The sequence below is a fragment of the Lipophrys pholis genome, assembly GCF_963383615.2.
Source record: "Lipophrys pholis genome assembly, chromosome: 5".
Lineage (NCBI taxonomy): Eukaryota > Metazoa > Chordata > Actinopteri > Blenniiformes > Blenniidae > Lipophrys > Lipophrys pholis.
In genome coordinates, this window is record NC_137628.1 from 25041324 (window position 1) to 25163219 (window position 121896).

General features: G+C 40.3%; 4 protein-coding genes across 7 annotated transcripts; 3 read left to right on the plus strand and 1 right to left on the minus strand.

The window, feature by feature from the left end:
* The first annotated feature begins 37610 nt into the window (after window positions 1-37610).
* ednraa (endothelin receptor type Aa) lies at window positions 37611-47860 on the plus strand. Of its 2 annotated transcripts, XM_080463323.1 has the most exons (8): window positions 37611-37945; window positions 38889-39429; window positions 40777-40904; window positions 42863-43061; window positions 44303-44455; window positions 44585-44718; window positions 44930-45038; window positions 45454-47860. In XM_080463323.1, exons 2-8 carry the CDS (start codon window positions 38947-38949, stop codon window positions 45589-45591), a joined length of 1344 nt encoding a protein of 447 aa, XP_080319449.1. In that variant the 5' UTR covers window positions 37611-37945; window positions 38889-38946; the 3' UTR covers window positions 45592-47860. The 2 variants fall into 2 exon arrangements, with proteins under 2 accessions (XP_080319449.1, XP_080319450.1); XM_080463324.1 differs by lacking the exon at window positions 37611-37945 and having other exon boundaries at window positions 38324-39429.
* Window positions 47861-54113: 6253 nt separating this feature from the next.
* tmem184c (transmembrane protein 184C) lies at window positions 54114-60701 on the plus strand. Of its 2 annotated transcripts, XM_080463951.1 has the most exons (10): window positions 54114-54704; window positions 56369-56499; window positions 56585-56621; window positions 56782-56987; window positions 57771-57845; window positions 57949-58042; window positions 58163-58275; window positions 58369-58468; window positions 58588-58759; window positions 58857-60701. In XM_080463951.1, exons 1-10 carry the CDS (start codon window positions 54588-54590, stop codon window positions 59165-59167), a joined length of 1356 nt encoding a protein of 451 aa, XP_080320077.1. In that variant the 5' UTR covers window positions 54114-54587; the 3' UTR covers window positions 59168-60701. The 2 variants fall into 2 exon arrangements, with proteins under 2 accessions (XP_080320077.1, XP_080320076.1); XM_080463950.1 differs by having other exon boundaries at window positions 54131-54704; window positions 57949-58275.
* prmt9 (protein arginine methyltransferase 9) lies at window positions 60571-72336 on the minus strand. The gene is made up of 13 exons (XM_080463949.1): window positions 71834-72336; window positions 71042-71241; window positions 70786-70934; window positions 70430-70666; window positions 70128-70295; window positions 69917-70019; window positions 69357-69466; window positions 69018-69210; window positions 67889-68072; window positions 65126-65810; window positions 64878-65031; window positions 62190-62312; window positions 60571-61338 (listed from the first exon to the last, which is right to left on the minus strand). Exons 2-13 carry the CDS (start codon window positions 71237-71239, stop codon window positions 61099-61101), a joined length of 2544 nt encoding a protein of 847 aa, XP_080320075.1. The 5' UTR covers window positions 71240-71241; window positions 71834-72336; the 3' UTR covers window positions 60571-61098.
* Window positions 72337-74406: 2070 nt separating this feature from the next.
* arhgap10 (Rho GTPase activating protein 10) lies at window positions 74407-121682 on the plus strand. Of its 2 annotated transcripts, XM_080463347.1 has the most exons (23): window positions 74407-75026; window positions 85805-85900; window positions 86144-86205; window positions 87893-87964; window positions 88176-88277; window positions 89938-90048; window positions 90809-90913; window positions 91320-91449; window positions 92006-92112; window positions 92232-92326; window positions 93033-93114; window positions 93266-93308; window positions 93401-93469; window positions 93940-94014; window positions 97925-98009; window positions 100129-100187; window positions 101435-101540; window positions 103319-103478; window positions 105857-105998; window positions 109804-109969; window positions 116917-117012; window positions 118936-119027; window positions 120684-121682. In XM_080463347.1, the coding sequence occupies exons 1-23, from the start codon at window positions 74873-74875 to the stop codon at window positions 120770-120772; spliced, it is 2298 nt and encodes a 765-aa protein (XP_080319473.1). In that variant the 5' UTR covers window positions 74407-74872; the 3' UTR covers window positions 120773-121682. The 2 variants fall into 2 exon arrangements, with proteins under 2 accessions (XP_080319473.1, XP_080319474.1); XM_080463348.1 differs by lacking the exon at window positions 118936-119027.
* Window positions 121683-121896: the final 214 nt, after the last annotated feature.

Below are 121896 nucleotides of genomic sequence, written 5' to 3' on the forward strand. Positions count from 1 at the left end.
CCCCAGTTTTTAAAGTTACATTTTTCATTTTCTTCTTTTTTTTTCATATTTGCAGTTGTAATAGCAGCAATAATCCAAATAGAAGAAAACAGACTTTGGCAATTCCATCTGACCTCGATTGCTCAGGAGACAATCTCTAATCAATATTGCTGCTCTTGGTGCCTTTAGACCAGCCTCAAGGGCCAAACAGCTATTATGATTAGCATCCATAAGAGCACAGCAGCACAATGAGAGAGGACTCTGCAGCAGTGGGCACTTTTCACGCTGCGATGTCAGGAAGCTTTTTATTCACATTTAATACTGCACAAAGGCTTATAAAGCAATATTTACCTTCAAAAAACACTTTGTGTAGTTACAACCTGGGTAGAGCACCAATACGATAAAAATTGAAACGTAAAATAGAATAAAAATAAAATAACAGAGGATGCGATGTTTTGTTTTTCTTGCCCATTTACCCAGTGACTTCAGTATAGTAAGGGACAAACAAAGATAGGCAGAGGTTAACCAATCCCAAAAAAATCCCCCCAAAAATCTGTCCACTAACCAAAAACATGCTTTTTCTGTTAACCTTCAACTAACCCATAGTTAGTTATTAGTTGTTAGTTATTCATGTTACCTGGTGTCATGTCATCCCAAGTCCCCAATAAATTCAACTTGGGTAAAGTGGTTTGGAAGATTGATGGTTTATATTCTTGAGTCATAAAATTACTTTAACAACTTGTTTTCTATGTGACCTCGGGCTCTATAGGTCACTCCTTTTCTACCCAGCTATGTTACTGGCAATTAACCAATTAACCAATTAGCCAAATAACCTATTTGGTAGTTGAGTACTTCACCAGCTGTTGATTTTAACATCTAACACTCCCAGCTTGAGCTGATCTTCATTTTGTGAAATGGGTGCGGATTAGCCCCAATTGACAAATATGTTTAATGTATAGATTAAATGATTTGCACATCATTACATCGTCTTTTAACAATGGCAATTTCGAAATGATGCTTCTTTGTTTTGTTTTGTTATCCGGGTAGGATGGCCTTGTGGGAGCATTCATCAATGTAACGTGGTTCATCAATACACAGCTCAGTTAGGCTACTGATATTTCAAAGCCATGATAGAGGTCATAGATTTTAACCAGCACAAACATCAGTCAGATAGAGGATCAATGAACCAGGCAGACACCACTAACATATTCAACTCAACAGCCCCTCTGCCCCGGGACTCTCTCTGCTAGTATGAGAAAGAGGTGAGGTCAGAGGGTTAAAAAGAAGTTACCTTTTGCTCATTTACTCAGCAGTATGTCTGAATTTCTCACCCATTTACACTTCAATGTAAAGTCTAATCTGATTTAATGTGATGGGAAGGTCTTACGTTTCCTCATGTAGTTGACAACCATTTATGATGTCACAAATGATGCTATGCTGGTGGTCTTTGGCTGTGTCTGACCAGACCTCAGGGTGTCAATGACAAATTCTGAATCAAATGAAAATTAGTGTACATGATGCATTCAGGCTACCCATCAAACCTCTGAGCTAGAAGTTTAAAGAAGAATACTGAGCTTTTTATTACTTATGTATGGAATTTGAAATACGACAAGCTCAGAGAAAAAATGCAACAAATTGTTTTCTAGTAGAGATACTTCTATGGAGAAAAGCTGAATTCAATATATGGCCCTGCCCTCATAGTAATCCTGTTTTTTTTCTGTGGCCACTTGGGAAAATGAATGCCCACCTCTGATTTCGACACATAAGTCTACATTTTGGGTCTCTTTCAACAGCTATCATAGTCATTCAATATGCAACTTATTGTTTACAAGGAACTAGAGAGGGAACATTTAAGAGGTACTGAATACTCCTAGGATGTGTGCAAGAATCCCTGATGTAAATCTTTGTAGACATAGCATTATATTCTTGATTTACAATTAGGTTAACTGTCACTCTTTGAAAACTAATAAACTGAAATATATGTGAGATATATCTAGGGCGGTGTCGCAATTCAAAGGTTGCATCTTTCAAAAGTTGCATTTGAAGTTTCAGGGCAACCACCCTGTTCCACCACTCCACCGAATACTACCTATAAACATGTCCTCCATTACTAAGGCCACAAAGGATCCAACAGGTGTATCCTCTTCTCTATCTGACTGTTATGAACGACACGCATGAAAAAAACGTGATCAACAGGAGAGTAAAACCTTTGTAAATGTTATAATTGGCTTAAAACTGAAATTAAAAACAAAGCCAAATGTGAAAAGAATAGCTTCTGAATGTGTAATTTCCTGATTTTGTGTACTCATATACAACTGTTATACTTAAAACACCTAAAAGACAATAATAGCATAGAACATGTAAAAGCACTCTTGTTAAAATAAATAAAAAGTTGTTGTTTTTATGTTAACAATTGTGTGTTGCTTCAATATAACTTTAGAAATAACGTTGGTTCAGGTGTCCGTGCTTGTGGCCAAAACACACATTTTGCACACAACTGTCTTTTTACCCCTATGCGCGTCCCACAATTTTTAAAATGAAAAATTTCAATTCAAACAAGGCGCACTAATCTGTTTCATGCATGTCATCTGTTTGTCTGCTACTGTTCCTATCTGCTTTCAGGCAGTTTGTTGACGGATGCATCTTGTGTATTGGCGAGGTAGCATGCATTGGCAAACTGTCACTTTATCAAAGCAAACAAACCGCGACTGTTGGTTGTAACCGGGGAAAAAAAACAAAAAGAAAAACCAGCCTGCTACGCTGCTAACTCCCAACACTTTCTCGAGCCCTCACTGTCTCACTCCACTCACCTCTGACCAACTCCAGCAACCTCAAACACAACCCCTCCAGGTCTGCCCTCAAGCCCATCCACCAAATCAACATCTTTACCAACAGAGACAACGTAAAAAATATTCAACGTTTCATTGAGAAATATTCTACCATTGCTCCAGTGTGACCACAATGGCAAGGAACTTATGAAAAAGGTTACGTATCAGAGTGTGAGGCCCCGTTTACATGATGATGTTTCAAGTGAAAATGCATCTTTTCGCATTTTCGTTTCACCAAAGTTCACGTTTACACGGTTTGAAAATGATGTCGTTTTCATGTTGGGCCACCAGTAGGTGCTGTTGTTTGTTTTTGTAATAAAAACCACACACTCATGCATGCAGGTAACAATATGATTTAAACATGAACACCAACATCCGTATAGATAGACAACTAAGTTGGATTGCTATTCCGGGTGACTCTCGTTTCTAAAACTACCAAGTCGCAGGACAATATGTTAAGCCACTCCGGAGCCTGCCATTGTCGTTAATGTCCATCTACTCACGCATTTGCGAACAAACTACTTACTACAGCTGTGGTGTGTATGCGCAGTAGCAGTGTTTCAGAAAAGTAGCATTTTCCACAATTTTCACGGCGACAGAGTTGTAGCACTTTTGAAAAGTTCCACCTTGTGAGCCATTTTCAAAAAGTTGCCTTTTCAGTTGCTCGAACCACTACAGTTGTGTAAACGGACACACAGAGGGCAACGAAAGGTTTCCATTTTCACGTGAAAGAGTTGCGAAGGGGGCCTAAAAGTAAAGCAAGAATATTTGCTTGGGTTTTTGTAACTACATTTTTGCTGCAAGTAATTAATAGAAATGTAGTTTTACTCATTTTAATTCTTCATTGATTTAATTTTTGGAATTTTCCTTTTAAATTACATAACTGATCAAAAATATAAAAGTACTCAGAACAACTACTTGGTTACAGTCATGCTTTTTTAAACAAAAAACAAATTACAAACCGCACTATGTGTATTACTAACTAAATAAGCAGCTAAGTGAATGTCTGCCTCCAGATTTGTTTTTAAATCTATACTGTATTATGGGACTGATGCAGCAGTTGTTGGACAAGTAGTGACCTCCAAACTGAGGCCAGAAATGCCTGGTAGCCTGTTGTTAAATCGTCAGCTTTATCCTTCAGAGTGCAAATTCTATAAAGACCAATAAGGCCATGTTGTTCGGAAGACGCACCCCCAGAACTTGGAGGCAGCTTAGGTAAACAGAGGAGCACACGTCTTACTTTTACAAAATAACAAACACACAATTAACAGTAACTAACAGTAGATCACCATTTGCTTGACACGACTCGACGCGGCTTTCGAGCTCTTCATCATTACATCTTTTCGGGACAAGAAAAACTGAGCAAATATTTTACAGAAAATGAAGTTTGTCATCTGCAGCGTATGTGAGAAGTGATTTCAGCATTGAAATACTGCCCTTAACAAACCTGGACAGTGTGTTTGAGTTTTACCAAGTATGGACAGCTCCATCAATATTTAGCTTCTCCACCAGCTCACCTCTTCTGCAGATAAAAGCAAGTGGAGGCCAGAGTACAAGGAGACGCCACCTCTCCCAGTGATGCTAATTATCCCTGTTTGCTATCTGGGTAGCTCGCAGGCATTCTGATTGGATTTACTTGACAAAATAAATAAATGATCATCATAAAAGCGTAATGCCAACTCTCTGACCTTTCCACACACTCAGGCCATGTTAGCAAAGGTATGGTGGAGCAAACACCGTTAGAATCTTTTGTTCTTGTGTTAAGACACTTTCTCACTTTTAAACCAGCCGTGATACCTGCCTGGGTAAAGCGTGTGTGGGTTCCTCACTGATTGTTTGCCTGTTGCTTCTAGTTACCATTCCTGTCTTTGAATACAGGGGCATGATGTGGTCAGGAAACTGCTGTATGGACGGTACGCTGTATACACCTGAGCAGTACCTGGTTGTGTGCTCCTGAGTGTTTACCACTGTGGGGTAGGGAAGGATTCCAATTTAATTGGCTGCATTTAAACCGCCAATATTTTTTCTGTTGCCTTAGGGCAGCAGAGGCCAGCTGTAAACAATGACACCGTTATGCTCGTGCGTCAAAAAGTTTGACAAACAGTTGCCCATTGATGCAGGCTGCAAAAACACAATTTGGAAAAGAATGTGTGTACACATGATCAAATAAAGTTTAATATTTACACTTATATCCCAGTTGGGCTGCATCAAGCTGATGATAGGAAAGTTTGAGGCAACGGGGTTGGGACAATGTGAGATTTGTATTTGCCAGTTTTAGTCAATCAAGGATGCCATATGTGTAGAGGGACTATGTCAGGATGAGGGAGGACACTAGGGAAAACCCTTGTACAAACAGGGAGAACATGCAAACTCTCCACACGGACAGGATTCCAAGCTCAAATCAGAGCTTCCTGGACGTGAGGCAACAGTGCTAACTACTGTAACACCAGGCGGCCCTTGTTTTTCAATAAACGGTCAACTGTCTTACCTACAATATCCAGGTTAAATAAATGTGCCAATCATTACTTAGTTTTTATTTTCACATCGTTGTGATCTTTTTGGAACTGCAATACATTTTTTGTTTTTTGTTTTACATTTGCAGCATGAACGGTCAAGCTCTGTCACACATGTAACTATTGAAGTGTTATGCTGACTTAGTGGGAACTTCAATACAAACACATCAAAAAAACATTTGATTACAAATCACATGAAAATACACCATGAAAACTGTTACTTTTTTAAAACTGGCATTTTTACTCCTGGTGTCATCTACCTCATTCACATGGATCTATTTGTTAAAAGTACTTTAAAATAGCAGAAAGGTTTCAATATCTGTAGCATAATGTTTTACATGTCGCCTCTTTTAATTAGAAATGTCATTCATGACAATTTCGATGTTTAGTTCAAGTGCCCAAGAAGGTCATGGCAGACAATAAGAGGATATACATTTCTATTGATGGCCATCTTAAAATCTTTACAACCCTGCAAGGCAGCTTTTATGCTTGGCTGGCGGTGGTAAAATAAAACAAAACATGACTTTCTATAGGAAGTAAAATGGGAAAATGAGACTGAGCAAATCGAATAGGAATATAATTGAAAAGTCCTTTGTTAGGTATTTCCTGCACACATAACAAATAAAATAAAAGGTTTCAGGTATTTTCTTGCATAAGTTAAAAAGTTTATATTTTCCAGGTGATGAATCTGAAACACATGGGAGAAATTAGCCTTTTCATTGAAGTATGTTCTATACACCTGGATATGCTAAAGCAAATTCAGTATTGCAGCAGATCTGTGTGGAGCTTTACAGAGACAAGCTGAGATCACAGAGGTTTTAAACTTGGTGGTTCACTTCCAAAACCTAAAACAAGACGACAAAAAAATTACAACTCACAAGTCTTGTCAGGTCATCATGGGAAGCTGGAGGGGATTGATGGCAGTGTTGGATGGCAGCAGGTATTACGGTTCTTGGTCTTTCTGTCCTCGGAAAACAAAAATAGTCTTAATTCAATCAGGCTTTGCAGTGACATCTACATCTAATGCGACTTTATGCATTACATAGTAGTTATTTACTTTTGTGAACTCCTTCAGAGCCAGTAGACAAATGGGGGCTGACATGTACTTATATCATATACTGTACACCAATTAGCCATGACATCATGACCTCCTGCCTGATATCAGCGGGTCCCACTTGTGCTGCCCATAAACAACAAACCATGTGTTCTGATCTCTTTCTATCAAAACCAGCATTTACTTTTAATCTGCAAGTAGCTCTTCTGTTGGCTTCAACCACACATGCCAGCCTTCATTCCATTAATGAGTCATTAAACCGTTTTTCTTTTCTTGGACCACTTATAAATATTGACCCCTATATGTTTGGGAGCGCCTCACAAGGCGCTCACAAGATGCTCTGATCCAGTTGTTCAACAATCACAATTTGTCAGATTTTCTCGAATCTTTTTGATTATAATTACTTCGAAAACATCAACTTTGAGGAAGAATATTCACTCACTGCCCTTTAGATCTACAGCACAGCTGCTTCAAATGTAGTTAATGACACCAATAACAGCTAACTCTGGATCACCAGCACAACAGTAGTAACTTGTGTCACACATGCAAAATTCGAGGGACCAAAACTACACTAATATATAATAAATATAGTAACAGAAGAGAGCAAGAACAGTTGCTTTGTGTTTTCGTGGTTTAACAATTCGGGCTGGCAGGGACACAAGTGGATAAATCACTTTTTCTCTTAGTAACCAGAAAAATAGCATTAGTGCTTCTGAGTAATTCCAATATCTTCTTTTAGTAATGTCCTCTTACATGACAGCTCTGGCACATTTTTAGAGACAAAATCATGTATCATGGAGATCACGGCTCACGAGTGAGTTTGTAGAAGTTATCAACAGCCTTGTTCTTACGTTGTTGTGATGAGAATAGAAACGGAGGGGGGGGGGGGGGGGGGGTGTAAAACCCATTTAAAATACAAAAAAAAAAAAAAAACGATAAAGATATTTGAAACTGTACAGATACTGTCCATACCTCTTCAGGTGTCGTGTCCATGTAAACGACATTGTCTGTCACGTGTTAGTACAAGTGTTCGGCTTGTAGCCCCGCCCACATAAACCACATGGCCTTCATCCTCATTTACTATTGAAATAAGTTTTTAAAAATGAAAGCACAGTTAAATCCCGCTCTTCAACTTTTTTTTTTTAGGAGGCGGGGTGGGGGAATGGAGGGGGAGGGGGGGGGGGGGGGTTGCTCACCGGTTTACGTACAAAACAAATATTTGTTTCCTGGGAAATTAACTCCGAAACTATTAACAAAAAAAGGGGGCAGTATGTGATTAGAATAACATACAGCAGGTCTGGGCAGTCAGGGACTAATTATTTATCACAAACTAAATTTAATAATAATAAAAAAATAACCATTCTGTATTAATGATACCAATATAAAAGTGCATTAAAACAGTTTATTAAAAAAAAACAAAGGTTTGCACACACAACAGCCTCCACCATTGGCAATACCTTCCTCTTTTTTTCCAAGTTGGAATAATGTTTTAATTTACACTCACTTCATTAATGCCTCATACGAGGGTAACTTAAGTTAAAACATTTAGCAGAACTGGTTACTGTTGTCATGGCTGTATTTAAAACTTGTTAGTGTGGCTCTAACATCGATGAACATGTTTAAATTACAACAAAAGTTTTAGGTACAACTGCAGTTCCATACTTTTGCTGATACTTGGATTAAACATTCTGTGGTTGCAGTGAAATGATATTAGTGTTTTGAAATCAAATGAAGACACCGTCTGCCCACATAACATGCTATTCGAAGGGACTTGCCAACCAGCTCAGCACTTTGACAGAGACAGGTGAAGCCTGCCTCTGTAGCGGTTACTGTGCCGTTTGCCTGGGCCACAGGACTGCCCCGAGAAGCGAGCCATCACACCGCTCCGCTGTCTGTCACTCTCTTTCTCCCCGACTCAGAGGCTCACTTTATTGTCTCTGTCAGTTGTGAGCCGGTGGTTTGCCTCCACTCACTGTCACCCCTCTGTCAGGCCCTGACCGATAAAGCTAGCACCAGCGCCAATCTCCCTTCTTCTGCTCCGTTGGCTGTTCCTGGACTCCATTCCACCACTAATTAGCTCTTCAGAGATTTCTCTTTGTGGAGGCAGGGGGGTTGAGGGTGGTGGGGCGTTGGATGCTTGACGGGTGGGGTGGGGTAAGCTGCTGAACGATGTGCAGGGGAGTGATGAGTCCTATTGGATAGCCTGGCTCCAATGACAGAGTACCGATTCTTAGATCAGATAGATAGATAGATAGATAGATAGATAGATAGATAGATAGATAGATAGATAGATAGATAGATAGATAGATAGATAGATAGATAGATAGATAGATAGATAGATAGATAGATAGATAGATAGATAGATAGATAGATAGATAGATAGATAGATGTCTAAGGTTTTGTCAAATGGGAGTCAGTGTGTAGAGGCGTCTCACTAATGTCCTGCCTCTGCTGGGCCAACATGACCACTACAGGTCTTCAGGTGATTAACATGTTGGCAGGGGTCTCTACATGAAAAGACCCTTGTTTCTTTGTCTTCTGGTGTGTAAATATTGTGCTAGCGGAATATGAAAGTAGTGCAACTATAAGGTACAAAAACATAGGGAAAAAAGATCAAGAGTGGGTCTCACATCAAGGAGGACCCTGAGGATGTCTTTGTTGTCAACTTCAGAAGGGGGAAGAGAGGAGCAGAGGAGGAAACTGGCAGAAGGGGGAAAGATGCCAGAGAGAGCTCAAAGGATTCGGTCTGGGCAAGGTGATCGGTATTCCTCGGCAGTCTGCCTTCTGGCTCAGATCAGTGGGAGTAAGCTGGCAGCCAAGCCAGAGGGCATAACAGCACAAACACACCTTCAGCACTAGCCTGCTAGAGGCTCGGCTTCACAATCTAGGGGGGCGGGAGTTGGAGAGAGAGAGAGACAGGGAGAAGAGCGGGAGGAAGTAAATACACTGTAATTATCTTCAAATCATCAACTGCTGACATCCATTGTAAATATGTGCTTGTTTCTGGCTGTGTGTGTGTGTGTGTGTGTGTGTGTGTGTGTGTGTGTGTGTGTGTGTGTGTGTGTGTGTGTGTGTGTGTGTGTGTGTGTGTGTGTGTGTGTGTGTGTGTGTGTGTGTGTGTGTGTGTGTGTGTGTGTGTGTGTGTGTGTGTGTGTGTGTGTGTGTGTGTGTGTGTGTGTGTGTGTGTGTGTCTGTCTGTCTGTGTGCAGATAATCTGGTAAAAGCCACAATGCATCACCTACAGTTGTGTTAGGACAGCAGTATATGAGATGATTTTCAGCTGTGGGTTACATGTGGTGAAGATACTGAGGTCACCAGTCAGGCAGACTCATCCTCGGGCCAGCAATGTCGTATCTGCTCACATCATCACCTCACTCTTGGAAGAAAGCCAACATTCCTCGACGTGCAATGAGCGGAGAGACTCTACCCCTCTTCAAGGACTTCCTACCACCATGCTGGGACACAAGCCTGACACGCTCCTTGCGTAAGACACCTACATGGCCCTAGCTGATGTTCTGCTACAGCTCTGACTAAAGGTCTAAACAGGTACCTGATGGGTGGGCAGAACTGTGCAGGTCACACCAATGAAGAGCTCACGCACACACAAAATGTTGTGACAGGTACCAGATGTCCTGGCAAGGGCCAGCTGTCTCCATGGGCAACCCCTTTCACAAACACACACACACATACACACACACACACACACACACACACACACACACACACACACACACACACACACACACACACACACACACACACACACACACACACACACAGGTTCACACCCGCACATGTACACACAAATGCTCTCACTGATGCATGCACTCATGGCGTTTGGCAATGATGTGCATTCTATAGTATGTGTCCAAGCTCACTTGCGGTCTGACACGGTCAGTGGATTGTCCAGTCTCCTATCACACATATCAAAGTCATGCCCTGCTTTATACACATTAACATACTCATCATCAGAAAACAGATAAACTTTGTTCGTCAGATTATTGCAATCTGATAATAAAGAATATGATCAATCAATCAACATTTATTTATACAGCCCTTCAGAACACTCAAGGTGACCAAGGTGCTTCACCGTAAAAACAGAGAGTAAAAATCAGAAAGAAAATAATTAAAAGAGAACAAGAGTAAAAACATAAACTATATCAACAAGAGTAAAATCAAATCAAATAGAATCAAAATAAAATAAAATAAAATAAGATAAAATGTCATCCTATAACTGTGTTTCAAAAGCCAGTCTGAATAAATAGGTTTTAAGCCTGGATTTGAAGAGGCCAACGTCACATAAGGTATGTATTCCAGGGGGCGGTTTATCCCAGAGTGCGGGCAGCAACTGAGAAAGTCCGATCTCCCCGGTGTTTATACCTGGCTGCAGGGACTTCCAATAGCAGCTGATTGAGGACCTTAACACCCTTTCAGTGCGTCAGACAGTCAAAAGTTCTGCTATATAAGGAGGGGCAAGGCTGTTGAGTGCTTTAAAAACAAAGGGTAAAATCTTAAAATCAATCCTAAAAGAAACCGGGAGCCGGTGGAAGGAGAAGAGGACTGGAGTGATGTCCTGACGTCTGGATGTGTCTGTTAAAAAACGGGCTGCAGCATTTTGCACCAATTGAAGGCGACTGGGGCAGAATGGGAGAGACCGACATAAAGTGCATCATTACAATAGTCAATTCGAGAGCTGATAAAAGCATAAATTGTCCTTTGAAGGTCAGTGCGATTTAGAAAAGGCTTTACTTTGGTTAAAATGTGGAGTTGGTAAAAAACTTGCTCTGACCACGCTGTCAATCTGATCGGCGAATTTAAAACTATCTAAAATCAAAGCAGTCAATTTACTCGACAACAGAGTATCCTTTGAGCAAATTAGATGTATAACAATCACTTTCACAAACCACTGAGTTGATTTTTATGTTTTTTCTCACATCTATCGCAACTTTATGTCACATCTTCATTCATCTTTTACCCCATCCCCACCACGTTATCCAATTCAGAGTCACTGGTTGCTGAAGTCAATCCCAGCTGAATACTGGCAAAGGCAGGTACACCAGTCTACCATGGGACAAACACAGAGAGACGTTAACACACTCTCACATTTACATCAAATTCATGGTCTTGGACTGGAAAGGACAAACGGAGTACGTTGAGAAAAGCCATGCTTGCACAGGTAGAAGAGGTAAACTCCACCCACAACCTTCTCACCATGAAAATGAGTAACCACAATACCACTGTGTGACCTTTACTTCACAATTTGTAGTAATAATACAGCCCCAGCTGAAAATCACAGCAGTGCATGAAAAAGACCATCAGTGTTTTGACTTCTTGACACATGCAGTTCACATAATTTGATTATTATCATTACAATATTGCAAATTTTATTTTCAACTTTTATACCCAATTTGCATATTGAATATACTCTCCAGATTGGCAGGTTTTGACTGTATTTAGCCTTTTGCCTTCAGTCTGCAGTCTTTGTCCCAATGACAGAGTGATTATCTTGCACGTACCAAAAGTTGTCTGAACGACCACAGGTGCTTAGCTCACTGAATCAACTCTGTATCGTGGGTGTGACTCATATCAGCCGTGTGAAGTTCAGGGGAAAAAACCTACAATTGGAAAACAGCCTTTTTAAGAAACAGTGTGAAAATTCAGATTAATTTTGCCTTGATATCCGAGTTCAGTGAGTTGAGTGATTGACTTTTCACACATACTACAGTATGTCCATGTTAAATAAGCACTTTACTTTTGACAGTTTCCAGAGTTGCTGGCTTTGCATCGGTTCTGTAGTTGAACTCTTTTAGCTGTTGAACACTCTGCCTAGTCCATGTGTACAGGATGTATTCTGTGTGAGAATACAAAAAGTTTTATGTAAAAGTATAGACTAAATATATTCAATGAGACATTAACTTTATAATATGGATTTTGAAGCTTTTTTTTTTTCAAACTTTCTCTAAATCTCCTCTTTTATTATTTATTCTAAATATAATTACATACTCATGAAGGAAGACCTTGAGTTTCTGTTCGCACCAATCCGTGGAGAAACTAATTTAAGAGCTATGAATACATTTTTGATGTGCTAAATCCAATACAGCCTTAATGATGAATAATCTTCATTATTATTCTATAGCGCTAATAATGTAGTGTTGTAGCCGATCAATATGATGCCATCTTGAACCTTCAGTAATGTCCATGGAGACTCTCCGGAAGAGCACTCATCAAGGCTGCACTGAAGTGAAAACTAAAGTATCATCGGATGCTGTCTCAAGTCAAATTGCCATTCTGCATGTGCTCTTCAACCTCATGAGATCCTGACCAATATCTCATATGGAAAGCAGAAAAAGCAGTGCAGTTATAAGGTTTTTAAACTGCATCTCAATGTGTTTTTTGTTTTTTTTTCCCCTGCACAAAACAACCCCTATATATCCTGCTGCACAAGGTCAACATATTCACATGGCCAGAGACTGAATTAAATAAATAACTGCAAGAAACAATTAGCAATGCATCAATAGTCAGATCAATAGCGATGTTGGTAATTATCACTTTTGGGATAGGGGAGATGGTCTTTCCTTATTGATGCTCTCTAATTCACGGGTATAACCTCAGGGCTTGCAGAATAAATCAAAACACATCAAGGTAAACCGCATTCCCAATTCCTTTATGACAGATGTGAATAAATATTGCCCTGTAACTTAAAATATTAAAATCTGAACTTAGCTTGCATGAGCACGGTCTTATGGCCATCATGAAATGGTTTATATTTTGACACCAGGTTGATGAGGACTTTTCAGAGAGCTCAGATTTACACTCATTAACAGTGTGGAAAATAGATTAAATTTAACTAATTTAATTGATCATTTGAGAATTTAGCCAAAGACAATGCCTTGTTTGGACTTTGTTTTTATTAATCAGATTGTAACGTTCTAAAAATAATGCTCAAAATTAAATTGTGATGTTTCTGTTGTATCATCTAACTAACCCTAATGTCAGGATTTTATGGGAACCCAAATGTTAAAAACTCATAATGAGAGATTGTTGTTTATTTTCTCAGGGGTTGATGTTGGCGGTTTGGACTGGGCAGTGTGTGTGCAGCTCGCACTGAGAGTATAGTTATCAGGTGAAGCTTCTGACAAGCAGGAGAGCTCCGGAGAAGGGAAGACCACGTCAAAAGTTAGGTTCAAAACTAAAGAATATATACATTTATTAAAAAACCTTATTTACTCCTTAAAGCAACTATACAACATGAAGTGAAGAGCTGAGGATGTTATACTACAGGGTTGATGATGGATGACACAAAATCCAACCTCAGCGCCAAGAGCCTGGAAGTGGAGGTGATAGCTGCTTCCATAATGGAGTGATGGACAACGAAGATGACCAAAAAAAAAAAAAAGTGAAATAAGAAAATCTAGTGGTACGGTTCACCCACTCACTCTGACACCCAGAAGACAAGCTGGCTACGGGTATCAGGACACAGTAGAGGATCCTAAACCTCTGTGGGCCATGGTTTCAGACCTTAAAGCAGGGGAATTGCTTATGCATAAATTGTGGTCTAGTATGAGATGTATCTTTGTACATATGTAAGATGTTACCTCGTGATAGAAATGAACCAGTTGAACAAAAGCTTCCATGTTGGGAAGCAACATCTATCACTTTCAGAGGGATAGGAAGCATTTCCCCCACTAAAAATAAATAAGACAAAAGCAAAGTTTACCCCATTCTAGAGAATCTTGTTCTAAATGGTTTCTTACAGAATCACTGATTTTATTGAATTGCAGCTCAGCTCATGAGCTTTTTCTGCAGAGACTAAGACATATGATAGAAACTTATGCTTGATAGTCCTGAAAACTGCAGCATATTGATAGTTCTGATCTTTTGCTGAGTGTATATATAATTATTCTTATTTTTTAATGGCCAACACTGTGATTAGTTGTGAAACTGTCTTATGCAAGCTTCAGATCCTTGGACCACATCACACAGTAGAGAAGATCAAAACTGCGTCCAGGATTAAATGAAAAAAAAATCTGAAAATTTGAGCTTTTGCTCCACGATATGACGTTGTGAAAAAAAACATTCTCCTCCATTGTTCAAGACTTACATGTCTCTTCAGTTCTGTGAGGTCCAGGTCAGTCCTGTGGTACCTGATGATGAGAAAGTAAGTTGAGCGAAGCATGCACCCATTGATTTTTAGCTAATAATGAGTTGATCATAGATTCTTGTATTGGCACAAAAGTTAAATATGAAGAAGTGGCCCTCCATCTCTCTGCTGGCTTATTTCACATACACTTCTTTACCTGCATGGTACCTGGTGGACTGTTTCCCAATGCAGAGAAACACTGATTCATCCTGTAGAATCTCTGGTGAAAGCACTGCCTCTAAGCATTAGCCACATGATGAGACCAGATATTTAAAAGGGAAGATGTTTTTTGACTGTTCAGCAAAAAACAGTGAAGAGGAAAAGGCCTGCACCGGCCCATTGAGCTCCCTGAACAAGTAAGCTCTTGGGATCAGGGGAAATTGGGCTGATTGTTCTTTCTTCTCGAGGTGCCCAAACCATCTCAACCTGCTGGTTGACATGGGTCTCTAGGGTTGTGAAGGTCTGCAGATTGTCAGTTATCTTATTAATGGTCTTTAATGGTGGCCTTTGACAACTAATCAGACAACCAAAGGGCCTAATGGACAAGAGTCACCAGCTGTTGAGTACAAAAGGGATTGTTATGTAAAATGAAAAAGAGCCTTGTTGGAATGTTGCAATTTCAATCCCCCATCTGTCCACATGTCAATGTGTCCTTGAGCAAAACACTGAACCCCAGACTGCTCAAAATGGATGGACTGAGCGTCTTGCATGGCAGCCGCCTCCATCAGTGTACGAGTTTGTGCTTGAATGGTTGAATGTGAACAATATCATAAAGCACTTTGGCGGCTGTTAATCAGTGCAAAAGTGTCGTATAAGTGAACTCTATTTACCAAAATGACGAATGGCGATGAGGAACAGGCAGGTAAGGGCAAATGGAACAGAGTTGGAATTGGAGGTGATGCTGAGAGCAGGATTTGAGAGAGAAAGCTGAAAGCCGAAGTGTGTACAGAAGTAAGGTTGTGATCATAGCAGGCGGGACAATGAGACAAGCATATGCAAAGCTCTTTGGACACAGGGAGGGAAAAGGTTAGATCGAAAGAGCAAAATAATGCAAGGTTTAAAGGCACTCGACATACAATTCTATGATAGGAAATTGGTCACACTGGCTGCAGTAAAAATCTCATGGAGATTGGATGAGTTTGGCAGATCTTGATTGTTTTTTTTTATCACTTTTGCCTTTTGACAAGCTGATGTTATATATATATATATATGTGTGTGTGTGTGTGTGTGTGTGTGTGTGTGTGTGTGTGTGTGTGTGTGTGTGTGTGTGTGTGTGTGTGTGTGTGTGTGTGTGTGTGTGTGTGTGTGTGTGTGTGTGTGTGTGTGTGTGTGTGTGTGTGTGTGTGTGTGTGTGTGTGTGTGTGTGTGTGTAAAAAAGTTGTGAAAGGTTTTGCATTTGTAAACCCTCTCAGCTCACCATAAGAATATGCTCAGCTCGATGCTTTTACCCAGGTCGTTCAGTTTTCTCCAAAGTCATATTTATTAGGCGAAATATCCTCTTTAAATTTCCCATAAGTGTGAATTAGTTTGCGAGTGGTGTTTTGACGCTCTAGGTATTCCCTGAACTGGTGACCATTTTTGCTTGTGACCCTAGGACATATCGGTAAAGAAGACGTATGGATGCATAGCACAGCATAGGTCTGCTCAATGAATATGTGTCACTAATTTGTTTGACTAATGCATCTGAAATTACCGGAAAATGTCTTTTTCATTTGGTGATTAAGTAATAAAAAAAACCCTATCAAACTCCAGCACATGATGGCATCTATCACTCATTGTTACTGAGCTCACTAAAAAATCAAAAAGGCTCTAAAGAGCAAAATCAGTCAGCCTTCCATCAAAATGAGATGCTTTGTCACCATGTCACTTTTCCCTATTCCCTTTCCCCCCCCAGTTATCCTGTGCCTGTGTGGTATGTGGGACACTGACGTAAATCCCTGCCCATCAGTTTTCCCTGAGCCCAGCTACCATTTATTTTTTGGTTAAAGTACAGACTTTCAGTTTTGTCCCAGCTTACCTCGGAACTCTCCCAAGAACGAAGCTCTCCGCAGACACACTGGAGAACAATGTGAGCCTGTGCACCATCTGAGCCTGGCCCCTTCAGGCCTCTTCTGTATCAATAATTCAGACGTGACCACACTGATTGGAAGAGACAACTGATGTTTAGAAGGAGTAAACCCAAAAGAGTGCTCCATCTCCTCACGAGTTAAATCTCCTCTGTGTTTGCCAGTGAATCAGATGTACAACTGTTGGAATGATTGTTTCGCTTCGTGCCGGAGCCTCGCTGCCACGGACCTACTGTTGTGTGCCTGGATGTAGACACACACACACACACACACACACACACACACACACACACACACACACACACACACACACACACACACACACACACACACACACACACACACACACACACACACACACACACACACACACACACACACACACACACACACACACACACACACACACACACACACACACACACACACAGTCAGTCAGTCACCCAGGTGAAGAGAAGGCACACAAAACTCCAAGCTCTGTTGATGGGTCCATTGATTTTTGAAGGCCTCACTCCTTCTTCCCCTTTTCTTTGATTATTAATTCACAGAAGCAAAAGAGAACTGCCCGGTGCTTTTAAATCTTAACTGCTCACTGAAGCGCCGTCTTTGGGAAAGATGGACCCTACGGTGGGTATACAGTACATGTGAGCTTAATATGGGCGTTCAAAAAGAAAGAGGTCATTCCATTTATCCATTTTTATATTATTGTCCCAGGTAGCAGGGAAAGGTTCAGACAGTACTTTACTTCTGTGTATAAAAATTGTTCAATACTGGTATATTTTATACATATAAAAGCATTAAAGGAAATCAAGGTTAGAGGTTAGTGGATGAATTCTTTCTAAATTCCCCCCTCTGTGGGATATATTGGCCGTACAAAAATATATAAAATACTTGTTCAACAGTTTGAAAATTCCCAATTACCCAAGTCCAGTATGATGATGAAATCAAAGTGTAAGTGCTGGGCGCTGGGTTCTGGCCAAAGGGGTAAGAAGTGCTGGGTGTTGGGAAATAGCTAAGCTGACCAGATAAGCTCTGAGGATTTAAGATATTCTCTGGCTGAAGGGCTTTTTGTAGGAAATATGATTTTAGGTCCAGAAAAGGCAATACAATGCCATATATTAGGCTATTTATCAGGGCATTGGATCTACTTATGATTCGTAAAAACGTACAATTTTCCTGCTGGTGACTGATAATATTGTAAAATGTGATAATCGTTTGACCAGTTTGTCATTTCCTCAATTATTCACTAGAGGGAGCAAATACAAAGCTATTCAAAGCTCTTTGGTCTTCTCATGCTCAGTAGAGATGACAGTAGGTTGAAAGTTATCCAGATTTATTCACCATCACTCTGTTCTGCAAAAAAATAAAAAAAAATAAATAAATAAATGTACTGTTTACATAAATTAAACTATATACTGTAGAAAGACATGCATAACAAAACCTTTCATTTTGGATGAAGAACATTCATTAATAACAAGTTTGTTTTTGTGTTTTTTGTTTTCCTCCGAAGCACGTCAGTGGCTCTCAAAGCTGTTTTCATACAGGGTGTGCAGTTTACTACAGCATGCCGGGTTTCTTTTTACGACGAGTTGGCTTATCTGTGTTTGTTTGCTCGATGTTGTGATGCTGCTGATTAGTGGAGACGGATTAATGAATCATAAAAAGACACGTTAGAAGTATCTTCTCTGAGGGACACAAGCGCTCATCTGTGGAGAAACCCGTAATGCATTTTTCACTTTTTGCTGCATAATTAGATGTATCGATGAATATTAACAATTAAGTCCTTCAAATGTCTTATTTCATGTGATGCCAGATAAAGACTTGCTCTTAGTGAATTAATTCCTGATATGCTCCTTGCTGAAACATCTAAGATTCACCCAGAAGGCCTCGCTCTGCTTGCTCCATGTCAGTTGCTCTGGGCTCCCTATTCACCCCCTCTCCCCTCCCCACACTCGCAACCCTCAACTAGCACCCACCCTACTACTCTTCCTTTTTTCCCTTTTCCCCCTCCATGATTTTTTTTTTTCTTCTTTTTGCTTGTTTGATATATTTCTTTTCCACCCCACCACCATATTCAAAGACTTATACAATATACATGTTCCATCTGGTCAAACTTGGTGAACTTAAATATACCTGTCAAGTGCAACTTTAAAGTTTCCCTCGCAACCTCTACTGGGTCTCGCCCAATCCACCAAGGCTTTAATTAAAAAGCAGCCCCAGTTCCAGGATGTGCTTCTAAATGAGGGAGTTTGCGCTGGCAGACGAGGAGCTGGGGTCTTGCAGTGGGACCCGGCTTGTGGCTTTCATCACTTCCACTCCACAGCTCTGAAGTTCCGGAGAGGCATCTGTCTGACTTGAATTGGAAAGATGGAGAGATGCACAGTGAGAGAAATTTAGAGAGAAGAAATTGAAGGAGCGAGGCGAGGGAGGAGGAGGAGGAGGAGGGGGTGGGGTGGGGGGGGGGGGGGGGGGGGGGGGTTGCTGTGGCCCATGTGGGCACAGATTCCCTGCTTTTGTTCTGACTGTGAAGATGGAAAGCGGAATGTTATAGGTAGAATTTTTCTCAGCATTAATGCAGGAGTTTTGCACTCAAAATGGAGAGAGTGCTTGTTAGTATGAAGTTAAACTTGGCAGAATGTTGTTTTATTTTTCATAAAGAGCCGGACTATTTCCCTCCCTCTCATTCAAGCTTAAATGTCAGTGATGTTTACTACTTGATTAAGTGAAATAAACACTTTTTGTTTGTTAAAAATCAAATGAGTGAAACCATTCAGAAATAAGCGTATGCTTTATATTAACAGCCTTTAAACTGTATTGATGAATAATTTGTTTATTTCTGCAAAAGATAAAACCTCTGCAGAAGAAAACTACCTTGAGGTCATTCAAATACACACTGGAATTGTAAATATTGGAAGTGTTTGTACTTTCTAAACAAAAGATTGTTTAAATATGCAACAGATCAAATGCTCTGTCCTCATCAATGTCTTTTCTGCTCAGTTTAAATCCTGTAATGATTTTTAATCACGCAAAAAACAAGCAACTCTGACATCTAGTGGACCTTTCCTTATAACACAGCAATATATGTATAAAAAAAATGACTATCCTTTCATTCATCTGCTATTCCGCTTAATCCAATTTAGGATCACAGGGGGCTCGGTTAGGCTGACTGAGGGTGAAGGTGGGCTACACAGGCAGAGGGTGAAGCACTTTTGATCCATTTGAAATGGAACAACTTCAAAACAAAAAACTTTCATTAAAAATACACACACACAAAATTTATAGTACTGATTCCTAACTCAAACTTCCATTTAAATGATGTGAAAATGCTGATGAAAGTCAAGCTTACAAATATTTTTACTTTGCAACAAGGCTGAAAAATGAATATCAGCATACATATTAGATGTAACCTGGACTTACACGTCTGATAGTTGGACACACGGTTTCCTATCTGGGACTTTTCTGAACAGACTGTGCATGTTGTTCCTTTCCCGTATGTACATATCTTTTAGTTTCAGTTTTCTCCTAAAATCCACAAAACGTCAGTTTGAGGTCAATTGATGAAGTTAAAACATAAAAGTGAGTCTGGGTGGAAAAGTCTCAATGTTGAAGAATGTGTAATGGTCTGCCTTTGTTTCAAGTTTGTTTTCCTGTGGTTTAGATGTTTATACATAGTTGTGATATAAAACCGCTGACAACCTTGTGATTTTGCCACTTCGATTATTCATTTATATTTTTACAGAAGACATTTATTCTATATTTCTAAAGGGCTCTGAGCATCATTCGGGCCTTGATGATTCCAGGCAGTCGGCCAAAGCTCACTGAACCCTACGAGAGGTTAGAAATTTCTCACGCACGTCTCTCACTGGCCTCCAAGCATGCCTTTTGCTTCGAGTCTGTTCCTCGACAATTTATGACTAATAACAGCACAACACCAGCGCTTTTCCCAATGCTTACTGTATATCTGTGGCTCAGCTGCCAGTAGTTCAAGGAACTAGAGAACAGTGACTGTTAGTCAGGGAGGATTACCCCAAGTAAAGTTACACAATTACCCCAAACAACTACAATGAACATGACGATGGACATGTTTCTAAATATACCTCCTTTCTGTAACACACACAGGGCTGGTAGAGCCGTCTGGCCTGTATTGTCATGTGTCTGTTTCCCCCAAAGTGTCATTACATGTCAGCTGTTCATCAGTGTGTAGTGCAACAGAGAAAAGGTCGAAATATTAGATACCGTACAGGAGACAATGTCAGCTGTGGCTAATGTCCCCACACTTTCCATGAGCCAATTTCCCCAAATTATTCATAATTAATTATCAATAAATCATCAGTTTAACCACATTTGAACCAGGTATCAATTGATATCGTTCTAATTTCCTGTATTATGAAGTTTATTTCGAGGTTAAACCATTCATTAAACTGTAAAATACATTCAAGTCAATAAAAAATAAAAGACATATAATGGCGCTTTTCATTAAATTAGCTGTCATAATTGTCATGCTTCTTAGGTACTGAGGTAGAGCTCAGTCAGAATTTGGAAGAATAGAATAGAATAGAATAGAATAGAATAGAAAAGTTTCAGAAACAACATGACAATGTTTAGCAACTCTACAATACAGCAAATAAACTGAAATTTATTATATTATATTTATTTATTATTAACTGAAATAAAAACAACTTCAAAAAATAAGAATGAGTAACCTTTACATGTGTGCAGAAAAATCTAAGGGGGCTGACTACTTTTATATAATCAGCACTGAGGCCATTTCTTTCTCGCATGTCTCCTCAAATCTAGATAGTATACGTAACCACAAGTCATTGTTGCCTTTCTCCAGGTTTAGGAAGGATACAAACACACATGGTGTCCAGTTACACTGCGATATGCACTTTGATTTGACCCTGCCTATTCCCATGTCTCAGAGGAGGCTCATTGGCAAGAGAAAATCTGTTTCAGATGGCGGCCACGCTCTACTCTGCTCTACATTTTCTGCCTTTTCCGCTCAACCTTCCTTCGGCTTGACTGATGCGACATCTTCTTCCCAGACAGAAGGAAACCAGATTTATGAACTCACTCATGTGATTAATTAGCTTTTTCAAAAGAAAGCAAATCAACAAGTCAAAAATAAGTCCGACTCCAAACATGTGCAGCAAATACAAAGACAGCATCTGTAAACAGTAAAATAAAGTCACTGCAATAAAATAAAACAGACAGGGTCGAAGCAGAAAATCCCCCCACAAAGCGTTCTTGTGATATCTGCAGTGTTCATCTTTTAGGGAAAACGGAGTTCTCTTTAAAAAGCCTAATGTTGTGCATGTGGATTTTCTTGCATTAGCTCAGACAAGGCAGTGTTTAGCTTTCTTTTCCCATTTGATCTTTTATCTTTAATCCCTTTATTCTTCGTCCAAAACTTAAGTCTTTACCAAATGAGTGCTACCATATGGAATCTCTGACGACTAATAGAGCCATTTCATGTTTGTGATTACAGACGCAATTAGATGGGCATTAGGACACGAAAGTCTGAGTTTTGCACGATTTTGGACCACATCAGCTGGAAAATCTATGTGAAGGGTTTTTTAAATTTTTTATTTTAAATCCATACCACATATTAATAATAAATCCGTGAGGAAAATGCTGAAACTTCTGGATGAATTTGTTAGCTGACATTTCATGGACAAAGTGATGGTTTATCAGTGCCTGCACCCTTCAGCCAGTGTCAGTCATGCTGCAGCAGTCTGTTTTCATTTTTATAAGCTCTGGGGCTTGCCGTATATATAATAAATCATAACAGTCACTAGAACCTCTCTGTTTCTCGTCTGACTGGTCAGGATACACATTCTTTCGGCAAAGTCTGTGGTTCCAACTTTGTTTGCTTTCAAGACCAAGTTTTGTTGTGTTGGCTTCCCTCCTGACACTATGTTTCTTTTTCTTTTTTTTTACTTTTTTACTTTTTGTATCCCCCTTTTCCTTCTTTGCAGCTTTAATATTTATTGTACTGAGCAGGGATTTTATTTATGTATTTACTTATTTTTAAATAAAAGAGATTATCTAAACCAAAGTGTTGTTTGGGGACGACTTGGAGGGCACAAGTGTTCTCGACTTTAAAATTCACAATAAATAGTTGATGGCTTCATTAGTATTGTGGCTAAAACTGTAAAATATTACTTTTTATAGGTGTTTATAACTGATAATTATTAAACTCCCACAAATGACCCTGCAAATATATAAGAAGAAACACCAGTAAAGTGAATCCGAATGTGTCGTTTATTGATGATTATTACTGTAATTTGACGGTTTTTGCATGACTTGATTGTGCTTAAGTTAAAATTTCAGTAAATGTGCAAATCATTCACACCCAGAGGTGGAGCGATCTGGAGAAATCTGTAAACAAATGCACAGACTATTATACTGTTTAAATTATACTAAATGTAAGTATTTTTGTTAAAAGATTTTCAATGAAATTAAAAAAGTATTAGACAAAAATGAATTTAAGTAGGATAATAGTTACTTTTATGTTGATGCATTTTGCATATATCAAGTATGAATCGTCAAAGCGCATTCCTGAGACAAACAGCACATTATTGCACTGTAACGTAAACAAATCTAGATATGAAGCAGATAATTACGCTGCTGAAAGAATTAACTTATAAATGCAAATACACAGTTTTCAATATTAATTGAAATTTCAGGTGTACTCAGTTGTGATATTTAATTTTATAAGTAGTGAAGTACATTACACAGTGGTACTTCAGTACGAGTAAATGTACAAAAAAACTTAATGACTCTAATTTATTACTTCCAGCTCTCCCCAACATCATACGGTGAAATGATTCAGCGAGAGACTTTAGCTCTTGTATTTTATGTCATTAATATGAAACATGAACACTTTCTTCAGTGATGCAGCTATTTACCTCACTCTGTCATTGTGAGATATCTTCACAATTTCTTTGTCTACACTGGAGACCATAAAGCGGTGAAACACGGGGAGCACAGGACTCATAAAAATAAAGACTATTTAATCAGATTTAATCAGCTCTGATTTCATCTCTGAGTCCCCTGTCGCATAATAGTGTGTGTCACACACACACACACACACACACACACACACACACACACACACACACACACACACACACACACACACACACACACACACACACACACACACACACACACGCTCAGATTTACTACTACTACTACTACTACTACTTCTACAATTTTTTTCTTCTACATTCACTTGCAGATTCAAAAGTCCTCCTGCTGCCGTCACTCACTTATTTAAATGGAATTAGAAGACACATGAAAGACATAAATAGCATGTGCTTCAAACAGTCCCCGATGCCATGGTGTGGACTGACAGTTAAGCCAAGTAAGGGAAGCAAGGCATGGCTATACATACATATACACACACACACATACACACAATGTTTTCCCAGTGTAATTAAATCACCCCGTGCTCGGCCCATGGGATCTCCCTCGAGGATTTAGAGGCCCACACTGACAGTCCCCGCAGGTCACAGGGGTGGCTGTTTTCCTTGGCCATGTTTCATGAGACTGCATGAGTTCTCTCTGGGAATTGGGTCCTTTGGAGAAAAAAGGAATAAAAAAGAAAACCTCAACACAGTGGAGATCTGGACTATAGGCATCAGAACAAATGTTGAGCACAAACTCATCTCAGTCATTGCACCCTAACACCACGAGCAACATGGACCTTTGATTGAAGAGGCTCCCAGTGGGTGGCCTCGCATTCACAATATGCTCCAGGTCATGTCAGGTCTTCTCATGTTTGTTCTGTTTATGTTTTATTAAAAAACTCATGACCACAGCATTCAGGACACAGTGAGTTTCAAATAGAGGTTTTTTTTGTTTTGTTTTTCCCTTGGATGCAGGGAGTGGATTATAAGTGAAAAACAAATACAGAAAAACACCAGAAAACAACCAGATGAATCCAGACATTTTTGTGTTTGGCTGTCATTTAACAGTGAGGCTTTACTGCTGTTTTTGCTCATACATCACCATACCTGCAATTCACCGTTAAGCGATTTGTTGCAGAGCTGCAGAGCCGCAGTCTTCAGATTGAAACTGTGAATTTCTTCGAAAATGTATTATTTCTGGTGCCACAAAGACAAATTTGTTCTACTTTCCATAAGAGTGAAGTATCAAATTATTTCACTGATAAACTGTCAAAAGGAATGAATAGGACACACAGTCAATACATGGATCAGGCCAAATGAGAACATGCATACACACTCATTGAAGGACCACAGCCTAAATAATAAACTTAATTGATGGTTCAAATTAATCCTGAACATATGATTCAACAATTAATTAGTTGACTATCTGCCATTTGAATGCAGGTCAGACATGAGATCAACTGCATTCAGAATAAGATTTTTACTGATAAGCTTCTATTGGATCTTGAATTGACCCATAAAGACTTCTAGAAAAGGAAAATTGTGGGCCAGCTGTGACTCAGTTAGTAGAGCAATTTATCTCCCAGTACCAAGTTTGGCTGTTTACTTTATTAGAGAAAGCACCTTTATGCCAATTAATTTCAATTCACATTTTAATTAATTTTGATTTGGTTCTTGGGTTGCAAAGTTGCATAGTGGTTAGCACACTTCATGTCCAGGCTTTGTGGCATTTTTTGAGCAAAGTTTGAATGTTCTCTCCGTGTATATGTGGTTTTCAGCTCGCACAGTCACAAAAAAATGCCCATACTTTAATTGCCCATAGGTGTGACTGAATGTGTGTGTGGTTGCTGCCTGCCTTGACGTGTTTGCCCTCTGAAGGACTGGTAATCTGCCTAGGGTGTATCTTACTTTCACCCATAAGCAACTGGGATTGCTTCAGTTGGATAAAAACAGTATAGAAAACGAATGCATTTACATCTCCGATAAAAATCAATCAGATGGTCAGAAAGATTTGGTATATTGATTTGGAAAGAAGAAGACAGATACGTTATTATAACATACAGGGTGAAACCATACCATGTCATTGGGCGCCTACGTGCTCTTTGATATGCACTTCATTATACGCTCATTATTAAACTCTAACAATCACCACTTTTTTCACCAATCACCAAGTTTTGATTCTAAATGTTCTCTGATAGGGTTGCTGCTCTAAGTTGTGAAAATACACAATGTGAGCTGAGGCTCTATTATTTCTAACATTAAGTTCTAACGCTGCCTGTGAGAAAGGATCTAAAAGAGACATGAGGAACAGTGAACCTCCTGCTGATATGCAGTTTCAAGTCCATCCTCAGGTTAGACGTATTGATGACTATAACCCGTTTGAGCTGAGATCCAGCAGGCCGGGGTCATTAGCCCGACCGCTGTGGCTACGACACCAGATGGAGGTGAAGGTATGGCTGTAGGCAGTGCTGTGATCCAAGGCTTCTAAACATGTAATTCATTCTCCTGTGAGGGTCCCTAACCACAGGAAGCCTCTCATGCAGCTCGACTGATCTCTGCCTTATGGCCTTGGTGCACCTTAGCATGTTTCACCCAGTTTCACCGATAAATAAGTAAACATGTGACATGTTCTGTACAGCAACAAAGGTGTGGTAAAATGACTTCCAAGGTATTGATCCATGCCTGGCTGCTTGTTGTTTATGATGTCTGTGTTGTGTCTGTGACTGGAGTCTGTGTATAGATTTTTTTTTTTGATGCTGTTAGTTGAACAAGAATACATATAATCAAATTGTCTTCAGCTGGACTGTGTAACATGAGAGATTTATGAGGTTAAGAGTATTTTTTAGATGTAAGATCTTGATCCTACAGAGCTATAAACAAGACTTACATCGGAACTCTAACCCTAAATGCTCTCTGATAATTAACTTGTCACAGGATTATTGCAATGTGATGCTTGACCACACCACACAAATGCAGAAAGAAAAACAAACTATGTGTTTGTGAATAGGGATAATTAAACCTGTGTGCTTGACAATACAACATTATTAGTTAAGAAAGTGTAACTCTCTGCTGTGATATACATTACTTTGAACTCCTGGTATTGCAGTTATTAGCTGTTTAACGATTCCAGGCCAATCATTTCTGTGTTAAGAATTTCAATAATGAATTTTTAAAAATAGAACACTTGGCCCGGTGTGTGTGTGTGTGTGTGTGTGTGTGTGTGTGTGTGTGTGTGTGTGTGTGTGTGTGTGTGTGTGTGTGTGTGTATAAAATCCATATTATTTATGGATTGTGCATATTCACAGGGAGAACATACAAACTTCCCACAGGAAAGCCTCCAAGCCTTGAGACATTCTGTAGTAAAGCAAGTGTACTAACCACCCCACCACCATTCGTTGTTGATAAGTGTAATAAAATGTGATCAATCATTCATAACTGCTTAATTCCGTTTTAAATATAATGTAAAATTTCACAATGTGTGCATTTGACTGTAAATAAATGTTGTTTTTTTCCAATATGCTATATTATGTGCAGCAATTTCATCAAAATCAAATAATTTTATTTCAGTATTTCTGACTTAAAAAGTAACATTGATGTTTTGTCGGTAAAGGTAAATCAAGTTTTTGTCTGCAGAGCACACAGCTACAGTATATTATATACACACAGTAACTTAACTTGTACTGGGTGGACTAATGAAATGGCCTGTTTCACTCCAGGCTTGTCTTGGCTCAGCCTTGTTTGAAATCTAAGCTATTATCTGACATTTTTGATAGTCTTCAACATTTTAGATAATCACAGCAGACGTGTCCTGCAGGAACATTCAGTGTAAACAAGTTCAGGAAATGGTGATGACGACGATGATGATGTACACTGGTGTTTTTCGGGAAGCCTGGTTTTTGGCACTCAGCTGCTCTGACAAAGTTTACAACCTTTGCAAATCATTTGAGCAACGACGCGCAGGCAGTGTGACTACTTAATCCCTGCGTCGATCTTCAAAGGTTGATATTAAGGAGTTTCTCATTGCTTGTTTAATCATATCCAATGTTGTCCTCTGACAGCATAGTTCTCAATGAGATCAACAAAATTTCTCTAAATTCTCTCAGAAGATTAAACAATAAACTTGATTGTATTCTTGTAACTATAATCCAGTCAGGTTTCTCTCAACATCTGGGTTCTAATATTTCTTGGAAACATGCCTTTGTGTCTGCTTCTTTTTTTTTTATAATCATATTTCATCTCAAACTGGTGTTTATTATCACACATAAGAAGATTATCTGTTTGCACTTGTCCGTCAGACTCTCAACCCACTGACCTCCACTCATCTCTCAGGAAAACCCATCCAGCCAAAAGAACGCAGCATTGTCAAAGCACGGAGCCTGCAGTTAATAACCCGGAACACCAAACATGCAGTAGGTTGCTTGGTGGCCCTGCCCAGGCATGTCGGGCAGTGCCCACTTCCCCAGCTTTGATCACCGGGCACAGGAAACAGCCGCAGAGCGTATGAGCACGACTCTTTATTTACTAAAACTAATTGTACGACTGATAAGGAAATAAGGAGAGGAAGCAACTCTTAGAAAACTCTGCTAACGCAGCATGGAAAGACGCATGCATACATAATGCAATATACATTACGGCTGATGAGAGGCTGCAGTCGCAAATCAGTCGATGAGTATCTACTTTCAAGGGGGATAAGTTCCCATTATACTTCAAATGACTCGTCTCGTTAGTAGTTGCTTGATTATTATTGTGGTTGCTGTCTCTCTTATTGTTTCTGCTGCTGGTACCAGAAATTGGCTCAGGATTTGTAAAGTCAACAGCTGTTCTTTCAGCTATGATGGTCTAATGCAGGGGTCTGAAATGTTGTTGGCACTCTCCACCAAATGAAATCTATCCACGCCCACAAAATGTGAACACAGTTTATCAAGTTGTACTGGATATATAGTCGTGCAAAAACAGAATCTTGGGCTCCATTTACTAACTTTTAAAACTATTATTAAAAAATACAGGCTTTACCTGGTTAGCTGCTTTACCATTTTCATTGGTTTAAACTTTTCTTGCCATTTTTACTAGATTCAGTTTTTTCAGACATTTGAGCTGTTTTACCGTGTTTTCTTTCCACTTTAAGCAATTTAAGTTATTTTACTATTATTCATAAGGCCTCATGCAAGAACATCAAATATCTTTACGATGTGACATTATATTTCTGTTTGTAAACATTTTTACTCTATATTCCATTCACTTTATATAATTTTCTTTATAATTGTTTGTATTTTCTATAATTCTTTATTTTCATTATTTTACACATCATTTGGCTCATTTTATCCAACTTCTTGGGGCTGCACTGGTCTCCACATTAAGTTGTATTGCAATGAATATTTGTATATATGTATGCATGTTCAGAAATCATGTACTGTTATGTTGAGATGTACAAATAAATGCAAAAGATTTTTTTTTTTTTAATGCTTCTGTTGATCTCTTATACCACACCTTGAGTTCAGTTTTATTGTCAGGAAGCTGCTATAAAAAAAAAAAAGAAAGAAAAAACTGCAAATATTCACTTAATACTCACTTAATTTTTTTCTGTGACAAGCCAACAGTGGAGAAGTCTTGTATAGTAACTGGTTAAAGCAACATTGTCCTCACAGCCACTTACGGTGCATCTTTAAGCTCTCGCAAGTCAGGAGAACATAATTTTCAGTGTTGTGTGTCATTCTGAAAACAAGCTTCCTGGTATTAATTGTCTACACAGGTGGGCCTCTTAAGTATCTGTGGGCCCTCAGGCTTGAATAAGGGCTCCATTATAAGAGTCAAAGGTCAGTTTAGTGCTCGGGGCTAATTGATTTGAGTGGTGCTTAGATATGCATATCCCATGAATCACAGCAATCAGAGCTAATCACCGTGATTATCCATATCTTTTAACGTGTGAGGCTATTATTCTACAGCAATATAGATTTTGTGTTAACTGTTTTCCGCCTCATACTTACTGTGAAGTATTAAGAGGATTTCTTTCCTACACGACAATTTGTATGAATGAGAGGTTAAAGCGACACTTCGGCCCCTAACAGTGACTCACTATGTTCTTCACACACAAACCACAAACACACATTCAAGGCACATCAAGTGTGATATGTCAGCCTCTCTTCAGAGACATAATCACTGCCAGATGGTGCCGGCCGTCTTCCCCCTAACCTTTGACACCCCCGCTCTCCATCTCTCACTTACGCACACCGGAGAGAACGACAAGATTCGGGGAGTTGAAACTCAGAAGGAGGTCGTACACTGTGTAGCGCCAGATGAGACCAGGAAATCCCTGTGGTCTGTTAATCAACATGAATGATAAACAGAATATAACCACAAAATGTAATGCACTGATATGAGAGGGCTTTAAGAGATCACTACTGTGTGCAGCACTGCAGCTGTTTGGCTGGATGATGATGGGAGACATTTAGAAAGTCTCTCTGTTGAAATGGTACACTGAGTGCACTCTTGTTTATCATTTAATTGATGTATTTCTGCACTGATTCACATCGAGATCGGTGTTTTCTATATTGCTCTTTTAAGCTCATGAATTGGGGAGAAAAAGATTTTAATTGACTGCACTTTACTTCTTTTTTCTGTATTTGGTCCTTTTCAATCAAAAAAATACAATCAGATCAACATTAAAGAAAAGACTGGCATCATAGCAAATGTTAGTGAAAGAGACTGAAATGGTTTTCAGTTGCTGTTTAATAAACATAATTGCCTATTAATTATTTCGAATCAGTTTTTTATTTATCAAAGAAGACAGCCATGTACACATATCAATGCATGTATTATAAAATGAGTTCTGTGTGTGAGAAAATAAATCACCTCTCTAGTTCAGTCTTCTTTGTCTTACAGAAAGGAATAGCTTTTGTCTGACTACTTCACAGGCGACAGCTGACCACAGGCTTGTGCGTGTTTGCACGTATGGAAATAGATTTGAGTAATTGCAATTAAATCATCATGGCACTGAAATAGAGCCCTAATAACCCCGGTGGGACTACAGTGGCTCTGTCCCCGGCTCGCGTTCCATTGTTGCTTTCATATGATGGGTCACAACTCACAGCAGCTTTGTAGACCACAGCAAAGTTTGTTCTCTCCCTAAATATCCACCTGAGACTGGAACCAATCACCATCTGATATTAGAAGACAATCCCCCCCATTCTTTTCTTGCTTGATGTGTGTAATGAAGAGCGACCAACTACTACAATGACGCCAAAAATGTGTTTTCTCTGTGAATGTTCAAAAAGGCTGAAACCGAAAGTCATTTTTTTCATCGAGAGCCTGGTCTCAATCTTTACTGGTACGCTGTGCAAATAAATTCAATCCAGTGCAACAGTTTACCAGTGGAGTGTGCAAGGGTTAGGCCGGGTTAGGATAACCCGCTATACCTGACAAGAGCTAAACGTTTTCCAAATAAAAGCAAAGGGCTGTATCCAAATATGCTCTGGTTCTTAAAAAGTGTTTCTGTTTTTCCTAACGTGTGCAAATTTCAACTATGGCCTCGATAACAAACAAGTTTTCAACATTGTGAACAACATTGCATGACTGCATGTAATTTAAAATGTAGACAATAAAGAAGTGTGTCATAAACACAGCAATATTGTCTGAATGAGGCTTATTTACCCACATTTTGCATAATTTATATATATATATATATAAATTATATATATTATATATATTGGCCCTACTGACTAGTTCAATGATACAATATACTCTGTTACAAATAACAGTCACAAAGGAAAAACCCAGGAAAATTGTATTGTTTATTTGTCGTTTTGTTCTTGTTTTTGTTTGTTTATATATGTACATGTATTTTTTGTTGTGAAAAACCTGCCATAAAAATAAAGTTTAAAAAAAGTCAAAGTTTCCAACAGATCACAAATCTCAGCTTTAACTCGCAATTCTCATTTCATTATCTTATCTCAATGTTAAGTGTAAAAAAAACATCTTCTCCCGTAGTTCCTTGAGGCAAACTAATAGAGAGACACAAATGGGCCCGGTGCCCTACATCAAAGTAGAAAACAACACTGCAAGCAATCGAGGGAAATGAGTGGAGAGATTAAGTGTTCTGGAGGGAGGGAGGGAGGGAGGAGGGCAGCTGGATGAGATGGAAAGTTGAGCTCAGCCTGGGAGCAAAGCGTACGTTATACCTGTATGTAAACTCGGAACAGTGTTTAAAAAAGAAGTACACACTTATTTTCTACCATATTCGTTTCGGAATGTGACGCTGAAATGTTATTTGTTGTCATAGTCGCTGTCAGGTAACTGACCTGCAGTAACATCTGGAAGTTCAACAAGGAAACTCCCATCAGCCTTTGCTGACTGAGATTCGTCAGTTGCGTCCACTTGGTCTCCACAGCTGTGTTTACAAGTAGCGGGCCGTGTTCAAATTGTCCGCAGATGGTTTTTTGGGGGGTTTTTTTTCGCTTTTTTTTTTTTTTTCACAGGTTCTTGTGCTGTATTTTGGTGAGTCTTATATCATAACATCGCTGCGACAACTCCACACTTTAGAAAATGCACACATTGACACAATAATGTCACACGGTTGAGTTCTATGCTTCAAATTCCCGTGCGATGGTCCGATCAACGTCGAGTTATAATTATGCACCAGACATTTTCAGCATGCACTCATGAGCTTCCTGATAGGGAAAAGCAAAGTGCGATGGGCTGAAGCTCTTGGGTTTATCAGTGCATTTAGGGTCTGTTCGACAAGAGCCAGAGATTGCGAGCAGGAATGTGTCTCAGCTGTGAATGCCTCGTCAAAGACTCCACTATCAGCAACCCCGCAGTCTGAGAGCTCTGGGTTATAGCCTGCGGACACTGTAAGCACTGGGTCTGCATGCTGCAGAGGTAGTTTTAGAAAATCAAGAGCAACTGAGGGTCAACTTTCTGTCATGTTAGCTCTTAAGCTGTTCTCTGAAGCATCCGAGAGTTAGGGGAGGTCAGGTTGTTTGGGAGTGTGTCTGTGTTTGTGTGGTGGTTGAACTGATGGCTGATATCAGTACTCAACAGTGATTTATGTTGCCTCCCTCCAGTCTCCCTCCGTTTTCTGCACATTTATCAAACGACAAGACGGGCCCCCACTATTAACAATACCAGCTGAAATATTTGAACCCCCTAATGCTTATACCGCTTGTGGTACGCTAACATAAACACTAAATGTCACACTCATCCTTCAGCAAGTGGCATTTGTTGCTCCGTCGCACAAGTTTTGCCACCCTTAACTAAACTTTGCGTCACCGCTTCTGTTTTAGGCCCAAAATCCTCCAGACAGCTGAAATTGAAAAGCCTTAAGGATTTCCTTCATGCGTCTGTGATCAAACTGTTTTAATTTCATTTTAATTTAGTGAAGTTTGCTCATTTATAAATTATTGCTACCATGACAAAGTTATTTTATAAGCTGGAGTCACACGTCTCTCTGAAACAAGATTGACTAAAGGAATGCAACTTTTTGGAGATATGTGCCGGTACGATACGGTAGCATCTTGTAATCCTGGACTTTTTTATTTGATTTTTTTTAAAAACAAACAAAAAAAATAGTTTTGCATTCCTTCAAAATAGGATGCAGCATTTTCAAATGTGTAAAAGTGTATTGTAAAATTAAACAAAAGATGTGATGTATTTTTCTTATTCATCTGCTGCTCCAAAAAGTCTGATTCTGATTTTGTTGTTTTAAGGCAAGGACAATAAAGTTTTCTGATATTTAAATAAAATGTATGTGATCAAAAATTTTTGTATTTGAATATAAAATGTCCCATCAATTTTGTTAATATGATAAATATACCATATGAATTTATTTTCATCGGCGCATGAGTTCATTAATATGAACTTTGTTTAGGTTAAATTTGAAGAATGGGAATAATAAAAACATAATGTAATTTACTTTTACTGCTTTTAACCTTGTTTGAAACAAGATTGTTTTTTTAAGCAACACAACTAAGTTTCTATATTGTTTATTCAACCATTGATTTACCAACCGACTCACTCGTCCATCAATTTAGCAAACTTTTCTTGTCACTTCTTATATCTCGCCTACAAGGTCACCTCACCAGACCACTGTAGGGAATGTTCAACACAGTGACCACGCTTCCTCAGTTTGCACAGGTTTACCGCTTCCCAGCCAGGCGTTCTGATGCCAGTAACGCTGAGTCATCCACTGAAAGTGTTTGAGTTTGAGAGTCGTAGGGGCCGCCTGGTTAGGATTCATTTCAGAGACATAAACCAGCACTGCGCAGGCAAAACAAAGTGATGCTCCGGTACGGAGCGAGTCAAGCTCAATTTGTGTGCTAAATGCTTTTCAGTTGGCATGACATATCACTTCCAATTTGCACAATGCCCAAAGTCTATGCAGTCCCTTAAAATCAGTTTTTTTCACTTTGTCTTTTCAAGCTCTGAATGTAACTCTTGTACAGTAGTGATATATTTCTGCTGCCATTGTCCCAGTAGATCATGTTGTCTGTAGTTTTGATTTGGCCCATATTTAAAGCTGTACGCTCGTCCTGAGGCAACCTGGGCAGTTTGCGGAGTTACGGGTCTTTTCTTATGGACCCTCGTGAGACAAAATCAACAGGGACTTTTATATCGCCATGCGATTTGGGTGGTTGAATGCTCCAACAACTTCAAACCAGCTCTTTCTGCAAACTCTGCATGTTCGGCGGTACAAAATCCCCCAAAACAAAACCAAAAAAACCCACCTCACTTGCATTTACTTTCACACTGCCGGAGCGAAAAAAAAAGTTTCAAGAACTTCACAACAGGCAAATCTACAAGAGCACAGATTTTTTTTTCTCTACATGCTTTTTTTTTCAGGAGTTGTAATCGCTGCTTTAGACAAAAACTCCCTCCTTCTAATTAAGCCAGTCTGTTAATATTATATTGATTAATGTCAGATGAAGTCAGGTGCTGGCACTGATCAGACCTCCATATTATTCCTCTGCCAAGATTCACTGATGCTTTTTCTTTTCTCTCAATGCAGGAACTTTTTGTTTGTCTGAACCATATGTCCCAAATTAGTAAAGCCAGGCAGTATACTGAGCCCTCTTCACTCTGTCACCGCTTGTCACAGAAGGATTGGCCTCAAACTTATTCTCTCCCTCCCTCTCTGTCTCTTCCTCTCTCTCTCTCTCTCTCTCTCTCTCTCTCTCTCTCTCTCTCTCCCTCCATCTCTCTCTCTCTCTCTCTCTCTCTCTCTCTCTCTCTCTCCCTCCATCTCTCTCTCTCTCTCTCTCTCTCTCTCTGTTCTCTCTGTTTTCACGAGAGTGTCCCAGTTAAGAAATTGCTTACATCCCACTCAGTCTGGGGCTGGATTGAAATTTCCCATAGGGTATGTACCAATATGCAGAGAGCACTTCGACAGATGCCATCAGAGAACAAGCATATGAATTACCAGGCAGCCTGCCATCTTTGAGTTCAGACAGAATGGCATTAATACATGATTATGATCCAAACAACAACACAACAACAACATGAAAGCCAAAGCAACTGGGAGCAGGTAAAGGTTTCATCATTTATATATTAATGGATTGACTAACAAAGATTCTACAACACCCCCCCCCCCCCCCCCACCCCCTTCAAAAGTTAAAATGTCATGGAAGCTGCCAACAATCAAGTGACTTTGAGAGAGAGAGAGAGAGAGAGAGAGAGAGAGAGAGAGAGAGAGAGAGAAAAAACTAGGGGTAAAAAAAAATCAGATGCCGTCAGCAAATCACGTTCCAATAAATTAAATATTGGCCACTGCTGACCATAACTAATTCAGAAGCCATGATATATTTATGACTACAATTAAAGAAAACACGATCCCTTTAATTTCAAATGGCTGTAAATATTGGCATTACCCAATTAAGTCACATTTGACTGTAGGAAAAGTACCTGCAAACTCATTGAAACTATATTTTCTGTGGGAAAGCCTGAAGGTGCCATTCATGGCTTTAGCAGAACAAATCATTTATTGCACTGTGTATGTGATTAAGAAATTTATACACAAAAAGTCTGTAAATTAATTAAATTACTGTTTTATTCAGTGTTAGTTCAATAGATAAACACAACACGGAAAAAAAATGTTATTCATCTTTATTTTATTTCCCTGTGATTCACACTATAATGTACATTATACTAATCCACAAGGCTTTATGTATAAATAATTTGCGACATTCTTTAAAGACAGATATTTCCCTCATTAGAATGACAACAGATATTACGGAAATCAATGTTTTTAAAGATTTTCTGGAATATGTATTTTTCATTGTTGTTATTTTGACTAAATCTGAAGATTATGTGTCATTATTTATGTATTCTCTCTAATTTCTCTTTCTTACGTCATACATGCATGTGATGAGAAGCAAATCGGATGTTCAACAGCATGCATTAGAAGTCTTGTTTCAGTAACTACTAACTGCGATATAGATTCCCCTATATCCAAATGAGGAGAGAAAAAAATAGATACACTACTCTACTTTTCTTCACCTTGCTGCCTTCCTGGCACTCACTTCAAGCTCGTCCAACACCGACAAAATAAATCAAAGCCATTCCCACAAAGTGAACTAATATGCATTTGCATGGGTTTAAACGTACCCTGTCAGAACAGATGAAAGCAGAATTGTAAATGTTAGGTTTCTTTCTGTAAAAAGCACCTAGAAATGACTGTTGTATTTGGTGCTATATAAATTAAGTTGAATTAAATTGAATACATTTTTAACCCTTCAAGAATGAGCCCACTCAACTGGGAAAGCTCTGCCACAAAAAGCATTGAATGTGAAAATATGATGATGTCACACAGCAATCTCATTGATAAGAGAAGAGAAGCAACTCCAACGTCAACTAAATGAATTCCAAAATTTTGAGGTTGTGGTCCGCTTACTTTATGCCACGCACACAAACGCTACCAAATAATGAAAGCTGCCACACATTATGGCATTATAAGGTGTGACTCAATTCAAGGGATTCAAGGGATTAAACCAATTTAAGAATTCAGATTCAAGTTGATGTAAAACCAGACCAATTAAACAAAACCAATTTAACGTCTCAGATTGAAAAAATACAAATCGATTACTGACATCCTTTCTATATGATGTCTATTAATTTAATCCAATGAGCAATTATTCTAACCTGGTTAATCAGGTAATATTTTTAGGAAATTGAATGGTTTTCCCCTGTTAGCAGTTGCTGTGTCAGCACTGTGGCGGAGCCAAAGACGGATCGTGGTGACTTTGATAGCCCTCTTCCTGCTCTCAGCACACATCAAGATAAATGGTCCATTTTGAAATCCATAATGGACACTGATGTACAAGCACTTTTCTTTCTTGACATTGAACTGTCTTCTTCCATCCAATGGGCATTTGGTCATCTCAGAGAGCACTTTATGTTTGGGATTTCATTTTTCTATTTCTCTGTGTTTGAAAGAAAAAATTATGTTCTTATCTGTTAAAATTTGTCACAACTATTTGATAAGTGAAGGGAGTTCTTGTCTCAACCTAACCACTTTCTGCTTGAATTCTGTTTTATTTGAGCAGTAATTTTTCATTCTTTGTCCTAAAATGATGTTGCGTGTATTGAAGGAGTGGTGCGATGCGGTCCGACCACCCAAGCAGCTCCTGGTCTATAAAAGTAAAGATTTGGTGACGGTTAGCTCCCACTTCCCGTCTCAGCTTCCCCTCATCAAATGAAATAAACACAACATCAGAACATGGACATTGACTTCCTCGTGCCTTCCTCCTTCCAGCCTAATCTCGGCAGCTTCTCGTGTGAGGAAACAGTTGCGTGTAATGTACACAAGACATAGTGTGAGTTTGAAGGGATTGAAAGAGAGAGTAGGAGGGATTTAAGGAAAGGGGCAGATTGGAGGGGCGTTGGGCTCCCAGATGCCCCTGCCCCTGTGTGTGTGCGTGTGTGTGTGTGTGTGTGTGTGTGTGTGTGTGTGTGTGTGTGTGTGTGTGTGTGTGTGTGTGCACTGCAGTGCCTGACAGCAGGCGGTGCCTCTGAGGGGAGAGAAAGAGAGGGGTGGGAGGGTGATGTTTCCAAAGGGGGCCCAGTCTGTTACCGAAGGGAGGTGGAGATTTACTATCCCACCCAGTCAAAGTGTCTCACTGGTGCTCTGACACACACACACACACACACACACACACACACACACACACACACACACACACACACACACACGCACATGCAGAGATACGCAAAACCACACGTACACACACGCACACAGTGTTCAGCACACACACTTAGACATACTGCAAACTCTCCACAGGAAACTCCGAGCCATAATGTGAAGGCATCTCAGAGCAGACGGGTGCATTGCTCAAACCAAGTGGGATACGGTGCGGCTTTGATAGTGCGTTAATTACTCATGTGATGTGATACAGATGTCTGGGGGCTTCAGCTGAAAGTTTGCCTGACGGTTTCCAAGGGGGCCAGGCAGACATTTTAGAAGCGGTAGGTGAAAACCAAACGTATTTATTATTCATGGATAGATCAGTTTGCGTGCTGTCACAGATCCCAGCAGTGTCATGCTGATGCTAAACTGTGATGCTACTTGAAGGGCTGGCTGCTAAATAGTTCTTTGTGTACTTGGTGACAGCTGGGACTTTGAACAGGAACAACTCTGGGCTATAAGAGTTGCCTCTACTGTGACATGATGAAAAGGACTCCATCGATCTGATAGTTTGAAACTTTATCTCCTCCTTTGCAGCAGTCTTGAGGAATGTATTGGCCCATGAAGTTGGTTGTTGTTGTTTTTCTTGAGGGCTCAAGGTGTATCTACAATTTTTCCTGTGTTCTTTAGATTTACACAAGTTTTTTTTTTCTTTTTTTCAACCCATTATGCTTACTTTACAGAGCCGAGTAGAAATAAACCCTGCAGTACCTCTTTGTGAATAAAGAAAAAAAGTTCCAAACCGCATGTTTAAACCTTTCAAAAATTAGAGGCAGAGGTAGAATACAAAACTGAGCAAATCATTCAAGAGGCTCATTGTGAAAACAGCAGAAGTGGAGGGAAAAAGCTGCGCACAGTGTTGGTGCAACATTATTGACAGAAAGACATAACCAACTCCTCCTTCTTCCAGGAATGACTGAGAACAAAAGAGATGCCCTATGTGCTCTGCTGTTGTCTCGACATCGCAGTCTAACCGTAACAAGTCCTGGCATCTTCCATCTGTGCCCCCTCGGCAAAACCTTTTTGAAGTCTTAAAGACGTTGTTAAACTTCTTCATGGCTTTTGAAAGGGACAGCAATGCTGTCTAAATTTCTCGTGCCTGACTTTTAACATTACACGTCTGTTCGATTCTGATGTATCGTCTTTGAAGAGAAAGTAGGTGAAACAGCAGGATGTACGTATGCTGAAAAATAACCGTAGGTTCTCTCTTTCCTTTCTCGGCAGTGATATATTGGGACAGTCTTTCAATCAGTGACATCAAAGCGGCCCCGCGCGTTCAATAATGGGCGCCCCAGCAGGGCATATGTTGGTGCTAATGGCCTGTATGGCAGCCGGAGGTATCTGCCAAATGAACGGAGCTGAAGCCGAGGAGGATTACCTCTCCGACATCCTCGTCCACTCCACCCTCCAGTCTCCAAGTTTCTTCAGCACGATCAGCCCGAGCACGGCCCCCAGTCTGCGCCTGGGGTCCAGAGGAGCCGACGGGCAAGAACTGGGATCCAGCTATCCCAACGAAACGGTCATAAAGAAGCCAATGCGACCACCGATGTGCATCACACCTACCTCTATTAGCAACTACTTTAAGTACATCAACACCATCATTTCCGTAATAGTCTTTGTGGTGGGCCTGGTTGGAAATGCCACCCTGCTGAGGATTATATACCAACACAAGTGCATGAGGAATGGGCCCAATGCCCTGATTGCAAGCCTGGCCCTGGGTGACCTTATCTACATTGTTATTGACATACCCATCAACGTATACAAGGTACATTTTTCATATTTTTATTGCATGTTCACTTACGATATTACCCTCAGATTTTAAAGATTAACATTGCTATATGTGAAGATGATGAGTGCAGACGGGAAGGGAGGGGGCAAATGTCTTAGTGACTGTGCAGATAGACGGGAAGGGGTAATCAGTTGTGTACTGTTATCGTCCTCGTGTGGGCAGATTAGTGATGAGAGGAGCAGGAATATGGCTGGCTTAAATAAACACTAGAATAAGGCTGCAGTCACACATACCGCTGTCCTCGTTATGACCTGAGACATTAGTCATCGACCGTTATTTGTAGTCTAAAAGAAGTATTAGAAAAGCTCTGCAAATGAGGTACAATCATAGTTGTTAATAAATCAGCCAAGTATTTTTAACCAAAGACCATTGTGCATCAAGATGAATTTTTCTTATTAGGTTCTTCTTTATACGACTGAAATGTTAGTATTAATAAAGAAAGTCAATGAACAGACTGTGAGGAATCCTAAAGATTTAATTTTAGTAGTTGATTATGAGTGTGTCCATCTGTATGAGATCCGGTCACAATTCAATGTGACTCGCGACTCTTTTATATACTTTTGCACTGCTTTGAAATATGAGGTGCTTAATGATGATGAATTGTTACAGGGCTCCTTTCCTCAGTTTGATTTATACCAGTAAACACTGCCATGCTTTGTGTAATAACAAAGGATGATGGTGAAATGAAGTGATCAGTCAACCTGATCTCTTGAGCTCATTATAAGATGTCGTTTTACAAGAGGAAAAATGAGAAAGCCACCTGGTTAAAATTAGCTCGGGACTCTGAGGGCACGGGGACTTTGTAGTCTGAGCAGCACATGTGCAGAGAGGAAACTGAAGTCTTACCGGGGGAGCAGCTAATGCACAAACAGAGAAAGAGCCACGTCCGCAATATCGAAACCCCCTGTTTTCTTCATTCCAACAAGGACATTGTTTCCATAACACTTGTCTTTTGTTTTGCTTAGTGAAACTTCTGTTCTGTGGATGGAAAAGTCAGATTTTTAAGGTCTTCTCCTACGTGACCGTGACTTATTTAAATAAAGCAAGTAATATCTGAGTAATTTGGAAGTTTCAGTGACAACGTGGCAATTTATTACTGAAGTTTGGTGTGTTCAGAATGTGTCACAACTTTGCAAAAGATAATACAAAAAAACATTTTCGTGATGAAATTAAGTTAAATGTTCTTTTCTTACATTAACAAAGCCAGATCCTACTTTAATAACTTTTATTCAGGTGCTTGTGATAGAATATAAACATCAATGTGGTGTCCTACTTTTGCTATACATGAACATTTATGTGACAAATGTTTGTTTTATCCTGCAGCTCCTGGCCTCACGTTGGCCGTTTGATTACAGCGAATTCGGCCGGTGTCTGTGTAAGTTGGTTCCTTTCCTGCAGAAAGCCTCAGTGGGCATCACGGTCCTCAACTTGTGTGCGCTCAGTGTGGACAGGTCAGTGGACACTATCGCACTTCACCAAGAAAGAACTAAATATGTCAGACGGTTCAGGTTCACACTTGTGTTCATATGTTTTCTGAACTGGCTTAAACACGAATTTTCTTGAGGGATTTCTTCTCCATTAGGTAGTGGACAGTGTAACTAGTTCTCATGAAGCTATTTTTAATTATGTTCTCATCATACCGTCATGACATTGGAAAACCAGCAGCTTTCTTCTGAAGCTGGAGTCCAAGTGGAACCGACTTTCTTTTGTACCGACTGCCAATGATTTTCTTCTGTAAAACAGAGATCATATTAAATTGAATACAAGGAGGCAGCCAAAGATAATAAAATAAAGTAAATTAGATTTGGCTTGGCTGATCTTGTCAATCTCAATTTTAACTCAACACAACACTACTTTGATTAATTTGTCACCAATACTAATTCAATTAAAGTTATTAGGGATGCAAAGAATCATTAAACCAAAATATACGGGCATTTTGCATTGCCCTGAGATCAATGACAGGAAATCTCAGATCACTAATAATTGTGCATCGTCCCTACAAAGTTTTTTTTTTTAATCTTCTCTGTTTGTTGCTTCTGTGAACAAAGTCTGTTTGCTCTTCTGATGCTCTTTACTTCTCTGATGGCATTATTTGGAGTCCGCATTATTAAGCTGGCAGTAAATGTGCCGACTTTATTTATGATGTTAACATTACCATCAGAGCAAGTGCACTGACAAATTTGTTTCTAATAGCACCTTGATAGAAATTCCGCGATGAATAAATGATGACAAAATGCGGAGGCTCACTATCATCTCACTTTATGCACTGGACACAACTTTAGAGATAAGAGGTTTGCCTACACGATTTAGATATGCTCGAGTGAAGATTTGAATGACCTCTATAATGGGAAAAGACAGGCAGCACTGCTGTACCGCCGTGTTCAAGAGCAGATGCTCTCCAGTTGTTTCCGTGAAATGTGTAGCATATCTTTGTATCTGTGTGTTATGAAAGAACTCAAGTCCCTTTTGTGTCTTTTCAATGTTGGAGGAAGAGAAAAAGGTGGATACATTACCACTTAGTAAAATATAAATGCCGCCATGTTGTTCAACAGAGAAATTCAAATGTGTCATGAAAAATATATTGTTTTTGCCATAAAATCTTGATGCATGATTTTACTAAAACATTTCGACAAGTGGTTTCTATTAATCAAACAAACAAGCAAACAAGTATTCAGTGCACGGGAAACACAAGCCAACAGACAGACCTCTCTGCCAACATGGGCCAGTCTGTTTGGAGGCTTCGCAAAAATATAAATATTAGATATTTAAAATAAACAATTGATCATCTCTCATTAATTCTTAACATTTTGATATTCTTTGCTGACTGAGCAGTTTGTTGTGTTTGGTGCAGTGCCATGAATAAAGTAAAGGCCGTTAGCTTTGTCAGTCAGCAAGGACAAAGTGATGACTTTACTGATTGTCTGTTTAAGATGGAGCAATGACTCATTGCAACTGAGCGTTTTGCATACTTGCTTCAGTTTACAATTGTTTTGTGTGTGTGAGAGAGACTCAAGAGCTGCACAGTGGTGTAGTGGTTTGCACCTCATAATGAAAAGGTCCTTTTTTCAAGTCTGGATTTGCATGTGAAAACAAGCATTTCGGGCTAAATGGTGATTTTAAATTGTCTGTGGGTATGAATGTGAGTGTGTGTGGTGGTCTGTCCTTCTTGCCCTGCCCAAGCTATACGCTGCATTCACCTATAGCTGGGATCAGCTTAAGCCCTTTCCTTTATTACACTAATTGGTAGACGTTTATATCCCAGGAGTGAAACTATTTCTAACTGCAGTACCTCAGTCAATCTTCCAGTCATATAGCTTCAACCTTAACGATTTAGCATGCCTAACAGTTGGTGTTATATGATGCCTGCACTAAGCCATAGAGGTTAACCTTCTATCCTTCTGTGTTGCAGGTACCGGGCCGTGGCCTCCTGGAGCAGAGTGCAGGGAGTGGGCATCCCTCTTCTCACAGTCATCGAGATCGTGTCTATTTGGGGGCTCTCACTTTTACTGGCAGTTCCAGAGGCTATCGTTTTTGATATGATCAGCTTCAACCACAGCACTACTACCATACATACGTGCATGCTTAACCCAACGACGGACTTCATGAAGGTACACTGCCTTCATTTCCTCCTCACCTTTAGTTTGATTGCATTGTATTTAAGCTCTTTTCCTCTTTTGTGGTGGGATGAGCATGAAAATGGCTTCATGGATTCTGCAAGAATCTTTTGGAAAAATAATGCAAAGAAAGACAGAAAATTATTTTTGCTTTAGGAGAAATGCCATTATTGAGCAAGTGTGTAAGGAAGCCTCATGTACAGGATGACCACTCAAATGGAAAGTGCACCTTTTTTTTCAATTGGGGTTGTTTATTGGCAGAATTTCTAGCCTATATTGTCTTTCCTGCATTTGCAATGAATAATTAAACATATAGACAACTTTAAAATGTAATGTAGTTTGGTCTAATAGACCTAGTATACATCCTTAATGGTGTGCCCTTCCACCTAAACTAGAGTATCACTTAAAGAAATAAGCCTGGTCAACTGACTCCTGCTCTCCTTGGAGCATGTAATTGATTGCAGATGAAGCACAATTACCGAGGGTGGGGCATGGGAGGACTCATGTTAAGCCACATGTGCACTCCCAGTCCATATGTAATCTTTCACAGTTATAAATACAGTTGTAGAGTCTCAGAAACACACTATCAACAAATAGCTATGAAATGGCACGTTTCCTTTTATTTTGCCAGCACATTATATGGGCTAGGATGGCAACATCTGGAGTAGATCGGCAAACTGAAATACACAAGGAAATTGTGTAATATACTGTACATTTTGAACAAGCTTATTTTACTTGGAGAACCACAGACAACTGGAAGCATCTGCATCGTAATTACAACTTCTTTGATTTCATTTCAGATTTGCTGCTTTCTGCACAGAGTAGCATTCACAAAGACTTTATTAGCAGTGCAATACAAGGTTACTCTGGTAAATGTTTGGGACTGAGACTCAGAGATTCTACCGCTGCACCATGACAGTCATACCCCACATCATCAAGTTCAATAGTTTTGACTTGTGGCAGGATGGCAGTGTAAAAACTAACACAATCTTCAGTGCAAGTTACAATGATTTGCTTTGACCAAAAGAAAGGAGAGAAGACAAATAGCCAATATTGTCTAGTATTTCATATCATCAATATGTAGACTTTCACCGCCCACATGCTGATGAAATGTTGAGGATAGGTTCTTACTCAAAAATATTTATCTCAAGCAAAACCATAGGTGGGAAAACCCACTCAACCCGAACAATGAACTGACTGTAGCTGACAGCTTTACTGTACTTGTCTCTCTCTAGTTCTATACAAATGCAAAGGACTGGTGGCTGTTTGGCTTCTACTTTTGTGTGCCGCTCATTTGTACCGCCATCTTCTACACACTGATGACCTGCGAGATGCTCAACCACAGGAACGGCAGCCTTCGGATTGCCCTCACTGAGCACCTAAAACAGGTTGGACAACCCTTAGAAATATTACATCGTTAGATTGTGATGTACTTTGGTATTTGGCTAAATTTCATCAATATTTTTGTTTTGTTGTTTGTTTTTGTGTGGAAAACAACATGTTTTTTTTCTTTGCAGAGGAGAGAGGTGGCCAAAGCTGTCTTCTGCCTCGTCCTTATATTTGCTCTCTGCTGGTTCCCACTGCACCTGAGTAGGATCCTCAAGAAGACTGTTTATCACCAGTATGATAAGAAGCGCTGCGAACTGCTGAAGTGAGTTTACTGATTGAGCAATAAACATTGATACGTAAACTGATGAAAAACTAGTCATTGATTGTGAAGTTTGCATTTGGGTATTCAGTTTCTTCAGAAGTTAAAATGACACTAATAAAAATCAATTTCGATCAATTTCAGTGGTAAATATTTTGGATTTTTACTGAAAGAATAGCAATAATAAATCTAATATATTCTTTTCTATTTTCAGTTTCCTGTTAGTCCTGAACTACTTTAGCGTCAACCTCGCGACAATCAACTCCTGCATCAACCCCATCATTCTCTACTTTGTGAGCAAGAAGTTTAAAAACTGCTTCAAGGTAAAGTTTTACCCTCTTGCAGATGGTCAACGTTGCATCCACACACACACACACACAGAGTTGCTCTTTATCTCTCACACACTCATAAAAACTTCCTCATTTAGTCTGGCCAGTAAAGAAAACAGTGAACTCAACCCTTTGTCCATGACTCAGGGCCTGTGATGTGATGACATTCCTTGAACATTTAAAAGCAGCCGGGTGATTTATGCAGTCACTTTACTGGCTGAGGTCACACACTGTGAATGTCTGTGGAAGCGTCCTGTGCCGGAGATAAACCACGTTTCCTTGTTCATGATAAAGCAGTGAAGGGTAACTAGTTCCACGTATGGGGGGGGGGGGGGGGGGGGGGGGAAGCTCTTCGTAAACACTGCCACGTTAATATGTTCTCTTTCTTCTTTTTCACATGTTCATCAAGTCGTGTTTGTGCTGCTGGTGTTACTCTGACAACCAGCTGAGCAGCATCGGACCCATGAACGGTACCAGTATCCAGTGCAAGAGCCCCGAGCCAAACAACCACCACACGGACCGCAGCATCAGGAAAGACAGCAACTGATCTCCGGCCTGAGCAGCACTTTGAAGACTTCCCAGCCAGTGTTTAAAAAACAACCAATACTCATCCTCAGCCCTGTACACATGCAAACATCCTTTCTTCAAACAATAAACCGTAAGACCACCGACACATGCAGGGAAGGACGAGGAACTGGAAGTAAGAGGAACAAACAATGGATTCGGTGTACAATGCTCTGAGTTTCCTGAACCAGCCCCCCCCGGGGGTTGAACATCCTAACACAAAGTCCTTCTTTTCCCACACCCACGGACAGTGACACTGAGTCAAGGGGGGAGAGCAGGGTGAGGAAGAAGAGGAAGAGAAGGAGGAGGAGGACTCTTTTAAGGGATGCAGTTGAACGCTCGCTATAAATGACTCTCTATCAGGAGCCAAGCGTGCTATTCCTGTAAAGGGCAGCACTACTGGGAAAGATGCTAGGGGGAGGGAAAAGGCTGACTGCTCACTGTCAGTCGAGATGATGAGAGATGAGTAGGTGCCGTCCCCTGGAGTTTGCTACTCACTGGCAAGGAAAAACAGGAAAGCATGTTACTGACTCGAGCAACAATTAATTTTCCATCAAACATGCCAGTGTTTGGAGGCCAACAGTGTATTTTACTTGTACTCATTATTCATTGAGCTGCTTTGTGGTAGAAGTACCACATGATTTAAAGTTCTTTTGCATGGTATTTGACTCATAATGGTTTGTCTGATTCATTGATAAAAACCCTGAGAAATGCCTCCATTAACAAAAACAGTTTATTTAGCGTAAACAACACCCTCAAACCTCCAAACTTCTGGCAATATACAAATTTTATCATTGAATCCAGTATCTCAAAATGTAGTACAGGGTTACAACTTTTTGTATCAGCAAAAAAATGGGGCAGAGATTTGTATCAATATGAAATATCCTCTGATACCACTAATAAATGAAAACAGATTTTTTTTTTTTTAAGACAACACTGTGAATTTCACCTAAACTAATTATTATAGTTATTGTTATATCTTTGCCTCTATATTCCATGATACATAAATATATGTACAGTGTCCACTTTTATAAAGTGTTATATCGCAGTATTAATGAATATTTTACTCAGACTACATTACATTTGTAATGACATTGATGCAGGAAGATTTGAGTAAACGCAGGCACTCCAAACAGTGAACATTTTAGAAAAAGCACGGTTTTACCTTCATGTCATTGAGTTGTGATATGACTCATTCCCATGTGTGCAGTACATGTGAAGCTACAGCCAGCAGCTTCACTAAGACCACAAACAGATAAAAAACAGGCCCCCACATTGCTTAACACTTTTCTTCAGAACAATAGACATAGCTTTTCTGGGAAAACGGGACTTTTGAGGTTAAACCTGTGATGATATGTCCTCGCCTACTGGCCAGCTTTGGTCATGGGAAGTGACTCACATGCAGGTCTGATACAAATCAGTGCGTCATCATTAAGATCTGCAGAGACCTGATGATGAGCCACGTATTCAAATTGAGTGGATTTTAAAACAAGGGAAACCTTTAACCAACCCTGCTTAACCAATAGTACAGAATACTCTTGGGTTTGACAATTATTGTTAATATCTTAAGTGAAGAAAAGCATATCAGATGTGTTGGTGTGCAGGACAAGTAAACATTTAAAGAGTTTTGATGAAGGCAATTGCTAAGAAATGTAAGTTAATTAAAATGTAAATCTTAAAGGTGGTTCATAAAGTAATGGGATAAAAACAAGATGAAAAATATGTGTGTAATTTTACCTATTCAAGGGGTTAAATCATAAACTCTTACACGGCCATGTGGTGTTACTTCTATTTGGGTTGTAGCTTTATATTTATTGGAAAAGACATGAAATTGAAATTAATCCTCTGAAGCAACTCTTGAACAAGAAAGTAAACAATGTTATTCTACAAAACGTTGATTCATTGTTTGTATGTATAAATTGTATCCAGCTACCAAAGAGCTAAACTGCCTTATGCTAATTGATGTGTGGATACATAAAGACCTGTGTGAGTTTGAATGTGCACTTGCATGTGTGTGTGAGTGTATCCTGTTTGTACAATTACTCACACTTCTATGCTTGGTAGTGTTTTTGGACACTAGTGTACAGAAGAGTAGGCAGTCTGTATACAGCCTCATGTTACCACTATTCATCCAAGTGATCCATTATAATCTGTAGAAAATGGAATTCCACATCTTTGTTGTCATTGATTAACTTTGTGTTAAAGCTGCTGCTTATGCCAATAAATCCACTTCCATCTCCACTGTATGACACAAGGGGCATTGCTTTCTGCAGAAAGTCAAGGGGCCCCTTTTTTTCTGTTCTTCATCTGCATCTGTGAGAAAGAGGCGTCTGGGAGTGATTTGAAACACACTGTGACCTGCTTGGCAACTGAGCCCTAAGGGTTGCTCATGTCAGCAGAGAGGATGTGAACGAGCTCGGATGGTGGGAATTTGATACACATAATTCACTTCTCGTCTCTGTTGCCAAAAGAGGATTGTAGAAAGCAAAAATCTGACCATCACATAGTTGGGCTGCATTCATATAGAACCAGGATTGTGTTTACTATGCATTTAGATAATACAATGATTAAAAGTGATGGATGAAGTAGTGAAACAATTGACAATTACTGAGGAATGAAGAGTGTGATGATTTATTACAACACAAACAACAAAAGCATAATTTCTGAATCAACATTCTCATGACTTTGATCCACCCAGGATCACACTCCATATCGCGGTCATAAAGTGACAGTAACCAGAGCCATTAAATCCCATATGCAAAACTGAACAACACCCAAAACTAATAAATCAATCCGGTCTGTTATTCATTTCAGCGGGTTGGCAATAGATCTCAGTCGGGTCATAAACTTCATGAAACACACTCATATCGTTGACATCAAATCATGTCATTGTCAGGTTATAGTAACCCTGAAGAAACTGAAGAAAGTTTGGTTCCTGGAATATTCCTCAGTTAAAAGGAGGCTATTAAAAGAGTGAATTTAGGAAGAACTGTTGAGAAAAACAGATTTCTTGGAAGTGAATGAGAAAAGCAAAGGAGGGTGAATCAGATCAATCTAATTTCTGGAATTTGGTGGGAACTTCTTTTCCTCAATTGACAGAAGTTGAAAAACAACATACCAGATAATCCCAAAAGTCCACACTGTGTCTCCATCTAGAGATCACTCAGACTGTGTTGCTGGTGAAGAAAAAGTGAAAAGACCTTTAATGGAAGGCTCCTTAACCAGATATAACTGCAAGACCCTGCAGTCTTCATCATGTTGGGAAATTTCCACATCTTCATTTCCAAGCGCAGCCACTTATTCTCATAAAGATGTTTACACAGAGAAATATACAAGCAAACAATGTTTCCTTCAAGTATTTCCCTTTTAACTCTGATGGTCTGTTCTTTTATTTATTGAAGTTCAAGTGTCATTGTGATTCTTTGTCGTAGTCTTTTCCTGTTTCCCACTATATTTCTATTTCAGATCATACTGGAGCATTGCATTTTGAATATGGCATGTTTATTACTTGCTTTGTCAAAAAAATTTAAAAAAGAATAATTACATGAAATAAAACATAAAAGCACACATAAACACACATAAACACACATAAATTTTACAATCTCAGCATGTTTTTATATCAAAACAATTCACATTTCTAGCCACATTACAGGCTTTATCGTAGGCAAATCTGTATGTTTACGTAGTCTCCGAATTAATGTGTTTGATATAGATAGCATTATGGTTCTGAATACATGTTCCTGATTGTAGTCACCAAAGTTTTATGTATCCTACATGCAATTTTATCAACTTTTTATGCACTAAATATCCGCTAAGCACAGTTTACACAAACTACAAGAGAAACTTTTTTTTTTTTTTTTACTGTTGCATGTGTAAAGACATTTTCTATCAAATAAAAATGATTAACAGGAAAAATCCCAGTCTCTTAACATACACTGACTCACTCCTGTGTGACGTTTGGATTCTTTTTCTTGTTTTTTGTTTTTGTTTTTTTTAACTTTCCTGAGACTATTATTGCATTAGCATTCAAACTATTAGCAGGGGAGCAAAGATTATAAATTTAAGAAATTCTATGTCACTTTATATTGTTCTTAACCTTATGCATATCAAACACTAATTATATAAGTCAAAACCAGTCAAAACCAGTCCAAAAACATGCAGTTGAGGCTGTTTGGTGACTATAACGTTTCTGTAGATCAAAGCACAATATACTGTTATTTCTGATGGATTGTTCAATACAAAGTACAAAAATACTTTGGAAGTTGTTGTTTTTTTCTTGCTACTTTTTGCTGCTTTGTTTTTCTTGGACACGAGAGCAACAACATGGGACACAGGCAACCCAAAAATCACTTATGTAAGAAGCCCAGAGAAGCAATAAGGCTTGTTGACATTTTGCATCACCACACATCTTTCACTTGCTAAGACCATTATTATATTATTCTTTCTTTTCTTTTTTCTTTTCATGATAAAACATCTCTGGCCTACCGCTTCCCTTTTTTCATGCACTTCCTACACCAAGAGTTTCCCAACTTGGATTCTAAAAGAAAAGGGCCCCCACATTTAGGAATTTTCTCCAAAACACCTGATTGATATGAAAGGGTTATCATCAGGCCTCCACAATGTTGAATTGAATCCAGAACTTTGTTCTACAAAAGGCTGTAGGGAGCTGAAGCTGATCACATCTCACAACAGATGAAAGCTACACCTGGACACTCTGTTTCGAATCTACAGATAATTTAGAGTCTGCCATACGTATATCTTATATGCATATCTTTAGGCTGTGGGAGGAACAGGGAGTACCCAGAGATCACCCACTCCAGTACACAAAGGACATTAAATCCCACAGAGAAAGACTCCTAAGCCCGGAGTCAAGAGATATTCTCACTCTTGACATGCAGTACATCACAACATTCAAACATCTTGGATAGAGTTGAAACCAGCAAAAATCCTGTTAAAAGATGTTTGCATTTTCCTCTATTCATTTGTTTATCTACCATATTCTCACACGTTTATTCCAGCTTTTAAATGAGTCCCAGGGATGAAAGGGATGTAAAACAATGCAGAAAGGAAAAGGGAGCGTCTGAGAGCAGGCTCACCTGACCATCAGTGTGCCGTGACACCGTTAAGCTATGTGAGGAAAATCTTGGCTGTTGAGTACACACTAAAAATAAACATGTATGTTGTAATGTGGGAAAAAAGTTTTAGCTGTACCACAAGGTTTTAACTGTTAACGTACCTTAACGAGGGACAGACTCCCGCAGCACGGAGCTGCTGTGAAGTTTACTTCAGTCAAACATGAGGCCCGCGGACCAAAACCGGCCGCACAAAGCTCCAATCAGCCCCAGAAACCACCAAGCAAGTGGTTATGTAGGATTCATAAGATTTTTTTTTTTTTTACATTTCACTGTATTTTATGCAGAATGTTTCATCAGTAAACACTGCTTGGATCTTGATTTAAAAAAAAAAAAAAGTCCTTACATAGCAGATATGCCTTTTGTTAAAAATTTATATGTCTTGGTGAATAGTTTAATAAAGCAACATTGTTGGTCTGCGTGCGGATGCATTGCGTTCCGCTACGAGACACTCCAATATTATGTTCTAACCCACAGAACTTCTGTTTACGTGGGTTGTCATTATAAACGGCTGTAGAGCTACGTTCTATCATTCTACACCTCCATTCCTCCTGATGTTGAAGTATTTGATTCAGACACATCCAGAAATAAAGTGAAAGGAGCAGAAATTCACTATGTAATGCCGAAATGTTGAAAAATAAGCCCCAAGCTCATTCACGTTATTATTTATTTATTTATTTTCTCTATGGCCCCTCTGGGGCTCTGGACTAAAGCAAGATGGACGTGAAAAAAACACCAATAGTGATACGAGGATACGCAATATTTTCTGGCTCTTTGGTCTGCATCCGAGGTTCAGGCGAGACTAGATGGAGCGACGCGGACTAAACCGATGAATACAGTCCGTCTCCTTGTTCCTGTATGAGCACTGTCAGTGCTACATCAGTCAAATCAGTGACGTATCACGTTTTGGAGTGGCGCATTGATGTGGCTCTCACTTGGCTCTGTTAATGGTGGAAAAAGAACCGGTTTTTTGGCGGTGCTCATACTGGTTCTGGCACCGGCCCTGAACTCGCTCCTGGTTCTTTTAGGTGGAAAAGTCCTATAAGAAGAGTTGAATAAAATTAAATTTCTCTAATTTTGTGGTCGTGAAAATCTTTTTTTTCTGTCATAAGGTTTACTCTTGATCTCATCTGGACTTGGGATTCGGACCTTGTGAACTTGGACTTGACTTGGACTCAACAAGCCTGGACTTGGACTTGTCTTGGACTCGATAAAGGAGGACTTGACAACAGCCCTGGGCGTTGGCGAAGGATTGCGCTCTACCGAGCGTAGTTCTACTTCTTGTTTGAATTGTTCACTAAAGAACATATCAAACATGAGCAGATATATCTTGAAGAGTTGGCGCAGAACCAAAAATAACAAACAGCTTTAAATTTTATTTTCTATATCACTAATATATTTCCTGTGTGATTTTATGGACTTACTTTGACTCATCCTGCTTATTCCTAAATAACTTAGGTTGTTCCTGAACAACAGAAGTGATGAAGTGAAGTGAACACCCTCAGTAAGTCTGAACATTTCCTGACACGAAGGCCTGTGGCAGACATCTAAGATAAATAAGTAATTGTTGAACAATTGCAGACTTCTGTTTTCATTTGACAAAGGAGGTGCACTTTGGCTGATACATTACATCTCAGGGATCAGACAGTCTCCTCCTTTGTTCTGCATTGATTATTGTTATGAATATTCCTCAGACCTATCCATGCTGTTTACACCGTTTCCTACAATCACACATACTGCACAAGTTTAAAACCCTATAGTTATGGCTTTGAGTCGGAGCGATGTGGCGGACGCCGCATCCTTTATGCTAAAATGTGTTTGTGGGTCTGATCAAACCTGGCATATGTTTATCTACCCTGCCCTTACATGTCTGTACCCTGTATGCCACTTTAGATGGCAGTCCCTCCAAGCTATCCACCATGGCACTCGCTCGCGCAACTTGTGGCAGGGACTATTTCTAATTCATAAAAGCCAAAAGGATCGATACAAAATTCATGAACAATCTGTCCTGGAACAACCAGTGATTTCTGTGACTGTGGGGCAGTGGAGACATATAGCGCAACAGAAAAGAAAGTTCTGCCTCCTTCATTTACACACGAAGCACACATGCACGTACAAACATGGGAGGAAAAGGTCAAACTAAGGTTGCGATGTGTCTTAGAGCCAAGTTTTATCAAGTAGATATGACAAAATAAAGAGCATTCCTGCGATATCAGAGCAAAATTCAAAAGACACCTGGTAAAAAAGTGTGGAATGATTAGTTTATGTGAGGTTAGTTTCCAGCCTTTACAGGAGGTGTTGTCATCAACCTCTGAGGTGAAGTATAAAATCAAATCAAAATTTGATAAACATGCCTTTTTAAAATTTACATATGAGACAGCCTTCCAAAAAATGCAAGACTATAGCTTTATTGTAAATTGCTGGACTTATAATACAAACACTTTTGGACAATAAAAACAAAAAATAGAACAATGCCATCAAAAGGAATATAAAGCATAGCAATCAGGCAATCTAAAAAAGAAGTATTTTTTTCTAATATTATCAGCATTAGAATCACAAGATGTACTATTTGAATGACTGAAATTTCTTCATGCAAGTGAATCTATAGAAGAAATTCAGTAAATTATAAGTTATTATTAAGAATTTACTTTTTTTTGTCTTCCTATGGCACTTTTCTGTTGGAGTTCCTTGAACAAAAAACTTTTAATTTGAACCATTTTACCTGCAGACTAAATCTGCCCTACTAAAAAGTACCAAGACCTTATTTCTATTGTTTACATCATTTGTACATGATGTCAGCATTTGTAACTGTGCGTGTAAAAAGTGGCAACAGGAAAACAACCAATCAGTTGATGTGAGCTTAATTGTTGGACTGCTTAGGTTAGTCTGCATGAAAGGATTCACTCTAACAAATAATAGCACATCAATATCAATATGTGAAGCTCAATGAAAAAAAAATGCGGGATTCTAAAGCCCAACATCGAAGCTATGTAAATGTGCAGGGTAAAGAATAAATGAAAGCTTTTGACTTTTTGAGTGATGGCCTCAATATTTTGACTTGGCTTTTTTTTTTTATGGCGATCGAATGCGGGAGTGGTAAAGACTATCTCTCATTTCATCAACAATGATTGAATAACATTTTCAAAACAATACACCACAGAAATATGATCTGAAAACAGTTTGAAGCAGTCCAGGAAGGCAGATCGGAGTAGTTTAAGAAAGCGATGCAGTTAATTCACATTGCCATCTGCTGGCTGAGGCACAGACCATGTGGTAAATTGGAGTGTCGGCCAACCAAACTAGTCACAAGACTGCCTGCATCAATTTAGAGATATGTATTGAATCCACCAATCAGATTGCACTTTGTGGGTGGGACCACAGTCACGCAGAGAGCGGAAGTAGTACATCACACAACAATTAGTTCTTCAAAAACTTTTGTCTACAGACGCTAAACGAGAATAAAGACTCATTAGTTTACATTTATTTAAAGAATCGACTGTCGTTTGGGAGTGAAGCCTTATTTATCCGCCCCATTTATCCAGAAACGGTGAAGGATTAACGCAGCATGGCTCTTCGGATGTGATTGTTTACATGGTGAATCAGCTGACAAGCTAACGTTAGCAGCCTCGGTTTGGTGTGTTTTATAAAATCGTTAAATTTCCGGCAGCTCTGAATTCATGAATGAAACGCAACATCGGTGACGCAGACAACGTAACTGTGCGGCGGTGGTCGTAGTGACAAGGAGTGGACGATGCGAAACTAACGCCCAACAAACGAGCGTTAGCGACGTGAAGCCTCCGGGTCAATCTGTCCAGTCACCGGATCATCCGCCGGCCTTCATGACAACATGCCGTGCTCCTGCGGGAACTGGAGGAGGTGGATCAGGCCCCTGGTCGTCCTGCTCTATATTCTGCTGCTCATTGTCGTCCTGCCGCTTTGCATCTGGGAGCTGCAGAAGTCAGAGGTCAGTTCAGGCACAGATTGATCTCATCAATATGTCTTTTTGTTTTGACAATGGCTGGCTTAACACTTGAGTTACACGTCATAAGACAAATGTGCTGTGTTTCATTACGAATTCACAAGCGTCATTTAATAGCTGTACTGTGATGATTAAATTTAAAGACTCTCACAAAACTCATTTCGTTTGATCCCTCAGATACTACAGGTCACTTTACTCACGAGTCAATAAAAACACTTTATACACAAAACACAGGAAAATTAAAAGTTCAAGGTATATCTGAAAAAAATAATAAAAAGAAAAACCATCGAAATTTAAACAACTAGGAGCCACAAGAAACCAATAGATAATACTATGATGAAAGTTTAAGTGGAAGTGATGATCAAGGATGTTATCATGCAGATGGTTAATGTTATTTCGATGGCTCTTGCAGTGTTTTGGTCTTGCTTCCATCCAGCTTTTATACTGCTTTATCCTGCGCAGGGGGGTACGCTCTGGACAGGTCACCAGTCTATCACAGGCAAACACAGAGAGACGGAAAACCACACACACTCACACCTAGGGACAATTTGGGGTCACTAATACACTTCACATGCATGTTTTTGGACTGTGGGTGGAAACGGGGAACTGGGAGAACATGCAAACGCCACACTGAATGGCTCCGTGTTTGAACCCACAACATTTGTGCCGTGAGGCGCTACTCACTGGGTCACTGTATGGCCTTGGTTCTGCTTGGAGGCGATAAATGTAATTGTGGTTCTGGGATCTAATAAAACCTATTGATGCAATGATTCAGTAGATTGTCGGGGTACACCGGGTCAGATATACGTGTTAGGGTTAAGCATTTAATAAAAAAAATCCATCAATCTTTGCCAACTTAGGATTGTGAGTGAAGCCAATTCCAGCTGAACAAGAGTGACGGCACGGTACGCCCTGGACCAAGCAATCAAATGGCAAACACACATGCATATTTACGATATGCAATTTAATGTGAAACACAAGAAGACTGGACACTTGGACACACAAGAAGAACATGCAATCTACAGAGAAAGACCTGACCCAACCCAAACTCAGACTGGAGACTTTCTTACCATGTGGAGAGAATGTCAAGAATTACAGGATAGAAATCACGTGTCACTGGTGAACACACTGTAAGAATGTGGAAATGTCCTAATTATGGGATTATTATTGTGCAAGTTTAATATTTTAATCGGCTTCTTAAAAAAACATAATTGACGGCATGATTATAGTTGAACTCCCTGTTCTCTTCTGTCCTCATCTCTGAAAAAGAGGAGATTTTAATATGTTGCTTTTAGAGTCAGTTATAAGTACCGTATATATATATATATTTTCATCCTTACAGTAAGGCTGTCGCTGCTCAGTTTAACATTATCTGGTTGATCAATACAAAAGCCTAATCACACATTGCTTAAAAAAATACAATAATGATAGAATTTGGTTTCATCACTTGTGGTTCTCTTCCCTTAAACAAATTTGATGTGAAGTGTTTTTACAAAGCAATTGTACTCGACAAATAGAGTCGAATTCCTCTCCGACTGGTGACTTCACATACATTGTGGACAAATTGACCCAAATACCCAAAATATTACCTCGCAAGACTGAAATCACTTAAATGTTCACTGTGTGCACTGTTTTTCTTGTAATGGCAGGTTGGCACGCATAACAAAGCATGGTTCATTGCTGGGATATTCGTCTTCATGACCATTCCCATATCATTATGGGGCATCCTCCAGCATCTGGTGCACTACACTCAACCAGAGCTCCAGAAACCCATTATTAGGTAAAGCTGTCAGCAGTCACTTAAGCCATGAATAAGAGTCTTAAACATGTTTGTAACCAGTTGTGTTGTTTTTGTATGTTTTTAGGATATTATGGATGGTCCCGATCTACAGCTTGGACAGTGTAAGTCCTGTAATATGAGGCATACAACTACACTACAGATCATAGTCTGTTCTTTGTCACTTTATAGATACAGAACTGAGGCTTCAGACAATTAACAGAACTGAAGTTTTATCCATCTCACGCCTATTTGCCTTTTTCTTTTTTCTTTTCCCTTTTTCAGTGGATTGCACTGAAATACCCAAGCATCGCAATTTACGTGGACACGTGCAGAGAGTGCTACGAAGCATACGTCATCTACAACTTCATGACCTTCTTGCTCAATTACCTGGAAAACCAGTACCCGAGCCTGGTGTTGATGCTGGAGGTCCAGGAGCAGCAGAAGCACCTGCCCCCTCTCTGCTGCTGCCCGCCGTGGCCGATGGGAGAGTGCGTGCCGTTTGGAAACGTTTTAAGTCTCTTTTACAGTAATGAATCATCTGCCTGAAATCTATATGTGCTTCCCGCAGTCTGCCTCAATCTCATAGGGCCAGACTTTGTGGCTAACTTCTATCCAACGCTGTAAAAACCATGAAAGCTAATCATTGAGCATAGTCATTTGATCCACTCCTGCCAGTTTTACTGGCTGGAGTTTGATTTATCCCTGAGTCTCCCACATTTACAGATTAATATATATATTAATTTTTTTTAGTAATGCTCTTTCAGATCTGTTTTTCATACCTCCAGGAAAAAATAACCTTATTCCATGAAAATTCCTTCTCCAAACATGAAGCAGTGACAGACTTGTTTTGGTTACCTCCGTTCTGTTGGGACTGTACTGTTGTATCTCGTAGCAAACAAACCTACAGTCAGCCGCTTCATATTATCCAGTCAGGCAACATTTGTTAGACATTCCTGCGTGCTGCTAATCTAATCCAGAGTTGTTGTTTTGCTACATGAGAAACTGAATCTCATGTGGAGAAAAGAACCAAAAGATTCTCCCGAAAGGCCACTAACATCATTTTCATTCATTAAATCTGTTTTGTAAACTCCTCCAGTTGCCAGCTCTGTTGGATTTTTCTAATTTAGTAGCTTTTCAGGCAGTTTAGTGTTAAATGTTGTCAATGTATTTGTTCTCTCGTCATCATCGTGACCAATCCGGGTCGCCCCTGATGTTAAAGAAGTTGTTAAAACTTGCTCACGTCTAATTCAGGTGATGAAATTCCTCTGCAGGGTGCTGCTGTTGAGATGCAAACTGGGAGTTTTGCAGTACACCGTCGTAAGACCGGTCACGACGGTAATTGCTTTGTGAGTGAGCTTTGCATCTTGTGCTATTGATTATTGATACTTGTCACATTTCCTTCGCGGTTTGTAATGATTCCTGCTCAATTTGTTTATTTTGTCTTCCTAGAATCTGTCAGCTGTGCGGAGTCTACGACGAAGGCAATTTCAGCTCCACAAACGCGTGGACGTACTTGGTCATCTTCAACAACATGTCACAGCTGGTAAATGCGCTGTGTTTTTTTTTTACTTCACAATTGAATTTGTGTCCCGCGAGGAGCGTGACATTAATTCTAAAGCCCATTTTGATGCGGGTTTCCTCACTGTGTCGTCTTCTGCTTCAGTTTGCCATGTACTGCCTGGTGCTGTTCTACAGGGCTCTGAGAGAGGAGCTGAGTCCAATCAAACCAGTCGGCAAATTCCTGTGCGTCAAAATGGTGGTCTTCGTTTCCTTCTGGTAAATCTTAGCACGTCGACAATCCGCGGCATGAACTAGAAATGTTTGCAGTCGCACTTGGACCGAACTGACGTCCGTGGAAACTCTTTGCAGGCAAGCTGTGTTCATTGCTCTGCTGGTGAAAGTGGGAATCATCTCAGAGAAACGCACCTGGGACTGGCAGAGTGTGGAGGCCGTAGCCACTGGATTACAGGTAACAGTTACTTTATTGTCAAAGTTACAGATAAGTTCTTTCTTTCAGTTACCTTACTGGTGGCCTCGTGAAAGTTTAACTTGATTCGTCCACGCTGACCTTTTGCTATTCCTCTGTAGGATTTTGTCATTTGTGTGGAGATGTTTCTGGCAGCCATTGCGCATCACTTCAGCTTCACCTACAAGCCTTACATCCAGGAGGCTGAGGAAGGGTCTTGTTTTGACTCTTTCATGGCGATGTGGGACATATCTGATGTCAGAGCTGACATTTCTGAACAAGTGCGCAACGTCGGTAGGTCCCCCCCCACCACTACTTTGGTACTCTGGCAATAGAACGTTTCCTCAGAGTCTCCAACTTTAAAATACTTTTGTTTGCTCCACACTGACAGGGAGAACGGTCATGGGTCGTCCGAGAAATAACTACTTTGACGAGGCACAAAACGATGGCGAGCGATCCGGCCTGCTCTCGTCCGCTTCTCAAGACGCCATCGTCGAAGCAGCATCCAACTCGGTGTCTCCTAATGGTCAGTACCAGGGCCTGGGCAACACTCTCACGCCGCACTCCATGTCGGCCCCCGCCGGCCTCAGCTCGGCCCTGTGGGACGACGGGTACGAGGCCAGGCCCGAGGACACCCAGGAGGAAGAAAGGACCCACCAACCCAAAGAACCAGCGGAGGCAGATCTCATTGTGATCACTTAGCTTCAGCCTGCGTCTCAGACTTTAGCCGGTATGGTTGGGCAGGACCCGATTACAGCCTCGCTGGACCTCTCTGCCCGTGACAGCTCCACGAATGTTTCGTGAAGTTCTGGCTCTCGAAAGACGTTGAAAGTAATAGTGTGCTGGACATCAGGCTGGGTGACACAGAGAAAACTGAAACTCACAATTGTTTTCCTTCTATATCAATTTTATAGGAGTGACTTTGGTAATTTAACACACTTAAAAGCCAATAATCTTTGGTTTACGGTAAGGCAAGAAAGCACGCACCGTATCAGTTTATTACAATGTATTCTCATATTATGACGTAATGTCAATTATACATCGTCCAGTCTTGCGTGGAAAGATGTGTGGCTCAGTAAGTTGTCATCAAATCAGCTATAAATAGATGGAGCGCGATGGGACTGCTATGTATCCTGACAAGCGCACCCTTCCACAAAGGGAGTCCGTCTCTGTGCTGGTAGAGAGCCCATGACTCCTGGTGAAGCATCGAGTGACACAAAGTGATTTTTATTCACGCATTGTGTCGCTAATGTCATGATCCCAATGTGACAAATGAGAAATAGCCAATAGTTTAAGTCCTTATTTTGGGAGACTTTGGATGCCGTCTTGTTAGAGCAGTCGTCATGATGGAAGGCCTACAAAACTAAAAGCACATAGGATGTTAAGAAATGTTTCGTCCTCGTTTGGTGATGTCATTTATTTCTGGTAGGAATAAAAAAAAAAAACTTAAAGCAGGGTGCAAATGTTTTGTGCGAGGTAAACTGTTAAGACTGGGAAAAATGAGGTTGAAAGTGGCATCCTATGTGACATGTAACATCACTACGTTATCAGTGAAGAATATCAGAGAATTTAAAATAATTCCGTCTGAAACTGTACAATCGGCACATTATAGTGAGTTTATCTGCTTTAACACCAACGGTTTCCCTGCATCCAGAAAGTATTCACAGCGTTTCACTTTTTCCACATTTTATGTTGCAGCCTTATTTCAAAATGTAATAAATTTTTCCCTCAAAATTGTACACACAACACCTCAGAATGACGTGAAAAAAGTTTGAGCTTTTTAAAAATGTATTTAAAAAAACAAAGTGAAGCACTGTGAATGCTTTCCAGATGCCCTGTGTACCGTCGAATAGGAATTTCATCAGCAGTCTTCTCAGCTGCCTTGTTCTTTGTTGTGGAGTCAGTATGGAGATCAGTTTTCCCCTTTAAGGTGGAACTGTGCAGCTTTTCAACCGACGCCATTTATTTTCTTCATCGTGGACTCTACCAAGTTTTACTTTATTCCATTGTTTCTTTCAGGGATTTGTTCAGGGGTATGGATATTAATGTTTAGTTTAGGATGTCAGTTTGTGTCCAACAGGTAAATGCATCAAGTCAACAGCATCATGTTGCACTGCCTTATGTTTTTATTTTTCAAAGTGAACCGGACAGGATGGCATTTTAAAAGATGTAATTGTTCCACATTTTGATTTAATTTCATGTCCAGCAGCCTTGTCAATAAATCTGATTAACTTGTGCTATTTCTTGTATTTAAAAAAAAAAAAAGAATTGCTGGAGCTTTCATTAAGATCGTTACAACTTGACTGTCCATAACAAAAGGAATAATAACGTGCATATCATACAGTTCAAAATGCTTATACGAGTACAAGTTCTATTTGTAGTCTCAGAGCACAGCTTCCCAATAACTCTAAAGTCCATTGTTACAAATATCCATGAATGAAATGTATTTTCTCACGCAGGGGTCAGCAAGATCTATATTGAACAGACACTCTTATAAGCAAATTCTGTGAGATGTTGGGTTTATGCAAAAATAACACTAGAGAATAGAAATCTGTAAAAGATACAGATCCCCCAACAGTCCAAATGCCCCCCCTCACACAGGATAAAAACTAACACTGGACTGTAAGACGTTATTACTCCATTGGCCCCCGTGTGTCTTCTATATGGGCCGTGATAGAGATGGTGCTTTTGTGAAGCTTGACGGCGAGGCGGACCCATTCTCCGGCTCGCACGTCCAGAGGCTGCTGCAGAACCACGGCCGCCTGCTTCCAGTGAGAGTTGGGGCTGAGGGTGCTGACGCTGATCTCGTGGTCCAGGTAGATTTGGTACCAGAAGGGGACTGCAGTTATTTGGCCAGCAGACGTAGCCTGGACCTGTGACACAAGGATCAGTGATCGACGATGGTGGAAAAGAGGCACATTGGGATTACTTTCGGTATTGAGGAGCCATGTTTTACTGTTGAATCAAAAAAATGTTTTATCGTACAGGCAAAAATCAATTTATCTGATTATTATTATTATTTTGTTTGTGCCCCATCATACAGATGATTCGGATCATAGAAAACATAGTAGCTGCATGGAGTCCAGGCTTAGAGCCTTTCTGTGCAGAGTGGATGTGTGGGTTCCTCCCGGTTGTCTATGACACATTTTGGTTAGTTGGCGAGTTTACATATGTGCCCTGCGATGAACTGGCCATCGATGCAGACTGCCTTGTGCCATAATCATCTGGCATTCTCTTAAACCTCCAGGGATAAAGTGGTAGAAAGATGGATGTTAATAACTGAAATTTTATTTTTATTTTTTTAAATCCCTTTAAACATTTGGATATTAGTTGTCCATCGCCAGCATGACCCACTCATGCCATTTCGTGTTAAATAAAATCATAGAAACAGCACAAAAAATATGTAATTTAAAAGAACTTATCTATTCATGGGTTTGGGAATAAACTAGATCCCTCATTTTGAAATAAGACTGACTTTTCTTAGATTACTTGGTAACTACCTTAGAGAGCTATGCTTTAGGATTTGTTGGGGTCAATACAGTGCTACAGATCCCGTTTCTAAACTCCAGGACCCTAAAAGCAAAGTTAGACATTTACACAAAGGTGATGGTTCCGGTGACTTTTTGAACCAAACTGGCAAAGTCAGTGCATGAATTCAAACTTGATCCATTTTTATTGCCCGTTCCACCACATCACGCTACGTGTATCAACCCGAGTGTCTTACCCGGACTTCTCTGTGAGTGTAGTTTGCGTTGGTGTCCATGAGGTCAAGAACAAAGAGCTCCACAGACTCACTGAGATGTCTGCACTCCAGCATGGAAAAGTCCAGAAACACGTGGACTGGCACCTACACAGCAACAACAACATGACAGCAGTGCTGGTGAGGTTTTGGGGAAAAAAAGACATCGTCATTGAAAGAAGAAAAACATGATTTATTATCCTTTAAATTAAAAACATTACTTATTTTGGCTCATGAGTCTTTTTTTGGACCAAAAAAAAATAATCCTTATATGTACACTGAAGGACTTATTTTCTCAAAAATGACAAAAACAATGCTAAAACTTACACTTTACTTCAAATGTATTTATTTTTCCACGTTCTTTGCAGACGTAATAAAATCATCTGCATATATTTCTTGGTCTGTCTGTATGTCTGTTAGCAAGATTATGTCAAAACTACTGCACGGATTTAATAGAAATTTTCACCACAGATAGATATTAGGCCAGGGGAGATTCCATTAAATTTTGGCGGTGAACTTTAAACATTTTTTTTCCCCCTGAGTCCAGGTTAACCTTTTGTGGACGTCAGAAATAATCACAAAATACAACATTAATATATGACAACTAAAAATGAAATATTTACATTTGAAAGTGAAAATATTTGATAATCTCCGTGTTTGCCCTGCATTGTACCAGTGAATCAGCTGCAGCATCGCATAAATTTAATTTCCTCATTTGGATAAAGAAACTAGAGAAGATGTATGGAGGTTCTTATATATTGTAAAAATTGATACGTGAAATTAAGTATTCACTGAAACAGCATTCACATAAGAGACTTTGCTCTACTTTTGGATGAACTCATTTTTCGAAATTAATTCCACATACTGTACATTTTCATGAAATCAACAAATTAGCTTTTTTTCCTCTGAATTAATTAGGTTTTGACCAAAGAAAATAGTCTATACTTTCAATAACTTACCTGTTTTAACCCCGTATTTTAAACACGACACTGTAAAAGATTAGTCTAAACAAGATCAGCGACAAATGGACCACAAACGAATGAGAGCTTCTGTTAGTTTCAAGCCATTTTCCATATATATCCAGATGTGTTTTTATTCCACAGCGCTCGGAGGTGACCACTTATTCACAGTGAAACCCTCCGAAACAAATCCTCCGTCTCAAACTTGACATGTGGGGGTGAACTGGCCGTGGGGCCGCAGACTTGAAAGCCGAACGGTGAAACAAAAGAGGCGACGCACACAGAAAAGTCTCACTTTACTGCGGAACAAAAGAAGCGCTCCTCCTCCCTGTCACAGTTGTGCAGACCTCAGAGCCCCCTGTTTGATGTGCTTGATGTAATGTGTGCTGATGGATTCAGGTAGGAATGTCTTTTGGGCCGGGCTGCGTGTTGTGCCGCGTGTGACAGTTGTGCGAGGAAGTGCCCTCCACCGAGGGCTTCAAAGACGGCATCTGTTAAAACAAACGACCGTCCCGCGAGACGCCGGTGAAATTAGAGCACAAGCATGATGCTGGAGAAGAGAACGAGGGAGGAAGAAATAAAGATCATTTCCAGCCCAAATGAAGAAGAAAAAACAAAAAACAACAAAAAAAACCGAATTCAAAGGGATTTCTCTGCTTCTTTAACGCAGCTGGAAAGCTCACATCAAAGAGGAGAGCGGGGAAACACACTCCTGGACCTTAAAACTCAGACTGAAAATACTTGTTCCAACAAAAGAAAACCCGACTCGGTACAAAACAAAGCTGGACACAGCCTGTCTGATTAGCTTCAGCAAGTTAAAGTTCATCTGCGATGATGGTTTTATAGTATTGCACCATGTGTCTGTCATATTTAACAACACCCAGGGCAACACATTTGCACCTCATATACAATCGTTAAATGTGAATGACGCAAGCTCACAAACACAGAATAGCGTATGTGAAAACTGTCAATATTGACTGTTGCATCAGGAACATGAGACAGAATAGGAGATATGAGCGGCTGGAGATGTACAAAAGGAGGATTTCGCAACGCCTGTTATGAAGGCTGGAGAAGTTTCACCCTCACAATATGACTTCAGTGCCATACCCTGTGAAGCGATCCTGGGTTTGGTGAAATTTAAAGGAAATTTGAGGAGAAATGAGTTGCATCCAGCAGTGCAGAACGGAACTCCTTCACTCACCCTCCTCTTGTGTATAAGAGCACCGACAGTGGCCATGAAATGTTCCCAGAAAAATAGATCCTCGATTTGTTCTGTCTCCAAAGTGTGTAGTTTAGAGACAAAACAAATCGAGGATCTATTTTTCAATAAAGGAGGAAATCCACGTTTTTATATTGTCACACCTTCATTTGGTAAAGCTTTGCTTTCACACTGCACGATTGAGAGCAGACAAACCGCCTGGACTACGACACGCAGTTACAACTGCTGCTCGTTTGGGGGCGCTATCACCCAAAACCAACACTGACCAGAGAAGAAGAAAAGCATCACGACGTAGAAACCGGGCTCTTCACGTTTTTAACCAGTAAGAATCGACCTTTTCATAAGTTTGATTTAAACGCATATTTAAATTGATGGACGGGACAAATGTTCATCTGCTTTGCAGATTGTAAGCGATTCGTCTGGTGGCTCTGCAGTGGCTGGTATTCGAGTCACACTCGGAGTGAACATAGTAAATAAATCAACGGGTATACTCACGGTGAACTGGTTGATGAAAGGAGCGATGTTGAATCCCAGTGTTGGCTGCTGACCCTGGACAGCGCTCTCCAGGAGTAAGATGTCCGACTCCACCAACATACCATACACAACAATCTTCTGAGGGAATATCTGTCCTCCGTCTTCCAACAGGCATCTGGGGCGAAGAGTGAAGTTTAAACGGAAAGTAGAAGACAAACAAAAGGCTATTGGGTTTTCATCTATACTACGCCCTGCCGGCTTCTCTCTACCTGGCCAGTGAAGCTTTCTCCATCAACTTCTGTCTGATGAGGCCACACGTTTCCACACAGTCCAGGATGATGGCGCTCCACAGCTTCTCCCTGGACGGCCTCTTCAGCATCCCCTGCTCATCCTCCATGTGGTTGAGCCAGAACTCCAGATGCTTCTCTGAGATACCGATGGACTGAGCCAGTCTCTTCAGCACTTCCTGCTGCTTGCTCTTTTCCACTGAGCTGTAGGCTTTCACGTGACCCTGGCTGGCAGCGAGGAGGGAGAGCAGGGAGAAGCCTTCCGACACGTCCAGCACGTAGTACAGGCTGCCGCAGCCGGCGGCGTCCGGCTGAGACTCTCGGCTCTGGCTTTGGCTCTGGCTTCTAACCTTCAGCTGGGAGATGAGTTTGGCCAACGCGGTGCAGAAACTCTGATGGTAATAATGGTTGTTCAGGAGCGCCATTTCGGCACATTCCAGCACGCAGAAGTCTTTGGTTCGACTCTGATCGGTCTGAAGACACGCTAACGCGCTGCACAGTTCCGCCTCGGGGTTGGAGGCGAGGTTTCCAGAGTGCAGCGGATCCACACGCTTGTCCAGAAGGATTTTCTGCCCGTCTCTCAGCACAGCAACACTGCAGAGCCTGAGGAAGGCGTCTCGGCAGGAGACCTCCACAATCAGCTCGTCTCGCAGCTGCAGGACAAAACCTGGAGAGACGGCAGGGGGGGCATGGCCGGAATGAGCCACAATAAGACAATCAAAGCATCATACAGTCAATACAACATGTTAATATTATCAATTATTAAAGAATTTCAAATACTGAAATCAACACTTTGACAAACTGGGGGCGCTTGCTGAGCGTGAGCAAAACTTTCTGGGTGGTAAATATGAAAGGGACAGCTTGGTGAAAAGAGAGATCCATGTATTATTTTTAATCCTTTTGTTCCCTTGTATATCATTTGTGGTAAGGAGAGCAGGACACCGACAACTACTATTAGGAGTCATGTTTTATGAAGGTGACGATGAATAATTAAGTTCTTGATTTCTTTTGTTGTTAGGGCGAGGGCCAGAGTAATAGGAAATATTCTTATTATTGGTAAAAATAGAAATCTAAACTCAGACACGCATTATAAATATAAGGATGTAAGAAACTAATAATGGTACAAAAACAAAATCAATGTAAATAGGAGCAGGAGAGTCTATATAGTTATAATTGAAGAGGATCTGTAAACTGGCAAATCTGTTGTGACACTTAATGAAATAACATTTTTTAGGATTGTGTGGAAGACGTCCTGCAGAGGAAAGCGAAATGTGTGCAGCAGAGAGAAGAGGAGCGCGGATCCAACGGAGAAATGAGATTCAGGGGACCAGGCAGTGCGAAGATTCCTCCAGGAATAACATCTGTTCGTGTCTCCATGTCAGCACACAGATCATCAGAGGCATTTGGGAAAAATGCATATTCATCGCTTATAAGAATTTCATGAACACTAAAGGGTGTCAGAGGCGATCACGGCGCACACGTCACGGTGGCAGGGAAACGGATGTCGGCGATCAGCGGGAAAGGTGCTGGCTCCCTCGACGCTGCCCTCGCCAATTAGCGGCGCGGCGAGACGCTTCTGAGCCCCGTCTGAAAGATGATGTACGGCTACGCCAACTGGAACATGTCATCCAACGTCAGCGACTATTAAGCTCAGTGACCGGGATGACAGCGCGGTTAGGGCTTTTTTAGAACTTTGCCCAACTTAAGTGAATACTCCCACATTAATTTAAACTTTTTGACAGTTTTACTGGAAGCATGTGTCCAGTTAGGCTTCGGAAATGAATCTTCATTGAAGGCCATTAAAGCTCATAACACTCATATTATATGCTTTTGGGACAATATGCAATTTCTTTGATGGGTTTCAGTAAAGTAGGTCTTGAAATACTAGTTAATGTAATGCAAATTTACACTAGTGTTGATTTCAGAAGTTTAGGGAAATATTATCATGCAAAGTTTGCAATTCTTAGAAATGTAAGATTATCAGCTAATACTACTGATCCTATGCAGAAGCCTAAACATCACACTGCCCTCATCTGATGTAAAAAAGAAATGCATGATGAAGATAAGCAACCAAGCAGCTAATGAACCAAAGCGAAATGTTTCCACTGCAGGTCTTGATGACTTATGTTCTATTTGCTGGGATCTGATTTGTTTTGGACTTTAGGTCGCGATGATTGACTCACCGTTTCCAGCCCAAACAACATAAAGACCCACACACCTCGATAAAAATCAGCACGATTCTCAGCTTGTCTAGAAATCACGTTAAAACCATAAAACTATTACGGTATATGTGTAATAAAGAACAAGCCATAAATACACAAATGCCCAAAATAAACCAAGTCAAAAGGTAAGAGGGCTTGTATATCTGGCAACACAGGTCAGCACGTGTAGATCCATTTTCAACTGGTTGTTAAATACGAGCCAACAAAATCTAGACAACATGAAGAGGGAAAGAAGGAGAATGAAGGGAAAAATAGAGAACAGCTTTTAACATTTTGGCAGAGCGGCTCGTGTGAAAAGAAATGGAATTGGAGCTCAAAACAGGTCAGATATGGGTCATTTGTAAGCAAAAACAAAGATCTGAATTGGGTCGCATTTCCCTGCAGTGTGAACGAGCGCTTAGATCAGCCGCGGACTTCAAACTAAAATTACAGTAATATGCAAACACTTTGCGGCAGGTGTGAAAATACCGTGAAGCAAAAAGTAATGACGAAGACGCCTCCCGCGTGTCCCTTCGTATCTTACCCTCGGTGCTGTGGACGGGGTAGATGGCTTGCTCCCAGCAGGTGTCCTCCTGAGGTCCAGTCGACAAGCTGCTCTCCTCGTCCAGGTGGAGCTGGAACCACACGGCCAGAGCGTCCAGCTGCCCCTCCTGAGTGACGGGCAGACGGATCTCCTGAGCCTCCCGGGAGCTCAGACCCTCCAGTTCCTACAGGTGACCAATACGCTGCAGTCAGTCACTTTTTATTTTTCACAACTTGTTTATGGCCGCGTCCATAATTATTAGCACATAATCTGTTCATACATTTCCCCGGATGCGTCGACAGTCTGACTGGCTGTAAATCAGTGATTCAATTTCAAAGTCTTAAAACGGGTGTCTTCACAACCAGCTGAAACACAAGCATACCATGAAAAACACTCTGTTGTGGGTAAATAATTGAAAAATAGTTCAAAATCACATAAATTTGCACGAGAAGTATTTGAAACAGGAAAAATAAAATAAAAGTCTGCCATATTGTGTATAAAAAGACTTTGAGGGTAAATGCTATTAAAAAAAAAAAAGATTTTGATGTAACGTGGTATTTCAGGGCTATAAAAGAAAATCCCAACAGATGTCAGTAAGTGGATATTTTACATTTCACATTCACACACCCATGGTGAAGCCCCGAGGCAATAGCTACGGGAAGAAACTTGTTCAGTGTCTTGCACAAAGACATTTTGACCCATAAAGGTGGAAAATGTGGAATTGTGGACTTTCATGTCTAGAAAAGTCGATCCACTCTCACAATGCAGCTACAGTCCTGTTTTCTCTGGTCTCCCTGATTCATACTGTAAAGCACAACAATAAACATGTACACACATGTCCCTACTATGTGTATGGATAAATATGGTTTGTGATGCATATCAACATGTTGTCTGTATTTACAGTGGCTGATGTCGCTTATGTTCGAGTTTAAGTGACTAACAGGAAACTCTTCGGGTGCTAAACTCATATCCTTCTTAGATCACTCTGTATGATGACAACATTTTTAATCTTCAGTTTAGATAATAATTCTGCTACTATTTTGAAGATTATTTGAAGTATGTTTCTACAGTTTCTCAGGTGACGGGTTATATTCTAAGCAGACAGTTTATCTTCTTCACAGCTGTTCACCTGCACATTGTTGAAATCTATGTTGAGGGCGGTGAACGGCTCTGTGAGAGCTTTATATCCTCCCGGCAGCCTGCTGAGTCTTTCTGTGGTGTACGGCTCCATGGAGTCATCCGGCTCCGAGCTACAGCTCACTGGGCTGTGGAGTTCTCCGGCTGCAGCCATGGACACACCGCCCACCTCTGATACACAGGGCCTGACCAAAAAAAAACAAAAAAAAAAAAAAACACCACCACAATATATCAGATTCAGACATTTTATACTGCAGCTTCTCGACATGTGACCACAGACTTTCTCTAACATGTCATATGAAAGGAGGAAAGGAACCGTCAGAGGGCTCACCTGTGGTGGCGGCGGATCTCAAGGCACTCGAGAGCCATGCCGAACACAGTAGCTCCGGCAGGGATGACCCTGCCTGTGGCGGACTGTTCCCCAAATTCATTCTCGCCTCTCTGCAGTTCATGAAACGTACATAAAATACTCGTATTTCAGATATGCCCATGACAGCACATCAAGGTGGATTTGTGCACTTCCTGTGTGTGAACAGGGATGGTCAAGTATGATGTTTGTATCCAATACCAAGTATCCTTAAAAGCCTTTGAGCTCAAATCCTGGAGTAAGACCCTTTTCGTCTTCATTCCCAGCTGCATATCCAGAAGGTGGCAGCAAGGTGCAAAATTTTAAAAAAGAAAAAGAAATCCTTCACATATAACGGGAAGCTGGCTACAACTAAATCCTATTCTGAGTCATTATTTTGCAAATGGAGCACTCACATGTTTTTCAGAACTCACTGAACTCTCATCGCATCGGTGTGTGGGTGTGTGAATGAGTAAAACAGAGGTGAAGTGTTTATGTGCTTGCAGTGAGGTCACATTTCCCGTCTTGTGCTTGTGTTTATTTACCTGTGGAGGCAGCAGAAGGTGGTGCCAGGCATGAATGAGACTCTCTATGATGCCCTCTCCGAACAATCCTGCATCTACTGTCTCCGTAACCACCAAAGATACTCTTAACAAAACAAAAAAAAGCAAAATGCCTTTTAGAGCCCACTGACGACATTACAACAATACGTTTATTTAAAAAAAATAAAATTATAATTTTAGGTATAAACTGAACCTGTGTGGGATGTCCTTTGGCACTTCCATCTCCAGAGATTTCATATGGAGGATCTTGATGCTGTCTCCCATCCCATTAGCGTTGACCACCTCGCAGGCCAATTCATACATGGTTTTGGAGAGCTCACAGGCGTACACCTCCGCGGCCCCTGCCTTCTTAGCACACATACTAAACACAGAGAAATGGAAAATCAAGAAGGGGTTCACTCACATCCGCTAGTGGCTGTGGGGTTTGTTTTGAAGGGTCGACTTTCTAACGCATAAAAGGACAAGTATTCCAAATTCTGATGGAAAATATCTCACCCAAGGATTCCAGTGCCAGTACCTATGTCTAATACAGTGTTGCAGCCACTTTGGACGGCCTTCTGAATGGCTTGCTGGTACTTCCGGTTCCTCCCGTGGTCGTTGAGCATGAGGAAATGCCAGCGCTCCACCAGCCAGTTGGCCACGCGGTAGAAGTTCTCTCTGGCTTCGGGATAGTCCGGTTTCAGCTTCAAGGCTTTGTGGAAATGACCTGCGGCTTCATCTCTGAACCCCATCCTGGAAGGTGAATGGAAAGTAAAAACGTGATGTAAAACATCACAGTCCCCATTTCTAACACAGGGGGACATGCACAGGCATCTCACACGCAGTGCTAACATTTGTACAGCAGAAAGCACCTGAACAGGTGTTCACCCATGCTATTTAGGATGACTTCGTCTGCAGGAAAAAGCTCCGTGGCTTGCTGGTAGCAGTCGAACAGGTCCTGAATACGACCTACAGAGTCCAGCTCTTCCGTCCATTTGAAGAGAGTGAACCTGAAGGACTCCTGCACAGCAAAAAAAACAAAACATCACTAGATATCTTCAAAATCTGCAGCCATAACACCGAAAATAGACTCGCGCATGTAAACACGGTAGCGTAAACTGTTATTACCCGTGCTAAGTCCTTAAACACAGGTGCAAGGTTGAGGACGAGGAGGTAGTGTACAAACGCAGTCCCGTAGTCTTGGTTAAGCAGACATTGCTGGGCACTTTCTAGAGAACTGGAGACCAGCTCGTTCCTTGCAGGGTCAACCCTGCGTCGCCTCCGGGCTCTCCTGCTGTGCTTCGGCCTCACACTGGCATTAGGCATTCCTCAAAAGAATGAAAAGAAAAGACGATTCAGAAGGAACAGCATTTGAGAAATTGTGATGGTGTAAAGATTTGAATACAGTTTATTAGTTGTATTATTATTATTTAGTCTTAGTTTATTGAGATGGAAGAAGCAGACATGGGATCTGATGTTCCCTGATTCAATTCCCACAGTTGACAGATTGTCACTGTGGGTCCCTGAGGGGATAAAAAAGTATGATTAGTTGAGTTTATTTTTCTTAGAATAGAGACTTCAACACTATGTGGAAAAAAGCATCTTCAAAAGGTGACCATATCATTCAACATTCCTGAGTAACTTGAAAAATATTAAATCATCCACAATAACTCAGTTGAATGTCATGATACTTTGCCATTCTAGCTGCTGTGTTCTTAGCACGTTACAGGCTGGTATAATGGCTTAAAGCACTTCAAATGCTTCTGATTCATAAGGTTTTCACATCTGCTTAATTCCAAGAATACAAATGGTCTCATTGTGTTGGTTTATGCTGATAAAGGAACAGTGACACTCAGCCAGAAGCTCCATCACATCCACAACGTGACACATATTGACAAGGACATTTTTTTTTTTACTTACTGTGCGCAGTTTAATATCACAGGCCCTGTAGCAGGATGGAGATGCACCAAAACAACTCCCGCTGGTTCATCAAGAAAGGTTTTTCTTTTTAATTAGAAATTGAATTCGGTGACGTTAACGTCAAGCTAACGTGCTTGTTAGCGTGCCGATGATTCATTCTCCTAACAACAATTACATCATAAAAAGCTCCTCTGGCAGCTCCAACAGTCCTTTACATTTAACAACATCCCGATCGCTTCATCTCCGCAGTGAAAATACATTTGCCGACCTAAATGAATAAAAATACATCTTTTATCACATCAGCAGCATTCAACATTCACCGGGCGGTATGTCCGCTCCCTAAACAGCTCGGCGAGAAACACGCGAAGGATCATGAACGGTTCCGGAGGCGCAAAGCAAAGGCGATTATCCATTATCCATTTAAAACCTACGTGAATACAAATTCACAGCCTAACCATGATAGAGAGTAGTTTTGCTACAAATTGCATTTACTTAATTAGAATGGATTATATTTAGAGTTTTTGTCGCCACCTTGAATTCAACAAAATAATGACAGGCGGTTCTCAGGGTAAAATCGAAGACTATAAAAGATCAAGATGGTTCACGCAGTCTAATTCCATTGTTACTGTCACAGGCGCGTGACCGCAAAGTGACAACCTGTTTGATTAATCCGCTTGATAAGACTTTCACTTGGTATCTACTGGAGGTCTGTAGTTGAATAATTCCATAGTTACTATGCTGAATGCAATGGCCCAGAGCAAATGCAAGTTTCGCCTTCAGGGGGATTTTGAAGTGAACTAGTTGAAGCAGAAAAAGCCTCCCACTCAAAGAGTTTCTGAAATCTTTCCAATTTTTCTGATCAGAATATGGCTGTATTCACTGTTATCACAACATGCATGTTTTTCTGCTTAGTTTCATAAATTTTCAACTATTTCAAAATTCTTGCAGAAGGTGATATATTTCGGAGAAGTCAAAGGGGGGGGGGGCATGCTTGCTTTGTTGATTTTATAGGTTTCACTGTTAAGTTACTATTTCATCTTATCAGCTACTGTATATAATGAAGGATTCAAATTGTTATTGACGAATTACAGACCTTTCCCCGTTCTTTCGGTGCTCTGGTTAAACACACAATTGCAAAGAAGCTCCACAACAGAGGAGGTGGGTGGGAATTGTAACACAATGATCTATTTAGGTTTACAGGTAAAAGTGAAAGTTCCTGAAGTGTAACTTTGACTGTGAAAGTTAAGACTACATTTCATGGACTTTAGCAGATAGGATCTTTTATCAGTCTTCATAGAATGCTCTGATTGAGCATCTTAAGCCTTGCTTCTCTATCAACTTCAGTTGCAATAGAGACTTGTAAAACTTGTTAACATTCATGGGAACTGGTCGTTTTAGCTTTGTTATATTGCATATTTTTCTCCGTCATTGTTTTCACTGTTTAGTTTTTGACATTTGTATGCGGAAAATCAGAAATTAAGTTTTTATGCAGCAGGTCCGTTCGGTTGTTATGCACAAAAACGTCAGTGGATCAACCATTGGCATAAAGTTCATTTGGAAAACAAAGGAAATCTGGAATCTAACCCCAACGTACAACTTGGTTTTAGGCAAACAATGTCGAGTGTGAACGTATTCGGGTATGGTTTCACTTGTCTAATAGAAAACTCATTGGAACCACAATGGAACTCTGACTGAAGTATTAAATTAGTTGGGGTTTTCTTTCTTTACATTCAAAGCACCCTGATGTTTTTGTGACTCTGACGATCATCAAAGTGGCCCAACTCTTACATGGATGTCAATATTAGAAGTCGGACTCCATTAAAGAAGATTATCAAATTTATAGGTTTATGGTTGTATTTCAATCCATGTCAATAATTGAAACAAGAAGCAACATTTTCCATTTCAAATATATTTTTGTATATTAATACATTAAAAATACTGCATAATCAAATACATGGATTTTTTTAAATGCAGATTTTTAATCCAAACGACTCATTGAAGTCCAGGTGGATCAGTGGTTAGTGCACTTGCCTTGCAGCAAGAAGATCTGGGTTCCATAGATGTCCAAGACATCTCCGTCTGTCCAGGCTGTGGTCTGGACATCTATTTGACAGCCAGAACTAGTTGACACATGACAAATAAAAATGATGGGCATCTGGGACACTCAGAATCAGTTGAAAGAGACAAGTCACAAGGTGTCTGTTAAGTCCAAGTGCCTGTATGATCATTGACTTGCCATTAAAATAATGAGGGAAGTAGATCATGACAGGCAAGAGGGGACAGCATGGGGAGTTTAATGCGGACTGCACAATATCTGAGTTACGACCTCGGCCAAATTAAAATACATTTATTTGGCATTTTTGGTAATGGACTCTATTGTTGTTATTAAAAACTGAGCATGGAGATTTAAAGCAAGCACAGAAAGACATAAAGCCAAAGAGACATGGCTGCCAGGTTTATTTGAGGGTCTGGGGGTGCTTTTGCACGTCTGCGCCCAGGTGGTCTCGGTGGTCTCAGCCTGCAAGGACGAAGGCGGAAGCAGCTCTGACTGAACCATCTTGCGGCGAATCGTCTCTGATGGAAGTTCGCTACGCGCACGCAGATGTCAGCAGAGTTTCTCAATCTGTCACTTTGCCTGCTGGAGCTCCATGGAGGAAGGGAAAAGGCTAGAGCCGTGACCTTTTTTTTTTTTTTTTTTTTTTCCACAACCCCCAGCGAAACCGTCTTCCGATGAACGCTCCACCCGAGAGCGCGTCGCCGCCACCTCTCCGCCGCGTTACCTTCTAGCCGCGTTTTCCTCTCATTTGACAGCACGCGCGTGTCAGAAGTTGCCATGCTAACCGCGGCTAGCCGCCGCCGCTACTTCACGTAGCACCTCGGAAGGCAAACCCCCCAAAGTGCACTCCTGACAGGGGCGGCTTTTGAGTTCGCTCTCAGTTTGACTCAACAAAGCAAGCGGCGTTTTTTGTCCGGTTTTTGCGCGCCGTTGAAGTCCCCCCTCCTCCTCCTCCTCCTCCTCGGACGGACCGACAGACAGACATGGGACTACACCCGCTGGAGTTCAGTGAGTGCTATCTGGACAGCCCCGGCTTCAGGGAGAAGATCAAGGCGCACGAAGCGGAGCTGGACAAAACCAACAGGTTCATCAAGGAGCTCTACAAAGATGGAAAGAACCTCATCAACGCAACCAAACGTGAGTGGAGGTGGATCGGTGTCAGTGCAAAGATTGTTGCCCTTATTGTTTTCACGCTGCTCTGTTGTTAACTTTCAGCGTTTATCTCCTCAGATTCTGAATTAAGGCTTTTGGACGTGACATTTTGGCTTCAGTTGATCCTAAATTCGGGTCTATAACTTGATTTTTTTTTTTTGTTCCTCTCTTTGGAAGAGCCCACTTCTTAACTGGGTTGCGATCTCACTGAACTCTCAAATCTTGTTTGAAAAGTGTGAGCAAACACAATAAAAGCACCACAGGAGATCCCCCATGTTGCCTTAACCCGCCTCAGACTGCAGTCTATTATTCTTATGTACAACCTCACCCAGTCCAGGCTGCCAGAGCAGATCCCAGCTGAGGTTCTGGAGGGTGCAAGAGAGCAAACGCACACATTCACATATGAGGGCACCGATTCACCCAATGCGATTGACTTTGGACTTGTGGGAGGAGGAATCCGCTGTGTTAACATGCAAACTCCACACAGAGAGGCCGGGAATCAAACCAGGGGTTTATTGCTGTGAGGCAAGAGTGCAAACCACTTCACAAAAGCTCCAACAATTAAACCGGAGTAGTGTTGCATGGATGTGACGTTATGAACCAGGCTGTGTTTTTATTATGGACTTGTTATTGTGGCCCTCTAAAGACCATCATCCACGTTGACTCAACCTCCGTGCTGCTGGTTAGAGGCTCCCAGGTGCTCAGGTATGTCTCTCATTTTGCCTGAAGGACAACGTGAATTCTTCATGGCTTCGGTTTCAGTGGAGGTGCTGCCGAACACACACAGGGATCTTTGTTCAAGCCGGTTCGGTTCGGGGATTTTCAGCACCGACATCTTTGTGGGTGACAAGCCCAGTTTTTTTATTTTTTTTAGTGTGACACATCGAGCCGGAGTTAATTGTATTGAAGTTGTTTTTGTGCAGGAGCAGAACTATAAAATGTTCACTGCCATGTTTTTACTGTCATAATGACTTTTCTTGCCACGTTAACAAAAAAAAACCAACACCCTCATGTGTGCATTTGAGTTCAGTGTGAGGATTCATGACATGGCATGTTTTAGTCTTTATCACCATATTGAATCACTGGGTGTTTAGAAGGCATTATGATGGTATGTGCAATCTTTTAGCTTCTTGGTCTGACAAGTTCAGCAAAACAGTCTTCACCAATAGTTTCAGTGATCAGTGCTATCTGGTTCTTTTTTTTTGGTTTTTTTGGTAGACAGTACAAACCCAGACTGGCCCATCTCCTCCTTTTTTGTGTTCCAATGCCTGAGCAGGTCCATCTATTCTCTCTTGACCTCTGTTGTCGTCATGGATACTCCCCCCAAAGTGGCTCCTTCATCACATGATACTTTCATGCTTGTTGATTTCATGAGCGTAAATACCTCAAGAACACAGTTGTTTTGGAGCATGGAGGGAATAAACGCCCCTCTGTTTACCTGCCACGATTTTCCATATGTCCTGCTTATTGTTTCCAGCAGTGCGGAATCACCAGCACAACCTCCGCAGAGCCTTATGGTGAACTCTGGTATTCAGGCGAGTGGGTAATGATGCACCGCTCTGCCGGGGTAAACTGATGCACGGGGTCCTGTTTCAGCGGGACGCTCCGTGTCTTGGATTTCACGCCTTATGGGACTGTGGTTAGAAGTATCCGTCACTTTTCTGCTCCAAGCTCCACCTCCGCCCAACACACTATATTGAATATCTGACTTATGAGAATGTGACAAGGAATAGGAAACTGGGGTCGCGACCTCCCTTTGGGACTATTACAAAATAAGTTGAGTTTTCGGGAAGGAACTGATGGTCACGTTTCGTTGTGCTGACATTAATGAGGTTCTCCGAGCGTCAGTGTCTTGAGTGTGTCGCAAACCTTCTGTTGACTGAACCTCTGAATGTTTTTGACATTTGCTCATCACTGTTCTCGCTGGGAATTCACACTCTTAAAGCAACAGTAGACACAGACAAACGGCCAACTGCTCCCGCAACTGAATGTAAATTTAAAGTTTCTTCTGGCTGTTTTGGGTATAATCACACAAACAGGACTGATGAGTCTGCTGCACCCAGTGTTGCCTTTGAGTCCTAACACTGGTGTTAAATATAGTGCTGGGACGATAAATGAACAGCGCAAATATGAGTGAGCACCATTTTTACCAATTTATGTAATTTTTTGGGGGGGAACAATATCCCATAATTTAGCTTATGGAGATGTGATGCGCTCGTCTAAATTGTGTGATGATCACTGTAGTTTCTGAAGACGCAGGAAAGAATTAACTTCTTGTAGCCTTGCAACTTTCGAAGGTTCAGGCCCTGAAGGTGCGTCCGATCTGGATCAGTGATCACACCTCTTTCTTATATACGTTTTCTCTTCAGTACACAGACATCTTTGTTATTCATTGGTGTGTGTGTGTGTGTGTGTGTGTGTGTGTGTATAATGTAGGCTGGTGGGTGTTTCATCACATTGAATGTGCACGCTTCCTGAAACCTCCTGAAACGACAATTGCAATTTCACAACGATGTCTTATTAAAGTCTGCACTGTTTTCTGCGGAGGATCGCACTAAACCAGTCGTCAGACAGTAGTTTCAGTGAGAGTCTAAGTAAGGTGTAAGGTGTTGTTAATTTCCAGTGTCGGGGTGGAGCTCAGCTCCAGTTCCACTCTCATCACACGGATATCACACTGCTATCTTGTCTCGTGAGAATGTGTGGTTCTCCTCTTCGCAGAGATCACACTAAATACCAGCAGTTGTCTTCCTCTAAATCTGCTTGTTTGTGGTGTGCAACTTGTGAAGATGAAAAGCTCGCGCAGCCAGATAAACTCATGTGTTGTTTGTGATGAACAGCGTTGATTTTGGGAGGCGAAGCTTTCGTGATCCTGTAAACATGACGACCACTATCTGCTTCACGGTGTGATACAGCACTCTGTGAAAACAGTTGATTTAGCGGCTTATCGACAGATTCAGTCCTGCTTACAACTGTCAGGAGATGCTGGAGCTGCACGATGAGATGTTTGACCTCAGCCCGATCTGCCGTTTGGCCATTTGACATGCGATTGTCAGTGACTCTGCTACTACAGCTGGGAGGATGTCCCACGTCGGAAAGTCCTTGGCTCTGAGAGGAAGCTTGGAAGCGGGGCCCCGGGGCCGGAGAGCCCTGACATGGAAGTGCCCACAAGTGGAGCAACACGCAGATGTGCTTCTGTTTCCGAGGGTTTCCTCCACAGGAACTGTGTCCTGTCTGTACCCTCTCAACCAACCACACCCCACTGTTGTCTTGACCAAACACATTGGTGTGTTGTTTGCTCATCCACACGGTCTGAGCTCTCCCTTTTCGGAGCAGCGAAGCCTTGTGACAGCCTGGCTTTCAGCTCCATTCGTTCCATATTGCTTCCTGCGCATTCTGTTATTGTGGCTCTGTTCTGTAAAATTGAATTACCATCAGACGCAGGGCCAGCAGGACTTCCTTTGGCAAACTGACCAATGGACTCGTGAAATGACTTGAAGCCTATGATTTGTGATATCAATGTTTCAAACTAATTTTTTTTAAACTTTTAGTTGCACAGAAGCACCCAACCGTGCAAAGGTCTGTGTTTCTGTGGCAGGCAGGTTTAAGAGTAGCCTGCCATGATGTGCTTTGGCTCACGGCTGCTCTCTATAATCAAATTACCGATTCTGCCCAAGAGCCACATCACAATCTTTCATTAAAATCGCATTAGCGGAAGACGTGAACTCATATGGGAGGAACGCTTTTTATCTCTCACTCCACAAATAAAAGTGCTTTGCATGGCAGAGTTTCTTCAGCTCCTTTTTTGGCATGAGGTCCTTTCACTTTCAGTATCAACTGTTACATTACACCTATACTCTCAGATTCGGTAATGAATCTATGAGCAGCTGCTGGGATGCTGGTCAGAGCGGCCTCACGCTGCACGCTTGTTTTGAGCATCAGCAGGAAGTCATGAGTGAAGTAATGCATGCTCTGCGGGCAGGGAGCTAGGGGTTGGGACATGATGGGATGGGTGGGCCGGCCCTGTCGAGGGCAAAGGTGGGCGGCTAGTGGTGCCTGGAAAAGTCGGGAGAGTGGAACAGGAAGGACTGTGGAAAGGCACGGCGTGCAAACGTCGAAGGCCTGGACTCGGCAAGTCCTGACCTAAGTGGCACATCTGATGAGACTGTAGAAATCATAACAAACAACCCTCCGACAAACGCCAATACTTCCAATGTGGACTTCTTCTGCACCGGACCTTTGACATTAACTTACATTTCATGGTTTGTTTTTGGGGAAAACGCACACAAGATAATCCAACCTTTTGTTTCCTGCTTTGATTAAAAAAAAAAAGTCCTGCTCTTCGATCTACGCAGTTCATTTTGATGGTGGCACATGTAACATCCACACGTAGTGCTGGGCATGTCATGTGGCAGGACTGTAGAACATTAAGGTTTAAGTGGACAAATGAAAATGAAATACGCCCTTTCAAGCTCAGTGATAGCAGCAAGTTGTGAGCATTGTTAGAGCACTGACGATAAAGATAAACTAGATCAGTAGCTGATTACTACAAAGAGTAATCCTAAACTGGGCCACGTTAGTGCAGCTTATTGTTGATTACGGACCTTATTGGTCCGTATGACTCATGCTTTGAAGCCAGCAGACTGGGGTCTCTGCTGCTCCGCAGAGAAACTAGCCAAGTTTGACAGTTCCCAGGTTTGCTCTGAAATGCCTTGCTTTAAAAGGCAAAAAGGAGGCGAAGCCTCAGCCTCGGACTCTTGCGTGTGCCCTTGTGTGTGTGGTATTTCTATCTTGTGATAGTTCTTCCCTCTAGGACCACAGCTATCATTTCAATCTGTTACGCAGACCTCTCATCCGCCGCTCTGTTTATTGCTCCTCTGATTGTATGCAGTTGATCAGTGCTGTTGAAAACTGAATTGACATTATACAGGGATACAAAGCTGTTGCAGTTTTTTTTCCCCTCCCAAATGTTGCCTGTTTTGTTGCAGCCCCATGTAACCGGATAGCATGCATTCTTCATGTTTGATGTAATGAAGACCCCAGCTTGGTCTGATATTAGCTGTCCACCCTGCAGTGAATTAAACATGACTGCAGCTTATGTAATCAGGTCATGGATGGGTGTGATTCGTGCACCGCTCCCGCATATGGCTCTAATAAAGAGCTCGCGAGTCTGCTCATTGACATCAGTATTCCTGGAGTTCACGTTAATTATCCACAGAGATGCAAGCCTACATTCGGTCTTCCCCTAGTAACAGGGTTTGTGTGCATGTCAACAAAAACAATCTATGCAGCATGTTGCTCTGAAAGTTTAAAAAGGGAATTCAGAAGGAGAGAAAAGTTCAGCACTGAAGAAATATGTATAATGTTTACATTGTGCAATGGAGCAATAAACGCTGCTGGTTCGAAAAATGGCTCAAATGTAAATCGTAATATTGCTCACAATAATCTATCTATATGTTTTTAAACAATGTTTTATTCACTTTCAACTTTTATGACAAACATGAAAAACAAAAACATGGCAGCAAATACAAACATGACAGGTTCTTGGATACAGATGAGGTAAAGGAGGGGAACAAAAGAATGTCAGAATATGGGTGTCGCATGATAAAATGCATTGTTTAGGCAGGAAGAAAAAAAACCTTCAGGTTCCTGCAAAATTGCAGGATTGCCACTTTGTATCAAATCCTGTGCTATGTCACTTAGTAGAGGATTTCGGAATCGTGCCCGCAACTTGTTAAACAGCTTCCCATGCCTTGTAGTCTTGAACTCAAGCACTCCATTGGCGCGAGCCAAATATTCGGATATTCATCATTAATTGGGCCAGAATATCCGAAAGCACAGAAGTTGTTATCCAGACCACCCCTAAAAATGAAAGGACTTGAGCCGAAGCTCTGCAAAGACACATCCTTCAGTTTAACACCAACACGTGACCCTCAGCATTATATTTTTACTACACACTGACACTGGATCCTGCCCGGACCTTATGTCAGACTTTATAAAGTGTGTGCAGGCTGCGTTAAGGTGTGCCAAGGTCCAGTGTAATGTTGTCACAACATGTTTGTACTGCGAGAATGTTGCAGACTACCTTTCTATATTGTTTTGAGTCTTTTAGGTGTCTAACCAGATATTTGCAAAGAACTAAACTTAGTTGTCCATTACTTTTCATATGTCTGTAAAAATATAATCTAAATTGCTGTACAAACCTGTTTTTTAAAACACAAAGATAGATATAAAATGTAGAGCCAAAAGGACCAACAACAACCAAGGACCATAAACCCTGTTTCATTACAAAATCCTTCTGGCTCCTTCCTCTGAAGAAAAGCTGCTTCAGTATAAAAAGTTTGGCGAAAGGATTTAAAAGCGGACTGTTGCAAATATTATGAGCAGTGTTTTGATGGATCTGTTAAAAATATATCAGCATCAATAAGCCAGCTGGGCTGTATTGTCTTGCAGACACCTGGTGGACAAAGGGTCTTTGATGGACTGGCGACCTGTCCAACTTGATCTTTGGCTACAAAGTTTTCCCAAGATTTCATGCAGCCAAGTTAGAAAAAGATGGATGGATGGATATATAGATATATGTGTGTACAGAGAAACGTGTGAAGACAAACTGAGTTAAATCCAAAATGTTACTGCGCCGATGCCCATTGGCAGTATATGGGCTTTAAATAAATCACTTTGAAATCTGTGCTGAGCAATCTTCTGTAAATACAAAGTGAGCAGCTGTTGAACACTATTTGAACGAAGGTCTGATGGTATCGGATGAAGGACACCTCCTCCTAATCACAAACATAACAGGCTTGATGTAGCCCAACTCCTACCGATCCAATTTGTTGGTACACTTTTTTATATAGTCATTGAGATGAATTGTCATCTGCTTGATGGCTGATCTTTACATCCAGATGCTCGGCCTCAATAGTGACTTACTGAAACTGGATATTCAAACCTAGATCATTACAGGAGCAAACACCATTGGAATGCTGGTGTTTTACCAAATACGCATTTAAAATTAATTTACTGTTTTGTACAATAACAACAGTCTTGTTATCACGCTGTAGGAAATGCAAGAAATGAGAAGTACTGACAGAAATGTGGGCAGTTCCAGATATAACACTTTCTATTGAGAAATTCTGAGTAATAATGAGCGTTGTGCAAGTTCCTAAATCAGAACCTCATGCAGTTATTAGTTAACGTACTGTGCATGTTGTATTGTTGTGTATGGCTGTCATGTTGCTGTGAGACATTAGCTGAGCTGCCAGCAATGTGTGGGTCCGTGTAACGACTGATTCATCAATTTCAGCTCGGAGTTACATCGGTTAGTTGGAAGGCAAATGGTGGTGCACATGTCCTATTTTTGGTCTGTTTCTGCAAACCAAGCAGAACTCGGCCTAACACCTGTTCTTTAAAGAAATCCATATAAGAAGTAACACGGCAGCAACGAAACAAATTATATGATCAACCAACAAACTAATTTTAGTTATGCAGAGTCAGACAGCTTTGATGGTGCTGTGAGGAGGACTGAGTTAATCAAGAATTATTGAGGTGCTCAGTCAGTAAACAGGAGAGTATTGAGGATTTCACTTGAATGTCAAAACAGTCTCTTTGACTTCAGCGCCACAACGGAGTTCATGTAAGACAATATTGTTGCGCTCACCAGAACTTTAGTCATTGTAATTATGTTAATGATTTTATAAAATCAATCAGACACTGATGGGGTGCAGTTCTCCTCTCCGTCACACAGCTCTTCCACACAGTAATAATTAGTGCTCAGCTGGTAGAGCGGTTCGATGTGTTTTGGTGTGCCAGGATTGTGCAAAGCAGCCATCAGCATTTGTGAGTGAACAGTTGAAGGTCACTGGTCTTTAAGTTTTAAATAGACTTCATACAAGTTAAGTCAATTTAACCATTGTCAAACTAATACTGAACCTTTGAATTAAGATATTGTCATTCCATAGAATTGGCGTAACTCATTGACATGATTCTATAATAAAAGAAAAAAGAAGCAGAACAAGGCTTGAACTCAGTCCTGTGACCACACGGTGAGACAGTGCCACTTTGTTGGTATAACTTGAGATTCGTTCTGCTCCAGGGTTGTACCCTTTCATTATACAGTGCTTGACAGGTACGCAATGAACCTATGAGCAATGGCGAACTGCAGGGCTATAACTATTGATTATTCTTCATTATTAAGTAATCTGCCAACTGCTTTGTCTGTTGGTTATTAATGTTTCATAAAGATGTTTTCTTCTGAATAAACTGTCTTTGAGAAGTTGCAGTTAAAACGACAACTTCTGGAAAGTGGGAGGAAAAAGTTGCCAACAACTGTGAGTTTGGTTATTTGGTATTAAGTTGTTATTTCAATTGGCACTACAGAGGTTATGTTGGGTCAAACCTGTCCAGTCAGAAGTATTGGATGCTATCTTAGTGTAATATTGTTTGATTATCAGAGTTTGTTCACTGCAGGACGATCCGTATTGTCTGCACTTGTTCCACTGACTGCACGTTAAGGACCAGGCGAGACTGACCACAGTCACCTTTTATGGACTGGATCCCGGCTGCCTGTTTGGCTTTGATTCTCGCTCAGATTTACCTTCATCTCAAGGAAAATTGCTACGTTTCTGTACGTAGGTGTTTGCTTCCAAAATACTGACGTGTCGGACTTATATTTGTTACAACGGTTATTTATAAAATATTGCTTATAACCCATACTTAAACGGTCCCACATTGCAGTCATCGGCTTGAGTTTGAAAGTCCTCTCTGTGACGGAAACGCACTCAGAAAGTAGAGTTATTACTTTTCTGTGGGTGACACACATTTACAGTCTATATTTATTACTCTAAATGTCTGTCTAATGAATTCTTGCAGTAGCTCATTGAAGTTTATTGGCTGACAGTTAGATATTCCTCTCAAATCCTTTGTGTGCCTTTGTTAAAACACTTTCTTTAAAGAGGCATCTGACTCCACACTCCTGCCCGACATGACACGATAGTATATGGTGCCACAAGAAAAGAAGATGTTAGACTCTCTCCACTTTTGATTAATGCTCTAATGTTAGCCTGTGCAGTGTCTTGCAGCAGTCTGTGAGCAATGATCTATTATTAGCCATAAACAAGTCATGAATCCTTGTGTTTTGATTACTGCAATTAGACTGCATTTGCTCAAAGCCTGGGGAAAGATAAGGTGATTTTCTTCTTGTTTGCATTTAATTTGTTATTTTGGTTTTACTTTTGGTTTACTCTGAATCCCTTAAGAACAACACTTACCTCCCCAACAAGAAAATACACTACTTCCTCCATGTGCTATATGAAGGCCCACTCACAGAACCCAGCTATTCTAAATAATGTGACACACAAAGTCTGCCATTGTGTCAAACAGCTTCTTAGCTTCCTGTAGTGGCGTGATAAATTGGCTGGAGGACCTGGCTGGAGGTGCTTTGTTTTCATACTTCTTTTGTGTGCTTGGGGATCGTATAGATGCGTTGACATGTGACCAGCAATAGATTCTCCGACTGTTTGAAGTAGACGACAGCAGCAGAAGCTGTGCCCCGTGTGCTGGGTGCTGGGTGCAGGCAGACGGCGTTCCATTCCTCTCTTACATATTTGGGCTTTCGGTCCTACTGTAGATATAATCCATAGCATTTATACACACACTATCAAGAGGATACAGAGAGTAGCTAAAGATGGAAATGCAACTGAATAGATGGTTTTGAGATGGATCCGTGTGGTGTTGAAACATTTCATTATAGATGATCTAAAGTTGTAGGTTTTGTTGATACACTGTGTAACGTCCTAGCTTGTATGGATATCACTGCTGCTCTAAATATACACAACACTGTTTTACATTTTATAAAGTAAAAACACCCTGAAATTAAGTATTGGCATGAAGGTTGTCTAAAAAGCCTAAAACAGAGATGTACGCTGGTTGAAATTCTTCTGTTTCTTTATGTAATTCTAAACAGACTCCATGAAGTTGACATGAGGACACGGTTGGGGCCGTGCCATTACTTCCATGATGTCCTATTTAATCTGTATACCCCGACATGTGGCTATAGGATTGGGATCGTTGTACTCTGCTGGAATCATCTGGAACCAATCAGATCTTTCCTTGTTGGTGCTGTTTGATTGAATATGGTCATTGTTTTATTTATTATGTCTAAATGTTTTCCACAATGTAAATTGAGGCTCTTTCCATTGGTAGGAATATGTGGTAAAACCACATGCTGTACTTCCTTAAAAATCTGGTTGTATTTAGAATTAAACCAATAGAATACCGTGGACTGAGCTGCTATATCTCAACACTGCATTGTATGTTTTATCTAAAACCTTTCCCCATAAGATTTGCTGGGGGTTCTTTTGCTATACGAGTTCAACATTTCTTTGCACCTTTTTTTTGATGTGCCAAGTGTGATTTGCACACTGAAGACTAAATATAACTTGGTGTATGTCGCGCCGGCCAGTGGTACCTGCCCTGCTGGTGCACACAGGCCCTGCTACACAGCAGGATGTGGCAGACTGTCTCTGAGCAGGATGTTTGCAATGTGGTTAACTGTGATGTAAGCACCAGGCGTACTTTGTAAGACAATTCATGATGAATCATTTTGACAGTATCGTAGCATAAAAATGACCTGTAACTGTATTAGTATTGTTTTTCAAGATGTGTTCATTTAATAAAGTACAAGTGAAACTGTTGACGTGCACTTCATTTTACCTTCAGCCTCTTCTTTGATATTTTGTATTAAGTTTCAATGTTTTGACAATTTCTTTCAGAGCTTGGGATGGCACAGCGAAAGTTTGCCCAGTGCCTGGGAGAGTTCCAGTTTGAGTACATCGGGGATGCAAAGACTGACGACGAGAGGTGCATCGGTGAGTCTTGGGTTTGGCACCTCGCACGGCAGAAGAACTTAATCACTAGGTTAGATATCCACAGCAGGTTCACAGTGTAAATGTTCATTTGCAGGTTTGTTTGTATTTAGACACCAGGAGCAGGTCTTGTTGTGCACCTGCGCCAGTGTAATTTCAAAGTTGGTCGATTAGCCTGCATGTGAATGGGAGACAGACTGAGACCGAATTAATCACTTCACATTGTTTAACTTTGTTTTCTTCCAGATGAGTCTTTGCAAGAGTTTTCCTCATTCCTCAAAAACCTAGAAGACCAAAGAGAGCTCATGGTGAGAACAACCAGTCTAGACTTGAAAGACAGGGGAAAATACCTATGTGTGCGGGGGTGGGTGTGTTTTTGTGCACCCGCCGGCGGCATTTGCAGTGAAACTGTTTATATGTGAATGCAAGCTTACACCTATTACTGCCCATATTAGGTGCCTGTGTCTATTAATGTCCGACTCTGTCATGCACCAGAGATCCAGACCAACATTCATAATATAATTTTCTCTAATGTACAGTATGTCCACAGCACCAAGTGGGCTGTACAAACCAGCTTCTGGGTGGCTGTGTTCGAGCTAATAGTGTTTAAACAGTTCCTGGCTTGTGTCTAAGGGTCACCGTTTCATCACCTGCTCGGGTGTGGCTGCGGACTGGACAGAAGTGCTTAAAAACCTCACACATAAGCTTTAAATACCAAGGCACATTGCATGATCTGTTATTGGCACATAAATTAATAAATAAATAAAATAGATTGTGTAGACCACAAAAATCAACCTTTTATTTAAAATACCTGTTGAAGCTCCTCATTTTATCATAAAAAAAATAAATAAATAAATAAAACAGTAGGGTGGATAACTGGTCAAAAGTTAGTAGTGCCCAATTTTCAGTGTTTGTGACTTTGTATAAACAGCCATCCTCCTATAATGCCAGTGTGTAGCGTCTGAGGTGAGGGAGTGAACCCATCATCAGTCTCTCACTGAAGTGACTGTTGCAGTGCCAGGCTCAGATTATAATGGTAAGCACACGCTCGGCTCAGCACTCCTCAGCACAGGGTGATGACATCACAGTGCACACTAAGGAAAAGTAGCATGGGGTTTGCAGGCAGAGACATGTCCTGCGCTCAGCAGCGCAGAAACGCACGAGGAATGAGTTAAAAGACTTCTTCCATCTCTGTTCATACAGTAGTTAGTTACGTTACAACGCACAAAATTCAGGCAAGACTACAGTTTGGGGAATTTACAGTGGAGCGAAAAAACACAAATGACTATTTTCGGAAGAAAAACAATCTAAACTGTACTATATAAAAGAAAATATAGATTTTTTTTTTTAACTACTATAGATATTTCATAACATTTTCATTAATCTGGATAATGGACCATATATCTAGCAGTTCTAGTTTAGTCAGTGGATATAGTTTTGTCTGAACTGAGAACTTGCAGGTTTTAATTATAAAGTGTCAATAAAAAAAATACACTGTTGAATCAAATTACAAAAACTATTTCAGGAATAGCATGAGATAAAGACTTGTACAGTTAAACAAGTGTATCTAAAAAAAATGATTGAATATAAGGAAAAGCTTATTATCACTCAAACCTTTTTCTATTCACATGTATTACACAAACAATTTCAATACTGTTTTATTACATGTAATTTTACAATCTCTGTTATGAATGTTGTAAAATAAAGTATTTTGAAATATGAGTACCTCACATGATCTGGTATTTTTCTTTTCTTTTTAACAAAAGCCCAATTATTGAAATAAAAAAAAATAAAAAATCTCAACACCTCTTGTTCGTTGCTGTGGTTGGAATATAATTTTTTTCAATGATATTCATATTTTTTTGAGAAGTCCCTGTACATAATCTTTGCATCAGAATTCATCAGTCAAAAGCCACGAACATGTAAAAAAAAAAAAACAGCCGTGTTTCATCTAGTGTCGGGACAAGAAGTTATTAAGATGTATTCTTTCTATAGATGAGAAACATCACGGAAACCTTGATGAAACCTCTGGAAAAGTTCAGGAAGGAGCAGCTCGGCACAGTGAGGGTAATGTATGATGCTTTATTAACCTCTTTCTGATATGTTTCGTTGGTCCTGGTAGATCGGTTGGCATTCGTACTGTATCCTCATGACAAGTGAAAAAGTTTTTCTTTCAAATGGAACATTAATCGAAAATGATGCTCAAGACAAACACTGCTTTTGCTCCAAAAATGAATCGGTTTACCTTTTTGATTCTTCCATTGTGCTGTTCCTTTAGGCGGAAAGAAAGAAGTATGAAAAAGAAACGGAGAAGTACTACAGCTCTCTGGAAAAACTTCTCAACATGTCGGCAAAGAAGAAAGAGCCACAGCTTCAAGAGGTATGTATTCTTACCTGAACTCTGCAACAGATGCCTTCACAATCAAAGTACTTATTCATGATCCAAAAGAAAAAAAAAGCAAACAAACATTTTATTGGCTTAGAAAGTCCTTGCTTTAATTTTTGTTTTGGGTGCAGTGGAAGGAGCCTCTCTGCAGGGCCTGCTGGGCTGTGCTAGTTTCCACTGTGTCACAGCAACGGTTTCTCTGGCATGTTGGAATGGCAAAAGTGTGTCTTTTCTACTACACTAACTCCTTCTACTGACTGCAGTGGAACAATCCCCATTACGCCACATAGAGATTACACATTTCAACTGTGGAGTTTTTTTCTAACTGCTTACGAAACACTGTTTGCCTTCTTGTCTTTGTTCCATGATGACGCCCTGCAAGGCTTTCCCATGTCTTGTATACAGCAAACAGAGCGGACACTTGAAGCAGTTAACGTTACGACTGCAGGCTGTTCTGCTCTCCTTCTGACACAAGGCTCTGCGGTCCCAACACAAATTTCTACCTAACATGAATAAACACAGCCAGTGATTCATCCAAAGCCACACGAGTCATGAACTTTATCAAAACCCCTTTTTGTTGCTAAGTCAGCTCAGTGAACAGTAAATATGTTGTAAAAAAAAAAAAAGAAAGGATTTTTGAGAACTTTGAAATGACCTATTTCAGAATGAATACTTATTTGGTAGCTGTTGTGCAGTAAATCTAATCTTACAGTCAGCTTTCATTTCCAAATAGTTGGACAAAGTTGTATATTTACTTTTGCAGTATAAGGAAACCTTACAGCGCATTGGATATTGTAGTTTGCGTTCTCTGACTGTCCTGCACAGGACGAAGTAAAGCAATCCAGCAGCTAAGTGGATCTTTTCTGAGTGGATTAACCCTACAGTTTAAAGCCAGCCAGGTTAGATTAAACACCTAGCCACTCTAAACTGCATTAGTGTAAATTTGAGTGTGTCATCAGCTCCTTTGTAGTCGGGGCCTGCTCTGCTATCATGCTTGAAATAGACAGATGGATGTAGTATTGTGCTTCCTGTTTGTTCCATCCTGGTTTATCTAATTATGTCAGTCATGTGCACCTTGACCCAGGAGGGCCATATTTCTTCTGCCATGCTCTCCCACTTGTCAGCTCTTAATGACAGTAAAGTTCACTTTGCCTAAGACCGTTGCATTTGTCCTTGAAGAGGTCTCCCTCCTGTTTCACACCTCCCTAGGATTTCCTCTTCTTTCTTTTTTAAAGCACTTGTGTGTGAGTTCATGTCACAAAGATTTATTTCCATCAGTTAAATAACACACGTTTATAAAAGGCCTTTGCTCTTGACTCGCATCAAAAGTATTGCGTCAAATATGGAGAGCCTTCTGTGTGTAGTTTCCATGTTCTTCCTGTGTCTGCGATTGCTCTTTCAGTCCTGTGACCTTAAGTTGGATAGAGCAGTTTAGGAGATGGAGAGACATTGTCAGTACTTGTCAATGGCAAAGCAATGAATAGCTACCTTTATAATATCCTAAAATGATTTGATCCAATAAAAAAAAAAAAAAAAAAAGAAGAGCCTCCAGCTTCAAAAATTAAACTTTACCAGAGACCTTCTAGTCTTTCCTTCCTTCCACGCTTTGCTTTGGGCCTATAATTACCTCGATATGTGTTCTCCACTTCCTCAGGCAGACATCCAGGTGGAAACCATGAGATTGCACTTTCAGGAGGAGTCTCTGGACTACGTGTGCAAACTGCAGGATATCCAAGAGAGAAAGAAGTTTGAGTGTGTGGAACCGGTGAGTGCCTCGTCTGTGAGACATGGAAGTTCTGACGTGACTTCTCGTTCACATTGAAGTGATTATTTTTTTTTAAGGTTTGGCTAACTCTTTTAAAATGTGAGGAGCCGCATTTACGGCTTAGTTTTCTTTCTTTCTTTTTTTTTTATAAAATTGCATGTCTGAGTTCACTTAAGGCATTAGCAACAAAGACATAACTACATTATGTTGGTATAATTTAAATTCCTCTATATTACTACAAGTTCGGTCATAGTTATGGCAGAAGGAGACCATAGTATTCATGCAGGCATAAAGGTAATTATCTGTCATTCCTTGGTAGGAAACATATTTCCAGAGGGACGAAATTTGAGTCATTTGTGCTAAAAAGCCTGAACCTTTCTAAGTTACTGACTCAATTTAGTTTTGCGTGTCTAAAGCTGCAGCATATTGGGCCTTAGTTAAACCCGAAGGAAATGAATACTGAGGTTTTTCTTAAGTTTCTGGAAGCATTGTCATGTTTTTGGGGAGAAAGCTCAAGGTCTAAAAGGCTATCCTTTAAATGCCCGTTCTTACACACGTGTGGGTGGATGAGATGCCTTCAAGACAGATTAGAGTAAAATGATGTACCCGTCCCTCATAAAAGGCAACAAGAAAACAGATGATGGATCACATGAGATTGAATCACTGTCTTATGAAATGACAAATCGTTTGTAATGATGCATTATGTTTCATATTAGTCTTTCCTTTCTCTTTCTAATGTGACTTTCTTCTCGTCTTTCAGATGCTGGCCTTCTTTCAGACAGTCTTCACCTTTTATCACCAGGGTTTTGAGCTGGCCAAAGACTTTGATCATTATAAGAGAGCACTGCAGATCAATATTCAGAATGTAAGTCATTTCAGTGTTTATTAATCACATATGTGTGATCGATATCGTTATAGTTTATCCATGTTTTGTGTTATTTCAGCCTCCGCAGATGGCTTCGTGGCCGCTACATGTCACAAAATTTGCTGAACAAGCAGGAAAAAAAAACTTTGTTTGCAATAATTATTGAACACAGCCACCTACACTAATAAGAAGGCAACATAGATATTTTAAGTATCTCTTATAGCGAGAGGTTTATTATTTGCATCCCTATATGCTTTTGTTTCGCTACAAACTCCTCTTACCTGAATTTGCTCCACGCTGTGGGGCTTTTTATGGGGGCACATAAGTGTCCTGGTGACCGAGGTCATCCAATTGAGTGTCAGGAAGTGACTTGCTGGAGTGTGTGTTTGCGTCCTGTCACTCCCAGACAAGGAGTCGATTTGAGGGCACACGTTCAGAGGTGAACGAGCTGATGAAGAGGATCAGGGAGGCGCCCCAGGAATACAGACAAACCAGCGCCATCAGCTGTGAAGGCTACCTCTATGTACAGGAGAAACGTAAGACCTGTGCTGCTATGGATTTATTAGCCTGAAACAGCAAATATGCAACCTGTTTTGGTAATTCACACATTAGAATACTGTTTCACGATCTGTTTCATGATCCAGTCAGCATGCATGATTTCTCCCCAATACGTAGACGTGTTTATGCTTATATATTCTTTTATATCTGGGTATGTTTAAAAAAAAAAAAAAAAAAAGACAGAGAAAGAAAATGGAAGTGCTATTTGGAAGAAAAAAGACAACAAACGTAACATGCAACAGTGAAAAGTCTGCTAAAATCCATTTCTGGATTGACGAGGAGACAAACATGACTTTAGTCATCACCATGTTTAATAAGACAAGACCAGATGTTTTTAAAATAACTGGAAGTTTGAGTTGTCTTTGTATGTATGTTGAGAAATCAAATAATGAACTGAATCTTTAAGACGTTTTCTTTTTCGATTATTGCATTTCTAAAATTTCCCAATTATTTCTATTTATCCTTTTTGTTTATGGTCATGTAAAAAAAGCTTGGCGTGTTAAATGTGTGTCTTCTCTATGTGTTGTGATCCAGGGCCACCACCTTTTGGTTCAAGTTGGGTCAAACGTTACTCCACCTTTGTCAAGGAGCAGAAAATCCTCCATATGGTCACTTTTGATCACAGATCTGGTGGAAAAATTGTGAGTTATAGGCAATTTGTCACTTTTTTTTTTTTTATTGGCGTGTTACTTTTGTGGTATTTTCCATCTGTCCCATCATCGAAAACATTCCGAATAACACTTTTTTTGTTTCTTTTAAGGGTGAGACAGAGTCTGTCACGCTTAAATCCTGCCTCCGCAAAACAACAGACATGTTGGACAGGAGGTTTTGCTTGGACCTCGACATAACAGATCGGTACATCATCGCCTTGCAGTTTCTCAGATGCAGTGTGGTTTTGTTGTCTGCAAGTACCATTTAAATCACATTACTTGTAACCCTGTTCATCAGGTATTTCTCTTGAAGGTGATTTTTATTTTTATTTTTTTATTTGATTTTTTGGGGTGTCTTTTCTGTAGCATCCGCAGGGGAGTCAGACAAGTACTCTGACAGTTCTGCTGAAGAGCTCAGCTCTGCAGAGCTATTTGTTGCTTTGTATTTTGGATTGTGCTGGGCAGGGCAGCAGGAGTTTTTTCTTGGGACACTGCCCTCGCACACGTAGCTGGGGGATTTGTCACACCCTGTTGTGCCCCACTGTAATAGACACCTCATTTTGTCAAAACTCAACCGCACCCTGCCCCTTGTCTGTCTTATTAATAGAAGAGCAATACCCCTGACTTAGGATGGCAATACGAGTGCTCACTTCCATTCTGACCGTGATGAGTAACTTGATATCCATCTGGTCCTCCAATGATTGCAGGTGCCATAAACCAGCTGGTGTGACTAATAGGGGCTCATGTTTGTAGATACAGCGACTTCAAGGTGCACATACCCTTGGCATAGGGTACTTTAAAAAAAAAAAAAATTTAAATCCTATAGCATCCTTCTATCCCTTAATGCTTTTCCTGTCTTATAACTGAGACTAAGACATCTGCCTCATGCTAATATAATGTGTTTCTTTCAGGCCTGGAACAGTGTTTACAGTACAAGCCCTGTCGGAGGATGACCACAAGTTTTGGATGCAGGCCATGGGTGGGAAGGAACCTGTGAGTCAGCCTTTACAGTGTCTTGATTCACCACTCAATTGTAGCTTTCATGTTTTCCCACTTTACTGACATCAAAGAGAAAATGAGTTTTACCCAATAATCCTGCAAAAGTCTGCACATTTACCGGACTTCACTATGTATGCTTTAACAGGTTGGCCACTACCTTGGGAGAACATTATCTAAAGAAAGAGGCAGTAAGTTACTTAGCTGTGCCTGACATTGTGTGTCTAAAACAATTGCATAAACTTAACATCACATTTCAATGTATTTTTCCCCTGTGTTGTAGTTGATGCTCAGTTGGATGAAGTGGGTTTGAGTTTTCTGAAGAATTCTATCAGTGCAATAGAGACAAGAGGTGAGCTTCAACTCCAAACTCACTACCAGAAATATTGAAGATTTCATTTTCAAGAATTCTATGTACATTATTTTAAGAAATGTAACACCACTAAATATGAAAAGAGTGGTGCTAAGCCTTTAACTGCACACTAGAGGGCAGACTTGACTCACTTTTAAAACAAATTTGGTTTTGTAGTCTGTTGGCTGCAAGTACTGTCCATAATCGAGATGCATTCGGGAGAGGTTATTAATGTCCTTCAGTACAGATGTTCATATACGGATTTATTTCTGAACTGCTTTAACCTTTCAGCACTGATGCTAAATGTTTCTTCAAGTGAATTGGTCTCATCAAGACAAGGTCAAATGGCAATGACATTTTCAAAGCATGTCCTCTACAGTTTCTACAAACTGGAGGTGTTTTTTTGTGTCTTCATGAAGAGACGTGCTCAACATGTAAAGTGTTGATAATTATTGTTTTTTTCCGATTAGGTATTAACGACCAAGGCCTGTACAGAGTTGTGGGGGTAAGCTCCAAAGTCCAGAAGCTCCTCTTACTAATGATTGGTAAGTTAAAGTAAATTTTTTCCTCCGTTTTCTCTGCTCTGTAAATGTATTTTCAGACATTTTTAGTGTGAGCTGAACGAAGTAGAATTTTTTTTAATTAATCTGCTACCACACTATCTCTGTGAAATTAGCTTGCCCCCAGTTAGCTAAATGTGCTGATGTAATGGATGTGTCTGTTAGGGGTGACATTAAAAAGATAGCAAATGACAATCAGCCCCATGACTCAGCCTATCTTCACCACGTCTCTCTGAAGCGCAACAAGTGCTTGTGTGTATCTTTGCCTCGCTTTCATTCAGTTTTATATCCTCCAGACAACCAGACAAGGTCCGTCCTCTTCGTGTTCCACCACTTTTTGGCTTTGCTTCATTAACACACCACTAGGACGGCCTATCATGCACTCGTGGCCAGCTTAAGTCTGTCAGCTGCCTTCCTGGGTTTCCTCTATGCCTCTCGCCGGTCTTGAATCTTTTTCACTCAGCTGCTTTTCTGTAGTTTGTCCTCTGTCCTCTCCATGGCTCCTTGTCTGCTCTCTGGTTTCCTGCTGTCTCTAGCAGACACCAGCTCACTTTCAGCTCTGTGTTCAGAATGACAAAAAACTCCGGGAGCCACCAGCCTGTCTCAACTTCCCGTCCAAAACCTTCCTGTCTCTCAGGCTGCAGAGTCCATTAATGCCCTGCTGCATAACTATCAAAAGTTTCTTTCAATCCTGAATTTCTTAAGAGTAGCTTTCATTACGTATCTTTGAATTGCACTATTTAATTGGAAGGAGTACAAATAACACATTTTCTCTGCTCTTTAATGTTTGCTAATGATTGGGTGTAATAAAGAAGGGTTATTTTACCAAACTGAGCTAAACTTTATATTGTATATTCTAAAATAACCTGTTTGGATTATAAAATGGGAGTATTATTTGCACTCGGACACATTCACAAACATTTCATGTATGCAACAATTCAGTGAGTGGCTGAAACAAGCTTTAAACCCTGAAGAAAGATTTTGGTTCCTCCCACTCCTCCCTTTTTTTTTTTCTTTTAAATCTCACCCACCAACATGGCTGCGGTCCAATCAGAGAGGACAGAGCGATATAAATCTCTCCCATCATGTTACAGCACAAACAAAAAGAGCGGCACCTATTGAATGACAGGCAACAATATAACAGGAAGAAGACTGTAAGAGTGTCTGACCTGTCTGTGGAGCTGACATAATGAACTGGGTAGCGTGTGGTGCTGGTCGGGATACGGCTATCATAGTTGCTGAATTGGATATTTTAGGTCCTATAGATATACTTGCAGAGTTAGGTAAATTTGAGGAATGCTGTGAGGAGAATTCTTTTTTTAAGGTGAAAGAGCTCATGAATACATTTAATACTGAGTGACAGGTCCTGTTTTAGTGGATATTTTAGTGACCTGCCCACATGATGGCACAGCATGTCTTTACAATTTCTCCTAAATGGTTTTATTTTCAAGAAATATCTCCAAATAGACTGTAATAACTTCGAAGGGCTGGTTCAGTCGAATTTGGTTTAAAAGAAGTATGTTTCTTCTCCATGTGAAGCTTGGATGGATGGATGGATGTTCTCAGAAGCTAAATAGATGACTTATCAACCACAGTGCACTATGCATGTGGTCTCCAGCCTCTGGCTCAGGATCCCATAGACGTTCACGGGGTAAAATAGAAGATTTAGGTTGGCTTGACCAGCACTACGAGACATTATGCTGTCAGACTTAGTTAAAAATGATCAGCTGTTTAGAAGAGTAGCACTTACAGATGAATGAAAAGTCCAAAGGAAGAGGTAACCATTTTCCAGTTATCCCTTTTTGATCACATTTGGTAACTGTCCTCATTCCCTCCTATTTCTTAGACCCTCACAAAAGTACTATAACCACTGAATACTTGATTCAAAGATTATGCTGGACATTAAGATAGACTATAGATCTCTTACTTGCTATGAAATATCAAAACATGTTAGATACTGCAACAAAACACTGATACGATAAAAAATACTTCTAATAAGTCAGAGCTTAAAGGGACATTCTTTGCACATACCACAGCATAAATGTTGTCTGAATATGGTACGGTCTTCACACTACTCCAGCTGTGCATGACATGTATTTTCTCTTCGCTATAAAGTCAGAAATGTGATTGTGGTCAGATGTGCTTCTCTTAAATTATATTTTATTATATGACAACAGCCTAAAATTGTCCTAACTATTTTCGTAGTACTACAGCACTATTTTAAAAAGTGAAAAAATTTGATGGAGAAAAAAAAAACCTTCACTAATACTGGAGAGTTGAAATGTTCATTCTTAAAAGTAAATCAATAAGCGACTGAAAAAGGTTTAAATATACAAACATTAGTGTACATTCAGTTCTCATGAAAATTCACATAGTTCAGTAAAAAAATAGAGCTTGAGAGAGAAGTTTTGTCCTGGCTTCTTTTTGACCATCATGGCGTGACGTGGGTGTGAATCTCGACTTTTCCGTCTTCTGTAGTTACAAAAACGGAGTTCTCCCGACCTCCCATAATCCAATGTCAGCGGTTTGTGTGTGGAGTGTGAGTTTCTCAAGCTGTTTAACCTTGTGTCGAGCAGTTTTGTGGATGTTCACCGGCTACTTAACAGGTCACACGATGCTGAAAAGGTCAATCGCTGAAAAAGGTTGGAAACAGACAAGACAGAAAAGTTAGGAGTCAGTGAGGAGTCAGAACTGGACTTCTCGTCTTTCCTTTTCCTGGGTATTCATTCTGCTTTTTCAAACCTTTTGATTGTTTTGTCACTGAACGCCACATCGCAGCACAGACGTCACAGAGCATTTCTTAAAAAGCAAATGGTTTATGAACTTTTTGATCTCATGCAATGTGTCTTTCCTTTGTGATGGCAATTCATCTAATCAGCACATCGTCCAAAAAAGAAATTCTAACTAAATGCATTGCTTTGTAGTTGTTCCTCCTGTAAAATGTGCTACGTCAACTTTTCCAATGTGTGATTTTACACACGTTCAACAAAGTACTGAAAATGCATAAAAACTGTTCAAATACTAATCATGTTCCATTCATGAAGGGTTAAATGGTATTTATCGTGGTTTATATAGTGTAGTCAAGATAAGATGGTGTACGATGACAAACTGTGTCAATGGACCAAAAACCTTTTCTATTTTCCACAAGTGTCTGTGCTTCTGCTTGAGTATAGAATATAGTTGTATTTTGGCACCTCAGCTGAACTGCTTAAATCAGGCCCACTTGTACAATAACAGCCTGGCCTTTGTTGACTCACACTGACAGACACCTTTTCTCTCACAAGTTGACATTGGACAGTCCTGTTTTAAGAAATGGCTGGCTGAGAAATGCACAGTCGCTGTGGCCGCAGTGCGCAGACGGATTTAGAAAAATAAATGTCCCAGTAACAGGCCACCTACCACCCATGCAGCTAAAGTCTGGGTATAGTGACTCAGGGCCTGCGCAGGACATCTGCTTGGCTCAAAATGCCTCACTGACACGTTGCACCTCCACATCCTCTATAATTCTTCAGAGGTTACTTAAGGTGTGACTAAAGCCCCCTGAATGTTCAGCACAACACACTCTCCAAGTCCCTGTGGAGTTGGTGAAGTAGTAAGGGATTAATTAAACTTGTAATGAGTGTAGAGCCGACAGCCCTCTGTAGAAACTGTAACTTCTTTCCGTATCCACTGGGGCTGGACTCGACCCCCACGGCTGCTGGCATTGCTTTTATCCTCATATGACTAATTACAAGTTACATATTTATATTACATATTTGGATTTTCCAGCCTGCTCATGAAATAATACACAATTTCTACCTTTGTACAATCTGATGATAGTTATTAGATGACTTTGGTTATTCCTGAATTGAGTTTCCTGTTGTGATGATATGTTGTGTGATTTTGATTCATTCAGATGAGAAGAGCAATGATGTGGATCTGTCCGCCAGCGAAGACTGGGACGTTAAGACAATAACGAGTGCACTGAAGCTATATCTGAGGTGAGGATGAAGCTGATTACATAATATCGCAATTTTCCAAATGCTAATTCGCTGTACTCGTATAGAGTCGGGTAAAATACTTATGTCTTTTGAGTTCACTTCAACTCTCTATGTTACAAAGAAACTCACTGGTTGAACTTCTGCCCATGAGCTTGACTTATTATAAAGATTTTTACCTGATGCAGGTTTTACAGGTGCAAATGGCGAGGGCCTGTGGTATAAAAAATGTGAATCTAAAAGTAGCTACATGAAATCTGTCAAATTTCCTCAAGTGAAGTAGCGTGTGGGTTTCCTCCGGTGCGGTTTGCCACAGCAATCCACAAATATACATTTGAGGTTAATTCATCACTCTAAAATGTAGTAAACTGCATTAGCACAAAGTAAATGCGTGGTTTGATGATGTAAAAATGTAAAAAACTTGAAATTAAGACGGGACTTATAAGGCGGGTAATGTAGCGTGATGTCTATTGAGAGAAATCTGTTCATTAAATGAAATAAAATTGCACTCTTGTTTTGTCACAATAATTAATATTAACCATCTCCTTTAATTGATCCTAGATTGAATGATTTGTTTTAGTTTTATTTCCGTCAAATAGTCCAAAAATGTGCCAGCTTTTTTATTTCTTTCCAATATCTTTGATATTACTTTGTGTGTTTTTTTTTTTTGTCTTTTTGTTTTGCTTAGTACTCTGGTAGTACTGAGAAGCTCATGTTACAAATGTGTGACATGCTGGTGAATCCCGTCTATGATTAGATGGTCGGAGTGCCATGATGTATTATTTGAAGCTGTCATGTAGCCAAGCAAATCCATGTCTGAGCTACGCCAAGCCAAAATAGTTAATGGATTTGTTGTATGTCTCTGCTGATGAATATGATTCTAACTCTTCACTTGAAGATGCAACATTTCATCTATTGTCAGCTCTGTCATTTATGAAATGGCTTCAGATTTAATTATGCGAAGTGCTTTTGTACAATTAACTTATGATATGCATGTTTCACATTCAGCAACTCCTTGCCGGTTGGCGGAGAGAGAGTGGGTGAAGTTCAAAGTTTAGAAATGTAGTTTGGCTTCAGGAAGCTGTAGCAGTTTAATTTAAATGCCAATTTGTTTTGTAAACATGTAACAAATTGAGTTGGCTCTGCTCATTTCAGTGAAAGAGAGGTTGAATTCAGTTTTAAATTTGCCTGTTTTCTCGGAGATGTGAATAATACCAACAAGAAGCCGATACAGTTATGGTTTGGGGTTTATCTGTAATCAGTGTCACCACATCCCTCTTCAAGTTGTGCTTAATGGCATCATCTTGTATTCAGATTTATCTGGCCTTTTACCTTCACAATTAACCGTCATTGAGCATAATTAATGTTTTGTTTGTCACTGTGGAATTCATAACAACACCTAGGTAGAATTTATTTTCTGTTTGCTTTCACCAACTGAAGTACTACCATAAAATGATCATAGTGTTTGTTCAAGTGGCCGCTGCCATACAACAGCGGGGTTGTTACGTTACACATCGTTACAGAGTCTCTGATTAAGCTGTAAATGACAAGCCCATTCACCCGGGTTACGATTGTGATTGTTGCCGTGATTGTCTGATTTTATGCCTTGACCTTTTCAAGTATTTTTGGACTGTGGGACACAAGTCTGTTTTAACTCTCAAAGTACAAGGGTTTTCAGCACTTCTAGCTTGTAGTAAAGTATGAACATTGTTCAAGCCATCGCAGCCGATCCATATTGTTATGGTACATTAAGCCGAGCAGAGTGTGTTTCTGATTTTTCTTTTACTTGCCTGACCTGCTGGAATAAACCAGGGTCAGTCGCCTCGGTTTCCTCTGAGGCTAAGTACCTTTGGCCACTCTCCAGCTGCAGTGTGAAAGTACCTTCAGATGAACTTGGTTATCTCCACGCGTGCACCATCTAATTCCATCCCCCTGGCCTGGCCACATTAATCATTGCTGTGTGCAGACCCTATAAAACAGTGTGCTAGCTATTTCTGTCCCCCTTGCTCACTTCAACTCTGCTTCTCCATCTCCCCCTTCTCTCCCTCCCTCTCTCTCTCTCTCTCTCTCTCTCTCTCTCTCTCTCTCTCACTTGTTTCCTTCTCTTGCTATCTCTGTGAAGGAGCCTTCCTGAGCCATTGATGACCTATGGTCTTTACAAAGAGTTCATCAGCCTTGCAAGTAAGTTCTCCGACCACTTACAGCCACACTTTACACACAGAGTCCAGACCGTAAGCAAACAGCAGTGTACAGATGTGCTGCATTGGGCTATAATGGATGTTTCATCAGTTTAAGTGCTCGAGTTCAATAGTTTGTTCTTCCTCAGAGGGTTATTGAAAATGTGCAGTGAAGTGAAACAAAAACATTGTTGATAGATGGTGAGATTACATTTGACCAACTCTTTCTAAAGTTTATACTAATGATTCAAGCATAAATTGGTAATAGCACGCAAATGTAAACTATAAAGTGCAGTCCCAGTGTGTGTGTGTGTGTGTGTGTGTGTGGCTTTTCAACATACCGTTAAATTCCTGGCCAAATAATCCATAGACATCCTAAGACTTCAGAATAAAATTGTCCAGTGACCTTGAACAGCGAAAAGACAACAACATTTTTTCACCCACGTAACATCATTTCTCTATGAAATGTTTCAAAACAAGCCAAACTCGAATCTTATTACAACAAGTGCTATAATTGGATCAGGTTTGACATTTTTATCAGGCGCTCGCAATGCCCTCATAACGAGGGGGAAAAAATGGATTAGCAATGAATATTTTTTGATGGATGACAGCATCCATAAGAAGCTTTTTTTTCCATGTTTAAATCCTTGTCGTTCCCATAGTAATGATATTTTGTGTGTCTGTATGTGTGTTAGTGTGTGGGCGGTCAGATGCCCATGTGTGAGGAAATGTTTAAGAGATGATCTTGGGGGTTTTAACACAACCCTTTTATACGGTAGCGACAGTAATGTAAAGCTATCTCCTCCGCCAGCATAGTGGTCCCTGCTGCCAAATTCTTGGAGCTTGCCGACTATATATCAAAATCACACCTTTTCTTCATTTATTTGAACTCGAATGGATCTTCCTCCGATGCTTAATCCCTTATACTTGAGGGTGATAGTCTTTGATTATTGTGTCCTTAAAGGTCCACTAACTTTCGGTTAATTTTAACACTTTTTAGTTTGCCACAAAATGGCTTGAGGGGGAGGGTTTATAAAGTTAAAGTGAGTTTCTCTCTCCCTGAATCACTAGTTGTTTCTGCACCTCAAAATCTGACTGCATGCTGCTTTAACAAACAGTGTATCTTGTGTTTCATCATCTTCTTTCTTAATTTCCTAAAGTGTAATATTCAATCTGTGTTGGCCGGTTGCCACCTGCAAAGCGCAGAGAAATCCTTGATACGAGTGCGTGGCTGTTTCTGCGTTTTAACAGAGGGCGGTAGTCCTGAGTCTCGCATCCAAGCCGTCCACTGCCTGATCCACAAGCTACCGGAGAGGAATCGACAAGTCCTCGGGCTGCTTATGAAGCATCTGGCCAAGTGAGTGTTCATAGTTCCTTGGTCATAGTTCACCCAATCTCCGCCCCCTCTCTCTCAGTTCTCTCTTCCTGCTCTTCCTGTCTGTCTCCTTATTCTCACTCCACATGCTTTTTTTCTCTCTCTCTCCCTCACTCCCACTCTCTTCACTCCCCCTTCCCTGCTGTCACTCCATCTCTTCTCTGTCTACTCAGTCACTGCCGGGTAAGATTGATGCTACTATCGTCTAAACATTTTTGGCATTTCTTAGGTCAGTTTGGCTTATATTTCAAGTTGTAAAAAGGTTATGTGGCCCACCGTACCCGTTTGGCGGGCTGCTTTGCGGCCCACCGTTGAAGTGAAATGCAATAGACCATTAAGCCTTGCATTTGGATCGCTGCATACGTCCCTGCTCAAACTACAATTGTGCATCACTCCATTTGTGAGGTTAGATAGGAAGAAAGATTTAAGAAATAATGTTAGCTAACATTACAGGGTTTTACCTCAGCAAGCTTTTTATAAACTAAATATGAGCAAATTGAAGATAAGTAAATAATCCCTCTTCCCCAAGGCAGTAAAAGTCTGGTGGATCTTATTTCATAGAAACCCGCTGCAGAATCAGGCTCTGGTAAAAAGGCAGCGCTATTGAAATTGAATTTGGATTATCCAGCGTGAAATTCTCCAGACTGGAGAGACTCGAATATTTTTCCGAAGTTGGCGTGTGTGCATGTCCTGCAGGGGAAGGAAGCAAAGCCAGAATTTCACACTCCTATCTGAAATGGTTTCAGAGATGTTATAAATGTGAGTTGTCACCAATGTTTTTGTCTTCAAAGGCATCCTTTGAAGCTATTTAAACTGTCTCTCTGCCGCTGCACTACATATCATCATATTTCGAGTGTGAAATCTCTTCACCTGTCCGTATAACTTCTTCCTCAAATAAAGGTTTTCTCCACTGTGTGTTTGACCGCCAAAGATAAAGTTTCATTGACTGAAGGTGTCCCAGTTTCAAACTGAATACAGAAGACATTGACAGTGTAAGCGCAGATCCGTCCTGGGTTTAAACATCAACTGGCAATGTAGACAGTTTAAGATTAAGTTCATACTTTGAGATAAAAACCTGTGAGAAAAAACTAGGGAACATCAAGATGAGGTTTAACGTGATTGAATAAGTTTCATTGTAATGTCCAAGCTTTTTTTTTTTTTTTTTTAATTCAAACTACTAGGATCTACACACGGATGACAATCCGCCAACATGTCAAATGTTGCTCTCTGCTTATATGAGTATTCTTGGCTACAGTTTATTGCCAATTGACACATGTGGAGGTGAAGTTTGAATCAGTCCTGTGACTACCAGAGAGCTTACTCTGCTTAATGAAGCACATCCAGTTACTGCCAAGACTAAACAATTACGTCTCCCATGTAAAATTGAAGGTTTGGAACAATTTGTCTTGTCAAATGCTACACAAATATTAGTACAACCCTTTAAATGTTGGTCTGGCCATTGTTGATGATATTTCTTACAAAGTATTTTTAAACACAGGACAGTACACATCAAGTTGTTGAACTAACTTCAAGTATAATCTTGTCTTTCAGGAAGTGTCCAAGCTGTGAATAAAAGTTAGCTTTAGATTAATAATATGCAGCTTTCTTTTAAATTCTTTGTCTCATTTGCTTTTCTTTTTTTTTTTTTCCCCCTTTTTCTTTTGAGGCTCGGTTATAATACAGTTATGGAGAAGTAACCGTTGCCAGTATTTCTTGTCTGTTGGGAGTAAAACATTAATGTGAGTTGTTGTTTTGCTCAGTGTGGCGGCCCACAGCAAACACAATCTGATGACCGTGGCCAACCTGGGCGTGGTGTTTGGCCCCACATTAATGAGGCCTCAGGAGGAGACTGTTGCAGCTATCATGGACCTCAAGTTCCAAAACATTGTGGTTGAAATCCTCATTGAACACCATGAAAAGGTAACGCCAACCACCGAGATTCAACATTGGTACAAGGTGATGCATGTGAAACAAAAGTGCAAATGTCGAATTGAAAGACCAAATCTGTCCATGGCAAGTAAAATTAGTATCGCCGCTGTAGAACAAGTGAAAATCTTTCTGTTGTCTCATTTTATTTTTTCCTGCAATGATGGTCAAATCTGAGCTGCACAGATTGTACTCATTTGATTCACTCTGTCAGGTATTGCAGTATTGTGTGTATAATTGTGTTTCCACTTGCAATCCAGAGCGATATTTACTAAAAGCTAGTCTCCCTAGGCAACACGGGGTAAAAACGACAGCAACCAGTGAAATCTGAGGTGACGTGACATCAGTAAGCCGCACACTGCACCGTTGTGTTTACCAACCTGGGTGGCACATAATTACTTGATACTGAAGGATAATAAATCTGCAAGCCAAGCAGAAATGTGCTTGAAGGACCTTTTTTCTCTGTGTTGGGGGATATTTTTTTTTTTTTCGGTTCTTCAGAAATTTCATGTTTCTCTCTTAAATTGGGTCTGGGCTGTGTCTATTGGCAGAGACGTAACTGTACGGTAGCAGAGAGTTTCATTCAGACAGTACGTCTCAGTTAGTGTAGATGTGAAGCCCTTCTGACTTTTACTTACTTTTCTTGTTAAGTTGGCTCCAACTTGTGTACGTTCCTCTGAAAAGAGTGACTTTTGAACTTAGTTTGTAGTAATGAACATGCGTCGTCTTAGATAATGGATAATTTGTCTTTTCTGTGTACATGCATATTGTATTTATTCATTTTCTACAAAATAATGAGCAGAAATGAACTTCCTAGATAATGAGGCATGTACTGCATTTAAGTTAAACTACTGGGAAAACATACCCTTAATCCACTTATTAAGGTACAAAGGAGCAAGACAGCCCGTTAATTTACAGAGTTTGACTCTCCAACAGGGGGAGCCCTAAGTGCTCATATGATGAATGCAAGCCCCTTTATTATTACCAACAGTTTGATCATTATGTAGGTAGATTATTAAATATATTCTAATACATTTGGAAGGTCCTTTGCCTGTCTGAATACATTTATTTTGGTTATGAGTTGTTTCATAACCTGTGGTTCATGGGATCATGTAATCTCCCCAGAATGCCATTAATCGGTGTCAATCCTCAAAAGGGGATAATTCTCCATGTCAAAAGGAAAAAAGGTTTGAGATTAGTTTCCTAATCTGTTGGGAGCAGCACTACACTTTGCATAAAATCAGTTGAAACCATGAGCTTTTTTCCCTGCAGTTTCATTAAGCTGAAGATAATGTGCATTGAAGTGTATTTCCACCTGAGCTCACAAATCTAAAATGCGGTGTGAAAAAATACAGAATCCAGATGAAAACAAACGGAGTATACAAATGTGTTAAAACATCGCTGGCAACCATGATAGCTTCTTTGACTACCCCGAGGTGTCCAAAAGTGGCCAGGTGATAAAGGATGTACTGTTGGAATGCAGCAGGAGCATTTTTGGAAAGTACAGCATGTTGGAGCAGGGGGAAAGTTGAGCAGACAGACAGACAGGCATTAACTTCCCTCCCAGCTGAGTCCCACTCCAGACTGTTGATACCCCAAGATACCAACAGCAGACTCTGTTTTACATTCACCTCCAACTGCAGAGGGAGAGAGAGGCAGCAGAAACTCTCAGCCATATCAGATTTCTCACTTTTTCTATCTGCCTTTTCCTACAAACTTTCTCTCTCATGCCCCCTCCTTGGTGTCTGCCTCTCCCGTTCACACTCTCTCACTTTCTCAGCCACTTTCTCTCTCTCTCTCTCTCTCGCTCTCGCTCTCCTCCTCCTCCCTTCCCCACCTCCCTCCTCTCCTCGCCTGTGATCCTTTCAGAGGCTCTGCTGAGACTTCCTCTCCTCTGCAGCCCTATTCTCTTTTAACTCCACATCTGAAGTTTATATGTAAACACGGCCCAGTGTAAACAGGCTGCGCCAGTTGGCCAGCCCGCCTCAAGTCCAAACCCTGTTTATTTTACTTTCCTCTCTTTCATAGAGTGGGTCAATTTCTCTGAGGAGAAATGTCACCTTAGCTTAGACCCAGATTTCTGGATTGGCTGTGATTGCATTATATGTGGAGCTGCACTTGTGTGAGGTATTTTTATTGGAATGAACAAAATCTTTCACATGCAGTTTTTAGGGTCCAATCAATGAGCTGCTGCTCAACTTTCCCGAGGAAGCACATGCTGTGATTGCTGCAAGAACCTTTTCGATCCGCTGCTTCATAAAATCCGGAAGTTGTAAAACGTGTGGGGTCAGTTGAGGACATCCTGCTGCTCTTGGAGTATTTGCACTGTGCATGTTGTGGTTTTGTGAAGACTTACTTAGATGTGTATTCAGATCTTTACAGATGCTCCCGAGTCGTGTCCTGTTGCTCCGGCTGCCCCAGTCTTCTCTGCTCCAACTCGGCAGTCCAAGAAAATGAATCGGCAGAATCGACCTTTGGCCGTCTACAATCCACAAGCTCTTGACATTCAGAATGGTAGGAAGGCTATATATTTGTATCTGTGTATATTTAAATAGTTATTCAGCATTTTCTAACATGTCAAAATAAAAATGAAACTGAATGTTGAGAATAAGATGTTTCATGCTCTTGATGCTTTTAAATGAGAAGCACTCTGTCCTGAAAGCATATCTCACACATATTTATTAATTTGCAGAACCCAAGAGAGAGGCAACACACGAGTAATGAGTAATTTCACTCAAATGAGTAATGCATGCTCTGAAATTAATAGTGACGGCAAATGAACACCGCATCAATCTGTTGTCCTGTAAAATATGTCTAAGGAATAATTGTGTGACGTGGTGTTTCACAAGTGAAAGCAGCATAGAGGAGATTAATCTCAGCCTGAATTATTATTTCATTTGTTCATATGAAGCTTACTTTTATTGTGCTTGCAGGAGTATACTTAATTTAGTTGTGCCCTTAACCAATGGGTAATAAGAAAATCACTGCGGCTGCATCTACGCTGTCATCTTTCCTGTTCAGGTTTCTGTCGTTGCAAAAGCTGAGGGTCCAAACGTCTGCCTTGTCCAACATGTGTATCATGGTCCACACTGAAATACAGTCTCTTATAAGTGTATATAAATAATTGAGCTTCAAAGTTAAATTGGAGTAAACATGGCTGCTGTAAAACATACAATAAACCTGCATAAACACCAAAATAATTGTATAGTAATATGAGTCTCCCCTCCCCCAATTTTCTCTCACACCAACTAGTGTTTTATAGATTACTGCTGTAATTTTGTATATTCTTCACATTATAAGTTATTGGTGTTAATGGATGTTGAGATTCATGCTCAATAAAAAACTGTAATTCAGTTTTTAATTGCTAATTTGAAATATTGAAGGTCTTTATATGAAGTCTCTTTACACTTACAAAAAAAATCTGCCATAAATGTTTGGCTTAATAGAATAATTATGTAAACCCCTACTTATTACTTTTAATCATGTTGTTTCCTCAAAATTAAGGGGAACAAATCATGTGGTGTAAAAGCACCCCCCTGACGTCTAGATTTTTTTTTTTTTCTGATACTGAGCCCTCCAAACGCCAAGCCCCACTCCCTCCTAATGTCCTTGACATTGGAATCCTTCACAGTGCCTTAATGAATAATTCCTCAGACTCATTGAAGCAATTTATCTGTTCATTTTTGTTTTGTCTGTTGTACAGCTGTTGTGAATGTAGTTTTTATCTCACTGGCTGCAGATCTATTGACCTCACGAAGAATAAAGAAAATCAATGAAGTTGAATTTGAATGACCCGCTAAATTTCAGATTAGATCAGTTAAATATTAAAATACCCAGCATTACCTTACCTAAAATAATCTGAAAGTTCAATTAACATCTATCTAACGGTCATTTTAACCAGAAATAAACGTAACTATCATGAAATCAGGCATCAAAGCAGCATTGCTAAGCAAAATTTCACTCAATTAGCTTTAGCTCAGTGCAACCAAGTAAACAGGAAGTTAGGTTTGTTTCCCTCCGACTCTACTAAGCTCTAAATCCACTCGGTCACATGGTCTGCTCCCGAGTGACCACCATGATGTACAACTGTGTCTGCAGATGACCCAATGAACTTGGCAAACATCTGTCCTACTGCGTGGAGAAATTCACACTTTATATCAGAAATCACTTCCTTTCCCATTCGAGTCTTATGAAACAAGTTGATATAATAAGTCCAGCTATTATCATGAAAGTTGATCTTCTGACCCACTGACCCAAACAATCAAACTACACCGCGTTCTGATTCACGGCCAGTTAATTCCCTTCCCCGCTGCAGTACCAGAGGAGTTTAAATCTGCTTACTAGATTACCCATCTTTGTCTCCTTCGCATCAGCTTTTACTGTGGGGTATTTTAATATCAGGGATGAAAGCCATAATCCTTTTTTAACCTTTGTGTCTTTTTATATAGGTCTCACATAATGAGGGTAAAGCCAAATTTAAGAATTCTGAAGTGGGGACAGAGAGAGAAAGTGAGGTTATGTGAGCTTTTGCCTTCCTGCGAGTCTCTGTGATACTGCATGTCTGATATCGCTGCTGATTCGCGAGTGCAGAAGAAGAGCGTTAGTGTTTGTGTGACAGAGCCTTCCGACACACAAAGTGCAGCAGTGAAGGCAAATCAGAACTTTTAGAAGGTGATTATAGAGCTCTTCTTGCTGGTTTAACATTTTTTAGAGTGCTAAAAGAATTAGCTGCATATTTAATAACAATGAATAGAAGGGGTGTTTTTTGGGGGTGTTTTTTTGCAAGTCTTTATATCATCAGATCCTGTAAATAAAAATATAATGATCAAATACTTGAACATCAGCCAAAGGCTTCAAGCTTCCACTCAAGATCTGATTTGCCAAAATAACTTGAGCTCTTAAATGGGAAGGAAGATTTTATTTAATTTTTTTATCACATTCACACCACATCAGTGTTAAAACTTATCACATTTGGTTCAGTTAAAACAAACCCTGATTAAATTTCAGGCGGTATAAATGCTGCCATCCACACCCTAGTGCTGACTGCAGTATCTCGGTATGTTTGCTAACATTTTGGAGTAGTTTGGTTGTCGTTACATTAAAGACTTTATGGACCTCACAGTTAAGCATGTGACGTGCATTTAAAAATGTATAGATTATTATCTGGTACATTTTCCATCACAACAATCCGACATGAGTTGTGTTGCATTTCGCTGCAGTGTTGGGGAAATCGTGTTTCTTGCCTTAAAAGGCAACATCCAGGAGGATTCATCCCTGCTGAGAACTGATAAAGAAAAAGGAATACTTTGACTTTGATAACTAAGCGTCTCCTCAGATATTATTGTGGAACTTATGTTGTAGAATATACATGTTCTACCAGAGCTGTTCAGCACATGTTTTGTTTGGTTTAATGTTAATGTTGCTGACGTTCGAGCAAAGCAGACCAGACGTGAGTGCCGTGCATTTTTATTTTTATTTTCCTGACTCCAGTCTGGACCAGGGAACTGCACTACGGTTGTGAACACTTCCAGAGTTGTCTCTTACCTCAAAGTCCCTTTGCTTCCTTTTTGCTAATCTTCAGGCAGCTGACGTACTTCTTCAGTACCTGAAGTTCAAGACCTCTGAAGAAATCAATAATAATGTCACAACAGCTCCTGGCTAAATGAATGTTCAGCGCAGTTTGCGGCCTGACATTTTCCGCCCCCCCGTAAAGCATATTAGATCCTGTTTAAAACAGTTATAATCAAACTTATAATAAATCACAATAAAAGATGTAAAACATATTGCCAACGAGATGAATGAACACAATGTTAAACCAAAATGTATTTAACATTTTCATTATGTTCTAATTTGGATACAACTTCAATAAAAACACTGTTAAAAGCTAATCTTCAGGGTTAAATGCTTCGATAAGTTTGATATGTGTTTGTTGAAGAAAAGACGAGCTGGAAAAAAAAAATACACTTCCCGCATCATTTTATGCCTTCACATCTCCCAGAAGCACGATCTTTACTTGACAGTGAAATTGAAATACAAGAGCTTGGATCTCCCAGATGTCTCTTAGCTTCCTGTCTGTGACTGCACAAGTGTATTACTGTGAACAATACAAAGTTGGTTGTAAGTCTTTCCTGCTTTGACAGCAGTTTGATTTAGAAAGTCTCTTGTTGATGCAGCATTGCCCTATGTGTTGATAAATTATTCAGCTCCTTTATCAGGGATGCTATCATCAGTGAGCAGCAATAGCCGGAATCTTTACCCGTGGAATCAAATGTAATAAAAACAACCAATTTTTTCTTAGCAAAACCCCTTGTTTTTTCAGTGTCGGTCGTGCGAGATAGTTCCATCCTCGCGACAGATGAGACTTCAATGGGAAGCAATGAGTCTGTATCATCCCAGTCATCATCAGCCTCGGCCTCAGAGACGCCAACAGAGAGGACGGACCCCGCTCCACTCTGCACCAGCCTCAGCTCAGGCAGCAACTCCAGGTGAGTGCTCCGCTGTGCTTAAGGCCCAAATCAATATGTCCCTGTGAACCCACTTAAAATGCAGGTCATGTTGGTAGATTCCCAGTGAACAAATCACAAATAAGAATGAAAGATATGGATCTTTTAAATTGTCACGCAGCAGTTCTTTTATTACTCTTACTCTACGACATAATGTTGGTCCGAATATATGTCTGGCTTTGTTTTCTAAAGGAAATTTGATTCAATTCAATTTTATTTCTATAGCAGCAAATACAACAGTCATATCAAGGCAATTTTAGAGAGAAAATTCCACATGAGTAAACATAAGCGACAGAAAGGGGACAAAAGCCTCCCTTTTAACAGGAATAAACCTGCAGAACCCGGCTCAGAGGTGGCAGCTTTCTGCTGTTCCTGTTGGGGTGAGGAGATATGAGAAAAAATGATACAGATTGTTGGGAGCGATTCAAACCCTGGTTCGGGTATGGCTAGGGAAATAGGTCTGAAAATGTGGGGTCTTCTGATATTCAGGGTCTAATATTCAATTTCCATTGTGATGCAACAAGATGAACAGGTTCAATGTAAGCCCTGGACACGTGACTCAGCCACTCAGATATCAGGAGCACACAAGGGATGGTGGCTTTGGGATAATGCCAGGTCGATAGGAAGCCAGCTATAGCTGCTAGTTGTTGTTAACAAGCTATTAAAAGGGGGAGGTGCTATGGGAGAAAGAGGCAGCATCAGAGAATGGGAGCAGTGATGGCGAGAGTGAATGATCAGGCTCAATTTATATTGGGTCCAATATGATATTTAAAGTTACTTGAGTTTCTGTCGTGTTGAAGATTGTTCCGCTCGTACATCAGCTCAGTTGCACCATTTCCACTGTTAAAGTGTGAATACTGTGGTCAGTAGGGTTTGATTACAGTATGTTGTCATTAACAGGTCTTTGCTTCCACAGTAGTCAGGTTATCAGAGTAGTATCAGAAACGTGGGCGATTCAGAAGTGTGATCAAAAAAGCATTTTCCAATCTCGCTTATAATGTTTTTTTCATCCAATTCCATCTTCAATTGATGTTTGCTTTTTGGGATTATTTGGTCTAGCATGCTAGTGTCTCATTACACATCACCTACTCGCTTTTTCTGCTTTTAATGTATCTTTAAAAAAAATAATAATAATTTCAAGCAAGTTCAATTATTTTCTTGTATCAAATGTTCAGAAATAAACAACATTGCATGTCATTTATGTGCAACTGGTCAATAGTGGTTCCATTATACTGCACAGACAAACTAGTCAGCATCCAAGGTCTTTATAATGAACCTTCTCCTCGATACGTGCAACCGATTCCTGACCAACTAATATCCTGTTGCTACATTTCCTGTTTGTTTTTTATATAGTCTGAAATTCTTGTTTTCTAATGCTGTTTGTATTGACAATCTGTTGATGGTGTGCTAACAATCTTGTTTTCTACATATTTACCATTTTATCGTTTCAAATGTGTCTTGATGAGGTGACAGTCTTACTGTTTATCTATAAAATGTTACAAAATCCTCGTCGCATCACAAAAACAACTGAGTAAGTTGTAGCATCCAACAATATTGTGTTATTTACAAGAGAATTACGCTAATTTGGATGTACTGGACACATGGATCATGTTTATTAAAATGGGAATACTGTACATGTGCTAGATGTAGGTGTATAGTACATAGGAGTAATAACATTACATGCCTTTACTGAAAGAAAGGAGCCAAAACTCAACTAGAGAGTGGTACATTTTACAATATCTCCCTGATGAACACCGCTATTTAACCATTTTTTTCTTGGAAATGTCAAAAAACTAATCATTGCTAGTTTGTGGTTATATAACTTATATAATGATTTCTGAAATGGGAACACTTTCTTGACTGTAAACCTCGTATATAGAACTGAACAGCTGTTGCATTTATCATAAAGTGTAAAACCTTCAGCCTGCTTCAACCAGTAGATGGACACAGGTGACCTTGTCCCAGGGGACATTTGGCAAAGTGTAGGCTACACCCTCAGTGAGTGGCCAGTTCATCTCAGGATCCACACAAAGAGAGCCACACACATTGAAATACAACTACAGCCAATTCAGAATGGCTGGTTAACTGAACGGTTCCCTCATTGAACTCTCCATGGAGGGCAGAGCACCATCATAAAACCCACACAGCCTCGGTGAGAGCTGATAAACTCCTCAGCTTTCAGCCGGCCAACAAGCATGAACCCTGAACATTCTTGATGTGAAGCAACACTCACACCGTCATACCCCAAAACAACCCTGAAAATAGTGTCTCCAAATTGAATTCAAGTTGATTCTTCCCCTGCTGATGTAGGATAAGAAACACGATATATAATTTTATTGTGAATCATTTCAGTGACCCATGATTTAACTTTACTGGATCATATTTTTTCTGAATAACAAAAAAAAACAACGTAATTCTTATTGTTTAAGCCTTTTTTTAGTTTTTTTTTTTTTTTAGATTCAAAATGAAATAATTATGCGATGCTCTGGCACATTTCTTTCTGGCTTCTCCTTTTTGTCCTCCCTCTCTCTAAGTCCTTGGTCCTTCATTTTTTTGTTGTTTCAAGCTCATGACTGGTCTTGAATGCTGATGTGAGAGATGAATTATTGGGTTATGCTGCAGATGTTAGACTATCTGCTGTGTCATGTCTACAGATTCACCTTGAAATAGACTCCCCACCCCCACCCTCCACCCCCCATTCACTGTCCCTTTCTCCTTCTCCACCAGCTGAAGAGAACTGTAAAGTAAAAACAATCCCCCTCACAACTTGACAGAGGACAATGTGATTCCTGTGTCTTTGACCTCTGTGTGTGTGTGTGCGCGCGCGCATATGTGTGTGTGTGTGTGCGCATTTTTTTCCCCTCAAGTTGCAGGATGAGATAGACAAGGCTTTATATTCCTTACGTAACCAACTCGGTTTTTTTTTATTCTGTGGGGATTTTATTTATTTATTTATTTTTGTGCTTTCCCACATATGTGGCATCATGTTGGAGGACGGAAGGAGCAACCAGGAGGAGGCCATAAATCTCAGCTCTTATTTGTTTGGGAGACAGGTGGCCGTGCGTTGGCCGTGTAAATCGTATTGACATTGGGGAGATATTCATCTTGTTTACCCTTATAGCCGCAGCCCCTTGTCCCTTTATGAAGACTTGCGCCATATGTCACAGGGTGTCGCCCTGGCTTTGTTCACTCATAAATCTTAGCATGTGAGATGGTCGAGACCTGTTAGCACAGCACCTCTCTGGCGTGGAACCCAGGGATCCGGCTTCTGTCTCGGCCAAAAGCGAGCAGTAGGGATGGCAATCGCTACATTAGTTCCAGCTACTCTCAGAAAATGTTTTATCTGCACTCTGCTCGAAAGCGCACCTGGAAAGCAGAATATTTTAGTCGGGCTCCTGCAGGAGAGCTGCAGAAAAAATGTGCCTGGTCAAACACAAACGCATCCTGACTCACTGTATCATGCAGTAATTCTTTGTGGACCGTTGCACGATTTGTCATCTTCATCATTTTCAATGTCTCGCCTCATTTCTCCTCTTCTACCTAAATTGAGTCACAGCCTCTCCTGGTGGCTCTATTGCCCCAAGTTCTGGCCCGACCAGGTCCCCCCCCCCCCCAATCCCTCCATTGCTTTCCTAAAGCTCTCCAAACTTCTTGCTGGCAGGCAGCTGTGGATCATAAAATGGTGGATCAGAGCTTATTTCCTGCCCACCCAAACTGTGGTGGCGGCTGGGCGAGCATCTTGGCTGTAGGTTTGATCCCACTTTCTACTAGAAACAGTAAAAAATCCCACCGCTGCCGTCAGTAGAAAGACAGTTGATAGCCCCGCTCATCCCCACGTTAGCTTCATGCCAGAATCAACAAGGCTTGGATGCTGCAGGCTGAATTCCTGTAGTAATGAGAAGCAGCAGTCTACATTCTGTTGATGAATTTCTCCCTCCTACTAACCTGGCAGTGCGTGATAATGTGTGATAACCCCGATGATTCAAATGATAAACCAGAAGGCTTCCAGCTGTAGTTCACTTTGGAGTTCAATGTTTGTACTGTTACATTTTATTGGAATAATATCTTCTTTGTCACAACTTGAAAATCAGTCTTTTTAAAAGCTTGTGATGAATATTCCCAACATCTGGAGAGGCGTTTTTATCCTGGCGTTGCATTTTCAAGTCCTCATTTACTGTATTTAATCATCTTTTGAGAAAAAGCGTAGCTAGGCCTGTGATGACTAAAAACAATGAAAGAGCAATTCAAAGCTTGTTTCTATTTTTATGGAAGAGAAATGGCAAACGATTTCCCTCGGTTTGGCTTAGCTGTAATTGTGAAAGCCATTTTGGGAAGAATCCATTTACCTCTGGTACATTTAACAAGTTTCTAGGGCAGCCATGTGGCAATCACTGATTTTCCCCAACTGTTTATTCCATAATTATTGAGATATCTGTTTATTTGATAGACGTTCACTGATCTGGAGAAACTGATTCCAACTAAAAGAATCTGTATTATTAATTTATTTACAACTCCACAACCCATCTTTTCATTCTCTTATATTGGTGTTTCAGTGTTTGTGTGTGTGAGCTCACCTGCAGGTGGGTCAAGCGTTGGTGCATTTCAGCTCTTCTTTTGCTTGGCTGTGACCCAGGCAGACAGCGGTTGTGCCTGGGCCCAGGTTAATGAGTGGATTTGCTGCACTGCAGCGCACTGTCCCCCCATGCTGATGTGGAGCAGCTGAGCACCACAGTGGCCCCACAATGCTGCAGAGCTATAAATCACCCACAGTCAGGCCAGGCCCAAACCCAAAAGCCACTGCTAGGGATGGACAAGTGCACCGAGAGAGGAAAAGGGAAGATACGCCGGAAGGAAACTATGCCGAAGGAGGTGGGGGGGTGATGAAAGTATGAGAACTGTTTATTTACCTTTACTTATGCCACCCCCTACCATGTTCCCTGTTTAAACCATCTCTCTGTCTCTTCTCCACCAATGCCAACATAACCAGTACTCTCAACCTCCAGCCCCTCCCCAACAGCTCTCTCTAATTGCCTTTATTAACGTCTCTATGGGAGCGGCAGCTAGGAGCAATTTGCTCATTATGTGCTGTATTAGCACCGGCCCTGGGGCAGGCATGGAACACAGAGGGATGCCTGGCTAAGACTCCCACTCTCCTCCTCTGAGCTCTGCCTTTACCAGGACCCCCTACCTTCATCCTCTGGGTCGCCCATAGACTTGTTGGCCCTGACAACAGTGCAAGGCACTGCTTCCTTTGTGACAGGTGAAGCAGCGGTCAAATGGCGTTGTTTGACATTTGTTCATTGAGAAGTTGGTAAAATTAAAATAGACTATGGAAACACATGCACTCGGGGAAAAGCTCGGTCTCTAGAGGAACTTCAGTGGTTTTAGGCTCAGATTATACAAATATCTGGAAAAGATGGTTCTTCAAAAATCATTTTATAATTATCTGGCAGATTGTTGCTCAAAAATTCTTTTCAGTTGTCTCCAATGCTGAGTGTGAAGACTACAACACAAAAATCACATGGAACAAATCCGGAAGGCAATAGTCATTATATTTTAAATATTACTTTCAATATATTATAAATAAATAAATATATATTAGATATATTGGCTGTATTACAATTTTTGTCACACTGGTGTCATGGTTGAATTGCAGTTTTACTTTTTAAGCTTTTGTCTGAACAGAAAAGTGAATGAAGTAATTATGTAATTTTATTGCAGAGATAACGTTGACTTCAGCATTGTAACTGGGCTCTCCTGGTCTTTCATGCATTCAGTATTTCCTGAAGCTTTCAGACAGAGAATATGTGTTTAGTCAGGTCAAATCACCTTAAACAAGTCGGTTTGATGAGGGTTGAACATCTGTCCGAGGCAGATTAAGGTTACGAGCTGTTTTAGTAACTGAGATAAAAAAAAGAATCATAATTTGGGTCAAATAGATTTCTTTGTTCTATATTTGACATCTTCAGCTAAATACATCAAAGTTTCTCTTTGGATTTACCTCTCAGGTTGTTACGGACAGTGGCTGAGAGGTCTTCTCTTGAAGAGGCTTTTTAGCAGATGGAGTGGAATGGATGATTTAATTTATGGAAGCCTGTTGTCCGTTTTATTGGAGCAAATGGACAGCATGCACACAATGAGATTTCAGTGTGTAGCTGCTGCACAGTGCGAGTGGAATAAAGTGGCATATTTATTTTCTGTGATTTGTGATCTGCAGTGATTCTAATTAAAACCAAAATTCAAACATGCTCAGTTGTGTGTGTTTGTATATATATATTATTTTTATTTTTATTTTTTTTTAAATGTCTGGGATTTTATTGTATCATGTTATATACTTTTGGTATTAACTAGCAACAATCTCTAGGTTGAATTGGTTCAATTTATGGATTTGGTTTATACTTAATTTTACTGCATTTAAATTTTTTAGGTTCCTTCCCGAGATGGAGATGAGCTACATTGATATCACTCGGATTCCACCACAAAGAATTATCACATATAATATTGAATTCAACATATAAAAACACCAGTGTTTTGATTAAACCAGTAAAATATGACAGTTATAGGGGATTAAATAGTGTGTGTGCCCTTAAATATTGATAAAAGCAGGGTATAACCTGGACAGGTTGCTAGTCTATAATAGCGCAAAGGGACAATTTTGCATCTTTTCATTTTCACCCACGGGAGGAGCAGGAGAAAACCCACATCCGTACGGGGAGAATTTACACACGCCACACTGAATGACCCCTAAACCTGGACTCACACTGGGGACGTTGCACTAATTGTCTCGTTCTGAAGGCAGTATGTGCTTTTGTCCTACACAGCAGCTGCTGTTCAGAGAAAATGGACTATGATGTAATTTAGTAGGCACCCTAGTAGAATGCGTTGTGACCAAGTGCTATGTTTTCTTTATATTTTCCCTTTATTTGTAGATCCCCAGCGGTAGCAGCACCTCGTTGTGCTCCCGGAGCCTCGGGAGACAACCTTCCTGCTGCCACCTCTTCCGAAAAGGATAAACCAGATGAGAGGTAAGACGGGTTCCTTCCCTCTTCACCACTTTGTGCAGTTCACGTTCTCCTCCATCTTCTGTCTCCGTTTCTATTCATCACTTTCACATGCACCGACTTCTTAAACGCAGTTCTTTCACTCTCATTTATTTAATTTATTTTATTTATTTTATTTATTTTATTTATTTTATTTATTTTATTTATTTTATTTATTTTATTTATTTTATTTATTTTATTTATTTTATTTATTTTATTTATTTTATTTATTCCATTCATTAAAAAAAAGAAGGAAAAAAATCAATTTAATATTAACACAAAAGTTTACAAATTTCTGAATGAAAAGGAGCAGAAGGAAGAATAATCTTATATAATCTGCCCCTTTGTACCAATAATCAGTTCATAACAGCATGAGAAAACGACAACAAAATGTCTGTGATGATTGAGACGCAAGTACCGCCTCTCATTCATATCAAATTTGTCTTTCATAAGACATAAAATTGAACAAACCAGAAAACACTAAAGAACAAAACAGACAAGCAAAAGGGTCGACATCAACATCAACACAAAAGAAAAACAAAAAACCAAACCCCAAGACATTATGGTACTTTAGAGACGTTCACTGTATTTTAATGATATACTTGTTTTAATTAGATGTTTAAATCTTATATTTGCTTTACGTTCTTTTGAATCCCAAAGTTTGGACTCACTCGCCTTGTTTCACATGTACACACAACAGAATCACAGCCAACCTCCCTCACCTAACATCTACATCAAGTTTTGCACATTCATGTACCCACCTTACTTCTCATGTACGTTTACCCCTCCGATAGTTTAGGTACCTTTGAGGAAATTAATGCACCATAGGTACTGGCTGCAACCAGAGCCGAGACTTTCTCTATTATCGCCGACTGAAGTGGCCGGGGCTCTGCAGACAGCCTGGCTGTTACTCTCATTTGTTGAATAAATGATGAATTCATTGTTGAATGCTTTTAGAAAGTCACTGAAGAATATGCAAAACAGTGTCATAATTCTATAGGTGCCCATTAATTATATATATATATATATTTATTTATTTTTTTTATTTTTTTTCAGCCATAATCCTGATTTTGAGAACTTGGCTGAGCATTGTCGTATTGACAACTCTGTGACCACAAACTTTTTTTTTTTTTTCGCCCAGTTTGTACATCTAGTTTCTCTTTTCTCATCCCACATTGCTGCTGTTCTTCCGAAAGAATATGAAATATTTATCAGGGCATCGTGTGTTGAAGACACAATTTCTACATGGTAATGTTGCTGGCATTCGAGATAACAGTTTGCAATAGCGGGCAAAACAACCTTTCTACAGGAAGAGTTTTTATGTTACCTTTGCCAATGGAATGGCATAAACACGTCTTTTACTAACCTTTGCAGAGCGATGAATGTGGTTTCTTTGATGGCCCTCTTTTTACATCAAACTGATTTAAAATGCAGCTCCTGAGCGCACAAATGTGAATCTGAAAGCTGAAGCACTGCGAAGGGGGTTTTCTATTCTACCTGTGTTTGTGTGCAAACCTGCTTGAAAATCCCCTCGCCACGTTTTAATTATCTCACCATAGATGGTTGTCTGCTGTGCAAACCTAATGTGTGCCTGCTTTCTCTGCTCGACAAAACTCACTACAGACAGCGCTCTGGCTCATTGTGTTTATGCGTACACACACACACACACACATACACACAAACACACACGTTTTCACTCGTTCCGTAGTCAGTCTAGACCAGATGATCGGACAAGAGTGTGTAGTGGCCCAACTCCTCTCTTACTACTCCTGCTTATTACCCAGCCTGGCCCATTTCTGCTGTTTCAGGCTAGTGAGTGAATGAACAAGCAGGCCCCGGGCCCAGATTGAACTGTGCGGTAATCCTCCCCAAAGCTCCGCCAGCTCACTGATTGCCTTCATTTTTCAGTGTCACCAGCAGGAAAGCCAAGGCAGTGTACCCATGTGAGGCTGAGCACGACTCTGAGCTCTCCTTCCAGGTCGGCGCAATATTCAACGCTGGTACGTGTTATCGCCTACACCAGTCGCTCACTCAGAACCAGCCCGGTCATATATTGGATTTGGAGGAAAACCGAACACCCAATCTGATCGTCAGTTGAACAGAGAGATGAGACAAGGAGAGGGAGGACCGGCAGGGGCGGGGCAGGAGACATAGATTTGCTCTTCAGTGTCTAGAGAAGAGGCTCAGCTGAGCTTTAATCACTCTGAGAGGAAATTAGTTTTTTTGGGTTTTTTTTTCGTTAGGTCCTTTTTTTGTAAAAACGCTCTTTTATAAGCTACACATACCTCATACATGCATATATGAATGAATATATGCAGAATAGCCTCCCAGGAAAACGTACGATTTGTTTAAGACGCACAATACGTTGTAGTATTTATCAGTAAGCTTCACATCATTTCTGTTTTGTGTACATCCGTATTTTAAAAAAGCATGAAACCTTTCAATGGCTTATCACAGTTTTGTAAAATGATAATATCACATGGTGGAACCCATTCTCTTTACATTTCTTATTTAGACTGAATGTTTTCATTAGTTAAAGCGTCTTCACTACTGAAGTTCATTTTTTATTTGACCCCAAATTTCATCCCTTGTTTCACGTAATAAAAAACTGTGATAAGTTTCTTCTTCCATAGTTTTTCCTGCATTCTGTGTGTCCTTCAAGACTTAATCAGTCTTCAAAGAAAGTGATTGACATTGTTACATAAACGGTACGTGCTGAGGTTTTTTATTAACTAAACTAAACATCTCCTTATTGCATCTCGGAGACCCTTGACATTTTGTATATTTCACCACACTATAGAGTTATTTCCACATGTATCTCTTTTTTTTTTTTTCCCCCGTCGGAGCGTAGCTGTGTGCATAACGAATGTGCAACAGGTCAAGAGGTCTGAATACTTTACCTTACAATATAGAGTTTGTTTAAGGAAGAATTAAACATATGCTAATACTCTTCAGCCTTAAAACATTTATGCATCACTAATTTCCTTGTAATTTGATTTCTTGTAATTGCATAAAGTGACATTTTCGAAGAGCATGCTCCGAAAATATTGAAATTTTAATTATATGCCATTATTAAAAAGGGTTTTGTGATTAGCGGCTCAAATGTGACTGCAGCGGCAGCCTGAGGGATTTTTGCTTCAGAGTTTTGTTTTTGTTCTTAAACACCTGCCAGTCAGTCTGGAAATGATAAGTTCAAATCCTGCGCCTTCCAATGTTGGCAGTGGGAGGAATCATGTTTATACTTTTGTCAAAGATTGCTCTTTAATTTTTAGTTAAATTACAAAGCATGACAAACTAAAAGGGGAAAAAAAACCCAGCAGGGGTATTTATTTTTTTGTATTACTCTAAGGTTGGCTGAGATGTACTATCTGCCATATCTACAATGCAAGAAGCCGGTTTTTGCCCAAGGTTTTGACTCGTAAAGATGCATCCAACAGATCTGCTCTAAACAAAAGAGATTAGAAACAAAATGCTACCGCGGTAGTTGGATTCCACTGCACCGTGGCTGTATTCTTCTTTTAAACCTCTGCCCTCTTCACTCTTAACATGCACATATCCTCACTGGAGGCTGTGTGTCCTCTGCGTGTCCCCCACCCTCACCCTCCCCGTCCCCGTGGTATTATCCTCCCCCGATGACGCTGTGTCCTCTCCTGCAGTGACCCATTCGCGGGAGCCCGGATGGCTAGAGGGGGAGCTGGAAGGGAAGAGGGGCCTCATCCCTGAAAACTACGTGGAGTGGCTGTAGAACTACATGGACATATTTATGGACATTTTTTATTTTATTTTTTTTAAGTATATGCCAAGATAAACGTGCCTCAACTTGATTCACAGTAGATTGTTGTTTGTGCAAAGACCCAAAATCCCTGAATGACAATGCCATTTGTTACGAATGGCGGGCTGTTTTAGACGTATAGGTTTACGCAGTTTGGCTGGTAAGTTTATCCTGCATGTTTTGAGTTTGTTTTGGTTAAGTGTTCACACAAATTTCATCATTGGAATTGCAGTAATGGGATTGCATTTCCAATGTCATGCTGTATATGGAAATGCGACAGCCTCCAAGTATCCAAGTGACGTGGTAGCAGAACCAGAGTGTCTGGCTGAGCTCACTGTCTCCTCTGCCCAGTTATACATGGTATCCATGAGCTCAAAGTCAAAGGGAGACCTCCAGAAACTGTAAGGTTGAATTTCAGCACGCGGGGCCGCCGTAGCAGTTCACCCTCTTGACAATGATGCAGACTAGTTTTGTCTTCAGCTGTTAAAAAAAGATTGAAGATGCCTGTGTGCCTTAACCATCCATACTCCCCCCCCCCCCCCGGGTAAAACATGTACGGGTATGTATGAAAATGAATCGGCGTGCCACTGCTTTAACTTTCTGAATGTTTTATGAATATCTAGATATTGAAAATGAGGCACATCGCTTTACTGTAATGTTATTTAATTGGCGCATTGATTGCATGTTTTGCATGTTTTCTGAGTTTCAAACACACGCACTGTTTTGTTCGTGGTGCACTCCTTTACATAAACGCAGTGAAACACTTCATGAGTACTGTTGCGCCGACCCCAAGCATCAGATTGTGCCAAAGAAAAAGAAAAAAAAAAAGGTGATTTTCGCTAGAATGAAACAGTGTTTTTACTGTTAAATGATGTCTTTTGGGTGTTTTTGAAGCTTTTGTGTAACGTTGCTCAGTTACGTTTGAGCAGAGAAATGAGACACTCCCACAAAGGTGAAGCTTTATTATTTTCGTCACTTTATTTTATCAAACCAAGTAATTATACCAATTAAATCTGTTTGATTGTCCACAGAATGCAGTTTAAATGTTTCAATGTTCAAAGTGTGGTTATTAAAAGAGTTATCTCCAAGTACAATGA

Coding starts and splice junctions, on each gene's coding strand:
- ednraa (XM_080463323.1), top strand. CDS start 38,947: ATGGGCGCCCCAGCAGGGCATATGTTGGTGCTAATGGCCTGTATGGCA. Junction 40,905..42,862: donor TGTGCGCTCAGTGTGGACAG/GTCAGTGGACAC, acceptor TCTGTGTTGCAG/GTACCGGGCCGTGGCCTCCT. Junction 45,039..45,453: donor AGTTTAAAAACTGCTTCAAG/GTAAAGTTTTAC, acceptor ATGTTCATCAAG/TCGTGTTTGTGCTGCTGGTG.
- tmem184c (XM_080463950.1), top strand. CDS start 54,588: ATGCCGTGCTCCTGCGGGAACTGGAGGAGGTGGATCAGGCCCCTGGTC. Junction 57,846..57,948: donor GTCACGACGGTAATTGCTTT/GTGAGTGAGCTT, acceptor TTGTCTTCCTAG/AATCTGTCAGCTGTGCGGAG. Junction 58,276..58,368: donor GTGGTCTTCGTTTCCTTCTG/GTAAATCTTAGC, acceptor AACTCTTTGCAG/GCAAGCTGTGTTCATTGCTC.
- prmt9 (XM_080463949.1), bottom strand. CDS start 71,239: ATGCCTAATGCCAGTGTGAGGCCGAAGCACAGCAGGAGAGCCCGGAGG. Junction 70,667..70,785: donor ATGGGTGAACACCTGTTCAG/GTGCTTTCTGCT, acceptor TTCACCTTCCAG/GATGGGGTTCAGAGATGAAG. Junction 69,211..69,356: donor GAGATCCGCCGCCACCACAG/GTGAGCCCTCTG, acceptor TTTTTTGGTCAG/GCCCTGTGTATCAGAGGTGG.
- arhgap10 (XM_080463347.1), top strand. CDS start 74,873: ATGGGACTACACCCGCTGGAGTTCAGTGAGTGCTATCTGGACAGCCCC. Junction 85,901..86,143: donor TGACGACGAGAGGTGCATCG/GTGAGTCTTGGG, acceptor GTTTTCTTCCAG/ATGAGTCTTTGCAAGAGTTT. Junction 93,309..93,400: donor ATTATCTAAAGAAAGAGGCA/GTAAGTTACTTA, acceptor CCTGTGTTGTAG/TTGATGCTCAGTTGGATGAA.